This window comes from Cydia amplana, chromosome 2, assembly GCF_948474715.1.
Source record: "Cydia amplana chromosome 2, ilCydAmpl1.1, whole genome shotgun sequence".
In the NCBI taxonomy this organism is placed as follows: domain Eukaryota; kingdom Metazoa; phylum Arthropoda; class Insecta; order Lepidoptera; family Tortricidae; genus Cydia; species Cydia amplana.
Window position 1 is genome coordinate 20093108 of NC_086070.1, and position 144179 is coordinate 20237286.

Below are 144179 nucleotides of genomic sequence, written 5' to 3' on the forward strand. Positions count from 1 at the left end.
CCTTCGAAGATGGATAAATTAGTTACCTTAGATTCCATTACATGTTAGCTGCCGATTTTCATGACGCTACGATTCTTGGAAGATGGTTAAATTAGTTACCTTAGATTCCATTACATAGTTACATACAGGTCGACCTAATAAAAGCTTTATATCTAACTATATCAACTACATCGACAGGTCGTTCAGCTAAATGGGCATGGAAATTGTATAGGAATAGTATCGTGGTGGGCTGGTGGGGTGAAAATATCCTGAATTGAATGGCATTTTTTTACAAAGATCGAATTTTTTAGTTTTATTGTATTTTAGGCATATTGCTTTGTTATAAAATTCTAATCATGACAACTGAAATCATATTTGGAATTCATGTACAGTGGCTCAAAAAAATTAAACTGGAAGGAAGAATAAAGCCAAGATCTTTTAATTATAAAAAAACATTATTTCTATTTCTTGCTCTCAAATTGTATATTATTTAATGAGTATCATCGCTTCAAGTAGCCTCATCCAATTCCAAATACACGCTCACAACTTAAGGTTTCACTAATATTCAAAAAATCAAAAGTTTATCCAAAGTTGGTTTTTCTTAGAGGGATTGTTAAAATTTGTTTTTGCCAAGTTATTTTTTTCGTATAAAAAGTTTTACGAAGTTTATACGTGCTTCAAGGTTGCTTTTATTTTTAATGGTATTGGATTTTTGTTTTTCAAATCACTTTAATTGATGTCGCATAAGGCACGAAAATAAGTAAATGAATACTAATAAAATACATACATCCCTTTCTTTCCAACTCTGCTAAAAATACGATAAATTCATGACAATTGCAAAGCTGTTTTCTTAAGCCCGCCATCGCTTTCATTTCCGTTTAAATTAGCAAAGGCATGAAAAATCACTTAGTAAGCAGCAAAAGTATATGGGTCAGAAGTTAATAGATTAACGGAAGCAGAAACCGACTAATTAACGCAGGGTCATTTGCGAAGGGAAAACATGGATACTCGAACTGAATTCACTTTACTAACCGATGAGTTGAGTTCACTGGAATGTTACCCTAATAGGGCTATGTGTCGCTTAACTTCAAACTCGGGTAAATCCATTCGACCATATCAGTAAAAATATCTACCCTATTAGGGTAACATTCCATTTCTGACCGCAGCTGCACTACGAACGCGTCGCTGTTACTGTCAATTTCCATAGTAAAATGAATAGTAGTGCAGCTGTCGTTTGAAATGGACTGTCACCTTTACCTTTTCTTAATACCAAAAATCCACAGACCTAGAATCTGCTAAATCACATAATCTGACAGCTAACTGATATGACTTATCAAATGTCAATCAATCGCATTTATCGCAAAGCGGTAATTATATCGGTTTTTTCACTGATTACAAAAATATGAAAAAAGTTTGTTTACGAACAATAAAACATTTTCACGTCTCATATTTATTTTGATAAACTTATTTATAATTATTATCTCTTGTAATATTTTGAAATTAGTATAATAAAACACTTGTAGTTAATATTAATTTTACAGTATTAAACAAATTCCCTTTATTTATTCATTTATTAATTGAATATATAACCAATAGTAACGTTCCAAAACCTTTTCTAATTTATTAAGAAAAAGGTCAGCGAAGGCGTTTGGGGATTCCAGGTCTGACTCTGGAAATTAATTACCCACCGAAAGTTCTTTCATTATGAGAGATGTCGATTCGTTCGCATGAAAATTTAACCACAAGCATAAGAACATTATTATTGAGTAATATTTTATGGAATATGTGCATTGTTTTAAATTTAATAATCCTAAATTTAAGATTTAATGTGCAATTATATGTTCATAATTAGAAACTAAATTGTGTATTTTTTTTTAATTTGTCATTTTATTAACTTATTCTATTAGTATTTATGAATGAATACGACTAAAGTTATTGATTTTATTTTTCATTTTAAAACAAAAATTGTATTTCCCGGGAGCGCGAGACTCAACGTCGTCGGTATCATGTAAATATAATATCATAATTCCCACAGAAGCAAGTCACTTTTAACTTTTAATATAAACTCTCTGTTGATTATGTCGTGAGTGTGACTTTTGTAAGAGTAACAATCAAATTAATAATATACCTGCTTATAATTCATATATCTGCTTATATATTGTGCAGACAGGCGTGAAATGCAAGGAACGCTCTGTTTATTGGTGCAAAATGACATGTTTAATAGACCCTCCACGTGACACATTATACCAATATAGCTGTACAAGTATCTGCTTATACCTACTTCGTTGGAGCGACAAACATCAAAAACGAGTATCATGATCAACAGCTAAGTTGGTAAAAATTCAAAACAGCATATGTTTATACGTAAAAAATGGTGAATTTTGAAAATATTTCATTCTCCAATCAGCTCACTATTTCCCTGGCTGGACTAAGCAAATTATCCTCATTCAGGCGTAACGGGCACAATACTTTCATTGTTGTCCGCTACAGTAATAATTGCGCGTTGCCAGGGGCCTGAATGAGGCACTACGAAATGAGAAATTTTAGCAATGTCGTAAAAATTACAAACATGAAAACTGAAAACGGTCGTAAGCTGTAAAGATATAAAGATGAAATTACAAAATTCTTCAGAATTTTATGCGAGCATCCGATAGTTATTTGTCGATTGGCTTCCTTCGACTCAAGAACAAAGGGTACTGGCCTGTGCACTCATTTCGGTTTCGCTAGAATAATGAAAGTTTAAGTCTTTAGAAAACGCGGTTTTGTTTTGGTTAATTAGCTAGACTGGATTATTATTTTCAACCATATAAGTTCGTACTAAGCTCAAGAGCAATGAAAATGGGTTCAAACTTATCCCTTTTTAACCGACTTCCAAATCTCAAAGAAGGAGGTTATCAATTCGGTTGTATGTTTTTTTTTTTTTTTTTTTTTTTATGTTTGTTACTCCATATCTCCGTCATTACTGGACCGATTTTGAAAATTCTTTTTTTGATTGTAGGTATATGCATACAGATTGGTCCCGTTTTTGTCAAAATCCAGTTCTGATGATGGGATCCATGAGGAATCGAGGGAACTCCTCAAATCTTAAAGGCATACATATAGTGATTTTTGTGTTTTTATCAACAAATCAAGCATATACATTCAGAAACGTGACATTTGATGAAGTGGAACTGCTGATGATGATCAGAACAGAACTCTTCAACGACGCATAGTTCTGGCGATTTGTCCTCTTCGTTATGTTTGTTAAGCAAGTTAAGTTTTTAAGCCACATTTTTGTCAAGCTCGAGTTCTGATGATGGGATCCATGAGGAATCGAGGGAACTCCTCAAATCTTAAAGGTGTGCGTATAGAGATTTTTGTATTTTCATCAGAAAATCAAGCATTTTTATTAAAAACTGTCGCATTTGATGAAGTGGAACTGCTGATGATATCAGAACAGAACTCTTCAACGACCCATAGTTCACGTTTGGCGATTTGTCCTCTTCGTTATGTTTATTAAGCAAGTTTAGTTTTTAAGCCACATTTCTGTCAAGCTCGAGTTCTGATGATGAGATCCATAAGGAATCGAGGGAACTCCTCAAATCTTAAAGGCATACATATAGTGATTGTTGTGTTTTAATCAACAAATCAAGCATATACATTTAAAAAGTAACATTTGAGGAAGTGTAACTGCTGATGATGACCAGAACGAAACTCTTTAACGACGCATAGCTCGCGTTTGGCGATTTTTTCTTTTCGTTATGTTTGTTAAGCAAGTTAGGTTTTTAAGCCATATTTATGTCAAGCTCAAGTTCTGAACATGGGATCCATGAGAAATCGAGGGAACTCCTCAAATCTTAAAGGCACACGTATAGAATTTTCTGTATTTTCATCATAAAATAAAGCATTAACATTAAAAACTGTCGAATTTGATGAACTGGAACTGCTGATGATGATCAGAAAAGAACTCTTCAACGACGCATAGTACATGTTTGGTGATTTCGAATTTCGACTTTGACTTGGACTGGGACCCGGACTCGGATCCAGATCCGGACTCGTACCCGGATCCGGTTCGGACCCGGACCCGGACCTGGACTTGGATTCGGACTCGGACCTGGACTAGACCCGGACTCGGACTCGGACTCGGACACAGACCCGGACCTTGACCCAGAAAACCACTATGATACCTAAACTAAATAAACCACTATAATAAAATGTTCAAAGTTCAAAGTTCAAAATTTTATTTGCTAAAATGCACGTACATAATGGATGTTACACAGGATGCAGGTATCAGCGCATTTAGCCCGAAGGCATGCAAAGCCAATAATTATATTAAGTATAAGATTATTATAAAATGTAGGTATAAAGTATGATGAGGCCAAACCCCTCCCGCTCAAACCCCCGTACACCGCACCGCATGCGCCGTTAAGTGGGTTAGGTTAGGTTTGAACTGCTATCCTCACAGAACCGAACAAAAGTGGGTTAGGTAGGTTAGAACTGCGAGCCTTACAGAAACGAAATGCTTCCTTTTCTACATAGCGCACCATCTACAATAATCTTTCACCGGACCGCATAGAAGTCGGTTTTTTTTTCTTAAAAATTATTATAGTGCTTACATCATAGAGATACATTGGTTATACACGTTTCGAATAAACTAAAATAGTCTCTTCTTTTCCCGGAAGTTAGGGATACTGTAGCCTAACTACTGGTTAGCAAAAATGAGTGCCGACGTAGTTATAGGCCACTATTGACATATTTGTTTCACCTATGTACAACATTTTGGAACAGAATAGAGAAACTGAACCTGAATTTTAGAACATGCTTTTGGTGCAAGTAGATGTTGTCTGACCCGCCAGTTTTCAAATTAATTTAAAATGTACGCGATTGTGTATCTTCTGTACTTCTTAAAATAATGATATTTCTAGAGTTCCACTACTTCATTTAGTGTATGAATTCGACGAAAAATGTGAGTATATAACATAATTTATACGGCGCAGACATCATTAATATCATCATTAAGAAAAACATTACAATTATCATAATTACCAAAAGTAAATAACTGGAAAGAAATGAAGTAGTACTTGTGAAAATTGGAACGGAATATTCTATGTTAATTTTACCTATTCACGAAGAAATTCTGCTGTATGTAAAATAAAACGTTAATATGATTAGTTTTATACAATTGATTTGTATTTACTACTTTTCTAAAACGTACAGAAATATTGTGCATCATACCACCTTATGGTAGCATCGTGAAATAAATATTTATATTATATATTTAGAGGTATAGTTATACTTATAAAGTTGCTATTTTTGCACACTAAACCTTTATGAAGGGAGAGCCGTATAAGAAGATGCCCCGGGGTTAAATGTCCCCCTGTACTTCTACGAATAACTAGTTTATTTATAAAGATATTTTTTTACGGCTCCCATCTAAAATTAATCAACCATAAGCCAGCCAACCGAAGGGTTTAGCCGATATTAAACTGCAACATAACGGCGGTGTACCCGGTGATCACTCCGATGGTCTGCAGCACGAGCCTGAACTGCAGTGGTACGCCACAAACTCGCACGCGCTCGAAACGGGCGCGTTTCAGCCGCGCCACATTCTTGCACAATCGCCGAAAGTCATCTGCGAACATTTTTCAAGATTGATTAGTTCCGATCCAGATTCAAGTTAGTTGCAAAGACAATGTCCAACGATGATAAATCGTATTTGTATTATTTAAGCTTTAAGTTAAAATATAATAATTATAACATCTTTGCCTAGAAAAATGGTGTTCCGGTCACTTAGAAGCCTCCCGTGGAGCCGAACGCAACACCTAGAGGCCCGTTTGACATTTTAATGAGATGTAAGGGTAAACCGAGGCGATGCTGCCCTTGCCCGGCAGCGGCCAACCGCCGGGGTCTAAGGACTTTTATTGAGAATCGATGGAATATACAATAAACTAGGCTTTTGGGTGAAAGCGATGGACTTAATACTGGGCTATGTGATAAAAAATTAATTAATTATTACCTGGAATTTCAATATTAAGTAAATTATTACACATTTCATCGGCTTTTTGCATAAGTATGTAGAAACGTTCGCAGGCGTAACAAGAGAAAGACAAGAGTAGAACATTTTTAAGTACCCATATATAGAGCGATAATTTCTTACGTCCCAGAAGAAACTAAAAAAAAAAAGATTTAGAAGAACCTATTGACTATATTTGATGTACAGCGTGTATGTTGAATACAACCGCAAATCGGATTGAGACGTAGGTTTCAGTGCAATGAAACGATTTTAAAGATTTTAAAAATATAGCATTAACTGAGAGGATGGTAATTTTTTTTTTGTAAAACATTATAAAGTTAATTCATTTGGGCTTATAATACTTACTACCGAACACGATCAAACTCCTTTTAATTTTAAATTCGACCATAAAAAACAATTGTCAAGATTTTATAATTTTAAAATATCAATTAACTAATGTTAATTTGATGCTCAACCAATGATGAAGATGCTCACCGACAAAACACTTATTTCAGGGTGCTGTTTTTTTATGTCTATATTCACTTGTACATATAAAAGGGAGTGGATAACTAAACTCAATACTTGGGAAGAAATCTGAAAACAAATAAAAAATATACTTAATTAAATCGTTAATTCTGTACTAAAATGAATACAAGTATGAAGTATACTTACAAACAACATCAGTATTGTAAGTATGAACTTACCGAGACTTTACAGACTTTTTTGTATATGTCAAAAGCATTGAAAATATATTGGAATGTTTCAAATTTTCTATTTCCGCATGACATGTCCTTATACTCCGCCGATTTAAGGCATCTTTCCCGATATCGCTGCATTTCATTTAACCACATTTTTAACTCTTGTTTAATAATCCACATCATACGATATGTGTATATTATGTGAATATCGAAATACATCAGGGGAAATAAATTTAATATCGATGACATATTATATTTATCACACGTAGTAAAGAAATTAATAAAAAAATACAACACAATTGTAAGCATTGAAATAATGTTCCAAATAGTTAACGTTTTTAAGTGAATATTTACGTAACGTAAATTTCTTAAAGCTTTTTGAAGGTTTATAATAAGTGCGGTATTTTCCGTGGTATTTCTGACGTGAGCTAGGAATATAGCGATATACACACAGGAAAAATAAAGATTGTCAATATATACTGACATAACGACGAATGGTGTTATTTCAGAATTTCCTGAATTTATTTCATTAATGACCACAGAAGAGTTGTAACGATAATATACAATAATAAGGAAACCAAGTGTCGTCAGGAGGGATTTAACTTTACGCAAAGAGCATATTGGAGTCACAAATCCGCCAGAAATTTCGTAATTTTCACACATCAAAATAGACATAGGCAAATTCAATGGCTTAAGCATTTTTTCAAAGTTTTTATTTAAATAATTGCCAAAAACTGTATCTTTCCCAAGGAATCCAACCATTTTGTATATCTAGTTACGGTTTCGAATTAAAATACGTCTTGTATATTTGAATACAACTGATAGACTAGAAGTTTTATGAGCCTTAGAAGTGGTAATTTGTCATAGTTGTAGTAAGTAAGTACTTAATGAAATTGAAAAGAGCTTCGTTGATGATGTAAACCGTTTAAAGGAAATTATTAATACCTACGCTAAAGGTATTGTTACTTAATGCCGCTTTTCATAGTTCGGTATTGTGATTAAAAAGCGAAAGCTCTACGGAATATACCTGTCAAATTTTTTCGCGGCACCTTTACAGGCGGGATACATTTTCTCAGTACTTGAGACTGAAATAAGAAAAACGGGATACGGGAACGGGACCATAGTAGTAAACTTTTATTGTATTGTCCACAGAAGCGACCTTTTTAGGGTTCCGTAGTCAACTAGGAACCCTTATAGTTTCGCCATGTCCGTCTGTCTGTCTGTCTGCCTGTCTGTTCGAGGCTTTGCTCCGTGATCGTTAGTGCTAGAAAGCTGCAATTTGGCATGGATGTGTAAATCAATAAATCCAACAAAGTCGTAGAGTCTGTGCGGAAAGAGAAGAGTCGTGGCAGAAACGCGAACTAATATTTTCAATTTTATATGGCAATCTAACCTTTGACACCTGTCTTGTAAAAAGTAAACAAACTTCTGTCATTGTATATTTTTATTAACAAAAACCGCAAGTTTTATGAATAAAATATTTTCAAAACTGTAACCTAACTACTGGTTAGCAAAAATGAGTGCCGACGTAGTTATATGGGCTATGCCACTATTGATATTGTCGGCATTTGTTTCACCTATGTACAACATTTTGGAACAGAATAGAGAAACTGAACCTGAATTTTAGAACGTGCTTTTGGTGCAAGAAATGTTGTCTGACCCGCCAGTTTTCAAATTAATTTAAAATGTAGGTACGCGATTGTGTATATCTTCTGTACTTCTTAAAATAATGACATTTCTAGAGTTCCACTACTTAATCGTGTGAATTCGACGAAAACTGCGAGTTTAACATAATTTATACGGCGCAGACATCATTAATATAATTATTAAGAAAAACATTACTATTATCATAATTACCAAAGTAGGTAAATAATTGGAAAGAAATGAAGTAGTACTTGTGAAAATTGGAACGGAATATTCTATGTTAATTTTACCTATTCACGAAGAAATTCTGCTGTATGTAAAATAAAACGTTAATATGATTAGTTTTATACAATTTATTTGTATTTACTACTTTTCTAAAACGTACAGAAATATTGTGCATCATACCACCTTATCGTAGCATCGTGAAATAAATATTTATTATGCAACACATATATTTGCTAATCGGAGGTATGGTTATACTTATAAAGTTGCTATTTTTGCACACTAAACCTTTATGAAGGGAGAGCCGTATAAGATGACGCCCCGGGGTTAAATGTCCCCCTGTACTTCTGCGAATAACTAGTTTATTAATAAAGATATTTTTTTACGGATCCCATCTAAAATTAATCAACGATAAGCCAGCCAACCGAAGGGTTTAGCCGATGTTAAACTGCAATATAACGGCGGTGTACCCGGTGATCACTCCAATGGTCTGCAACACCAGCCTGAACTGCAGTGGTATGCCACAGACTCGCACGCGCTCAAAACGCGCCCGTTTCAGTCGCGCCACATTCTTGCACAATCGCCGAAAGTCATCTGCGAACATTTTTCAAGATTGATTAGTTCCGATCCAGATTCAGGTTAGTTGCATAACAATGTCTAACGATGGTAAATTAATCGTCCACCAATGCGACACATAGGTTTAGATTTCATGCGTATATAGGTATTTATTGTGGACTATTACAAACATATATAATTATAACATCTTTGCCTAGAAAAATGGTGTTCCGGACATTTAGGAGGCTTCCGCAGAGCCGAACACAACACGTAGAGGCCCGCTTGACACTTTAATGATATGAAACGGGTAAATCGAGGCGATGCTGCCCTTGCCAGTGTCATGGGACGCACACAGTGGCAGCAATGGCCGGGGTCTAAGGACTTTTATTGAGAGTTGATGGAATATACAATAAACTAGGCTTAAAGCAATAGACTTAATACTGGGCTATGTGATAAAAAATTAATTAATTAATACCTGGAATTTCAATATTAAGTAAATTATTACACATTTCATCGGCTTTTTGCATAAGTATGTAGAAACGTTCGCAGGCGTAACAAGCGATCGACAATAGTAGAACATTTTTAAGTACCCATATATAGAGCGATAATTTCTTACGTCCCAGAAGAAACTAAAAAAAAAAAAACAGATTTAGAAGAACCTATTCTGACTATATTCGATGTACATCGTGTATTTTGGATACAACCGCAAATTAGATCGAGACGTAGGTTTCAGTGCAATGAAACGATTTTAAAGATTTTAAAAATATAGCACGAACTAACAGGATGGTAAATTTTTTAGTAAAACATATAATATATCAATTAACTAATGTCAATAGATGCTTACCGACAAAACACTTTGTTCAGGGTATAGTTTTTTTAAATCTATATTAACTTGTAGGTATAAAAGGGAGTGGATAACTAAACTCAATACTTGGGAAGAAATCTGAAAACAAATATTAAGTAAACATAATTAATCGATATTAAACTTTCGTGAGACATATTTTAAACCCTTTATACGACAACGGTTTCACTCACTTGAATTTTTAGTTCCTATAGGCGACATGTTTCGGGCCCTTCGGAGGTCCTTCCTCAGGCTCGAGTGCTCGCGGCGACTGCAACTCGTGCACTGATCGCGCCGCCCGCCTCGTCGCTCGTTGCGCGCGCGCTGAGGAAGGACTCCCGAAGGGCCCGAAACATGTCGCCAATAGCGACTAAAAATTTAAGTGAGTGAAACCGTTGTCGTATAAACAGTTTAAAACATAATTAAATCGTTAATTATGTACTAATGAATACATAAACAATATCAGTATTGTAAATAGTAAATCGGCTGGAGGTAAGGTAAGGTAAGTAATAATGAAGGTAAGTATGAACTTACCGGGACTTTACAGACTTTTCTGTATATGTCAAAAGCATTGAAAATATATTGGAATGTTTCAAATTTTCTATTTCCGCTTGGCATGTTCTTATACTCCGCCGATTTAAGGCATGTTTCCCGATATTGTTGCATTTCATTTAACCACATTTTTAATTCTTCTTTAATAATCCACATCATACGATATGTGTATATTATGTGAATATCGAAATACATCAGGGGAAAAAGGTTTAATATCGATGACATAGTATATTTATCACACGTAGTAAAGAAAGTAATAAAAAAATACAACACAATTGTAAGCATTGAAATAATGTTCCAAATAGTTAACGTTTTTAAGTGAATATTTACGTAACGTAAATTTCTTAAAGCTTTTTGAAGGTTTATAATAAGTGCGGTATTGTCCGTGGTATTTCTGACGTTAGCTAGGAATATAGCGATATACACACAGGAAAAATAAAGATTGTCAATATATACTGACATAACGACGAATGGTGTTATTTCAGAATTTCCTGAATTTATTTCATTAATGACCACAGAAGAGTTGTAACGATAATATACAATAATAAGGAAACCAAGTGTCGTCAGGAAGGATTTAACTTTGCGCAAAGAGCATATTGGAGTCACAAATCCGCCAGAAATTTCGTAATTTTCACACATCAAAATAGACATAGGCAAATTCAATGGCTTAAGCATTTTTTGAAAGTGTTTATTTAAATAATTGCCAAAAACTGTATCTTTCCCAAGGAATCCAACCATTTTGTATGTCTAGTTACTGTTTCGAATTAAAATACGTCTTGTACATTTGAATACAACTGATTGAGTAGATGTTTTATGAGCCTTAGAAGTGGTAATTTGTCATAGTTGTAGTAAGTACTTAATGAATTTGAAAAGAGCTTCGTTGATGATGTAAACCGTTTAAAGGAAATTATTAATACCTACGCTAAAGGTATTGTTACTTAATGCCGCTTTTCATAGTTCTGTATTGTGATTAAAAAGCAAAAGCTCTACAGAATCTATCGGGAATACACCTGTCAAATTTTTATGTGGCACCTTTACAGGCGGGATACATTTTCTCTGTACTTGAGACTGAAATAAGAAAAACGGGATACGGGAACGGGACCATAGTAGTAAACTTTTATTGTATTGTCCACAGAAGCGACCTTTTTAGGGTTCCGTAGTCAACTAGGAACCCTTATAGTTTCGCCATGTCCGTCTGTCTGTCTGTCCGCCTGTCTGTTCGAGGCTTTGCTCCGTGATCGTTAGTGCTAGAAAGCTGCAATATGGCATGGATGTGTAAATCAATAAATCCGACAAAGTCGTACAATAAAATCTAAAAAAAAAATTTTAAGGTAGGTCCCTACCTCCCCTAAATGTAAAGTGGAGGTGTAATTTTTTTTTTCGCTTCAAACCTACAGTTTGGGGTATTGTTGGATAGATCTTTCAAAACGAACAGGGGTCTTTAACAAACAGTTTTTGATAAATGAATATTTTCGAAAATAATCACTCCGAAAGAAACAAAAATGTGCCCCCCCCTTCCCTCCTTCTAATTTTTGAACCATGGGTCCAAAAAATATGAAACACACCCTAAAAACAGAGCTTAAGAAAATTATTAAATGAAAACTTTAGCGAACATGATCACTTTATCCGTTTTTGAGTTATTACAGAAAATCTTTTCTTCTTAGTAAAAATTCGTATACAAAACGCTGTGCTCCCTTTTGCTTGTAATAATTGTAATGTACCGCCCCCCCCCGTTTAGCCTATTCTGACGAAATGGTAACTACGGAACCCTACACTGAGCATGGCCCAACATTCTCTTGGCCAATTTTTATAAAATGTTTTTGAACCACTAGTGTTCGCCATTTATAACTAAAACTGTGCCTTTACTGGCTGCTCAGTAATTTCGCCTATCAATTACCTAAATGCACATGAAGCGGCCACGCTTTGAATTCGGCCATTACGCTGCAAAGTGCTGCAGCTTTTACATTGATGACGATGCATTAGGCACCCCCCAGCCCGCCACACTAGCGTCTTTTGAGCGTCGACGTCTAGTCAGCGCTATAGAAAATGGCGTCGCTGCGCAGTAGCGCCAACGTTGCGTCAAGCAGCAGCCGTAGAGTTGACAAGACACCGACGCTTGGGAGGCGGTAGTGTGGGGTGGCCCATATACCTAATATCGTTGGTGTTGAAATCCAGTAAACAAATATATTTCGAAGTCGTGACATTAAGACTTCATTTGTGCAGATGGAAACTATTAAATCTGCCGCTTGCAAATGTACTGGGTTATTTTATTGCGACCGTAACTAACAGTATTAGTTTAAAAATCAAACATTAGGCATGGACTAATCATTAGGCAATTAGGTTGGTATACAATTTAACTGTTGAAGAGGCCGTGCCGTCGCAGGTAGAAACTATGTATTTTAAGACTCATTTGGTTTCTTATTTAATAAAAATATTAATTTTGAATACAAATACATACAGCAATGATAGAATGGGTCGAATATTTTCACAGCAACGGAAGTAATCTCTAAGTGCTTACTCAGCGCTAAAGCAAGCTGTTTTTATTTTCAGACAGTATTTTTCACTAGTCCGAAAGAAACAGCAAATGTTTTGTCATTTTGAACTTTTCATATACAATGAATGCTTAAAAGTGAGAAACTATTCCTTTTTTCGATTTTAATTATACGAATGTAAAGTAAAAATACTGAATAAATTGTATGGAAAATATGTAACTAGAGGAAACGTTCCGGGTAGGTACACATTTCTCATGAAAAAGTTATAAAAACAAATATCTGTCTTTTTGGATATTCAACCCCAAAGGGGGTTAGAAGAGGATTAAACTTTGTACCTATGTGAAACTTCATTCAAAGCATCTTATTTCAAGTTATTAAATTAGATACAAGAAAGGGTAATATCAGCCCTTTTTTAATTCTTCCTTTATAGTACCTATTATATTATTATTTTTTTTGGGTAAGAGAATTGAAACTTTGTACAAGGACACAATATTAGATAATAATAAAAGTGATTTCAGAGTTTTTGCAAGTTACAGGAGTTAGAAAGGGGTTGAAAACTCGCGCCCAGATCATTTACTACGTACGAAGTATAATATATTCGAATACGCAATTACTGGAATCAATTTTATAGGACGAGATGAAATAGTTATATGTAAATAAGCGTATAAGGTGTATTCATAATATTCATATAAGTCCTCCCTTGATGCTCTTCGGGAATATCACCGTAGTATATCTACTACGGTGATCGGTAATCCATATAACAGCCATGACGTCTATAAGATACATTTTAGGTTATAACTTTCTTTAAAACTTAAAATACGCATAATACACACTCAAAAACCGAACATCCCAACCCAAACGTAGTAGGTAATGTTATCTTGTTATCTATGTTACAGCCCATAACGTTTTCAAGATTACAATATTATTTTACATTTTTGCAGAATGATGCCCATTAAATTTACCGTCTGAAGAAATAATGAGCGTCATTCATTATTACTGAAATAACTCGGTAGCAGGTAAACAAACTTAATAATGAGTGAAATGTAATATTAGTCTTATTTTTGTTATTGAAGCAAATTGGATATCTAAATATATGTTTTATATAACAATGTTTTAGCTAAATTTTCCACTAGACTATTTAGCCTCGGAGGATATAACATAACCAAACGGAGTGGCCATTAAGGTCTCTGCCCACTACACCGTATCATACCATGACCGTAGTAGGAACGTGTCAGGCAAAAGAATATTCTTTGAATTAAAAAGTATGAGACTATGCCCACTAGCCCGTTCCGTCACCGACCATACCCGTAGCGTGCCATACGGTCAAAAATTGTCGGCGAGGATATTTTGCCAGTGCCGAAACGCTACGTGCATGGCACGCAACGTTGCCAGAACGGTGCGTGCAGGCGGCGAAACGGTGAGCATACGGGTTATAACCGCGTATGGTGACCGTTCTACGCCCGTTATAAACGCGTTACCGTATCTGTTGCTCGCTCTTGCCAGTATGACAACCATTCGCTCGCTCTTTCTGACGAGACTGGCTCTCGCGAATAAAACGCGGGTACTAAGGGGATGAAACGCGGATGCTACGGGGATTATAGGCGGATGCTATGGGGATGATACGCAGTTACTACGGGCACTAAACCCGTTATGTACGGATATGAAACAATGTGGACACGGTGTAGTGGGCATAGTAGTCCGTGTCGCGTTACATTCCGTGCCTGATACGTTCACAGCACGGTCATGGTAACTATGATACGGTGTAGTGGGCAGAGACCTTTAACAGGCGTTCCCCTTTGTCGTAACTCTATGACCAATGATCATACACATTGTATGGACTGACGTTTATCTGATATGGCTATTTTAAGTGTATCCTACAAGTATTTAGCAGACATTTGTAAATTAAGTAGAAAGGACGGATCATTTGTCATAGCTGTCACACAAGTAATTTGAGTTGAAAGAAGCATTGATGACCATAAAAAGTACGTTAGTTGTAAATAGCTTTCTTAATGGCTTCAAATAATTATGTAGGTATATTGCCTCCAACCTATAGTTATATAAGTGCTAATACTTGATTAATCCTGTACATATAATAAAGAAACGAATGCTACACGAAATAATCGTAGGTGTACCGTAGATTGTCTTTTCAACTATCTACTTTTTGTTTTACATCGCCAGAAAAATTAACATAGTGAGAAAATAACTAAAACACCACATCTCATCCCACCCTATCCCATCGCGGCATGGTATCATGGTTGCTGGCAGCATATTCTCGGTGTCTTATTCCTTATAGGTAATTTATGAAACTTGCGATTGTAAACTAAACTACCTGCACACCATTTACCTGAACAGTATTATATATGATCTGTGCCTAAACCGTGCCTGTGTGGTGGATAGTAATTTCAGCATAATAGTAAAATAACTTTGCTGTCTAAATTGAACCACATATTCCAAACAGTTTTCAGATATTTTTTTATAAATTTTATGTAGCATGCATTATATTATGTACTTAATTAAAACATGACGAATCGATAAGGGTTCCGTTTTTTGCCATTTGGCTACGGAACCCTAAAAATGGCAAACTTTTTTAAATGAACGGCAGATATTCAAAGATTGCTAGCGAAACAAACGCAAAGTATTAACGAGATGATCTGAGGAATTTAATCTAAAGATACAAACGGCTAGTTCGCAAGTTTTAAGTGTTTTAACGAACGTCTGCGCTGCACACAAAGAAATACATTTACATATCTGCATCGAAGAAAAGTCGACTTTATTTTCTAGGGCTTAAATGCTCAAATACTCTTTACGGTGTTACGGCAAACAAATCGGCAGCAGGCAAAAAGGACTCAAAAATGATACAAATAATTGCGCGCTTCTCTCAAAAAGTCGTTTGCGAGTGTGTTTTTTGTACATCCTCTAGATTTTTACGAAACATTGATAGATGTACCTACCTACTATTGGCTCTATGAGCTGTAGACCTCGCGAACTGCGTAGCACTGAATAAATGTATGGCACCGTCATTTTGAAAAAAATCCAAAAACTGAATCGGCGAAAAAAAAAATTTAATCATCGAACCTGGTCAAGTGCTCACTCAATTTCACGAAAATCGGTTGAGAATTGCGACCTGTAGAGAACATCCGGAAATAAGAAAGCATTTTTTCGCTACCGCTCGGTCAATTAGTATATTATTTATCTACTAAGTCTTGCTTAAGGAACAGATAAATTGAAATAGTTTGCGGTTAAATTTTGGGGTACTTTGTGGCGATTTTACAGGTCTCAACGCAAGTCGGTATAGCCTTTAAATGATTTATTATGAAAATATTGGGTAGGTATAAATCTACTTAACTGGTTTAAGCAGCTTACTTTCACAGAAACACTTATCATAATTAAATTTCACTTGTTAAATTAATCGAAATATTAAACCATGTAATCTCCATAAATCCCTAAACCATTACAACACAAAATACGGCGCAAAATCCTATAATCCTCCAAAACGCCTACTCCCAGTGATCCAGGGGATACCTACTTTATAATTCATGGCAACATTTTAGACAGCTTACGTCATGTGATCTCGCAAAGCGCAGTTAATTATTTAAAGTGCCCGTTCTCATTTACTTCCTATCCATGTAGTCACAGGTAAATATTAAACGATAATAATAACATCTAGTCCCATGAGACACGTGTATCGTTAGAAATGATTTGTTAAACTTATACGTGAAGGACAGTGAAGGTTTTTATTTTTATCCAGATCCGACGGGTTCTGAAACTGTTTTTGCGTGGCTGAGTAGCAAAAATGCAAATACACAGAATAATAACAATAACTAGACCCTTTCTCTCAAATAATTCTTAGATAAAGTTCGCATCATAACCAGTAATAAAGTATCTAAGTGGGTAATATTTAATTATATTTTCTAGCTCTTAATCGGATATGAAAACCTATTCGGTACCTAATTAAATATTTCGGTTATTTAATTAAAAGAATCTAGTACGAAAACTAAGTTTTAAAATTATATCTCTTTACGAAGAGCGCTTTTAATTAAATCCACCATTTTATTGAGCATAAAAAGTTTGCCGTATGAAATTAAATTAATTTGAAACGATTTTTTTCTTCTCTATTTACTCCAGATTCTGGAGTCCAGAAGAGATTTAATAACGAGAAGGACTTTTTCTCGTTTTGCTTCAAGCGCTATGTTGAACAAATTAATGTAGCTTTGTCTTTCTTTCCGACTATATTATAGTCACGTTATTCTTTATTTTAATTGTCTTTAATAGTATTAAAAATAGGTACGAAAGTACTGAAGAAAGTAGTTTAACAAATTTACTTATAGTAGCGCGAGCTACTCGCTACGAGCGTAGGCGATTACGCGGTTTTCCCGTTTTTAGCGACAAGCGCCTACGAACAGCGACACACGAGACGATACTACAGTATTGCAAAATATTTAAAAATAAATAATGGAATCTCTTGTCTGAAGTCTTCGTCTCAGTCGTATACTCGTGTCAGAGTAGTCGTGGGCATTGCGGTCATTATACGGCCTTTTTCATTGTTTCATGCTTCTATTTCATTCCGCACGTAAGCTGAGAGTTTTCACTCGGTCGGTCCATCGCATAGAGGGCCGCAATCTGGGTCTTGTGCCATCCACTCTGCCCTGAACAACAAGTCTCTCTAATGGCGTCGTCTTCCCTGCGCGTTACGCGTAACCTGACCGAAGTAGCTAAAGGCTGGTTTTAGTGTCACGCGGACCGTCCGTGCGGATCGCTCCGCACCGCCAAATTGTATGACGTTCGTCCACGTGGACCACTGTAAAACGCTCTATTAGTGAATCTATAGGTCCATGAATACCAAAAGCTAGACTTACCCACTCAACTGATTCTCCTCCTGTGCATATAACGAGTATGCCTACTTATTACTTAAATAAGTCATCACATAAATTTCCATTATTGCCATTAGTTTACATAAAACGCAACGTTTTTAATTTAAAATTCGATCATCAAACGCAAAAGAAACTTACGGAGCTGCATTGAAAAAAGGAAGAACGGCAAAAAAGAAAAATAACGAGAATAAAGGTTCGTTCGATTTATTGTTGAAGTAGCCTGGGAGTAATGAAACTGAATAATGCATGCTGTGAAAATTGCCGTGGACTTAGGGTTGCAGCGGTTTGAAAATTCAACGTGGATGTAAATATTTAAGAGGACTTGGTGACCCTTTGAAGAACTAATAGGGGATAGAGGCGGGTAATAGGAAAATGAGATATCCATGTAACGATTCCTAGTTTTAGCGGCTGCGGTATACCGGTATACATGTTTTCCTTTTTACTTTAAGGTGATATTCGCATGGCAACTGCAGCTGCATTACTGTGGCAGCATAACGACTGCTGCGTGGACATGTCCGTTGTAACTGTTATCATCATCATCTTCCTACCGTGTATCCCAAAAAATATGTTTTTTTCGGTTAATTTTACAAATAATTTGCTGAGTTTTTAGACCTCCACTGATGAACAGCTGCCGCCGAACGCCGAAATCTAGAATGGGTTTCGTTAATCTATAAATTGTATACATTTTTCGGGGTATTTCACCGTCTAATAACGCAACACCTAGGACGTAAAACTGGGAAGACCAGCAAAAAAAAAAGAAAACATTGTATGATATCCATGTATGCCACCCCTGCAAAAGGTGCCAGCGCCGTAAGAGATTCGCGTGTGAACACACAGCGATTAGGTTTTCATGAAGCTTTGACGGCGATGCGCTTTCTGCCCAGAACCGATGAATAACATTACCGAGTGCCCCGATATTGCTTCTGAAACCTTCCACATTTTAAATAAGAACCAAGAAAGAGGAATCACATTACAAAATAAGCTTATTTAGTATTTTTGAATTTTATAACAGAAACCAAAATATATTATTAGTCATCGATTTTTTACCGGATTAGTAAGTTGAGTTCTCTTGTGATTGTTGGCATTGTTTTTATCTTTTCTAATATGCCTCCTTTCGTTTGTGTGCTCTATACCCACAGAGCTTTATTAAATGCTTGATCAATAAATATGTAATATTTGTGTATGTTTGCGCTTTTGTTTTAACAAAAAAACATTTAATTCTATAATTATCATACCCGTTACGGAGTTTAGATACTACAGTGTGCCTATAAAAATATAAATCCATCGTTCAATAGAAATGGCCAGCGAGAACCATTATGGTAATCCTCTTACCTCACAGCCACACTATTACTGAACTCACAACACTTTAAAAAGCGAAACATCCATTGAAGTTAAAACTTTATAAAACTTTCTAGCGTTCCAAGAAAGCAAGCAATGTGTATTGTACAATTCGGAAATACGCAAGATTGTAGAATTTTAAGATATTATAATACGGTGTAAGTAGATGGAGTTCAGGCAAAAGGTGGATGCTGCATTAAATAATTGGGCCATAATTTTTAGAATTAACACCGTCTATAAGGAGCTTAGGTGCGTCGGCACTTTCCGCTAGCCTTAATGTTTAAAGTAACTTTGTAGTCTAATCACGGACTCAACATAAAGAGCAGGGGAGGATTACCTAATTAAGAGCGTTACTGCCATTTTCTTCCGTTCGGGCGTCATCGTATAAGATTCCTAACCTTTTTTTAGGATCCACTATCCGAGCGCTGCCAACAACAGCTTAAAACTAAATCCACACTGGCCGTCTGTGCGTCTGCATTACGTAATATTACTGTAGTACTTCGTAAAATAACGTGATCTACATTCATTATGTGTATCTTTAGAAATATAAAATGTAATTAATTTAACCAGTTGAGCACGAGTCAATCCTAAAGAAAGTATTTGATAATTGTTAAATGATTCCAAGGGCGACATTCATTATTTAAAGTCTGATGATGATTCTAAAGTCGTCACGCTGCGATAGAGACGTACTCTTTCTGCCTAAATCAATGAGATTATACTCTGTACCACTTTTTTTAATCGAGTACCTTACAGGTTTTTTAAGGCTGCGTCACACAGGCGCGTTTTCTGGGCGGCGCGTGAGCGGGGCGTGAGCGTTTTTTGTGTAAAAGCAACGCGTCCCGCTCACGCCCTGCCCGGAAAACGCGCCTCTGTGACGAAGCCTTTAGACTTAACCATTAGAGTGCTGGAACGATGTAATTAAATTACCTTAAAACTGATATAACTCACAAGCCTGATTTTTTTGCTATCGGATAATGGCGAAAAAGATTTTTTCTACTTGTCGACTGCAATGCTTAAGATAAGATAAGATAAGATAATCATTTATTGCATAATTATAGGTGTTACAGAAAGGTGGATTACATAATATGTATTTTAGTGGACTCACTATAATTTGCCTGTCAGGCGTACAATATTTGTTTACTTAAAATCTATATTAACTAATAACATTGCAAATAGTTAATATAGATATTTCTATATTAACTATTTGCAATGTTTGTAATTGCCATATTAAGACTTGAATTAAGACTTCGTATACCAAAGTGAAATCGCATACTTTTTTCACTATGGGACCCCAACTCAACTATAATATTTATTTCGATACTGTTTAGGCAACTATAATACTCATTTCGATACTGTTTAGGCAGCTATAATATTCATTTCGATACTGTTTAGGCAACTATAATGAAATTGACCAATCGAAAGCGCGGAGCAAGTACCAGGGCCTCGATGAGTTACGAGAAGGTGTCGTTGACCAACTGGCCGGGGGCGCGGGGCGCGGGGACCGGGTCACGTACGAGTATGAAGGTATCGCGGCTGCTCGCGCATCTTAGTTGTATACTTTTGGTTTTTTTACCTACATATATGATTCTTCTACTAGTTTTAAGTATTTTTTTGTTGACTCGTAGAAAAAGTATTGTATACAATAGTGATATAATCAAGCTTTTCAATCTCGTACCTTCCTTAGGCAACTCAGCAAGCTTCGTTGCCTAAACACGGTACTCGACTGAAAAGCTCTCCATTATATCACGATTGTATAAAATACTAGTTGGGGAAAACCGGGGATGAAAATGTACATAGGTATGTGACATTAAAAGTGGGCATCAGGATGGAAGGGAAATCATATGCAATTACTATTACCAGGATTTATTTTATTATACATACTAACAACTACTTACATACCCATTAAACCATATCATGGTTTGTGTTACCTGTGGACCTGCCCGGGCTGTATACTCAGCGTGCCTGCCGCAGCCTCGTTACCCTCGCCACCAGACACCATTTCCATAGCAGGATATTTAGTACAGCACAAATTGCTTGCCATACAGTGTGGTAACGCCAACAGTATGTTTGGCACATTTAAGCAGCTAGCTAGCTTTAATTTTAAGTACGTATGCTTATTTCTATATAAACCCTTAAAAAAATCAATCAATAAAATTACAAATTAAACCAATCAAGCGTTCGATACCTGTTATAGGTTTGAAATGTTCTATGTGTGTAGGTACACACATATAACATTTCAATATTAATTAGGTACTCTGCTAGTAGTCAATGAGGCATACCGGCAATCTCGACAGGTTGTAAATTAGTAATTGCTATTGAGTGTACCTATCGACGTCAATAATATATTTACACTTCTGCGCCTTAATCCATTGTAATAAGGCGATTACTGTATACATAGTTTTGATTCAGATCATGGTACCCGAGGAAGCTATTATTAGATATTGACCGAGATTGATCCCAATGCGGTATTCGCATTATGATTATAACTCCCTCGGGGGTGATTTATATACTTAGAAGTACTTAAGAAGTTGTTTTCACATTATTTGTAAATGTGATTTAAGTTATTAAGTATAAAAAAAAATTAATAATATTTCAGGTGAAATTCAAAAAAATCAAACTTCAAAAATTATGAAATATATAAAAAAATTTTTACTTCATAACTAAAATGGCTTTTATTAAATTAATTACTTAAAAACATTGAAACTAACTATGAATTAAAGATTTAAAAACTAAACTAAAATTAAAATAAATTAAGTACTTAAGATAAATTATATAGTTTCATTAAAATATTACGCGTTTTAAGCCGTGAAACCAATGGTAACGTTCGTTTTTTTTTATAAATTTTGCACGTATGTATGTGTAGTATCTTTGCGGCTATGTATGTGTAAATGTTTCAAATACCTATACATAAACAAATGTTATTTATGTAAGTAGTAAATACATGTACTAGCATCTCTGATTATTTCTTATTTGATTAAAAGGTAACATAAGGAAATACCTAAAATAGATAATTTTAACGATATTGATATTTGATGTGTTTTATGTTTTGTTTGCTCAATAAAGTTGTTTACTAGGTAAGTACTTTCGATAGTTAAGTAATCAATTACGTGTCTCTTTAATTAACAACATTAGTTGAATAAACAATAACGTTTAATCTACCTATTTGTGATATTTATTGATTGCAGATATTTTATTTATTACTGTAATTTAATATTTTACGTTCTTCGACAAACCTAGGTTTACATCTGAAAGTTGGTTGGAAATTATTAGGTACAGTAAATACTTTTTTGTACAAAAAGAAACATAAAACATGAAAAAACACACAATTATTTGTTATTGAACGAGGGTTTTACTACCGTATAGTTTAAAGGAGATACCTGTTTATTTAATTAAACAGTGTATCCTCGTATTTATTGCTGGCTTCGCAACGTTCGGTTCTTGTGTACACCGCTGTGCACATAAATCTTGCCAGTGTTTGTATTACCGCCTAACGAACCCGCTGCGTCTAACTTGCATCTCTAGTGGTGTGTCCTGGGAATATTGGGAATTTCTGGTCTATGTGGACGATTGTAACAAGGGGGTTGCGTAATTATTTATTATTGCATTCAATAACACCGTGACTTTACATATAGTAAGATTGCATTACTGACATATACATTGTACTTACCTATTAAATTTTAGTTTAATAAAGAACTGAATTCATTCAAATGCAGCCTATCCAGAAATATGTCGGTGACGCTTAGAGTTAAAGTTATGGCCTAAGTATACAGATTCCGGATTCATTTACGACTCTTTTACTCTGGGACAAATAGTATAATAGGTATGTAGTTTTGCGGGGCAATGTAATAAGCATGTATTGTACTTATATTAAATAATGTACTTAGTAAATAAATAAACAATATAAATTAACACATATTATTTGTATACATTATTATGTGTGCTATTTGCGGTCTAAATCAAAATAAAAAATGTTATACATTATTCCAAGACTGTCGTGAACATTTAATTATTTCCGGTAATATTAAAGCACATCACTATCTACCCTTATTCTCTGTACATAAGCTAATGCAATAAGCGAACCAAAGCGCATATGTTTTTACGTCATATTGGTTTTGGAAGGTTGCGTACCATAAGGTTGGTAGTAGGCATGTTTATATAACGGAGTCTTAACTTAGAGCTGTAAAGTGGAAGCTTCTGTTCGGTATCGCTTAGCTAATGGTAACTGTTTTTATGCATAGTTGAATATTGTAAACATAATTCATTATGATACTAGCACTAACATACTTAAGTAAAATATCTTCGCTTTTTAAAACACTATCAATAGCCAATGACCCAGTCATACCAAATCTCAATGTAGTCAGCGCATTTTACGGATCAAATATTGATATATTATATATCAATGCTACATATTTTATTTTATTTTACCACAGATTTTGGTGGTGGATAGTTTTCTATCCTGTTGCAATCGGGCATTTTTTCCATACATGTTTACTAGGCTTGCAATCGACAGGAGAAGATAAATCTTTTGTTGATAAATCAACAAACACACACAGCAAAATCAAAAGATTGGTGCGATACGAGTACCTACGGGTTTTGAAACAAACAAGAGACCGATGTAACAAAATATAGTCGTTCAATTCAATGGAAAACAAAATCTTGACAATATATCAAAATAATACAACGTTCTTTATTTAGGTATGAGTAGTACAGGCACCATGAAAATAAGACGAGACTCTTAGTTCAAAACTATTTTCAACAACATCAATCTGTGTTAGATTCAACAGGTAACTCATTCTATTATATTTCCACTTGCATAGCTTAAAACGAATATGAAAATTGAGCATCCTTCACTAAAAGCGGACCAGTTAAATATACTCGTAACCACAGTCGGGCTAAATGGATTCTATCGGGAATTTGAAGAGCTCGGTGCAATGTAGCCGAGTGAAATTTTAATGTGATTAAAGGCAAACTTCACAGAATACGCGAGTGGCGCAAGGCGTGGGAAATCACAGTCAAATAACACTACCACTAGAACTATATAATTACCTACTATTGTTTGTTCTATATATTTTAGTCATACCTATCACTCGATCCTATGGGAAGCATTGGGAGAGAAGCATGCTCTATGGCAAGCGTAGCATTCTTTCACGAAAACGACAAAGAAAAATAACAAGTTTGTTCATACTGTCATAGAAGGTAGCATCCTATAGAAGTGGTCTACGCGTGCCTCCGTGAGGGACAAAACATATAAATTCGACCAATCATAGCATCGCATTGCGACGCTATGATTGGTCGAATTTATTTGTTATGGTGGGCAACAAATAAATTCGACCAATCATCCATACTAATTTATGGTGGGGAATAAAAACAAAAGTGAGACTGTGACAAGGACAAACAATAATAGCGCTTTCGCTGCTACTCCTACTGAAAGATACATAAGACTATCCCGTTCTGTCAGTTATCCCCACCACTCATGCCCAATCCAGTTATAGGTACTAGATTCATGAGTTTGTTCTTTAATTAGCACACCATTGGCAATCGAGCTCATACAATCTGTCTCTATTGCACTAATATGGAAGAGTGACAGAAAGACAATAGTGTTTCGTTTCGTTTTCTGCAAACGATTGCCATCTTGGCATTAAACAGTCAGTAAACTTTAAGTTTTATATACCTACTTACCCATTAAATTTTTAATCCCAAAAGAATAATGTGAATTTGAATTTAATAAAATAGCCCACACAAGATCATGCTAATGTAAAAGATTTATTTTTACTTGGACCAACCGCCGAACAGGAATAGGTAAAATTGAAAACGAGTCGGATGGAAATTTTATTCAATGGGGAATAAATTGTTAGTTTTAACTGAAATTTACGATCGGACCCTGGTTTGTTTATTTATGAAGTTTAAGGGATGATGTAGGGCGACGCGGTCGGGTTTGAGTTATCGCTCACTAGCACAGAATTATGAGGTTGAAAAAATATCGAAACCTACCTAATTCGTTCAACATAATGATTAATATTGTGTATTATATGAGCATCTACGTATACATTGTATGTAAAAAATATTGAATAAAAAATGTTACTTATGTCGAGTCACCAAAGCTATCGTCAACGCTGCAGCAGCCTGCACTACGTACTTCAGTACGAATGTACGAGTACAGTAATGGTTACACATCATTGGCTTAATTCGGTTCATTCCATTTGCTCTAATGAATCGATCTGAAGCTGTTTTAGTGTACTTATTATGAAAAATAACGGGTATGAATTTCCAATAATGCAAATCGAATTCCAATCAATAATCGTTTAGGCCGTATTTATGAAATTTAGTTTTATATTTAGTCTAAAAGGATTAAATAAACTAAAAATCATATGGCAGAAATCGAAAATTATGACATTCATTGATTGGGGCGGTACAAAGTTCGCCGGGACCACTAGTATTGTAGGTAGTAGCGGCGCAACCGTTATGTGTTTTACATACACATAACGGTTGCGCCGCTACTTCTTATCCCGGGAACTTGGTTTTAGATGCCAAGACTTCTAAAATAACCTTTATAAAAATAGGTTGGACTTACCGCTGCCGCCAAATAGACAGGTTCTAAAAGAGTACCAAACATTGCGTACCTATTATTAACCTTTTCTAAATTAGGTAAATAGGTATCTAGGTATACTAAATTCGAAAACAAATATACATTCAACAAATAAAGGCTTAGTAACGAGATATTTTCAGTTCGTAGCGTAGATTCAACTAGCATATTGGGATGTATCGGATTGACCCCTTTGGCTCACTTCCAAAATTAAAATATCAAAGAATTTACTTCGTTAGCCGAGTATGCGATTCGTATTTAACTGAAACAAAGCTAAACTTTTGTATAAAGCTTTTTATTCAATCTCAGCCTAGTTCTGTACTTACCTATGCGTTCGAAGTACGTGTTGTTAGATCAATTGTTTCCCCGCGATTCAAAGTAATCCCAGTTTTATCATAACATGATATTTTACCTACTACTTGTTCCAACTTATGTTTCTATACTTTCTATGTGCTGCACATCTATCAGTTCGCTATCTTATTATCTATCTTATCTTATCTCTTATCTTATGATAAAGCAACACAATCTTAAATCCGTTTGCCTTGTGTCTATCGCACAAAGGGTCCCCGGATGCCTGGATATGTTTGACATTCAAATCGAATTCTGTTCCGGACCGATGCGACCGCATCAATGAAGCTGCGTTTATGAGGCTACCGGATTAATGTGATTACGGCTCCAATGATTTCTGACTCCGTCAGTGCTCTCATACTATGACGAGTGATTCAATCTGATTTGTCTGCTTATTTTAGTTGTGCATGCACAAGCACATGCAACATAGGTCAAGAGAATCATAGGTAACTCAAGGATTTATTGCCATCAATCCGTGGCCGAACATGAGTGGTTTTATAAAATTTAATTGGGTACTTTCCTCCTCTACTTAAAATAAATTATTTCACACCGTCCACGAAAGCACAAGATAATTATGGATTTAGAAAAACATAGATAGCAGTTATTTTTAAATACTATTTCTATTTAATAAATTGGATTGAAATATAAAAAGTAGATGAGTTGACCGTGACGTCACTACACACGTTTTCATATAAATTCCATATCAGAAAATCGTTTTGACAGTTCTAAAAAAGAAGCTGATTTGACTTGTAGGAAAGTAGCAAATTATACCTACACATGGTTGCCCATGTAGGCTAAATAAAAAAAAACTACTTATAGTTGATACTTGGAACATTTTAATATTATTTCACATACTTACATTACTAGTCAGTAACAAAAATGCTATTTAAATTATCCGTTCAGAAATACACAATATAGTACCTATACGGAAACATTTTTCTAAAGACAGCTATTATTAATATAATGAACATTCATCGCTGTTGAACTTTATGTTAAAAACATACAATACGGCTCATTTCATGAAATTGTATAATTGGCAGTTTTAATCATAGTTATAGACGTAAATGGACAATTCCGCGGATTAATGTAGATACATGAAGGTACAGATTCTAGTGATCTCTATCTTTACAATATCGATAACACACAGCATTCATGAACACGATTTTAGAAACGAGGTACTTATATCGATCTTATTCCGCCACCATTTGAACTTTCCCCCAGTTGTTTTATATGTATAGGAAAAGTATTTTTAGAAGGTATAGTATCCCATTACCGGAGTGTTATCGATGAAATAGGCACGTCTATTATTTGCTAGTGTACAATTTTTCAGCACAAACTTTTGTATTTCGTTTTATGTTGGCTCCAATGCAACATAGCTCATCTCATCAATAAACCATTCCAGCTTACCCCAACGTACCTTACATTATCAAAACAAAAAATACAGAGACAAAGCCACAGGTTATTTGCTTGAAATCAGAAACGAAACAACATTTCGTTTGCATTTTGAACCTTATTACTCGTCTAGAATAAACACAGAAAGGATTCCTGGGACTCATTCTGCGACAGGTACAAGTCTAGTTTTACAAGAGGTTTTACTGTCCTTAACACGTTCACCGCTGAGTTACGGTCGTAGCGCTACGTCGTAACCGATAACGTGGGTTTCCCGGTAGGTAGAAGAAATGCTCCGTAGAGGAAACATGACAACGTGTCGTGATTAGCGGTGAATAAGTTACCATCGGCGCGATTCGGGAAATGATTCACTAGATATGAAATAGTAAAGATATGTGACGTTCCACGGCAAAAGGTACCTTATGGCGGCTGGTGCTTACGCTATTATTAACGCCGCTCCTATATTCAGCCGGGGCAATGGTACCTTTTGCCGTGGAACGTCACATATCTTTACTATTTCATATCTAGTAAATCTCTTATTCATTTTCCGAATCGCGCTACATAGCTGCACACTCGTAATAAAGACCTGCAACGATCCTAGAATGGGTCCCAGGACTTTGATTATCTAAATATTTACAGTACAACTATTTGACACAAACGCCTTGGTTTTACCTATCTTACGCTAATTGAAACATCAGTCTTTCAATAAAGATAATTTAAGTAAATATAAACGTTTTTTTTTATATAATAGTTGAGATCAACACTAAATTACTTCTATACTTCTACAAATAAGACTTATATTCCTTGCACGACCTAGTTCAGGTGAAAGAACATTTTTGCCAACAATTATTTAATATTATAATATCTCTCCCCAGAAACTATAGATCAAAGAAAATCCACGAGCATTTTAGACAATTCGTAACAATCAATAATTATTGTCTTAAATACACCAATCAATATATTCATATTTAACAGATAGGTATATAGTAAAATTATAGCGTTTATATATAATATAAATGAAAAATAAAAGATAGCAAAGATTTTGTTAGATCCATAATTTCTGACGGATTTCTGACTGATTAATTTATGAGATTATTCGAAGTGGTTTTTCAATCTGTCTAAATGCATTGGGTGTCACACAGATATTGAGGAATCATGCAAAATTTTACTATTCAAAGTGTATTTTGGTCATAAAGGGACAACAACTGAACACAGGGAATTAAGGTTGCGCCCACGATGTCTGTGTATTATTAAGCATTACGTTGATATGTCAGTTTGATTGTTCTATATTACGTAGGTATTTATGTAATACTTAGTACATTTGCATTTTTCTTTTCATAATCGTAATTTAATGCTTCAGTTGTTATCTGTGATGCGGTGTGCGGCAGTGTCCTGAAAATAAAGCAAAAAAAGGATTATAAGAAACCATAATGTTATAAAATCTCTGTGTTTGTCATAATGTTATATATGTGCTTGATTTAAATATCAGACCGATAATTATAATATAAAAAAATTAAAACAGCACTTTCGTTCTTACGTCACGTCATTCAAAAATTTTGCTGTCTTCTTGCCAATATTTCATGTAAGCTAGGTAGCTCATTAAATTTTACGAGGCGCGCTGGCAGCGCCAACGGCAGCTTCTAGCACTAATGACCGCTAATTGACCTGTTACCCAATTTGGCTCCAACGAGACAGTTGTGTACAACGTGAGTATACCGAGCGTAATTAATGACAAGGTGAGGTCAACACCTACAACACCTAGCAACACAACACCTAGGGACCTATTTGACTCGAGAAAGGACAATAGGCGACTTGGATTAGAGGCGAAGTTTGTGAGATTGCGCAATTACAAATGGTGTTGGTGCCTTTGTGCGTATTCTACCAAGTTTGACAATTTCGCATCACTTCTGTCACATACAAGGTGTCCCAAGAAGTAGTGATATACTGAAGCTGGGAGGTAGAGGACCTACAGGGCTATCTGAATCACCCCCATGTATGTTCCGCGATTTTTCGTATTTTCGGAGTTATGATTTTTTTTAATTTTTCACCTATCGCCGAGTACGATGAGACTTTTATTTATGGTGACGTGAATTATTGCGGTAGATGCTTGATTTTTTTTGTGTGCTAAGCTGATAGATAGGCCAATTCAGTATGGTAACATTTACTGTCGTTAGATCTATGAATGGAATTAAAAAAAATTTAATGCCAAGAAAGATAAAATTACCCAGTATGTTTTATTTTTTTAAGCGCCCTTGAAGTTGTGAACATACTGGGTAATTTTATCTTTCTTGGCATTAATTTTTTTTTTTTAATTCCATTCAGAGATCTATTAACGATAGTAAATGTTACCATACTGAATTGGCCTATCTATCAGCTTAGCACACAAAAAAAATCAAGCATCTACCGCAATAATTCACGTCACCATAAATAAAAGTCTCATCGTACTCGGCGATAGGTGAAAAATTAAAAAAAATCATAACTCCGAAAATACGAAAAATCGCGGAACATACATGGGGATGATTCAGATAGCCCTGTAGGTCCTCTACCTCCCAGCTTCAGTATATCACTACTTCTTGGGACACCCTGTATACTCACTCACTCATCACTTCTATGTTTCAGGGAAATATGGAGGTGGTTCTTTTTAAATGCCAACAAGACGAGCTAAAGTACCTAACTACCTACTGAACGTTAGTAGTAAAATTAATTACTAATTCTTATTGTATAAATTAAAGTTGCAGCTTTATTATTGAAAGGTAAAATACTTGGCGCCAAGTTCCAACTCACCATAGATTTATGAAACAATAGCCCAATTTGTAATATTTTAATGTAGTTTTTTTTTGAAACTCTAGGTCCATGGGGTCCCAGCGCGCATAAGTTGTTCGCAGAAATCGCGAAGCGTCTGGTTGACGTAACTGGTGACCGAAGAGCTGGCGGCTACCTCGCACAACGTATCAGCATTGCGATACAGCGAGGAAATGTCGCCAGCATCCTTGGTACAATGCCTTAGGGGCCTATTTTAGATTTAAGCTAGTTTTTAATTTCTTTTAGTAATACACTGTATATATCTTGTTTGTAAATAAATGTTTTTTTTTAATATAAGGTGGAAATTGATCATGATTGTGGTGGTAATTAGACGGGTTGAGGTGATTTCCTAATTTAACAGAAAGTAAACACTAAAATAGTTTAACTTGGCTGACCGTTGAACGAAATCTTACTTCGCGGAATCGCTGACATAGTAGCTTTCGAAGTGCTGTCACTGTCATCCGACTCGGAGCGAGCCTGGAAGCTGGTCTCTGTTGACAAAAAAAAATATACGCGTCGACTTGAGAACCTCCTCGGTTTTTTCGTCGGTTAAAAATGGGATTCGTTAAGACATCTAACATTTTTCAGAACGTGGATTTGAAAACTGAAAAACGCTTTCGATCACAATTATATACATATTTAACAAGAATTATGGGAATTTAAAAACTTAGGTACTTAATGCTTTTGCTTGATTTTAGTGCGGGCGACATGTGCATGACGCAAGAGCCTAGTGGCATTATTCATAAACGCATTACTGGATGAATTAGCTATGAATAATTTGTCTTCATCTATCATTTTGATATAATGTACCTAATTGTAAGAAAGGGATAAAACAGAATTAACTAAATCCGGCCCGTTATACTGACAGACAACCTACAGTGTAAACCATTCATGGTAGGGCTTTTAAATTTAAAAATATACCTATTCTCACATTCTTTAAATGTTGATGAGCTACACTAAAAAAAAAATCCTAAGGTTAAAATAGGGTTCCTCTGTGCAGGCAAAAAAATCTCATTATTTTTTAGCTTTAATTCTGTTTTTCAATTAAGTAATTCTAATTTCCGTAACATTTGATTACGTGACCCGTTGACCGATTTTATTTTGAAGTCAAATAAAGCTACGTTTTTAGCCACTTTTCCCTAATAAAATTGGTGTCCTAAAGTGGGCAGCTAAAGCTTACTAACAAAAAGGTTAATGGTGCCAACAAAACGATCAATCAATTACCGAGCCCCAGGGATCTCTGAGACAGATTCATTAAACCAACCTCCTCTACGAAAAACTTACTTAAATGGAAGAAACAGTCATTAATTTTATCTTTTAATTAATCAAGATTAATAGACAGTATTTAATTTAAGAGGCTTTGGGAAAATTAATATTAATGTTTAAGAGTTGTAATTGGCGTTATGAAGTATAAAAAACATGTAATTTTTAATGAAATGAATGTAGTTTTTGAACAGATTTAAGTTCATGAAATATATTCAGACGGAGCAATATAACCAGTTGACTTTAATGTGATTAGAAAGCTTAAAGGTAGGTAAGTCAATAATTTTGTAAAATTAAAGAATATTTTTTCAATTTCTACTCTACCCAGAGTCTTACTCTAAGAGTTGAGTATAAAAATTTATACTCAACTCTTAGAGTAAGACTCTGGGTAGAGTAGAAATTGAAAAAATATGTAATACCAAAGCAATCATGGACTGTACTCCGAAATAGCAAAAAAAAATGGCTGTCCTAAATAAAATATCGACATATAAGTAATCGGCTAAAAATCATGAAAGAGCAGTTTTTGTTTTGACTTTGTTTAGGTACAAATTATTTAATTCGTTAATATTCCTCTTTTACACAATTAAATTAAAAATATAAGTCAGTTGCTATAATATCAAAGCACGCATTCAATATTTCTCAAAATATGCATCCTATTGATTTTAACGAGCGACTTAGGCGAATAAATAATATTTTAATAACAAACGTGAACATCTGTCACTTTACCCTTTTCAAGCGAATAAATGATTTATGATTTAGTTACATGAAGTTAGTGTACACAAGAGAAAAAAAAACAGTGATCGACCTCAACTTTCTCAAAGCACATCAATCACCTCATATACCTAACAATAGCTGCATTAGTATGGAGGACGGAACGCAAATCAAAGTGATTGGCAGCCTCCGCCTGGCAGTTGCCACCCGCATCCCGATTGGTCGAGCCAGCAACTATAACAATGGAGTCCCAAATGCAGCGTTGTCACTCTAGTTTTGTGCAGATTGTATGAAAATGGAAGAGACAGTCCGATCTATGCTTAGAATAGCATTCGAATAATAGCAATTTGACTCGCATTCGCAGCGCATTTCGTGCTTGTACTTAGGAATACATGTAGTCGAACTGGTCGATTGTTCAAACCTCATAGGTCAATAGTAATGATTCTGTTTCGGAAAATAACATGAGAAGAAGGTCAAAGGCTATGTTCAGTACATGGACGATGTCAAATTAATGGCTAGTCCTGTTGGACTACCCAACACCCTTCCCGTGTTGAGATACCCTTCCAGTAGGAGCAACAACAACCCTCGATATACACTTATCCCGCAACCACAGTATACACTTACGCTTATAATTAATTGTTTGTAAATAAATGTTTGTTATAGTAATTTAACGATAATAAAGACAAATGAGTACCTAAAAAAAAAAAAAAATTATAAGTAACTGAACCGTAGTACATACAACACATCTAACTACCTACATAAGTATTATGTATACCTAGTCATATCTATCTCTCCTAAGTCACAAAAGAGCCAACTCAGCCTCGACTACTGTTACCAGCTCTTCTTGAAATATGAGACCAACCGAATTTATCCCCGACATCCAAAGTGAAGATGTCTTAATTGAATTTCAGACTTCGCGCCTGGTAATTAAATTCTGAGTTCCTGTGTAAGTAGATTATTATAATATTTCGGGTTGATGATTAAAAGTTTGACGTTGTTGTCCCTGAATGTGTTGACAATGCAAAAGTTCCGGGGGTACCAGAGTTAGAGTTTTTGATGACGGTAAAATGTAATTGCCGTCATTCAGGGGACGGTATATGACGTTTTCGATTTAGAGCTCACTTTGTGCAATCAATTTGTTCAAGAAATGTTTAATAACTGCATTAAATTATACGTAAATTTGTTCACGAAGAAGCCGTGTACCGGCTCTTCACGGCATAATATTTTTTATTTGCTGTAATTCTCTACAAATCGACACTAAAAGTATCCAAAAATCAAAATATGGAGTTCCGTTTGAGCAACACGCATTACAGTTTTGCCTTTAACAGTAATTGAGTTGTTGTGTGATTTTGAAAGCTAGATAACTAAACTAGCAATAATTTATCTACTTATATTTTTACTCACAAATACAACACAGAAATTCAATCCCAAATGTAAACTTTCGTACAATTTCCATACATTGACGACATCACTCAAAATTCTTCTTCGAGTCAGATGGCCGCTGGCCTTGGATCGAAGCAGACGTGTACGTCGTCGAAGCTCGTTTTTGACATTATTTAGACATTTCATCATATACGCATACGAAAATGTATACCAGTAGATAAATTGTATTTCAAAAAATAGGGTAAATAAATTTATTTAAAATTTGATTTGTTGTTATTTACAGGTCGTAACGATCGAAAACAGCAGTAAACTATCCTAAAACAATACGATTACAATTGAATTTAAGTAACTTGTTCCTTCAAAACCCGCTTAAAATGAAAAAAGTTTAAGAGCGCTCCAACAAGAAAAGTCAAAATAATGCAAAATTGATGATATTCCTCGATGACATTCAGTACTTTAGGGTCATTATTAGAAACAATGAGTACTTGTTACGGTAAAAGCGTCTTCTTATCTTTAGGAATTACTTTTTAAATATTGGAAAAACGGCTTATTAAATTAGTAATGATTTTTTTTCTGATGGTTGTTTCCGAAAAACCACGTGAAGCACTAAATTGTGAGCTCGTATTTGTAAATGTTGAGAAGTTTACACTGGTAAAGCTGGCTATTTTGTATTACTAATACCCTGTACATTAGGAATTACTTTTGACATTTTTCCTAAATACCTTTGAGAAAGAGAAAATCGAAGAAAAACAAACTCAATTTTCTCTCCGAAACAAGTGTCAATTCCTACGAAATTCTACTTAATATCGAAGTCATTTTCATACTCAAGCAATCTGCAGCGTTTGCTTATACTGATGGTATACATTAGTGTTTATGAAATTCTACTATAATTTTTTGGCAATTTTTTGAAAACGACTCTAATATTACCGATGACGCGCGGTCGTGAGCTCAGTGCCGCGGCAGAGCTTGTAGAGGTAGGACGTGTGTCGGTCGGCTCCGCACGTTTTCAACAGCGACGACGAGGTTTTTTATCATTGTGTGCGGCAGGCGCCGTGTAAAATGCTATACTGTGTGCGTGACAGTACGTGTAAACGGCGACTGAGAAACTTTGATCCTAGTACTGTGTATTTGGTTTTATAGTATAGTATGTAACTACCGGACAGCATTAAAGATATTTGAAATGATCTGATATTTTATAGGTACTAAATTAAAAAATGGCTGAATACAAATGCTTTTGATGACATGTCAGAATCAGAATATATAGGTCTGATGATGGACCTGGAAGGTGGTCACCGGTACCAGTCAACCACGCAACTAAACCACTTCGTGTTTGGGCTCGTTTGATTCCTCTCAACGAGATCTTTGACACAAGATAGAACTCAGGGTCTGATGATGAAGCTGGAAGGTGGTCAACGGTACCAGTCAACCATGCAACTAAACCACTTCGTGTTTCGGCTCGTTTGATTCATCTCAACAAGATCTTTGACACAAGATAGTACTGAGGGTCTGATGATGGAGCTGGAAGGTTGGCACCGGTACCAGTCAACCACGCAACTAAACCACCTCGTGTTTGGGCTCGTTTTATTCCTCTCAACGAGATCTTTGACACAAGATAGAACTCAGGGTCTGATGATGGAGCTGGAAGGTGGTCACCAGTACCAGTCAACCATGCAACTAAACCACTTCGTGTTTGGGCTCGTTTGATTCCTCTCAACGAGATCTTTGACACAAGATAGAACTCAGGGTCTGATGATGAAGCTGGAAGGTGGTCACCAGTACCAGTCAACCATGCAACTAAACCACTTCGTGTTTGGGCTCGTTTGATTCCTCTCAACGAGATCTTTGACACAAGATAGAACTCAGGGTCTGATGATGAAGCTGAAAGGTGGTCAACGGTACCAGTCAACCATGCAACTAAACCACTTCGTGTTTCGGCTCGTTTGATTCGTCTCAACAAGATCTTTGACACAAGATAGTACTGAGGGTCTGATGATGGAGCTGGAAGGTTGGCACCGGTACCAGTCAACCACGCAACTAAACCACTTCGTGTTTGGGCTCGTTTGATTCGTCTCAACAAGATCTTTGACACAAGATAGTACTGAGGGTCTGATGATGGAGCTGGAAGGTGGTCACCAGTACCAGTCAACCATGCAACTAAACCACTTCGTGTTTGGGCTCGTTTGATTTGTCTCAACAAGATATTTGACACAAGATAGTACTGAGGGTCTGATGATGGAGCTGGAAGGTGGTCACCGGTACCAGTCAACCACGCAACTAAACCACTTCGTGTTTGGGCTCGTTTGATTCCTCTCAACGAGATCTTTGACACAAGATAGAACTCAGGGTCTGATGATGGAGCTGGAAGGTGGTCAACGGTACCAGTCAACCATGCAACTAAACCACTTCGTGTTTCGGCTCGTTTGATTCGTCTCAACAAGATCTTTGACACAAGATAGGACTCAGGGTCTGATGATGGAGCTGGAAGGTGGTCACCGGTACCAGTCAACCACGCAACTAAACCACTTCGTGTTTCGGCTCGTTTGATTCGTCTCAACAAGATCTTTGACACAAGATAGTACTGAGGGTCTGATGATGGAGGTGGAATGTTGGCACCGGTACCAGTCAACCACGCAACTAAACCACTTCGTGTTTGGGCTCGTTTTATTCCTCTCAACGAGATCTTTGACACAAGATAGAACTCAGGGTCTGACGATGAAGCTGGAACGTGGTCAACGGTACCAGTCAACCATGCACCTAAACCACTTCGTGTTTGGGCTCGTTTTATTCCTCTCAACGAGATCTTTGACACAAGATAGAACTCAGGGTCTGACGATGAAGCTGGAACGTGGTCAACGGTACCAGTCAACCATGCACCTAAACCACTTCGTGTTTGGGCTCGTTTGATTCGTCTCAACAAGATCTTTGACACAAGATAGTACTGAGGGTCTGATGATGGAGCTGGACGATGGTCACCAGTACCAGTCAACCATGCAACTAAACCACGTCGTGTTTGGGCTCGTTTGATTCCTCTCAACGAGATCTTTGACACAAGATAGTACTGAGGGTCTGATGATGGAGCTGGAAGGTGGTCACTGGTACCAGTCAATCATGCAACTAAACCACTTCGTGTTTGGGCTCGTTTGATTTGTCTCAACAAGATCTTTGACACAACATAGTACTCACAGGGTCTGATGTGCAGCTGGAAGGTTGTCATCCCAGACACGAAGTGGTTTAGTTGCATGGTTGACTGGTACCGGTGACCACCATTCAGCTCCATCATCAGACCCTGAGTATCACCTAGTGTCCAAGATCTTGTTGAGACGAATCAAACGAGCACAAACACGAAGTCGTTTAGTTGCATGGTTGACTGGTACCGGTGACCACCTTCCAGCTCCATCATCAGACCCTGAGTCATATCTTGTATCAAAGATCTTGTTGAAATGAATCAAACGAGCCCAAACACGAAGTGGTTTAATTGCATAGTTGACTGGTACCAGTGGCCACCTTCCAGCTCCATTATCAGACCCTGAGTGTCACCTAGTGCCAAAGATCTTGTTGAGACGAATCAAACGAGCCTAATCATGTTACTACATGGTTGATTGGTATCCGTGACCACCTTCATCATCATCATCAGGCTTCATCATCAGATGCTTAGTATCAGCTCGTTTCTAAACTTAAGATACAAATTAAAGGTTTTATTATATAGCTAAAATAGTTTCACTATACAACCTATACCATATGCAATGACGAATAATTTTTAAGAAAAAAAAACCGACTTCTATGCGGCCCGGTGAAAGATTATTGTAGATGGTGCGCTATGTAGAAAAGGAAGCATTTCGTTTCTGTAAGGCTCGCAGTTCTAACCTAACCTAACCCACTTTTGTTCGGTTCTGTGAGGATAGCAGTTCAAACCTAACCTAACCCACTTAACGGCGCATGCGGTGCGGTGTACGGGGGTGTTTTCCAGGTCAAGGTCCGGGTCTGTGTCCGAGTCCGGGTCTAGTCCAGGTCCGAGTCCGAATCCGAGTCCAGGTCCGGGTCCGGGTCCGAACCGGATCCGGGTACGAGTCCGGATCTGGATCCGAGTCCGGGTCCTAGTCCAAGTCAAAGTCGAAATTCAAAATCACCAAACATGTACTATGCGTCGTTGAAGAGTTCTGTTCTGATCATCATCAGCAGTTCCAGTTCATCAAATGCGACAGTTTTTAATGTTAATGCTTTATTTTATGATGAAAATACAGAAAATTCTATACGTGTGCCTTTAAGATTTGAGGAGTTCCCTCGATTTCTCATGGATCCCATGTTCAGAACTTGAGCTTGACATAAATATGGCTTAAAAACCTAACTTGCTTAACAAACATAACGAAAAGAAAAAATCGCCAAACGCGAGCTATGCGTCGTTAAAGAGTTTCGTTCTGGTCATCATCAGCAGTTACACTTCCTCAAATGTTACTTTTTAAATGTATATGCTTGATTTGTTGATTAAAACACAACAATCACTATATGTATGCCTTTAAGATTTGAGGAGTTCCCTCGATTCCTTATGGATCTCATCATCAGAACTCGAGCTTGGCAGAAATGTGCCTTAAAAACTAAACTTGCTTAACAAACATAACGAAGAGGACAAATCGCCAAACGTGAACTATGGGTCGTTGAAGAGTTCTGTTCTGATATCATCAGCAGTTCCACTTCATCAAATGCGACAGTTTTTAATAAAAATGCTTGATTTTCTGATGAGAATACAAAAATCTCTATACGCACACCTTTAAGATTTGAGGAGTTCCCTCGATTCCTCATGGATCCCATCATCAGAACTCGAGCTTGACAAAAATGTGGCTTAAAAACTTAACTTGCTTAACAAACATAACGAAAAGGACAAATCGCCAAACGTGAACTATGCGTCGTTGAAGAGTTCTGTTCTGATCATCATCAGCAGTTCCACTTCATCAAATGTCACGTTTCTGAATGTATATGCTTGATTTGTTGATAAAAACACAAAAATCACTATATGTATGCCTTTAAGATTTGAGGAGTTCCCTCGATTCCTCATGGATCTCATCATCAGAACTGGGTTTTGACAAAAACGGGACCAATCTGTATGCATATACATCCAGTAATGACGGAGATATGGAGTAACAAATATAAAAAAAATAAAATAAAAAAAATAAAAAAAAACATACAACCGAATTGATAACCTCCTCCTTTTAGATTTGGAAGTCGGTTAAAAATGAAAATAAGCGAGTACCTAAGTAAGTACGTATAATTTCTTTCTAGTAATAATGACCTACATAAGTATGTATATTTGCACTGGATTTAGTATTTTCGTACCAAATAACATTTTTAGGACTTTGATATTAAAGTACAGTTAGTGTTGTTATGATTGATTTCAATGTGCTTCACGATCGGATCAAGAATGTTTAATCCATCATTGTAGTGCGACCGAGGGAAAATGCGGTGGAAGGGTTCGGCGACCTGAGCTCGCGGGGCCTGCCGCAGCGCGTAAAATACCTAAACTCGCTCATCCCCGAAATGTAATAGCACTCTTAAAGACTCGTTTTACTGATTGGGATTGATTTTCATTATGCTGGTATCAATTTTGCGTCATTAAAAAAAAGTATATGACTTCTGTACGTCAATGACATTTGATGTCAATTGTAATCTTGTATTTACGTTAGAGAATATTATATATTCATTTAAATATTACTTACCTATTAATACGAAGCGTAATTCGTTTAATACCTGAAAGTCTTAGTGTCTACACCTACTTTGTTGCCGTTCGTTCCGTCTATATGTGTGCGATTACGTGCTGTTCTCAATAATCAAGAAACAAGCCATAATCTTCAAGAATAAAATAACAGCAAGACCAGCATTTAGTACTAACTAGTTTTTGCGGATTTGGAGACAAGAGATGAAGCTTACAGGCTAATACCGCTGCGGTCTGGTTATTGTTATGTGTATATATCGAGTATTATATAAATTTACTATAAAATAACAATGTTTTATTTCAATGACATTATGTGCGTAGGTATGTATGTTTCGGTGATTATAAGAATTTTGTCCACACAATAATTGTGCAAAGCAGAGACTGCATCATGCTTTCTTTACGGTATAAGCGGTATGGTACCGTTATTATTTATCAATACCGGTTCGTTTTGAAGGTAAAACTATACCGGTTGAAATACAAAGTACGGTACCGGTATAAAATTACAGCAGGGACAACCATTTTTATAGGTGTACAGTCAGCTGCAGAGAAAAGGTACGACCAGATAGATAATTGTATGCAGGGGTGGTACCTTTTCTCTGCAGCTAGCTGTACCTAAACCATCATTGACCGAGCGTTGGCGAAGGTCTCCGTTTCAACTTGGGCAAAAATGCTTTCGTATGTCCGAATTCTTCTCCTTTGCATATCACATTTCTCAACTGATTCTCGTGAAAATTCGGTAGTCCGATATAATTACTCGGTTTCTTTTTTTTTGAACAATTTAAAATAGGCAGAAATTGTCATAAAGGACTTAAGCGCCAGTAGGGTCTGTGACACTTAAGACCACTGCGATTATTAGGTACTAACTGGCCCCTATTTCACCACGACCACGGTGACAGGTGCGACAGTTGTCGACATCACTGTTGCTGACGTCACAGGCCTCCATAGGCTACGGTAACCGCTTACCATCGGACGGGCGATGTGCTTGTTTGCCACCAACATTTTAATAAATAAATAAACTCCATTATATTGCCACTAAAAAATTCTTATTTTGCGAAGCTAATGACAATTGTCACAAGAAACACGGCAACTGTATCGAAATTGCGACACAGAACTCATTTCCTGTCAAGACTTACCGAAAATTCTTTGAAAAATCTTGTGACAACAAGATTTTTTCGCGAGAGAAATGTCTGTTTTATCCGATATAATAAAGTTTTTTTTTTAATAATAGGTACAATGACGGTGGCAAACACGAATACGGCCCGCCCGATGGTAAGCGGTAACTGTATTATTAAATTGTACAGCGGGACTTAATCGCGTATCTAAGTTTTAAGATTTACCTCCGACGTTTCGAGGACGGCGTTGTCCCCGTGATCTCGGAGAAGACTGGCTTAAGTTGACATCAGCATCTTCTAACCGCGCGAGTTTTTCGAACTACCCGCACTTGGTCTTGTTTATCCGCTTGAACGTTTTGCGGTTCCGTTGTACAATTTAATAATGTGTAAAAATCGTGAAAGTTTAAATCAGTGTTAGCGGTAACTGTAGTCCATGGATGCCTATGGCGTCAATAACAGTGATGTTTTTGTCGTACCTGTCACCGTGGTGAAATAGGGGCCAGATTACGCCGCGCCGCGTGGAACGTGAGGTGCATTGGGGTAAATGCATACCATTCACTCAAGGAAAATAATCTCCCTTATAAGATCACTCGTGTGTCTGCCATTTTGTTAAAGCCAATTTTCACCGTAACTACTGGACTAGTTCAATTGAAATTTAGTACACATATGTCAAGTAAGGAAGTAGTAAGTCGGTGATCCGAAGATGAGTAACGTAAATAAATGAACTTTTAACTTTGCGGCGATTTTTGGTATCATGTGACATATCAGATATAATACATAATTATAAGTAGGTGAGCAAAAATGTACCATAACCTAACTCAGAATTGTATTACATAAATACATATACAAAAAATAGTTCAACGCCAAAAGATTAATGGAAGACCTATGTCCTATAATAGGTGAGTTGGTCTTAAACAAAAAATATGCAATAAAAATGTGTAACTGTGGAACCCATAGTGAATCCTACTCGTACATGATCGGTTTTTATATTATGTACCTATAAGATATTTTCTACTTTATACTTTATAAGTGTACCTACATAATATTTACTTATAAGCAGTTGTCACGTAAAATATTTGTAGATTTTTTTGGAAGTATGTGTCACATCATCATCATCTTCCTCGCGTTGTCTCGGCATTTTGACACGGCTCATGGGAGCCTGGGGTCCGCTTGGCAATTAATCCCATAAATTGGCGTGGGCACTAATTTTTATGAAAGCGACTGCCATCTGACCTTCCAACCCATAGGGGGTAAACTAGGCTCTTATTGGGATTAGTCCGGTTTTCTCACGATGTTTTCCTTCACCGAAAAGCGACTGGTAAATATCAAATGATATTTCGTACATAAGTTCCGAAAAACTCATTGGTACGAGCCGGAATTGCAATTCGCACGCTCTTACCGCTAGGCCTCCAGCGATTTTTTTGAAGTATGTATAGCACAAAAAAAATATTTAGAAATGTAACATTTAAGGTAGGTAATTAAAATACGGTATAAACATTATTGGAGAAGACTTGGAGGAAGTGTCATAGGGATCTACATTCGATGCGTGGAAATCAAGTTCTTTTGTCTAATTATAATCCATCGGCAATCACGCGAGCGCATAAAACGAAAATCATTTTTTTTTCACTCCCTAAAACTCCCTTAACCTAATAACAGTAAAACAAAAAATAAAATATAGAGGGTTACCAACCAGCCAAAGAATTATAAGTAGATATATGCACTTATCCCAACGCACCTCACGTTCTACTCTGCACGGGGTTCATTGCCGCTCCTACCGCCGTAAGTAACTATCAACACCTACATTATCAAGGCTACGATCGAAGATAATCGCTTCAGCACTGAAATAATACCGGTGGAATACCGGTATAATATTTTTTATTTTAATTGTATTAATTTAATAGTGAAACAAAAGGCGAATATACCACATAAAAGTAAATCGGTAAAGATATTAGGGGTACATTAGCCAACACTGTTTCCATATATTTTCAAATTTTATTTTGTCCGCCTTATTTAAATTTTGCACCCTGCCGGAACTTTATTTATTTAAATTCTCATTTAATTGATTTTGAGCCTTATGAAAAGTCGTATAGAGTAGTAAATAAAATTTTACATCTGACTTAATGACATCTGGTTTTATTCGGTTTAACTTTAGAAAACGCGTATCTCGACAAAGCCATAATGTAGAAAATTGTCAACAACCAAATGAATTATTAGAATTTAAATACGTCACGTGTGACATGAACAGACAAGGAAAGCAAGATTAAATGTATTGTTTCTCTTTCTTCTTTCAATGGAACGCTTTTCCTAAAAGGAGGCCACTAAACTCAAAACGCTATCTTAAAAAAAAACTTGATGGGTCAGTGACCTGTCCCAGTAAAGTGAGGTAGTGTGCGTGAAGTGCGCTTGTGTGTGAAATGGGGTAAATTGACAGAATCTGAAAATTTACCCACCTCTACCGTCACCTTAATCACAATCCATAGTCACAACATTTCATAATGATATTAGGTTTTTTAAATAATAATTTTACTACGATCATGCAATACGTTATTGTAATAAATAAGTAATGTTACTGAATAAAAAAAAAACAAAGACATAATAAGAGGCAACTTGAAATAATAAAGCGAACCTAATATTCAATTTGCCGCGTACAGCGAGTTGATTAGCGAAGTCCTTTAATTTCCTGTTACAGTAAATTGTTTCGTGTACCTAAGCGAAATTAATATCCTCTTCTAACTCTACCCCACCGAGGCATAACAGCCAAGGGCCTGTTTACACATTGATTAGTGTTAAGTGTGTCTCCCTACATTTTCAACTTGCGTTTAGTCGCAAATATATGACATCGCACTTAACACTTAATCATAATCAGTGTAAAAACAGACCTTAACAGACAATATCAATTTGGATTTAATTGCCCGAGAATACGTTAAGCGGTTGAATGAGTTTTTCAATGGCTCTTACGGCTGTTATGCGTAGTAGGGAAAAATTTAGACCAAGTTTAGCCTACCTACTATTAAAACAATCTACACATTCCAATTTAATTTTACATTAAAATGTATTTTTGATTTATTCGCATTTGTATAAGTAATATTCGTGTAAATGATTAATGCAAAATCAATTATAATTACTAAAATTTAAATTTTGTTAGTTTTTTTTTGTATATCGTGGCACTTTTCTACGTTTTTCTTATGTACATACCTAAATCGTCTCGTTTGTGTTTTCGAATTGAAATATGTATATTTTATTTATTTCTATTTATAAGTGAGCAGTGTTGCGAAATCTAAATAAGATTCGATTAAACATCTCGACATCTGAAGTTACAGCCGCGATCAATTCCGTCCCAGTTACTGCGAGCATTGCTCACTCTGCCGGCAGGACAGTCCTGACTCGGCTCTGTGGGAATATTCTAGCAAAAATTTAATAAAACTGAAAAAAGGTAAAGGTCCTAGGTTCATGCACCGCTAGTGAGCGCACGTAAGCTGTTACTTTTATTTTACTACTATTTTTTGTGTCAATATATGTAAAGAACCTTGTGTGCTATTTCCACTTTTCGTCAAGTGGCCGGGAGGCCACTATCGTTTCAGTTACTATGATCATTGCTCACTCTGTCAGCAAGATAGTCCTGACGTAGGTATCCGTGTGGAAATATTTTATAAAAGATTGCATACAGCTAAAAATCGTAGCAAAAGTATTGTAACTGCTCTCGTCCGTTGGTGAAACATAGGTATTTTTTTTATGCCTTATCACGTCTTTGTATCACTGGTTAAGTAATATTTATCGTGTCACTATTAAAAACTGAGACATGTTATCATTATCAACAACACGTTATTCCGGAAAAGTAGCTCCTTAAATTGATTAGGAATTTGCACAAGTTTTAAATAATAATTTTCAAGAATCACAAAGTTGGGTACCGATTAATTTCAAAAATTTAAAATCACTAGCAGAATAAGCATGTTTAAAAGCAACAGAGAGACATTCAGTGAGATTTATCTCGGCCTGTTTCCCCTCCGAGTTGGCACAGATCTGAACCGGACTTTATGTTAATTAAATCAACTTTTTAAGCAAAATAAGTTTTCTTTCTGCAATTAGAGTTGGACTTCTGAACAGTTTCAGTTTAAGAATAATTGACAGTCGGTTTATTTTAGGGAATTTATCTTTACGGAAAATAGTAAACGTTTTATTGTAACCTAATGAGCCTTCGCTTGTTTTACTTTATCTTCTCGAAATCCGAGAAGATGTTATTTTAACATATAAGTAGTTACCTGAAAATAAGTAATCATACTTTCAGCTTCTAGTAAGATGTACTATAATAGATACTCATAACCCGGTCTATTATTGTTTCTAAGAGCAAAATAACGCAAAACTTATAAATAATGATTATAGAAATGCTAATGTGATTAAATAAAGATACATGGCTCATCTACTTATAACATATATCTAAAACTGGGAAAGTTATGAATAGGAACTCTTTAGAGGGAAATTATAGTCAAATTATTAATGTCTCGTGAGGGAGCTCCGTAATAAAGCCGAATTTGTGTAATTTTGAAGGAAAATAAGGGTAAATGAGACCTCATTATTAACAATTACATACCAATATTAAATCAACATTGACTTAAACACGGCAGCGTAAACACTCGATAGAAAAATTCGTTGCTGCAATCGTTGTACTTAAGCTAAATGATTTTTTTTATTCGTGAGTGTACCTCAAAATCCGTGTCCGTAAATATACACGTTTTACCTGTGTCAAATCGTGGGCGCCCGGGCAGCCGGCTTGGCAAGTCTTGATTCTCCACATGATCAAAGGTTCGGAAACCCAGGGCAAACTCGGCGTAGGGACTAATCTCGAACATTTCTGTTTGAAATAGTACTAAATTAGACCCTTATAAAGAACAGATTTAATTTTATTTAGCATAATTTACAAACAAGAATTTAATTCATGATAAGCGAAGAGTTTCTAAATTCTTGTACTTAAATAATTAAATTTACCATTGGTGTGTAAATATTATACTAATTTGATAAATTCTTACCATTTTTGCTGGTCTTCCTGTTATGAACTGGCGACGTGTATATCCGCGGCGTGTGCGCATACCGCTCCTTGTGCTCCGACTGTGACGTCATGCTCTCGTTGCGGGACTTCACGTCCTCAGCTATGGAGTGACGGTATTGGGACGAGAAGTTTTGTCTATGGAGAAAGCAAACTTTAGAAACAATGATTATTATATAACCATAGATAGGTTATACTCATAACCAGGCATCGGAGTTTTTATCGCATGGTAAGACTAATAGCAAGCTATGGAGTCGACATTTGCCATAAATGTAAACTCTTATTCATACTCATACTCATGATTAATTTTATTTAATATGTAGTAACTATTTAGTAATTCTCGATTACTAAATAGATACTACGTATATGAGCTTAATGATGATATGACACAGATATGTTTTAAAATAAATGTATGTTTTAATTGGGTGAGTTGTACTTCACAACTCAAGCATACTATAGCAGATTTTTCATAGTCATATTGTAAATCGTTGTATGGCTCTATCCATGTCAAAATTGCAGCTATTTCTGGGTTAGGCATAATAATTAATTATGGAATATTCCACAACGTATTTACCACTTACAGATATAAATAACTACTACGTTTGCAATCACCAGTGATTGACACATGACAAATACTAATCAATTTTATCAGCGGTCAGTACCTACATGACATTAGGTCTTTCGCAGCGATGTAGTTTGTATAAGTAGTTGTATGTTAAAATAATTGAAGTTATGAATTCATAATGTAATAGAAAAATATTTTTATATATAATTCGACTAAGATAATATACACGACCGACCGCTCTAAAGGCATTTTAAGATAAATGAAATATGTAAATGAGTATGAGTATGAATAAGAGTTTACATTTATGGCAAATGTCGACTCCATAGCTTGCTATTAGTCTTACCATGCGATAAAAACTCCGATGCGTGCTCATAACTGAGGAGCACAAAACATACTTCCACATTTATTTCTGTGCCTACGAAGAAATCTGTTGTTTATGATTAATTTTCTTTTTCCATCCATCTTTGTCATACTCGTTGTTAAACATAAGCTCGTCTCTTTCTCTTTCGGTGTGCGGGAGCTCGTTAGCATGTGCACATTTCTCGCTTGTCCAGCCACGACTAAAGGCAACTTGTACAATTTGTCACAATGTAAGCGCTTCAATTTTGGAACGCCTATAACCTATCTTGAGTTATAAATCATTGCTTAGAAACAATAAAAATGACCTTCGGTACGTATACTCTTATACGTAGCAATAATAGTCCAATGGATAGATATGCATTTTTATAATAACGTAGTTAATAAAGAAATGAGTAAGTATAAAACTCTTAACAGAAACAATTTGAAATTCCTTGCCTTCTTCTGAAGAGGATGCAAATAAAGGCAAAAACGCAGACGACAAGGAGAATGGAGCTGCATATGATGACAAGCATGTTTAGATCAAACATGTCTGACGGGGGCCCAATTTCTTCTGCAAAAAGAACAAAAGGTTACCAGCGTGATCTCACCGTTTACTTATGCGATTAAACTGTAGATAATAACTGAAAACTGTACAATGAACCAGCTTTTGCCAGCTGACAAAAAAATTTCAGCTTAGTAAAATTTAACTTATTACTTCTATACACTCTAACCAGAGGACCATGAAACGCACGCTCCTATAGCTTGCGCCACGCGGCTGAGGCGTAAGCGTTTTATTATTTCTAAAAATGCTTAATTTCATTTTAATGTTATGTTGCCGGTCAATGTACATGTCTACACTCAATCTGCAAGTATAGTCAGCAGCAGCATCAATAGTGTAGTCATCCCACAGTGTTTGCTTTCCTCGAGTTTAGTCAGAAATGAGAATTATTTCAAACCCTAAAGTTACCAGCCGCCTCTCCGCAGTTTTAATTAGAAATCTACAAACCGACATCTAGTGCGGTTATGTGGTTGTTATGTGACTGGTTGTTGAAATGGCATGTTAAACAACACTTTTAATTTAGGTTTTAAATGTCTATTGTTAATGTTAATATATTTAGAAAAAAATTGGCATACAAAACTAAGGTAGTTTTGTATGCCAGCGTTTGATTTATAGACATTCCATATCGCATGAGTACAGTCATATGGGAGCAACCAAGGTGTTCACAACTATCTGAATAGGCACTTTAATCATGAAACTAGAGGCGTCCGATATATCTGATGGCGACTATACAGTGGACCACACGACACAAAAATACCCAAGTATGTATGTAACGCATAATTTACTGCTAAAATACGAGTATAAGTATTATAACCCTACCCATCGGGGAAAAATAGCTTTATATAATAATAATAGCTTTAGTAACATAATAGCTATTTAAAATATAGCAAACATCGTTATGCAGGCGCGTAAGGTCTTAGCTTAGTTAAAGCCTTTAACTAAGTTTTGAAGAGAGTAAATAGGATATCGGAGCGCAGGGGATGACGCATCTCGGGAGTACTCGGGACATTGTTGAATATCAAACTATTGAAGATAGTATCCTCGCAGAAACCGTCAGGCATCTGAGATTTTACTCATTTCATTTTGGATAGCTTATGAGTTTCAAACAACTTTGGAACTTCAATTTATATGTTACCGTAAAAACGTTATATGTTACCGTGTGTTTACGCTACGGTACTTACATATAAGACGCCGTTAGATGCTATTTGTGAAAAGTCTGCGCTTGTCAGGTTTCTAATTATCGGCAAATTCGACTTTGCGAGATTGAATACCTCTAATAATAATGTTTGAGTTCAAAGATTTTGGGGTTGATTTAGGATACGCTAATATTAGTAGTTAGGGGCTGTTTCTACGAACTTTAGGGCACGATTAAGAGTTTACATAATCAAGATCCTTTTTACATATTTTAGGTAAGTATATCTTGTATTTATTTGTCAGTATAATTTGTACACGTGTCAAGAAACTCAAACATATTGGGAAGTGTATATTGTATACTAATGCTTCAAAAATATTATCCATCACAACCTACTAACCTCCGTCCACATTCTTCGTGGCAAATGTGTAAACGGTGGATGCAACTCCAGCGTCATTTGTAGCAGTCACTTTCAGCTGATACCAATTCGCTGGAGAGAGGGATCCAATTGCAAAAGACGTCGGCATTGCGCGAAGGGGAGGAGCTTGGTACAGGCCTTCGTAGAAACTCCAACCCATGTTCATATCGACAGGCTGTGAAACAAATACTGGATTTGTAGTACACATACAGGTCATCAACATAGGCATAGGAATTTTAAAACTTGTAATATATTTTGACAGTCAATAGAGAACATAATAATTTAGGATATTGGGTGATATGATAAACTTACTGCTTTATTCTCCGCTCTGTGCCATAGGTTGGAGCCCAGAGGCCGATATTCCACGTCCCATTTTGTGACGTCACAGCCGCCATCATCCCAGCCGCTGAGTTGGATGTAGATGTGAGACGCGTTGCTCCATAACCAGTCGGTGGAGGGAGGGGGGACTGGTGCTATTGAAGCACATTTTTGATTAAAACTAATTATTTACAAGCCAAGAGCAATATACCTACACCTGACGTACATAACTGCAACTTACCACCTCCTAATGTCATAACATCGGCTTGAGCAGGAATAGACGTTCCGACGGAATCTGTGGCGGTGACCCTCACTGAATACTTAGTCCCACACTTAAGACCAATCAGAGTATGTTGTTGGACTCCTGGTAGTCGGGACTCTCTAGCTACCGGCCAAGCCTCTTGCCACGGGCCATCACCTTCCCTCCAGGTAAGGTTGTAAGCTGTAATATATGTGTATTTACAATACTATTATATTAATTGAATCAACAATTTTATTTAAACATAGCAAGTAATGAAAAAGTCTTAAAATTTAATTTATGCAAAAACCATTATTTTGAATTATGAAGTCAATTGACAGTTTGGCAAAGTTTTAAAATCAATTCAGGTTAACCTTTTCGACGCCGTGTCAAACACAAAAGCTGTCTCTCAGACGCCACGTCACCGAAGTGTCAAAACTGAAATTGAACTTTATGCATATGCACCTAGATCTATGTTGCTCTGTGGTCTATGACCGATTAATATGTCTTTGGCGTTGGACCTGCGGTGCGTATATATCGGTCATTGGCGTCCAAAAGGTTAATAAACATTGTAAAACAGTAAACTCAAGAAAATAGTATATTTTCTGTCATCAAATTATTTTATTAATTTATAGTAATACTTACTGATACCATAACCTAATGAATCGTTGCTATAGACACGTATTTCGTCCCACTGTACTACAACAGAATCCTTGTAAGGCGTGACTCTCAAACTTGGGGGGTCAGGCAAGGGCAAAACTTTGACTTGATAGACCACAGAGTCAGACCCGTATAGGTTTTTGGCTAGGCATGTGTAGTTGCCGCTGAGAGCTTGGTCAATACCTAGAAAAAGAAATACTTAAAAAAATACAACACTGTCCTAGTTCCATTATACCACATATTAGGATAAAAATGAACATTATAGGCGAGTATTGATTAATGTGGATGCACTTACTTTTGATCAGCAAACTATCATCTCTATTTCTGGTGAACCTAGGATGGTGTGTGATGATGTTTTGATTGTGGTACCAGACCGTCCTCGGCGGTGGAGCGCCAACGCTCTTGCACTCCAGGAGGAGGGAGTTCCTGACTGCAACAGATACCTCTCCGCCTAACGATGCCACGCCTGCAACTACTGTTAGGAGAAGAGACAATTAGAAAACATTGTTGGTTGTATGTTGACAACCATAGTGGACAGGCTGATTGAAAAATACTTATCTAACCATTTAGTTGTATTACCTCTTTGAGAAGGCGTGTTGGTAACCCGCCTGCTCTCTGGACCTTCTCCTATAGAAGTACTGGCGGTAACCCAAACATCGTACTGTCTTCCTTCTGTTAGTCCTTTGAGCTCCATGGTCTGAGTTCTTTCGTAAGCATCAGTATTAGGCTGGGTGTCCACGCGGTATGATTGTGGGCCGTCATTGCTGTAATTATCTCGACATTAGTATTTTAGTACAACTATTTGTCAAGCCCTAAATGTATGTTTTTACCTGGATGCAGGCTTGCAGTAAACGGTATAGTGAAGTAATCTCCCATTGGGTTGGTTTGGTTTTTTCCAACTGACCAGCAATGCGTTGGATGATTGTGATAACAGTTTAATTTCGGCTGGTGCTTCGGGTACTGAAAATATGAGTATTACTTAAAATTACTCTTTTTTGGTATTCATAGCCTACCTTAAGCTAAAATTTTTAGAGACATTAACCTTTTCGACGCCGTGTCAAACACGCTGTCACGCTGACGCCACGTCACCGAAGTGTCAAAACTGAAATTGAACTTTATGCATATGCACGTAGGTTTATGTTGCTCTGTGGTCTGTGACCGATTAATCGGTCTTTGGCGTTGAACCTACGGTGCGTATATATCGGCCATTGGCGTCCAAAAGATTAATTAGAATATTTAATTTTGCTAAAAAGTTTGAGCTCGGTTTGTTTTCTATTTAACTAAGAGATTTAGATAAAAAGCTTCTACGAAACTAAATATCAAACGAAATTGAAACTAACAAGTTTAAGCATCATTAATTATGCTCTTTCATTTCATACGAATATCGAACTAATTCATTAATGTTATTTAGTGTAATTTTAATTACATAGATATGTTTCGATGTTACTTTTCACACTCCCATTTAGTTACTTTTTAAATATTCAAAGAAATCAAATAAACTTCAAAGAAACAATATGATACACTTATTGTAACTATATAAAATTACAAAGAAGTGACCAAGAATTACCTAGTCAATACCTTGAACAAAGCAAAACTTTGTCAAAGCAATCCCGAAGTTCCCATCCAGTGTAACTTACCGTCCTGTAGTGTGGCACAAACAATAGGGAAAGAGAATGGGCCGAGGCCGTAGTTCGAGAAACCCGCTACTTTGATTGTGTAGTTGGTGAACTTGGAGAGGCCTTGGAGTCTAAGCTCCGTGACTAGAGTTGTTGCATTGTGCCAATGGCGACCTGCGAAATAAGAAAAAAAATATTTTAATATCACAATGTTCCGTAAATAAAATGTAAAACTTTCCTTTTCGGCCATGGGAAAAATTTACTTCTTCTTTATTTGGCATGCCCTAACGGATGTCGGCGACCACCTTGCCATCTGCTCTTAGCCATTCTTGCCAGTATGGCTGCGTTATCCACTAAAACTAAGCATCTCTAATTCTGCACTGAACCACTCTTTCGCATTTTTTTGCAAATCCCTGAATTTGCAAAAAAATGCGAAAGAGTGGTTCAGTGCAGAATTAGAGATGCTTAGTGCTAGAAAGCTTTCAGTACGACCTACATATTCACTTTGTAGATTATGGCTAGACATCGGAAAAACTTCCTCTAAAAATTTGACTGAATGCGAGAAAGGATATCTGCAATAACATCTGACATGGAGCAACTGCTCTCAAAAGAATCGCAAGCTGAAAGCCAAAGGGTCGTGCCAGATATTTACAGCAACTATTTATCCAACATTTATATTTAAATTCTATTTGTGAACACCAACTTATGTAAAAAATATAATGTATGTAGGTACATATTTACAATTTCTGTTATGATAAGGCAAAACATAATTATTTTTGTTTGAATAAAATAGACTATAATTTTCCTCTGACGTGCGGTTAGAAATCAAAACAAAGCAACATTAAAATGTGGTTTTGTTTTCGTGGGTATTTTACTCAAACTGTTTATAAATGCCATTATACAAGGATACCTAAACATTCTCGGAAAATAATAGTACTTACCAGTCCAGCGAAATACTCCTTCCTGATAAATCCTGCTTAATAATGTTTTCGGAGAAATGTTGTTTGACAGGATTACGTGCTCCCACAAAGACTTTATTTCTCGTAACTAACATTATTGGTAGGTGCAATGTAGGCTGTCTAGGAATAGAAAAATAAACTGTCTGTCAATCGGTAGTCGTCAATATATTCACATGTGCTATTTGCATTCGTGCTTATTACAGTAGTTAAATCCCTATTTTACACTGGCGACGAAAGGAAATAAGGAAAAGCGTGTCTGCGGTAATTTATTCTCACCATACCTATACAAAATAGGGCAAGAAAATGCCGATTGGTAAAATAAAAGAGTTTGACGTTAAAAACGGAACATGGTCGGCTTACATTGAAAGAATGGAAATGTATTTTAAGGTAAATGATATCAAACCGGAGAATCAACTGCCTACATTGATAGCTACAGTCGGGGACGAGGCGTATGAGTTGATAACGAACCTCGCGAGCCCGAAGAAACCATCGGAGCTGACATACGATGCAGTTGTCAAATTAGTCAAAGATCATTTACAACCGACTCCGTCAGTTTTAGCGGAACGTTACAGATTTAGGCAAAAGAGACAGGGCACGGAATGTATCAGCGATTATGTGGCGGAGTTGAAGAAGGCAGCCCGATTTTGTAATTTTGCGACTAATCTAAACACTGATCTGCGGGACCAGTTCGTATGTGGTATCAGAAGCGATCAGATTAGAGAACGTTTGTTTGCCGAAGACGAAGGTTTGACCTTCTCGGACGCGGTTAAGAAAGCGACGACTTTAGAGGCCGCAATCAAAGATTCGGCTGCGGTTGACGGTTCGGCGGGAGCGGTTAACGGCGAGGGTGCTGCGGCGGGAGCGGACCCAGTACACGCTATAACCGCGGCATACGGTCGGCGTATCAACGCTGGCGGCCACGGAGGACGTGGCGGGACGCGCGGATCGCGCGGACATGGTGGTTCACCAGGGCGGAGTTCGGGCGGAGGCACCCACCACTGCGGCGGGTGCGGTGCGAACAGCCATACTTACCAGACTTGCAGGTTCCGGAGTTACGAGTGCAGCCGGTGCCGGCGCATTGGCCATTTGCGTCGCGTCTGTCCAGAACTGACAGCGGAGGGGTCGCGCGATAGACGGACTAATCTACATCAACTTGGCGGGAAAACGGAAGATGACGGAGTAGAGCATCGCACGTTGGAGACCCTGCAGGAGGATGATTTTCATCACTTATGCTTGAGTGAATACCCGCCGGTGAGATTGCCTATTTTCGTAAACAATCATTCACTCATTATGGAAGTCGACACGGGTTCGGCTGCGTCCTGCATAAGTAGTGAGACATACCACACCTATTTCAGGAATATTCCTTTACAACCACCAGGTGCTTCCTTTACGTTTTACAACGGAACACCACTGACTTCTTCCGGAATGATAAAGCCCAAGGTTCGTTATGGTGCTACAGAGAAAGAGTTAGAGTTGTTTGTGATTGAGGGTGGTAAAACTCCATTAATAGGACGACATTGGTTAGTGGAATTAAAAACAGGCATTCCGATGTTTGATAGCTGTCATCATGTAGGTGGAAATAATGAAAATCCTAAAGTAAATGATAATATTAAAACTTTATGTGACAGGTATAAGGAGTTGTTTCAAAGCGGTTTGGGGCGGTACTCGGGCGGTAAAGCGACGTTGCAGTTGCGGCCCGGCGCGGTCCCTGTATTCCACCGTGCGCGTCCGCTGCCGTACGCGCTACGCGCACGCGTCGACGCCGAGCTGGACGCCATGCTACGCGACGGCATCATCGAGCCCGTCGACTGTTCCGACTGGGCTTCTCCATTGGTACCGGTAAACAAACCAGACGGCTCGTTAAGGATTTGTGCGGATTACAAGGCGACTGTTAATCCGGCATTGTTAGTAGACCGCTATCCACTACCAAAGATTGACGATTTAATTGTTCGATTGGGCGAATCACGATTCTTTTCAAAAATCGATTTATCACAAGCGTACAATCAAATAGAGTTGGATTCGTCTAACAACTGCACGGTTATAAATACTCATCGGGGTTTATTCAAATACAACAGGCTTGTTTTCGGTCTTGCTTCTAGCCCAGGTATTTTCCAACGAATGATGTGTACTGTGTTAGGCGGAATTCCCAACGTCGAAGTGTTTTTGGACGACGTAGTAATTGGGGGCAAGAATGTGTCGGAGCATCTAAAAGCGTTAGAGACAGTTTTCAGTCGGTTACATCACAACGGGTTAAGATTGAAGGCTGCTAAATGTGTATTCCTAGTTAGCGAGATTAAATATTTGGGGTATGTTCTAAGTAAGGACGGGGTCAAGACGGACCCGGATAAGATAGAAGCAATCACCAAGATACCCCGACCGGGTAATGTCACAGAGTTGCGGTCATTTCTTGGGTTGATTAACTTTTATGCAAAGTTTGTTAGGCACTTAAGTGGACGGCTCGTACCACTGTATGATTTACTAAAGAAGAACGTTGAATGGCACTGGTCGAAAGATTGTGAGCAGGCGTTCGTAGAAATTAAAACAGTGTTATCTACTGCGCCGGTTTTAGCCTACTATGACCCAGATCGTCCTCTGAGTTTGACTTGTGATGCATCAGCACGGGGAATTGGTGGAGTTTTGTCGCAACCAAACCAGAGTGGAGGGGGTGAACGTCCAGTCGCTTACATTTCTAGGACGCTAACGGACGCAGAGAAAAATTACTCTCAAATACACCGTGAAGCGTTGGCAATAATTTTTTGCGTCAATAAGTTCCATCAGTACCTATATGGTAGGCATTTCACACTTAGGACTGATCACAAACCGTTGGTATCCATTTTCGGGCCGCACACAGGAATACCAGCTATGGCCGCTAGTCGCATGGAACGCTGGGCTCTGATTTTATCAGCATATACGTACACTATCGAGTATGTTCGTACAAACGAAAATGGAGCAGACGGGTTGTCTCGGTTACCGATAGTCCAGTGCGGAGAAACGAGCCCGACAGCGCCCGAGCAGACATACTTGCATTTTATTCAGCAGGCTTTGTTGCTCAACTATGGTGAGGTTTGTTCACAGACTGCTCGGGATCCCATAATGGCACGGGTTTTAAGGTACATTAGAGAGGGTTGGCCCGCAGATTGTGACATAATTGGGTTACAACCATTTTTTAATAGGAAGGCCGAATTATACGAAGAGCTGGGTTGCGTTATGTGGGGTTACAGGTTAGTGATTCCGGAGTCATGCAGGGAGCGGGTATTACGGATGCTCCACGAGCCTCACATGGGTATAGTGAAGTCTAAAGCTTTAGCTAGGAGTTATGTCTGGTGGCCCGGGGTCGACGAGGCAGTAGAACGCATGTGCCGCGAGTGCGACGCGTGTGCAGTACAAGCGGATGCTCCACCAAAGCAAGCGCCTTGCATGTGGCCTTGGCCGGATCGGCAATGGTCTAGAATTCATCTCGACTTTATGGGTCCAATTGCCGGAAAGACTTATCTTGTAGTAATTGACGCGATGTCCAAATGGGTGGAAATATTCCACATGATTAGTACCACAGCTACCGCAGTAATTGCCATTTTGTGTGAATTATTTAGCAGGTGGGGGTTACCCAAACAAATAGTTTCAGATAATGGGCCACCTTTCTCTAGTACCGAAATGCGAAATTTCAGCCAGGGACTCGGTATCGAACATGTCTTTTCTGCACCTTATCATCCAGCTTCAAACGGTCTGGCTGAAGTTACGGTAAAAACTCTAAAGAGAGTAATCAAAAAAGCAATTTATGAAAAAAATGATGTAAATAAGGCTCTATGGACTTATTTGTTATATTATAGAAATACGGTTCACCCCACTACCGGCCAGAGTCCAGCCATATTACTTCAGGGTAGGAGTCTTCGTACCAAGCTCGAAACTTTGAAGCCCGACACTAGGGCCGTGGTGCGTCAGGCGCAGCAACGGCAGAAGTTAGCTGCGGGAGGAGCTCATAGGGAACTAGGGTTACAAGAAGAGGTTTGGTATAGGCAATACCTTAAGGGGGAAAAATGGGCTCCAGGGCAAATAGTGCATAGAACCGGGTCGGGTGATTACAGCGTCAAGGGGGCTGATGGGTCAGTGGTACATAGACATGTCGATCAATTGAAGCGGCGATCGGGTAGACAGTCTCTTGTATATCCCGATCCAGAAACTTTGGAACCTGATATCCGTACAAATCCTGATAATGACAGAGTTCGTAAACTTAATGTAACAAATGACCCTGACGGACTTGAAATGGAGACCCGGACGGACTCAGTCGGGCGGTCAGCGGGATCGACGTCAGACATGGTGGTGTTTCCGGAGCATGCGTCTCAACCGAGCGTTTCTCTCTCTAAATCACCACCTGGGTCGCCTATTTTTCAAGATGCTTTACCTAGCGCGCCTCCATCGCCAAATGTTTCTTTACCGAACACACCGTCACCGCCCCAGGCTCGTCCTTTTAGGCAATGCCGCCTTAAGGGAATTACTAGGTTAGATCTATAGTTTTGTTGTTGTACTCTTTAAGGGAGTCCTTTTAGTTTGATGTGTTATTAATCATTTATTGTGGAGGAGTGCAATGTAGGCTGTCTAGGAATAGAAAAATAAACTGTCTGTCAATCGGTAGTCGTCAATATATTCACATGTGCTATTTGCATTCGTGCTTATTACAGTAGTTAAATCCCTATTTTACAGTAGGTACTACATTTTAATGCTATCGAGGCACGTGCCTATTGTTCCATAAATCGGATTAAAGCCCAAATAATGGCACCATTTTTTTCATATTTCCGGACAGCGAATAGGTCGAAGTCGAATAGTAACTATGAGCGATCGACAATTTTGGACGACAATAACTTAGTCATTAATTAATGCTAACTAAATCAAGAACTTGCATGCGATTTCTATTACATTATTTTTCGAAATGCTTTGGAATGATCTTTCTTACTAAAACCTATTTACGTTCTTGCACTGTCTGTACCTAATACATAAACTCGTCGACCAGTTTTTCGCCCGTAGAAGCAGGTGTACTTTACTGTCTACAGTACGGATATGATGGTCGTTCTTGTCTACGTGACAGCGTGATAAAACGGTGTCCGTCACTTTCTTTCCCACGGTGTTAAACAGTGACAGTTATTTTATCACGTGGATAAAGATGGATAAAGCTATCCATAATAGGCTGGCTGGAAAGGTATACCTTGCATATCATGTCGACATCATGTCGTCGCTTTATTACGACTTTGTCTTAGGTTTTTGAAAAAAAAAACATTAATTCGGAGTTAGCACTAGTCTACTGAAGAGAACAGAAAACTGCACCTTGCGCTGCATATAACACTGTATATCCAATGAGTGCTCCTGCCTGTTTGTGCGGCGGAATGGGCTGCCAGCTCACTCGCAGAGCCGATGACGTCACACCACCACATTCCACTGACGACGGGCCTTCTTCTGGAGCTGTGAGCGAAGGAAATAAGGACTGTATTTCATTATGAATAAGTAACTAATCACTAGTAAAAACATATTTGGTCTTAGACTAAAATGTGTAATTAAAAAAATCTTCAGGTCCCTAGGTGGCAGAAGGCTGTCCGTATTGCCGCGCTGAATAGCAATACTAATCCACTGGGCGAAATAGTGGCCAGCCCTCTGGCTGTTTTATTATGTTCCGGCACAAAAATTGTAAAATCGTGGTACTTGGTAGGTACCTACTTATTTAGGCCAGAGGTATTTTAATAAAAAGACAACAATGAAGAAAGAGGTATGTCTGAAGGCAAAAGTATCCATCTCTAAAGTATTTTCTCTTATAAGTTTTTCATTATATGCATAATTGCATATTTAAATAAATTCAGCTCGGCTAGTACTTCGGTGTACCTAAGTGGTGAAACCACAGTTACTGAACCGCAAAGTTAAGCCGCATTTGGGCTACGTAATCCACTTTGGTTTTTACATACCTATATTGATTTCATAAATTATAATTATATTTATTTGATTGAATTATAATCAAGTTTCCAAAACCTACTAACTTGTAATAATCTATTGTTTTCATCATAATTATGTATAAGATCATCTGAGGGTAGGTACAAGTAATTAATACTCGTATGTATGCCCTCAATATGTTACGAACCATGGTCGTAACATATTGAACTGGTCTGGTGGTCGACTGTTTTATTCAGTGGGTTTGAAAAGCGATACATAACTGAATTTCAGATAAATTAAGAAAATTAATTTTTAGGTATCTACACCGTTACAACAACTACTTACAATCCCTGTTTTAAATAGAAAAAGAGTTTCAAAAAAATCTGTCATCAATTTTTAATTACCAAAAAGCTGAATTATCAAATTGTGGTAATGAGCTTGTTGCTAGTTGTTCATAATAGAAAACTGTTTATGCCGAAAATAGGTTCAATTTGAATAGGCATCCTCAGGTTTCGGATTTAATGTATAATTGGATTATCGTATAAAGCTGACAATTGTAGCGTAGGTATATGCATTCATTTTAAATAGCATTAGCATTTCGCTGTTGAATGTCATGTTTTGATTTTTCGTTAAGTACCTAATTACAAATTCGATTGAATTTCAAATTCGAAGTGTAATACGTCGTAGAAGAACTTAATTTCATAACAAAAATAAAACTGAAGCCTAATATTGTAACTCTATCATTGGCTGAGCGCACAATATCTGAGAGTAAACCAATGTACAGCCAAATGTCCTCAATTTTTGTAAAAGTATTTAAAGTATAAACCCTACAATTATAATACTCGTGTTGCCATGCAAATTTAGCTAAGCGTAGAATTATAAAACCCTCGTTATTTCGTTTTTGAGAAGAACGAAGAAATTAACATAGAGATTGGAAAGTTTGCAAGAAATAATAAAACAAAAGTCATTTCATTACATGAGTACGAACTTCCTAACTAGGCCGTTAACTTAAATGATTTAAATGTCTAAACCAACAGCCTCGGAGGCATGTTTACTTTTTGTTCACAACAATAGCCTAGATTTATCGTACTTGAAACTTCTCAGAAATTTTCAACAAACTTAACGTGCTCACAACAAAAATAAAAGGGAATTTTAAATTATATTTCCAGCTTTTTCCAGCGTTAATTATTCCGAGTTGCAGATTCTGTATTTAAAACTTGAACAAAAATTTTCCCTGTAAGGGACGTTTAAAAAAAGTAAGATGGATTCATTATTGATTTTAATATGAGTGTGTCACTGTGATATGGTTTCGTAATAATAATATGTGCGTCGTTCATTCTTTCAGTCTCGTTATATGAAAGGTGAACGTTTGTTTGATAAAAATTACATGTTTGGTTTTTTTACTAATAAGTTGTATTAAATATACAGGGTGCTTCCTGTAACAGGAGCAATAAATTAAACTAAAGGCTGTACTCCTCAAACTGGCCAACATTTGTTCAGCAACTTTTAAAAATTATGAATCCTTTAGACTTCCTCTTTTTCATACAAAATAAATATTGCCTTCAATGTACGCTGACATCAGTGTGTTTGTCGTTGCTTGTCACGCTTTAAACATAACAAAATTTGCAATACATTGCGTCTTAGAATAAACTTTAAAGTGTAATAAAAATCAAAACATGAGTTATTTTCAAAAGTTGCTGAACAAATGTTGGTCAGTTTGAGGAGTACAGCCTTTAGTTTAATTTATTGCTCCTGTTACAGGAAGCAGCCTGTATATCTATTAAATAATTAATACCGCATTGTCCTAATGAGGGAAAGGTTTCCGCCTCTGATTCGATTTGAAGATTCTACGGGATATACAAACGTAGGTAAATTAAACATATTTTTAACCAAATCCGGCTCCTAAAAACGAGCAAGGTGAGAAGCAATTATAAAAGCAATAAGAAACTTTTGGGCGGTAATTTTAATGACGACAATAAAGCTTTACGAGGGGAGTTCAGAAAGTGGGCTCATTGTTAATTCACCCATAACAATTGTTACGTACTCCAATTGTTACATATTCCAATTGTTACATATTACTACTGTTACAAAGTTTCATGAATACGATCGAAACTCAGATTAAAGCGGGTCTCGCATAAAACATAACCACAATGCGGTTATGGGTGACCGTTCAAATGCTTTTGCTAACGTGATATTATTTCAATAACGCTACAGGAAAGGTCGATTGTGAACCTGTAGTTTTTCTGCGATCTTAAATTATAAATGACATAAAAATGCTGGCATATGCTGGTATCATCAATTGTGCAAAAAATAAATAAAGGTAATAACTATTTCATGACGGTAGAAGTCAAATCTATGTCACAAATATGCTACTGCAGTGCAGACCTATCACTGAATATCGTAAAATAGCTATAAATTCAAATTTCAATGCATCGGATAGTTTGCCTTCAAGTAATAACTAGGTATATCACGTCATGTCTATTTCTGACCCGCTTTAGTCGATAGTTTTAATCTTTCAAAGTAATAAAAATAGCCAAAGTAAAAAAGTCTAGTAAGTTTTACGATTCCAGATTTCTGAAATCCAGACATATTATGTTTAAATAGTTTACACATTTTACAAGTTCAAACTATTGATATCAGATGTTGCTTAAACTTACCACCTTCCCTGGTATCTTGAAATAATGGAATTGAAAACGGTCCAGTCCCAGCACTATTAAAGGCCGCAACTGACACAGCATACCTAAACAAGCAATATAAACAATGAAGAAAACCCAGAACAGAACAGACAACGAACTTACGCAATTATTTAAATTATTTAAGTGAAAACTGTTGCTAATCAACTTCCAATCAATATACTCGTAGATAAAATGTGCAGTAAATTTGCTAAATTAAAAGCTAAAGATAATGTTTAAATTCCTATAAAATGATATCCTACTTGACACGTTGATTTTCATTTGTTTTTCTTTCTCACGGCATCAGATTGGCGCCATATTGTTTAAGATTATTTTGAAAAGTTGCTTTTACCTGACTCCTTTCAACAGTCCTGTTATTGTGTTTTCTTGTTTCGAGTACAATGAAGCTGTTTTGATGATCTTATCACTTGGCTCTTGGTTTTCTGTTAAATAAATATCATATTTAAACACAAAATTGGTCTGATGTACTGTACATTTATATACTAATAGTTTAAAAAATAAAATATCTAATTATTTCAGGAAGCATGCCTTCTACTCTGTGACCGAATATTTAAACTGTAATATTGACATAAATAACTTTGCATAATGTTAAATAGGCTATTGAAGGGAAATTTTATAATTATTTCGATTGACAACTACCTATTACTTTTAATTCATTTCTATTTATTGTAATGTATTGTACTTATTTTAAGTATTCGATTGCCTGTAACGACATACCATGTAATGCACGTATTACTTTATGGTGAATAAATAAAAATAAAAATAAATAAATACTATTCTAAAGGCTTGCTTTAAATGCTAATAAGTGCCTTAAGAAATCCGTTCTTCCAATAGGTGAATATTGTGAAATTTGTGTGTAGGTGTATATTTAACTGATTTAAATAGTACCTTTAATTCCACTCAATTGTGGCACCGCCCTAAGTCGATAACCAAGTATAAGTCCATTATGTGCGTCCGCTGGTGGTGGTAGCCACCGCACCCTGATCTCCCCTGGAGACTCCGTCTGTTCCAGCTGAACCGCCAACGGAGGGGAAGTTGGGGCTACAAAGAAAATAAATTGGTAAATATTTTGTTTATACTACATCGATGGAAAACAAGCACGTATGCTTAGCCGTAGCCGTAGCCGTAGCCGTAGCCTGCCTGATGGTAAGCAGTCTCAGTAGCCAACTCCAGAGGTGTAACATGCGCGTTGCCTACCCTAACACCCCACACCCTCGTTTAGCTATGGCAACCTTACTCACCGGCAGGAACACAACACTATGAGTAGGGTGCAGACTGCATTGGTAGAAGTTACAGGAATATGCCCGTCACGTCACTTTCGCACTTGCATACTTGTTAGAACGTGACAGGCATGGTGACAAGCGATAAAAATGCGATCGTGCTACCGCCGCAGCACTCATTTACTTGTATTATTACCTTCTTCAGTAGTAGTGAGGCGTACTGGCGTTGAAAAGAGACTTAAATCGGCCTGGTTGCCGCCAGCTACTCTAGCCGTGTATCCTGTCGACGGCTGAAGGTCTTCTATTTCCACGACATGGCGGATTTCATCTGTTCTATTAAATAAAAGTATTATGAGCGTCTACCCACAAAATTGCGAACCGAACGATCTGACGAAACATTTGAATGCCAATCGAGACTCTTTTTATTGGATAATCCATTATATTCTGTAAATGAATACATGGAAATGACATGTAATAATCCAAATTGAATGTAATTCATTTTTCTATTGACCTGTTTTTCATTTTATTTTATTTTAATTTGACGATCATTATGAGATATCCGTGCTTAGCTTAGCCATATTGACATTGTTTTTTTTTAATATTATTTGACATTGTTAATAATTTAGTTAATTAATCGATTGCTTATAATGGTTTTTAAATTGTGTATTGCTTGACATTTGTATAATTATAATCAACTGTTATTTTCCTACTTGACGATCATAATATAAATTCGCATAGATTAGTGTAAAATAATTTATATTGTAATTTCATATTATGAAATAAATAAATCTAAATCTAAAGCAAATATGGTTCAATTTTTACATGGCGTATAGTTTTCGATGTAAAATGGTGTCCATGTTAAAATATTTATACAATACGGGTTGATATGACATAATGTCAAGTTCACGCAATGATTGTCATTTTATTCACATAAGGTTTATGGATGACTCATATTAGACCGGGCCGTGTCCGGGCCGGAGCCTCCGGAGCTTCGTTTTCTATGGAAAGTGATGCTTTCGTGATCTCCGGGTATTTGTCATAGAAAAGTAAGCGCCGGAAGCTCCGGCCCGGACACAGCCCGGTCTGACGTGAGTCATCCTTTAAACTGAGGTAGGTACCACAAATTAAATTTGTTGTCCCCGAATCTGAAATGCTGTGGCTAAGCGAAATTTAAATGAAGGCAGAACAAGACAACTTCATACAGCTACTAGATTACAATTTAATCTTGAGTTTCTACATGATAATAAATTGATTTTGCACTTATTCAATATTAAATAGTCGCATGGCGAGAAATATATCAAAGGAGAATACCTGGAGACGTTGATCGCCCTTGCAGTACTCCATGACAGTCTTTGACTATTAGTGATCTGCACTGTGTAATACTGCGCCAGAGACCGAGCCATGTCGCGCCACGATAGTTTCACTGACCGACTTTTGATCGAATCTACTGATAAGTCCGTAGGAGGAGATGGCGGTTCTAAAAAAAGTCAAGAACAGTTGAAAATTAATAAAGACAAATGATTACAAAAACTGAAGACCGAACACACAGCTAATCAAAAACTAAAGAAAATTTAGTGATTTATCCGAGTGATTTTCAAAGACTTAAATACTTAACATGCATTAATAAGTAATTAGAGTATGTGCGGAAAGAGAAGAGTCGTGGAATGTGTGCTCAATACATTCCGCGACTCTTCTCTTTCCGAACGGACTATAGTAATGTAGTATCCATAAGTGTAATTAAGTTTAACTAAGTGTAAACAGAGGGGCTGAATGAACATCAGTATTTAAAAACAGTGACTAACAAGTATTGAGATACCGTTTACTTTAAGTCAGAAACTCATCAGTGTCTAAGTTGTTTACCTAAAATATTGAGATGGACGCTGTAAACGTCAGCGCCGAAGGGGTTGCCCGCCCTGCATTGATACAAGGCGGCATCGCTTGTTTCCGTTTGCAAAAGCTCCAACACACTCGTTATACCTTCGTCTGTTTTTGCTTCTGATATCTTAACTCTGAAATATGGTCATGTATGAAATATATTTTACTATTTACTCATATCTTCAATCAACTATACGAATATTATGAGAATAGATACCTACCAGTTGTTGAGGTTTTGCGCTTCGAATAATCTCAAATTTTGGCGTAAACAATAATATTTACGCACACAGCCGATCGATACACACGTTTCCAAACATACCTTTAATATTGTACCATAATATTAAAAATGTCTTACCTTTGTGTCAGTGGGTTAATTGGCTTCTCATTCCTAGTCCACATGATCCTTATAGGATCGTCACCCTTTGCTTGGCATTCTATAGTGACTTGTTGGCCGAGTTTTGCTGTCATATTCCTTAGTACGGTATCGAAAGTAACGGGTTCTGTAGAAAAATGAAATTGTATTAAGTATGGGACGTTCATTTATTTTAGTGTGTTTCACGATTACCTAGAGATTTAAGACACCGTGTAACATCATGTATGACTTCAATAATAATAAGTTACAAGAAAGTGCATATTTTGTATTTAATGTTATCGCAGCGACGCGCGACGCGTGATAATAGCCCCTCACGGCCCGGCACTAGGATTGCAACCCCAAACGCCGCAAATATGTAGCGACTACCAAAACGTAAGGTACTTTTTTTTCATAGGATGTTAACATAACCTGAACAGTTGAAAAGAATACATAATTAACTAGGTACTTACTGTTAACAGATATCCATATAGTCTTGCTAAGCGCTTCCCCAACTCCATTTTCAACATGGCAAGTGTAAAGCCCAGCGTCTGACAGCGCCACGGTGTCAAACATCAAGGAACCATTCGACAAACTCAGGACCCCACCTCCGGCCACCTCCAGAACTGGACGCCATGTCTCCGATACAACTACATAAAAAAATAAAAATATACTTACTTACATTAAGTAACATGTTTCAATCGAAATCTATATATATAAATGCAAGTGTCCTGACTGACTGACTGACTGACTGACTGACTGACTGATTCATCAACGCAGAGCCGAAACTACAAAAGATAGAAAGTTGAAATTTGCACACTAGGTTGCATTTATAAAGTGTACAAGAGATAAGAAGCGATTTTGAAAAATTCAACCCCTAAGGGGGTTAAAAAGGGGATGAAAGGTTGTATGGGGAACAAGTTTTATTTTAAGCTAAGAATTTGAAACTTTGTACAAATGTATTATATTAAAAAACAAGAAAACTAATTTCAGCGTTTTTGAAAATTCATCCCCCAAGGTGGTGAAAAAGGGGTTAAAAGTTTGTATGGTGATCAAATATTTTTGTGAGTGTGGGACTTGAAACTTTGCATATGGGGATATTATTATAAGACAGGAAAAGTAATTTCAGCGTTTTTGAAAATTCATCCCCTAACAGGGTTAAAAAGGGGTTGAAAGTTTGAATCCATTACAAATGCTTTGAAACTTCTTAGAAAGGCATAATAGCCGATTACAAAAAAAAATTAATTGCAACGTTTTTGGAAACTCAACCCCTAAGGGGGTTAAAAAGGGGATGAAAGTTCGTCTTGGGGTGCAAATTTTATTTTGATCTAGAAACTTGAAACTTTGCAAAAAGGTATTAAATTAAAATACAAGAAAACAAATTTCATCGTTTTTGAAAATTCATCCCCCAAGGTGGTGAAAAAGGGGTTGAAAATTTGTATGGATATCAAATATTTTTTCGAGCGCGGGACTTGAATCTTTGCATTTGGGGATATTATTAGAAGACAGGAAAAGCAATTTCAGCGTTTTGTAAAATTCATCCCCTAACAGGGTTAAAAAGGGGTTGAAAGTTTGTACGGGTTTCAAATTTTATTTTAAGCTAGGAACTTGAAACTTCGTAAAAAGGTATTAAATTAAAATACAAGAAAACTAATTTCAGCGTTTTTGAAAATTCATCCTGTAAGGTGGTGAAAAAGGGGTTGAAATTTTGTATTGATACCAAACAGTTTTTCGAGCACGGGACTTGAATCTTTGGATTTGGGGATATTATTAGAAGACAGGAAAAGTAATTTCAGCGTTTTGTAAAATTCATCCCCTAATAGGGTTTAAAAGGGGTTGAAGTTCGTATAGCGTTCAAATTTTATTTTAAGCTAGGAACTTGAAACTTTGTTAAAAGTTATTAAATTAAAATACAAGAAAACTAATTTCAGCGTTTTTGAAAATTCATACTCTAAGGTGGTGAAAAAGGGGTTGAAAGTTTGTATGGATATCAAATATTTTTTCGAGCGCGGGACTTGAGTCTTTGTATTTGGGGATATTATTAGAAGACAGGAAAAGTAATTTCAGTGTTTTGTAAAATTCATCCCCTAACAGGGTTAAAAAAGGGTTGAAAATTCGTATAGGGTTCAAATTTTATTTTAAGCTAAGAACTTGAAACTATGTAAAAAGATATATTTTTAATATGCAAGAAAACTGATTTCAGCGTTTTTGAAAATTCATCCCCTAAGGTGGTGAAAAAGGGGTTGAAAGTTTGTATGGATATCAAATATTTTTTCGAGCGCGGGACTTGAATCTTTGCATTTGGGGATATTATTAGAAGACAGGAAAAGTAATTTCAGCGTTTTGTAAAATTCATCCCCTAACAGGGTTAAAAAAGGGTTGAAAATTCGTATAGGGTTCAAATTTTATTTTAATCTAAGAACTTGAAACTTCGTAAAAAGATATATTTTTAATATGCAAGAAAACTAATTTCAGCGTTTTTGAAAATTCATCCCCTAAGGTGGTGAAAAAGGGGTTGAAAGTTTGTATGGATATCAAATATTTTTTCGAGCGCGGGACTTGAATCTTTGTATTTAGGGATATTATTAGAAGACAGGAAAAGTAATTTCAGCGTTTTGTAAAATTCATCCCCTAACAGGGTTAAAAAGGGGTTGAAAGTTTGTACGCGTTTCAAATTTTATTTTAAGCTAGGAACTTGAAACTTTGTAAAAAGGTATTAAATTAAAATACAAGAAAACTAATTTCAGCGTTTTTGAAAATTCATCCTGTAAGGTGGTGAAAAAGGGGTTGAAAGTTTGTATTGATATCAAACATTTTTTCGAGCGCGGGACTTGAATCTTTGGATTTGGGGATATTATTAGAAGAAAGGAAAAGTAATTTCAGCGTTTTGTAAAATTCATCCCCTAATAGGGTTTAAAAGGGGTTGAAGTTCGTATAGCGTTCAAATTTTATTTTAAGCTAGGAACTTGAAACTTTGTTAAAAGTTATTAAATTAAAATACAAGAAAACTAATTTCAGCGTTTTTGAAAATTTATCCTGTAAGGTGGTGAAAAAGGGGTTGAAAGTTTGTATTGATATCAAACATTTTTTCGAGCGCGGGACTTGAATCTTTGGATTTGGGGATATTATTAGAAGACAGGAAAAGTAATTTTAGCGTTTTGTAAAATTCATCCCCTAACAGGGTTAAAAAGGGGTTGAAAGTTTGTACGGGTTTCAAATTTTATTTTAAGCTAGGAACTTGAAGCTTCGTAAAAAGGTATTAAATTAAAACTGCAAAAAATTTGTATTGATATCAAACATTTTTTCGAGCGCGGGACTTGAATCTTTGGATTTGGGGATATTATTAGAAGACAGGAAATAGTTATTTTCGATACAAGTGCGAAAAAGAGGAAATTCGAAACGAGTGGCGATAAATTAAAACACGACCGAAGGGAGTGTTTTAAATTGACACGAGTTGCGAATTACCTATTCGCACGTGTATCGAACAACGTTTTACAGTACATATGGCACTTTAAAGTTTCGACATACGCACGAAAAGTGCTATTTTACGCACTAGTGCGGAAAAGTAGCCCCATATGTACTGTAAAGTAATTTTAGCGTTTTGTAAAATTCATCCCCTAACAGGGTTAAAAAGGGGTTGAAAGTTTGTACGGGTTTCAAATTTTATTTTAAGCTAGGAACTTGAAACTTCGTAAAAAGGTATTAAATTAAAACTGCAAAAAATTTATTTCAGCGTTTTTGAAAATTCATATTTCAAGGTGGTGAAAAAGGGGTTGAAAGTTTGTATGGAGATCAGATATTTTTGTGAGTGCGGGGCTTGAATTTTTGTACAGAGGCATTTATTAGAATACAAGAAAAGTAATTTCAACGTTTTTAAAAGTACATCCCTTAAAAGGGTTAAAAAGGGGTTGAAAGTTTTTATGGGGTTCAAATTTTATTTTAAGCTAGGAACTCGAGACTTCTTAAAAGGGTATTTTATTAAAAGAGAAGAAAACTTATTTCAGCGTTTTTGAAAATTCATCTCTCAAAGTGGTGAAAAAGGGTAAAAAGTTTGTATGGAGATCAAACATTTTTGTGAGTCTTTGTAAAATGGCATTTTATTAAAATACGCGAAAAGTAAATTCAGCGTTTTTAAAATTCATCTCTTAAAGGGTCGAAAGGGGGTTGAAAGTTTGTAAAGTTGCAAACAAACTTGAAACTTCGTAAAAAGGTATTTCATCAAAAGAGAAGAAAACAAATTTCAGAGTTTTTGATAATTCATCCCCATGGTGGTGAAAAAGGGGTTGAAGATTTGTATAGAGGTCAAACATTCATTTGAGTGCGGGACTTTAATCGTTGTAAACTTTGTATATGGGCATATTATTAAAATACAAGAAAAGTAATTTTAGCGTTTGTAAAAATTCATCCCCTAAAATGGTTAAAAAGGGGTTGAAAGTTTGTATAGGGTTCAAATTTTATTTAAAGCTAGGAACTTCAAACTTCGTAAATAGGTAGTTAAGTAGTAGGTTTTATTAAATAGAGGACATGAAAATCTTCTGGTTGAGAGGGATTATATCGAGAACAATTTTATTCAGTTAGGGGCTTGAAGCTTCGTAGGTTGTGAAAGACAAGTATCATGCGTTGTAATATTAATAATTAACAAATGATTAACCGTCTTACTGCGATCTTTTGCTGCATAATGTTCTAAGCTAATGTAGAATATATAACCACCAATATACAAATCCACGCGTACGAAGTCGCGGGCAACAGCTAGTGTGTAATAAATACGAACTGCTGAGTGAGGCTGTCACAAGTTAATGATTACAAAAAAAATAACAATCTTCTTCAGGCTCAAAAAGGCACAAAAATAAGCACACTAAGTAAACAAATATTGATGTCGCATGTTATTGTAAGCTTTTATTTATTGCTAACTAAGAAAATATTAAATTTATGTTTTTGTGATTCTAAGAGAGGCGCCTTCGAAAAGTAAACCTTTGGTATCCACTCTTTAACATGTTCTTTTCATAAGATTAGCGACATTTTCACGCAGTCGTGGTCCGAAAAGGAACCACATTTTCCGCTCCATAAATAAATTACCCCATTCGTTGATCACACGTCGGACTCGTCATAATAACGAACTAAAATTGCGTTGAATCCTGTTCCAGTTCAATGAATTTTATTTGCTCGCTGATGGATTCACAAAGTATTTTATTTACTTTTACAGATTGCTCCCACCAAAGCGATTTATACATGTTTTCTGAAAACCTATTTTGAAGCTTTAAGCAAATACGGGGTGTTCGATGTTTACGCCTCCCACCCGTAGAGTAAAAGTTTATCTACGCGGTAGTATACATAGTTTTCATCAAAAAGGTACGCTAACGCTCTGAAATGTTTACAACACGTTGCTGTTTAGTCACGTAACTTAATTGAGCTAACAAACATAGTTTCAATCATGGTTCTGACTAAAAAATCAACATCAACATAATGCAAAGTCGAGTGAATTTGTTTAGTGTCTAATTTCAGTCTTTAAGTTTAAATATTATGTTCAACATACAATGCACATGACATGACGTAACATTTAATGTTTGTATAGTATGAATTATCTCAGATGATTTCTTCGGGCTCGAGCACTATAATCTGTTAAACAAAAGCCTTTGTTTCTTTTAAGAGCGGTCTTCAGCACGTGCCAAAGTAACCATGTCGTTTAAAAAGCAACTATCGTGATAGTATTAAGGTTCAAATTTATGTGACAGCTCATTCTGAGAACAATCAGGGTGGTCTTTTCTTTGGAGATAACAAAACGTGTTATCTCCAAATGGGTTGTTTCATGAATTTGAACCATATAAATAGAATGATAAATTTGCTTTTTAAACGGGTTTGTTGCCGTTACTTAAGTAGGCTTTTAGCAGTAAACAGGTGTAAGCACTGCATAAAGGAAACAATACCTTTTGTTTAATAGACTATTGGGCCCGAGCCCGAAAAAATCATCTCAGATAATTCATACTATATCACTTCTTGCATAGATGTCTAAACCTTATCTTTGCCTACTTGGCTATAGTATACCTATTTATGTACCATCAGCGTAAATCTGTGTTGAGCAAATCTTATGCAAATCACGTAGATATAATCACTATGCAACGTCAGTAGAAGGCATTAATAATGAAATCTGCCCAAACACATTACTAATGATGACGAATTACGAGAACACAATAATAGTTAAGCAGATTTGGAGTTCGGCGTATGCAGAACATTACGCAACATTAGGCAGATCTGTGTTAACGCATCTAATGCCAAATATAATGGCATTAATGGCCAACAACGGTCCGATAAGCTTATAATAAATTTAAAAGTGGAAAAATGTTCTGTCTTGGGTGACACTTGAACTCTAGACTACTGGATCAATGGAATCAAATGGATCTTGGTATCTAGTTAAAATCTCACTCAAGACAGTAAATTTTTCCACTTTTAAATTTATTCTGAGCTTAGTAGCATCGTTCGCAGATGTTTATGCATATGAATACTACAAAATTAACGGTCCGATAGTTTCGTAACAAGCCTGCGACTCGAGACATTTGTAACTTGGCTTTTTAACAACATAAAGCATTAGATGCTTTCAAAGAACATTTATTATGTCAGCCGTAGTGGTAAAGTAGCTATTACTACCAACAGTACCAACGTACAACCACGTAAAACGTACCAACGAATTCATAAGAAAATCCTTTTCTGACGTGGGGAAGAAGGTAGGTATTCAGATGTTTAGATAATTTTCTACACATAACAAGCTATACTAGTATTCAAGTATTAAAATAGGATCAGTAATATACTTGTTTTAAATTAACTAAGCAACCGTGCCCGGAGGTATGGTGGCAAAGCCTGAATCACAAATTACAGATGAAGGTGAACCAGGTGATTTGCTTTCAGTACGTAACTTTTTCTTCTATAATATTTTTTAACTCTCCTTTAAATACATTTTTTCTTTAGCATCTAGCAGAACTTCTGAATTTAAGATAGTAAACAAACTATTGTATGCCACTATGACCGACATCCATTTTGATTAATTAACAAATTAATATTGTAAGTTAACTTACCATCTTTCTTAAGCCAGTGAGTCTGAGGCTGAGGGTAGCCGTTAGCACTGCAGGAAATGTGACCGCTCCGTCCCAAGAGCAATGACGTATTCTGAGGCTCCTCGCTCCACTTAGGGGCCACTGTTATAATGAAGATAAATATTTTTACTATTACTAAATATATATATATATATATGTTTCTTTGTTATTCATGCAAAGCGACTGGATATATTTGGATTAAATATGGTTTACAGATTATTTGAGTTTATAATCTAAATCGATATGAAGGATAGTTTTTATGTTAGAAACCATTACTTAAAAGGTTGAAATAGACTAAATATAGGGTAAAAGTTAGACCAGGAGTACCTATTATTGTGGAGAGAGAGAGAGTTAGTCGCGAGAAGAGAAAGTATAAAACGTTTCGCAAAAACAAACTGTACTGCTACGCTACTGAATTAATCCAAATGCGCCTCGGCTTTGGATATTGCAGCACCGTATAGTTTAAAAATTAATAATAACAGCAACATTCTTTAAGTTATAAAATATCACGTTATGTACACATATAACTGCTGTATGGAACCACTATACCTATTATATTGGCTTGACGCTCAAAATTATATTCCTAAACAATTGCTCAAATATTTGACATGCAATTTAGGAAAGCATTGGTAAGTTAAAAATTAAATCAGAAATATACCTACGACCTTGCACAAGAATCAAGTCCATCACCAAGCCAAGTTTTATCCAATTATATACTCTCAAATCAAATTACTTATACTCAATTACTCAATTAACAAAAGTTAGGGCGGAATCCAAGATACTTTAAACGGCCTAAATCTTATTAGGATAATAAGGAACCATTTAAATAAATTGATGTTGCTTCTCTATATTGCTTTTCGCGGCTTTAGCACATATTTCATGATTATTTTTAATATTCATTGTATTTAGATTTGCTAACAGTGGCTTTCAACAAATATAAGAATCATTAATTTAGAAATACTAAACAGAATTTCTCGCTGATACTTATGTAAAAATAACCATTTTCATTACAAAACCGTTGTTATTAGGTACATATTTAGGTTAGCCTAGATCTAGATACCTAATTAATTTTTGACAAATTGTAAACCAAGCCAAGAGTCGTCATAAAATCCATACTTACTGAAAAAAACTTCAGAAATTTGTCAAATAAATTTCTAGAAGTAAAAACAACTACTACTTTTCTATTTATAGTTCGTTTTTGTTACAATTAGAAAGAAGATTTAAAAACGGTTTTTAAAAATCAATCACTACCTATTACTTATGAAAGCAAAATATTGTAAAATAATCGTATATGATTCATAATTGATACATATTTGCCGCAACTTATTTTTCAAAAGTGTTTTTCAATAAAAATACACGTCAAGATTATAACACTTTAAACTCTCGCGTTTTGTACACATATTTAATTACACAAACGGGTCTACCGCGATATAATTTAATTGTTTTTACCTTTAATTCTGACGTTTCAGCTGAGTTGCACCAGCTGTGGTCACGGAAAGACTGACGTCCCAACAAATGTCAACGGAGATATTAATAAAACATCACTAAACTATCCGAAATTAGTTAATAAAATAGTTCGGGGTAGACAAAGAAATTGCAGCTACCCATCAAAGTTTAATGTTTATTGTCCACGGCACGACACGCAACGCTCACAGTATCCGTACACTGATCCGAAGATATATCCGCTGGTTTCAATTCAACATTTGAATCACTGGTCCCACTGCTGGTCCCCAAATAGGAGACGATAATTTGTACTCGTCCTCTCGATTGAAATTTTTAGGAATTCGAATCGGAATCGGAGTCGGAATTAAAGGTAAAAACAATTAAATTATATCGCGGTAGACCCGTTTGTGTAATTAAACACGTCAAGATTTTACCTTAATAATTATGTTGGGACCGATTTACGGGTATCTATACGTATTTGTACCCGCGAATGGGTTCTAGCAGGTGTATTACATAACAGCAAACTTCTCCAAAGGGCCTCTACGTGTTGGATCTGTATCCCCACGCACGCCTATCAAATGACCGGGATGTATATACCCGTGAATTTATAAGAGATACAAAATAATAATCCTTTTTTTCTAATGCAAAAAAAAACGAAGTAAAAATGCAAACCTTTGATGTAGAGGTTGACAGTCCGGTTGACTTTGGCCACGTGGTTAGCGGCCACGCAAGTGTACGTGCCGCAGTGGTCCAACGAGACGTTCTTTATTATCAGCACGCTGAACACTTCCAGGCTCCTCTCCACTATCTGAAAATTACACTAATTAGTACCAGGATTCCAAGTGTCCACTTACGGTCACCACACGGGATTGTTACTCCATTTAGGGTCCTAGCTAAATTGGGTGTTTCATACCTACGCTATGGAAAGTCCAATTTAGCTAGAACCCAAAATTTAACAATCACGGAGCGTGACTGTATCTCAAGACACAGGCCCCCCAGGGTTGACCGACAGTCATTTTGGTGATTCTTATTATCGGCGTTGTTAAAATGTAGGTATTAACTATGTAATAATTAAAAAAATATTGTAGTAAATAAAAATACCTGTTGTCTTAGGAACAGAATTTTAAAGAAGTTATATGTTTATGATTGTATTAGTGTTAGTAGTTTTGTAATGTCAATATCAGGTTATATTTTAGAACAAAATGGTTTGGATAAAGCCGTATACTGTTATAGAACTATGTATATTTTTCTATATTACTATAAGAGTTAATCATATACAGAGTAAATACTGAAATGAAATTCGCATTAATGCAAACATCACCACAAAATTAGTATTGCTACGAGAAATGCTGACCCAACATAAAAAAAGCGGCCAAGTGCGAGTCGGACTCGCCCATGAAGGGTTCCGTATTTAGGCGATTTATGACGTATAAAAAAAAAACTACTTACTAGATCTCGCTCAAACCAATTTTTGGTGGAAGTTTACATGGTAATCTACATCATATATTTTTTTTAGTTTTATCATTCTCTTATTTTAGAAGTTACAGGGGGGGGGACACACATTTTACCACTTTGGAAGTGTCTCTCGCGCAAACTATTCAGTTTAGAAAAAAATGATATTAGAAACCTCAATATCATTTTTGAAGACCTATCCATAGATACCCCACACGTATGGGTTTGATGAAAAAAAAATTTTTGAGTTTCAGTTCGAAGTATGGGGAACCCCAAAAATTTATTGTTTTTTTTCTATTTTTGTGTGAAAATCTTAATGCGGTTCACAGAATACATCTACTTACCAAGTTTCAACAGTATAGTTCTTATAGTTTCGGAGAAAAGTGGCTGTGACATACGGACGGACAGACAGACGGACAGACGGACAGACAGACAGACAGACATGACGAATCTATAAGGGTTCCGTTTTTTGCCATTTGGCTACGGAACCCTAAAAACAGTCGATCAGTCTAAGCGTCAAATACATCATACTTACATTATAATTATAATAGTTCACCAAGAAAAGCTATGCATTATGCCTCTGTATAATAGGACAACAAAATTAGACTATGGCAGATACTTTTATATGTATACTGTACAGATATATATATATATATAATATCTGTTTGGAAAAGTATTACGGGGTGGCAGGAACTTTGCGCATGTTATTTCATCCGTTAATATTGATGCTGATTGTACTCTCGAATAACTAATTATTGAAATGGAAATTAACAAGTAATACTGCTAAATAAAAGCAGTTTTCAACTCCAATCATCAATAATAACTATTTGTTTGACTGGGCTTGTTAATTTAACATTATGCAAATATAGGTCATTATTATCAACAAATACTTGTAACAAAATGTGATTTTACAAACAAAGCGACGAATGGATCATAATCATATTTAAGTTATTCCGTCGCTGGTATCTACGTACCTACCTACCAATATATATTTTTTACAATTGCATAGGTACTTAATTATAAAAATATAATTACATATATGCAGTATTGGGGAACTACTTGTTTGTCCCTCTTGCTGTGGAAACCACTGGCTGTTGGTGCGCTGAGGCAAGGACTTTTATTGGGGAAGTGGGCAGGCGTTTGAGACAGAGTGGTCATGATCCTCGTTCCGGGTCGTTCCTCATGCAAAGGTTGTCCATCGCGGTTCAGCGTGGCAACGCGGCGAGCGTGATGGGCTCCTTTGCGTCTGGAGGGGCGCGGGGCGAGTTTGGTGGGTAGGTTACTTGTTAGTTGTTAGTTTAGATTAATATTTAGTAGTAGTGTTTAGTTTTAAGAGTAGGTACCTTGATTTTAATGTAATTTTTTTATTTTATTGTGAAGTGTAATGGAATGTTGCTTTGTTATTAAATAAATATTTTGGTTCGATTACATGATGATAAAAATATATAAATAATTATGCAATACCCAGCCAAATAAAATCTATAGATTTGCATAAAATGGTCTAGATACTTTTTTTCAAGGTTGCATGTAGATTCTGTAGGTAGATAAAGCGCAGTGCGAACGAAATGAACGAATCTGAGAATTTTATCATTTATCGGTAACGCAGCCAGTGTGATGGGCACCTTTGCGACAGGGGTTGCGCGGTAGGCAGGCATCTTTCAGTAGTTTTTATATTGCGTGTTTAATTTTAGATTTATTTAGGGTTCTTAGATTTAATTTAGTTTTAGTCATAAATATATTTAGTTCATACTTTATTTGTCTTTTTATGATATTGTTATTCCTTATCAAAATTAGATTTTTAAACTTCGAATACTGGTAGTGAATATAGTGATATACTTGATACTTTATTTGTTTTTTTTTTTATTAATTTAATTTATTTATTTAATCCAAAACAAAATTACAGTGTAATTATTGCACTTAGCTGCCAAACTGCAGAACAGTTTGTTGGCAGAAAAACTAAGTCTACCCTCCACCATATTCGTAATCGTATACTAGTGTTATAAAACTTATAATTATTAATACAGCAGTATCTTAACTTACATACGAGTGGGGTCTGTTATTGAACACAGGTCATTGTATTACATATGTTTCAGGTTAGAATTTGATTGTGAGTTGTTACCAAAGAAGCAGGAACCCCTGTTACGAGTATTGGAAGGAGTCTAAGTTTTATCTCTTGGCACCAGTACGGATATGATGGTCGTTCTTGTCTACGTGACAGCGTGATAAAACGGTGTCCGTCACTTTCTTTCCCACGGTGTTAAACAGTGACAGTTATTTTATCACGTGGATAAAGATGGATAAAGCTATCCATAATAGGCTGGCAGAAGTGCGGAATAAGTATACAATTTGTCTGAACCTTTTATTTAAATATATTTACTCTGGGCGCTACTAAATCTTGGCAAATCTCTCTAGTTGTCGCTAAATGTGCAACATTTGTCTTAAAAAAAAGAAAAGGCATTAGTAAATAGCAAGAGTAGGTAATTAATTCGGTTACTCTATGTTTTGAGGAGAAGTTTTTATACACGTTGTTTTTATTTGTTCCTTTAACATTTGTATCAAGCAAATAATTGTTAACCACTAAGCGAGCAGGACTCTTATATGATAATTCCAAGGATTTTCCGGATCAGAATTATGAAAATAAACAATCAAATAGGTAATACAGTTTAAATTTGTAAAAAAATAGCATCACCTTTAGATGATTCGGAATTTTCTTCCCATCCTTCAACCACGAATAATACACAGGAGAATCCCCGCTCTTCAAATTACAATGTATCTGCACTATTTGTCCTTCTTGCAAGTCAGATGCCAGCAAAATCTCTTCCAGCTGAGGTGCTTCCACGACTTGTAATTCAAAAGATCTCTTAGCCATCTCCCCCGAAGGGCTCCTCACGACGCAAGCGTAGCTACCACCATTATCATTCTTGTTTACTTTAGCTATGTTTATTACACCATCGCTGGTTACTGTGGCGTCTCTTTTGATTCTTAACTTGGGTTTTCTGCCAAATATTTCTATGCTGGAGGGTACGGAGCGTCGGTAGCGACTGGACTGTGATATGTCAGGCTTTATTTCTTTGCCCTTGTATTCCCACGTAATTTCTCTGGAATTGAAAAGAGCTTAAGTACTTATAGATATTTTAACATTAATGTTACATGATTACATTAAATTAATAAAGTTCAATCAGATCGTCAATACATAATATAAGGTATAATTTGGAAACGATTATGAGGCCTAATAAAAAAAGGATCTAAGGATACATTTGTCAAATTAGAATATTTTTATACTTCAAACGTACGACCTTTTTCTCTTTATACAATCCCGAAACCTTTTTTACAAATGAAATACATGATAAAAGGTACCTCACGGGGTAGCCGTAGTAAGGGCACCTGAGAGTGACACTCTGGCCGCTTTGAACCTTGAATGGGGGCAACGTTCGGATATACGGGGGACCTGTAACAAATATGACTGTGTTGTACAGACAGCATCAAAAGTAGCGGATCAAACAACGCGTCATAAGTACCTATGTTGTAAGAGCTCAACAAAAAGTGATGTCTTAATTGTTCTACATATAGAACAATTAAGACTGTAAACGATATACTTTTGAACGTGTACTTTAGAGATTTAGCTCTTTATTTTAAAAAGTTATTCGGGATGGCAGGTACTTTTGGCGCGTTGTTTCAACCGCCACAATTGCTGCTAACTGTACAAGTTTCCTAGTGTTCCGTAGCTAATCCACACAACAGAACACAACAGAACCGGGTTCAACATCAGGTAACATAGTTTTTAAGGTTCCGTACCCGAAGGGTAAAAACGGGACCCTATTACTAAGACTCCGCTGTCGGTCTATATGTCTGTCTGTCCGTCTGTCTGTCACCAGACTGTAACTCATGAACATTTGACATTTTCACAGATGGTGTATTTCTGTTGCCGCTATAACAATAAATACTAAAAACAAAATAAAATAAATATTTAAGTGGGGCTCCCATACAACAAACGTTATTTTATTGCCGTTTTTTGCGTAATGACACGGAACCCTTCGTGCCCGAGTCCGAGTCGCACTTGGCCGGTTTTTCCTTGTAGTGCTGTCATGGTTCATGACTATCTGACCTATCCGTTGTAGGTCTGTTTGCGGTTTAAAGTTAATATAGTTAATTAGTAGGGTACTCTCGAGTGCGTCATCTTTTCCGTGCGTGATTTCGAATATTTTGAATTTATCGCAATAAATAATTAATATTATAAGATATTTACTTATTCGTAACCTAGCGTACTGGCATATTATTTATTCCAAACAAAATATAAGTATATAGGTATGCGTGCTACATTTTACCCGCAACGAACACCAGGCACATTTCACATTCCGCTTCTAAAATATTCAATCTTCAGCGTCACCAGTTGCAATAAAATAGCTCAAATCTAAACTTTGTATGCTTGAATTTAGACTTTATATCACGCACACAAAGATTATTTTGTGTTGCTTTCCCTATGTTATCGAGAATGATCGATCGTGGCTTGTAGTTATGCTGCAAGTTTTTGGTTTATTTATCTTGTGAAGTAAGTTTGCCTGGGAAGGGAAACTTTCATACAATAGTCTATATACAACTATCCATGCATTGTGATAGTTGTGGCTACCAAGAGATTTTGAAGTCTTTAAGTAATGTTGTCACATAGTATTTTCTATCATATACTTGTGTAGCCAAATGAGCCAATCTACGGAAATCAACATACTATATATGTGACATGTTCAGTTCCAAGTGAAGGCTCGGTATCGATATGATAATAGATGCCGTCATGGTGGATCAACCGTAGCTCTTCTTAATCAGCAACGCAAAGTCGTCCATGCGAATATTGATATTCAATTTGCACGTCACTACGCCGTCAAGAGCCATCATTCAGAGATACTTAGATACTTTGTTTTAGGTGGAGGAGTTTATGATAAATAGATATACTGACCATATACATTTATCCGGTCATGGTGCGCCAACTGAGTGTCTCCATAGTAAGCAACGCACGCGTACAGGCCTCCATCGTCCACCCGAATATGTGATATGTTCAGTTGTGACGTCACCCCGCCATTGGGAGACAAAGTTTGGCTGATGCCGTACCTGTAGATAAAAAAACCTTTAAAAATTTGTCATATTTACAGTATAGTTACATTTGATTGACAATAGCGTAGTATTGTTTATAACTGAAAACTAAAGCTTCATTGATTCTATAAAAGTCTTGTCTAAGAAGATATTATGGACGGTGCCATGTTCTGTGGTAACTGAATTGTCGAACGTCAACTTTTGCCAATTATAGTTACTAGTATGAAGCCGACCTGAGGCATCTACATTAAGTAGCTGCCAAATTGAAAGCATGAGTTTTTGTTCTAATTTACATTGCACATTTAATTCAACATTATTAGTTAGTTTTAAAACAATCGCACAAAATAGGTAGTATACATATGCTATTTGTAACAACGAGGGTTTTGCAACTGCCTAAGAAACAACATTTAAAATCGCTTGCATTTTGAAAACAGTGATCTTTTTACTTTGTGCTTTTACCAAATGCACCTAACATCCCATTACCGCTTTTATACTTGCATTAAACCTCTTTGCGTGGCGCCGCGTACTCTGAGGGCCTACCGCGAACCACGTTCGACGTGTTGCCTCTCTGTCGCACTTGTAAATTCGTACGTAAGTGCGACATAGAGGCAACACGTCGAACGTGGTTCGCGGTAGGCGCTCTGATTCATGGGCGGTTGCATCTCTTGGCAATATAATAGGACGCTTTGACATAGGGGAGGCTACAAAATTTACCATCACTCACAAGGAAAATGTGATACTGTAGGGCTTTGAGATGCGTGGGTTTATTTATGTGTTTCGTGTGTAAGATAGGAAGGATCTCGTTATTATAGGCTTGTTGTTTTGTTTATTTTACGTTTGGTATCGTGTCGTATGACTAGAGTTAGTTTAGCACGAAATATTGACCATTTAAAGTTATAATTTCCTTCAATTATGCATCCAATTGATAGCAATATTTCGACATTATTGAGTTACTGTCAACATCGCATCACTGGACGTCGATAGGGTGTTCACCCTCACACCCTGAGACCTATATAGTCACACACTGGTCTCAGAGGAATTTCCTTCGGGAACGATCCATGAATAAGCTTCCTGGAGCCGGGGTTTACTCGAGAGAGTATGGGGTACTTCATAAAAGGAGTATAAAATAACTAAAAGGCAACGCGCGTGACATTATTATGACACTTCTGGAGAAAAAGAACTCTGCGCTTGCAACAATGCCGACATATTATTATTGGTAACTTATTTTAACAAACAGAAATGGAAAATAACCTACGGTGAACCGTAGTTACCTATAATCTTCATGATAATGTTCGCTCAAAATCGTATAATATTGTCTTCATAAATTAGGTACCTATCTTTTTTGTAAGTAAGGTTCTCTCTATGTTGCTTTGATGCTTAAAATTGGACTCTTTGGAGCCTCTAAAGTATCTCAATACACAGTTATGTCTACTGGGTAAAGCCTTTCCCCAGACTTCCAATGCTTAAACGCAACGTAAATCTTTACCAGTCGCCAGAGTAATTTTACAAGCTAAAAAAGTTATGGACACTGTACAGTTTTTTATCAATTTATCTTTGTCCTTGAATTTGAAAATAAACAAATACAAATGTCTCCCATAAATTGTGCCACAACTGGCAGCATTTTGCAACGCGACTGAGAGTAGGTAGGTACCGAGACTTGCTCGACGCAAGACAAGACTAAATTGCCACTAGAAACAAATGAACGTTGGAGCGACGGCGGATTAAATAAGAAAAATGAAAAAGTTTTAAATTAACTTGGTTCTCGTGCAGTTCTCTTTTATTAGATGAACGTCCGGTTGATGTGATTGAAGACTTACGTAATAAAGTTAGTTTGTACCTGTGGAACTTCAAAGTAATGACGCCAAATAATTTAGGTATTCTAGTTCAGCTAGTTAGTGATTGGAAGTACATATCAGCATCAGGTAAACATTTTTTTCCTACCGAGAAACCACAAACTACAATATATTAATTTTAACAGTTTTCATTTGTATACATTTGCATAGTATATTTAATTAATTTAGAAACAATTATTTAAATTTTATCTCTTCTTTTTATTATCAGTTAAATCCGTTGTAAGAAAACTATTCATGCACATCTCAAGGACGCCAAAGTAATTTAAATTTTTAGTCTTTGAAATAGGGTTTAATTTTATGTAGTCCTGTAGGTCCATGCCACTTTACATTGAATACGTTTACAAAAAGGTTTTAAAGCTCATGAGAATTTTACCTTGAATCTGTATTTGAAGAAATAAGTATGCCGTCCCTCTCCCAGATGAATTTCCCCGGATGCTGTCCGTTCACGGTGCACTGGAGATGTATCTGTACATAAACGTGTTACTATTATTATCTACTTACCTACATCTGCTTAAATAAAAAGACATAAGTACATTGAATAATTACTAATTTTCAAAGAAATTTAATTACTTATATTATTCGTTTAAGAATTGAAATAACCACCGTAGTTTAAAAAGATTACCTATCTTATTACTCCGAACTAAAAGTATGTTCGGAACTAAAACATCAAAGAAACGCAACTTTTTAGTACCTAGTCAGGTACTAAAAATTTTCTAAAGCTAAATGTAGATAAGCTTAAGTTTATCTTGTTACTTTTTACCCTCTAGTTTTTGTGAGACAAGTTGTTTAAGCATATTAGATAGTTTCACAACGAGATAATGTTCAAAGACAATGATAAGTCAAAGAAAAAATGTTCCAAGCTCCAAAATGAAAGGTGACAAATTGGTAATGCAAGCAAATTCTTTTCCCAAATGAACCCCTTCGGGACTGGCATCGTAAATAATTCATGTTACTTTGAGCAAACAGGTCACCCCTGTTTATATTGTGTCACTTGTCCTTTTTCTCCGTCTAATGGTTGTTGTTTATTAGTTAGATCTGGTTTGGGGTTTAGGCTACGTTTCGACCAGAGATGTGCGATGATACGTTGCGAGGGATGTGTTTTTAAGAACCGATAGAATCACTGCACGCTGAGCGTGGAAAACAAATGAAGTTTTTATATTGTTCTTAACAAACACTTTCTCGCAACAAGCTCGCAACGCATACTCGCACAGAGTCGACAAACACATCCCTCGCAACAAGCTCCCAACGCATCCTCAGAACGAAACGTAGGCTTAATAGGGAAGAAAGGTAAAACAAAAATTGTACAGACAAAACAGCTAAAGTTTATCTACATGTACGATGTAGATAAACAAACTCCTAACCAAGTTGACTTACGTCAGCTCCTGGCATCACGGTGGTTTCGCCGAAGTGCTGCGACATCGTCATGGAAATGCTCCTACGAATTCTCATTGTTCTTGAGTCTGCGAAAATTTTTGAATGAGAAAATTCATCAAATCAAAAATGGAAAATTGTACAGAATCCGACCACGGTATGTTGGCAGCGATTTTGATAGCATAGACTGTGGAAGTAAGTATATAAACGTCATAAATTCATAGAAGATTGACGTTTAAAATAATACTTCCACAGTCTGTGCTATCAAATCGCTGCCAGTTTAGAGTCTGACTCTAATTATAAAGTAAGTAAAGAAAGAACCCTTTCAAAACTTTTTATGATATGACTTACCGACTGTAGACGGGTCAAATAATGATCTGTAACAAAATACATCAAAATGTGATCATGACTTACTCTCTCACAGTAGTTATTAATCGGATATAAATTATCGTATACAAAAGCGTAATCGATTAAATCGCAATGAAACGGGTCAGAGAATTTTAATTAAACTATAACTGTAAACGAACAAGCGAGTGCAACTGCCAAGACTGGTAGAAACGGTCAGAAACATGTAATAGTATGTACTATTCGTGGAAAATTTTAAATTTCCTTCTTTTTTCTGAAGTACAGTTTAATTTATTTTACAGTAATAATAAATCTCATAGAAATTGCTGCGCTTCTCTGAAACACCCTTGTCTGAACAATTAACGAGGCGTCGTTTATTACCTTATACAAGTAAAATATACCCAGAAACATTAATTGGCATTATTTAAATACTTTGAATTTATATGAAATTCAAAATAAAACTGCATATGATATTTTACGGGCCATAAGCGACTTGAAAAACTTCCATATAAAATTAAATCTAGATATCTAATAAACTCAAATCTTAGGGCCACCACACACTAGCGATTCTCGAGCGTCGGCCTCTAGTCAACTCTATGGTCTCTATGGCCGCTGCTCGACGTAACGTCGTTGACGCAACTGCGCAGCGACGCTATTTTCCATAGCGCTGCCTAGACGCCGTCGCTCGAAAGACGCTAGTGTGGGGTGGCTCTTATCTTAAGGCCAGTTTGCTTAAACCATCTGCAATCATTAGTTGCGTAGGGTGTATTCCTTACGCATATAATGGTCGTATTTGTCTACGTGACAGCGTGATTAATGACAGTGTCTGTCTCTTTCTATCTCGTGGTGTTAAAAAGTGAGACTTATGTTATCACTTGGCTAAATAACAGGTTCTTACTTTTGAAAAAGACCGGATATGAAAAACAACAATATTATATTTCAATAAATACTTTATCCATCTTGCAAGTTAAATTACCTATTCGCAATATTAAAGTAGGGTCCAAAATAATTTTCAATTGGTATTAAATGCCCTATCCCAAATAACTTATCGGATATTCAGTGACTCGGCAACGCTTACTTCGCAGCCTTTGAAGTAAGTTCCGTTCCGAGGATAAAGACAAACGGTCGAAGTATGGAAATAGTCATCAAAGGACCGAGTGAAGCGACAAACTGGAGATTATGAAAGGACTTAGCTGAGGTTTCAAGAACGTTTTTTCAAAGGAATAAGATTATGGCGAAAGTTTGGTTTACTTTTCTAAGTCAGGTACCCACTATTTATGTAGCGACTATATTTTTTTGTGTTTTATACGTTCAACGCTTTTACTTAAACAAGCTAAACACATTCGTTTATTTTCACTTTTTATTATTGAGAATGGGAAAAACTCGAAAAATTTTCAAAATTCCCATTGCCAATACAAGTAGGTAGGTTAATAATTTTCTCTGATGACATGACATCATGCTATCAAGTTTAAAAAAATAACCTAATCAACTTTTTCATCTAATCAATGCCGTTGCCATTATGATGATGATATGACGTAGCTTATACGCTGCATTGTTACAATTTTAATTAATCAATTTATGTAGGAATTAAGTTACAGTTACAATCTGCTTGGGACGAGTCGATTACGACGTGATGCCAGGTTTGCACTTAATTCAATTTAAGTCTAATTTAAATCTTAAATCACATGATCACGTGCAATCCATTAGTTTTTCATCTACTTAATAGGTACCAACACATGGTCACTAAATACAAACGAGAATTAATGTACCTACAGGTATTTTTACCAAAGAATAATAAAAACAAGACAGTCTTGAATTACGACACTAATCTAGCTCAACCTGAATAACAATGAGCCATCGTGTAAGAAACGGAGCTTTTGTTCCTAAGTATTCTCGTATAAGCAGATATAGAAGTTACTTCGCAATATTTATGTTGGGAAGTGAGGTCCCCGTGACTTGGTTTATTGTTGTGATAAAACTTCTGTACGTCTGTCGTTATTTTCCCGACACCCTTACCACGAGAAATGGCTGGGAATAAACTCTGATTTTAATCTGAATTACTTTCTACTTTTACCCGATCGTGGCAAAGTTTAATAGGTACATGTATGTATCTATTATGCGCACATGTCATTGTTAATGTTTTTAATGTTCTAGCTATGTTTATTTGTAAGTACTTAATGATTTAAAAAGTCTGTCTACGTAAGTAGTAAGTACACGTAAAGAATATTATATTCTGCTATTGCAAACAAACCCAATAATGTTGCGATTTCTTTTTTTTTTTAATTTTTTTTAATAAAGGCGGCATCAACATTTTTCGTAAACATCCGTTAGGTACACATAACAGTGTTGAAGTTGAAATACCTGCAAAGTTACGATATGTAAACGTTTATAAATAGAATTCACGGTCATAAAGTTTTACCGACGGCCCGTGGTAGGGGTGGAAGTTATAACCCCGAGGGGGTTCTTCGCTTTACGACCACTTATCATTGCGAGTCGGATGATTCCCCTTTATTGACTTTCAAGCATCAAGTGTTAGGAATCGAGAAACGACATAATTATGAGCTTTTTCACTAGATATGTGAAAACAGTTTCCTTACTTTGAAATTCTTTGAGAGACAGGCGTTTCCCATATTACATATATTATGATAGCAGCGATTTTTTTGTCTAGAAAAACGTCATGTAGGTATTGATAGTTGAGATGTATCGAGAGTGTCATCATTGCTAACAGCAAAAAGTTGTGGTCTTTTGAATATGCGAAGATATAACGAATGAATTCAATTTAGGGCATTTAAAAACTATTTATATTTCTACTTTGTTAATTATCCGTAAATAATACCTACTATAATTCCTATATTCAGAAATTGTACTTATGCCAAGAGTATTAAGGGCTTAACTACTGAGAGGCTATACAAGTTATAAATTGTTCGATAAATTAATAATTGGAAAACTGACTTGCTTGCTAAGGTTTGTTACACGTGTATTATGTAGATATTTGTTTGAATAAATTATGCCAATTAAATTATGGTAGCAATATTTTGAAAAGTGGCGGAAAACGCGCATATTATTTGAATTGTTTGCAATGGAAAACTTGCTTTCACTTCGGTATTGTTTGTTGTTTTTGTTTGAACCAATAGTTAAACAAAAGAGTAGAATGGAATGTGACATTTGCGGTGAACAAATGTAAAGGCGGGATTCCACCAGTGTGTGGTACTGTGTGGCACAAGAATATTGAGTACAAAAATGCTTGTGGCGCACACTTGTGGAATCCCACCTTAAAGGCCTGTGCACATCGGGTGCGTGTGCGTAGACGCGCACGTGCACGTGCGCATTGTAATATACAGTTCCTTATGAGAGACGACACACCGCTTGCGTGACGTGTGCGTGCGCGTCGCGTTGTGATTAAAGATAAGAGTACTGAAGAAGCTAAAGTACAAAGTCCCCACTAGGGGCTGTTACGAGTAATACTTCTGCCGCTACTACGAAAGCCTATATAGAGTACACTTTATTCAATCCGTCATTCATTTTATTAAGGAGTTTGACAGTGACACCGCCCGCGGTCAGCGTCAATACTGCAGCATATCCTTGCAATAGTACTTTTGTAGTCATCATCCAAATGTCACCTTCAAAGATCATCGTTTTGCTTTCAATGCATGTATTTAAATGCTGTCCTACTTACAAGCTCATTACTAGTTCCCAGCCAGGAGGAAGTTTGCAAACTGTCAGCGCCAACGAAATTAGTTTCTACTCAGTCACCAATTTTGCTCAAACTACAACATACTTCAGAAACTATGCTAAATAGTTTACAAGGCTCTTTGCATTGCAACTCAAGTCGTAAACGATGAAAGCCTTAGTAGAGTACCTATTATAGACATGACTTTGATCTAATCGTTGCTAAGGCTAAAAGTAAGTATAATTTACACTAAATAGTAAATGTACCTACCTAAAGGTAAACACATTACACAAACATGACATGCAGATCAGTAGCCGTACCACGAGTTGACACTTCACGTTTACTTTAGCGACAGCGTAATCTCGATCGCAGTCCATCTCGCTCGCACTGATGTATTGGCATACCCTAACGTAAATGTCAATCGCTAACTCGTGGTAGCCGTGTAGAAAATAATAACAATTTGAAGCATACATGTCGATGTCGTTCTAAGAGGACACGCCATACCGAACCAGAGCGGTTACAGAATAAATATAAACTGGCTATATTATTTATTATACGAGTATCTTACTACACTTTTTAACTTTTAATTTTAATGTTAATCATTGAAAATCATTAATTCGGTTTCAATTTATAACGTGAGAAGAAAAATGTTGTGTTCCACTCGGCAGCAAAGAGGGTTTGCATTTCGCTTCGTGACCCTCGTCACGCTCAAAATTATTTCTCCTGTTCAGGTCTCAATACAGCACAAAAAATAAAAAATAAACCTTGCTCCTTTGCATATTAATTATTCATAATTATCTACTTACCTCTGAAAAGTAATGATTTCCGGATATTCGCTTAGATGGGAGTACTTCTTCATCGAAGAGGTGACATCTGTAACAGAGAGCAATAGCTTGTTTACAGCTACAGCTACCCCACACTAGCGTCTATTGAGCGTCGGCGCCTAGTCAGCGGTATGGAAAATGGTGTCGCTGCGCAGTTGCGCCAATGTTCCGTCGAGCAGCAGGTAGGCGTGGCTCATTCCGCGATTTCGTCGCGTCGCTACAAGTACATGCGGCCCACACCAATTTTGGTGTGTACCCATAGAAGTTGCCGCGCACCGCTACGGAACGTACGTATTACGCTCGTTCACGTTTGCGCCACCTAGCGGTTATATCTATCGTAATAGATGCGTTTTGTTAGAGAGTGGACCTTCTGTATCTAGTACTATTATTTATTCTGTGGCAGCAGCCATAGAGTTGACTAGACGCGGACGCTCGGGAGAGTTTGATCAAAGTGGAAGAAGGATTTTTAAATAAATAAATGTTGTTCTCGATTACTGGCAATCCCGCTAATAGTTTTCTGTAAGTAGTTCGTAGTTATTGTTTTCCTCTCGGCCTAAAGAAAGGACACTTAGCACGAGGAACTACGTACATTAACCCACCTGTTCATATCTCTATCGCACACGCGTAATTAAAATGCTGTCCTGCCTATGATGTCGGCTAGGGTTTGCTCCCGGGAAATACCGGTACCGAAAGTACCGGGAATTCCCGGGATTTAGAGCCAAGCAAAGAACCGGGATTTCAAAATCAAAATCCCGGTTCTTTCGGGATTTTCGGGACTAGCATTTCCGGTACAATATTTGACTGTTTTCTGTTACTTATATGATGTTTTTAAATAAATATATTTTATCAATATAAGGCTGATGCTAAGACTTTTACGGCTGACCACATATTAAAATCAAAACAAAAATAGTCAATGGGCTTGACAATGCCGACAGTATAAAATTGCGTAATTTGAAACTTTAAGGGCATAAGTGTTTCTAACATAAATAATTTTATATGACTAATTAGTTATTTGTATATTTAATACGAGCAAAAAAATAGAGAGAATTTTGTAATTAATAAAATACTCATTTTATTCGAATACGGTATAGTATAAGAAAGTCTCATATATGATAAGGATATTATAAAATAAATTAAAATATTACCCCGGCATATACATGTTCAACTCCTGCATGTACATGTTCAACTAACATATTATGGATTTTTTGTGGTCCGAAATAAATGATTTTTATTTTATTTATTTTATTTTATATGGGTCCTTGGTAAATTCTTAATTCTGGATGAAATTTTTTTTTGAGTTTTCGTATTGATAGTTCTATTATTATAATTATATACGTAGGTAATATAAATATATCCCTGCCAAAGCTCATTTTGAACGCATGCTAAAATGAGCATTATTTTTTTTTATCCTTTTTCACGAAACTGCTTACGGCCTTACATATTTAAAATAAATGATGATACTACTGAGCCACAATTCTGTTTTTGGCCGATGTGTTTCAACAAAGATAGTAAAAATGTAATTTATAAATAAACCAAATTATATTGTTTAGTAGTATGTACGCAGAGGCAGTCCATATCACAGGTCATTTCTTGACAATTAATTGTTTACCATATATGAATTGCTTAATACGCTTCAACATATTTGATGGCAATACAATACAGGTAATGTAGGCAATGATTGTATGGCTTAAAGACACAAATTATCGTAAAAAAGAAGTGTGTGTACCGACACTATGGTACTTTTTATATTATATCAATGTTTAGAGAAAGATTCATGGTCATTTTACGCTTTTTTTACTAAAATATTGAGGCAAAACTTTTTTTGAAGGCAGTCCCAAAAGTACCGAAAATACCGGGAAATCCCGGTTCCAGTTTTGCCTGGTATCGAAAATCCCGGTTCTTTTAAACAGTACCGGTTCTGCAATCCCTAATGTCGGAAATCAATGACACTGAGCGAGTGGAACATCAATACATATAATATTGCGCGTGCGATAGAGATAGGAGGAACAGGCGGGTCAGTGTACGAAATTCCTCGTGCTAAGCGGTATTTCTTTAGTGTGGGTAAATTATTTTATAATCAGCAATAAAAAATAAATAATATAAGTAATAATCAGCAATAAAAAATTAATAATATAAGTAGTAAAGCACCAAGTGGTAGGACTCTTAAACAAGATATCTTCAACAGATACGGACTCAGAGCATCGTTATTTTCACGCTGTATTCACATGGCTGCAGGATTGCTCAACGACTGTGTTTTCGATAATACTCGCTTTTGAAATGGCGTATACACCTACCCCATTTCTTTAATACTGGATATTTTGGCGAGGAGAATATGTAAGTAACACTGATATATTATATTCACCTTGCATATATTGCAATACCACCTTTAAGTTAATATGATTAAACAATCGAAATAAGCAAACATAGAGACATAGTTATGGTTAATATATATCAAAATATGTTAAAACATTTTCCATAATATTAATATCCAGAGAGGAAAATCAGGACTACTACATTTGTATGGAAAAGCAGCCACTGTGTAGAAGTAGGTATCCTCTTAAATGGAATTTGCCTTTGTAAAAACATGTAACAATTCAATATAAAAACAACAAATTAAACAGTGTCCGAGCAGGTTTGCTTTCAAAAAATCCTTAAGTGAGCACTTTGCTGGCAGTACTGGAAAATCTTAGTGTTTCTGCTTTGTAAGTTCATCTGAATTCATATGTATGTGTATGTATATGTATGTATATGTATGTATGTATATATATATGTTTATGTCTGTGTATTTCTTATGATTGTATTATGTTCGTACAGGTACGTAATTGTTTCATCTATACCACATATTTTTTGCACCGCCTACAACTTATCTGCTTTGCCTAAAGGTTGACTGGTAGAGAATGCCTTATGGCATTAAGTTCGCCTTTTGTACAGTGTGTTCTCTTATGTGCAATAAAGATTAAATAAATAAATAAATTTTGTGTCAGCCTGTTCTCAATTGTGTCCAATGAAAACAAAAATATTAAACATAATAACCACAAGTTTACAAAACAAAATTGAAAATGTCATAATTATATTCAAAGTAAGTGTTATACCTACTTAATGTAACAAAATGTGCCGTAAAACTTTCGTAGGCTTAAATATACGCCCCATCCCGAAGTGAATAAGTTTATAAACTCAACTTACGGAATCAAACATGATAATAAAAGTTAGCCTCTTTGCAATGGCGGCCCTACGTTATACGAGTATATTCAACTCAAGTGGCTTAAGTCGCGAGAGCGCGTCGATTTTAAAACTTGGGACCTCCAAGAAGCAGTATAATATTATCAACTTACTATACATATTAGGTTACCAGGCACGGTTTACACTATGGAGAAATTATTAACTTTACATGCAACGAAATATTAACAAAAAATAATTTTAAAGTGTAAATTTTAGAAATTCAAAATTATAAGTAAATATTGGTTCGGTGCATGTTAGGTATATAGGTATCAGACTTTTAGCAATACCAATAAATAGAAAGTACTGAATACAATAAATCACATTGTTTGCAACAATCGAAGAAGTTCAATAATATTCAAGCCTTTTATACATTAACAGGTGGTACGAGTATTGTTGTTTCTTGTTTCCCAATTAATTTACTTTATTATGTCAATATTATTTTTATATCCGGCTGGGCTCTTGGTATGTCTTATATTTCTGATTAAATTGGTGACTGAAATATAAAATCTGAAAGCTAATATTATAAAGCCTACCTGCTATCGCTCTAGTTACCCAAGTAAACAGTTTCCACATCACTAGCATCCATGACATGTGACGTTCTTGCCAAGTTGGTAATTGGCCAAGTTTTAATGACGTCACCAAGTTGGCTAAATCGGTTAAACTCACCTCATTATGGTTCGAGTGCGGCCCTGTGTTTTATGGCGTATTACGCTTAGTGGCGGTTTTTATATGACTTCGCCCTAGTGCTTGAGTTTAGATTACTCGTTTCAGGAAACTTTCAGGGTTTTCACTTTTAAGATGTTTTATTAGTGAATCGTGATACCGCTGATTTTACGGAATGAGGTAATAAATAGGAATATTAGACGAACTTTGTCACTCCATCAGCCTTAGCCGAAAAGTTCGCCTTAGGTATATTAGCTCTACTATATAATTATTGTGAAATTTATGATAATATAGGGATATTACTTAAACGTCATGGCGTTTATGTTTGTGAAAGATACTTAATCATGGATAATATTAGCATGATTAATCAAATCCCTAGACTTCTATAAAATCATCGCGCAACTTCTTTACCGATAGGTACCAGATAAGTGGTAGATCGACTGCAACTGCATTTCATGCATTGCGGTGTACACAAACCTACCCATTATTTTACATATATCAGCAGTAACCTAAAAGAGAATACCAGAACACCGTAAATTTCAAAGAAACATCGTCTGAGAAGATTAAAAAAGCTATCTAGGCTACATCTGTCCCGCGGCCATTCAGCGAGAATTCAATGGCAGGCGAACTTGTGTGCATGTCTTGGCAGCAGTTTAAGAAACACTGAGCATGCGGCTAGGAATGTGGGACACATTTTAGGATAGAATGTATAACAAGTTCTTTTTTTTTCCAGGTTACTAAAGATATTTTATTTTATTAGTAAATAAGTAAACAAGTTCTTTGATTTTTAAAGTGTTATCTTGAATATTAACAAAGATGTTGTAAATTACAGCCCGATGTCTTAAGTGGAAAGGAGACGAAGTCACGTGACCGCTTCTTTATACAAATTTGGTCCCCATTTTCCTCTCTGAATATAATAGAAAATGCAGTGAAAAACGAACCTCTTGCGTAGAAGTTTGTATGCAAAGGTGCTAAACGAATAGGTAGTATTGCTGACTGTACATTAACCACAGCTATGCCACTTCGTTTGGTTTTTTAGAGTTTTTTATTATTATAATGGAAAATGGGGACTTCGTTTGTATGGAGAAGCGGTTCGGCAAGCACTATTTGCACCAAAACGCAAAAACTATTTTTTTACATTTAATTTTTTCGTACAACAAGACGCATAAACTGTAAAAAATGCTATTTCATCCAGATATATTTTGACGTTCATACGTTGGAAGAGTGCCAGTTCTTTTCGCCCCAGAGACCGTAACGAGGCTAAACAACCCCATTAAGGATATTTACCCCCACTTTGTATATTACGAGCTCATAATAGAATCAACAAGTTAGAGGTCAAAACTTAGATACAGCCTCTATAGCATCACAAAAACACATTAAACATTGACATTGAAGACTATTCTTTTATTAATGATGAATCTTCGTAAATAATAATCAAACTTCTTAGCAAAGTGAATAATGACTCGGTAAACCTTAGGGTCCTACGTCATATAAGTGCTATTACATAGTTTCAATATAGAACCTTTAACGATCGAACATTTAACAACATTTTTGGGTCTCAAGAGGGTTTTTACTTATATGTTACAGAAAATGTATGCAATCTGTCATTGTATACAATTCCTAGAAAACGTGCCTAGGTATATAATTCCTAAAATCACCCGGAAATGTGTGAAGTAAATTATATTAAACAATTTTCCTAGAAAATCTATACATTCCCTAGCCAGCGATAGGAAATGTATTAAATTTAAGATTTCTGGCAACAATTCTTTTTCGTGGAGGTCGCAGTTCTAACCTAACATAACCCACTGTTCTGGACACAATTCGTATCCGTGGGGGGTCGTAGTTATAACCTAACCTAACCTATTTTTCTGGCAAGAATTTGTTTTCTTGGGGGTCGCAATTCTAATATAACCTAATCTAAATGGCCTCGTAATTGCATACAATTGGAGCATTGGTAGGTACCAATGCTCCAATTGTTGTTGTTGGGTAATAACTGTAGAAATCTATCACATGTCATGTTTTAACCAATACAGAAAAATGTTTTACCGACAAAAATAATTTTACTATAGTAGGAAAAAAAAACTGTGTGATGTTTTAATAATAAATCTTTATTAAAATGAAATAAAACATTTCGAACTAACCATCGTTTTTATAAATGGATGATATAAATGTTGTGTTGTAGGTTTTACATTTTGTTTCGTAACTACCTAGATCAGCCATACTCTAAGTGTGTTCCGCGGAACCCTAGGGTTCCGCGACACCCCTGCCCGGTTCCGCAAGAATTTAGAACACTATGCTTTAGTCGCCTCGAAAAATTTTACTATGCCGCTACCATATTGTAGGGTTCCATCAAGTATTTCGCTTTCCAAAAGGGTTCCGTCAAAATAAAAGATTGAGAACCGCTGACCTAGATAATGAAAACACATTAAACTATTTATTACCTGTAAGTACCTACCGAAACTGATATGGGACATAAATTAATTAATATGAAACATAATTATGAATTTCCTCGGTGTCTATCTGCCTGCCTTTTTGTATATACTACGGACATAACAAGCAAAATCGAGTATCTTCGCAGCACTTGCGTCCTTTTATTTCTAAGAAATGACTTTTTTCGAAAACTCAATAACGGCTTATCTAATTGATCATGTCCAAAATAGTAATGATCAAGAAAGTCTTGAATGAGAACATTTAACGACATTCAACAGCACAGGGTTGCTAGTCAAATTTAGTTCTCACTGAGAAGTTTCGTAAAAATGCTTTTAACTAGTGAAAACGCGCTTACACCAAATAGTTTCGGAAAACTAGTTTTAATTAGGGAAAACGTGTTTTCACTATTAACAGGTTTTTGCGGTATAATATTGTGGTAACACTGGTTAAATTGCAGCTTTCTAGTGTTAACGACCACGGAGCTAAACGGTTTAGCCGTTTAGCTCCGTGGTGGAAACCTTTATAGTTTCACCGTTACGGTGAAAGGTCCTACTAAGGTTTCCAAACGACTACGGAAACCTAAAAAACAGATTTATCTTATGAGAAATATCAAAGAACGTATAAAGACGATGTTGCTTGTTTCTAAACAAAATGTAATTTTTTCTTCAACTCACCAGTAAACAAAACAAACGAAAACAGAATCCAGAAGCGTACATCCATTTTGTTCAAATTACACTCGCGCCCGAACTCTCATAATATCGAATGTCACATAATGTTGAGAAAGTTTAAGTTTCACGTCAAGAGAGTTCCCGCGTTTTTGATGCGAACGCGCGCGCGTTCCCCCTGGCGGTTGGGAGCGAACTGAGGGCACTGAAACCTCTGAAGCTTTCCCACGAGCTTGTTTTTTTAATGTTTGAAAATGGAATTCTGCTTGATGGCGTGATTTAATTTGGTGGTAACCGCCTTTGCCGCTAATGGTAATTGCTTGTTTCGGTTAGGAGATTATTTATTATGACTTCGTTTAACACATTCATTGCCATTTTGCTCGAAAACAAACGGACCTGGCTTAGCAATTTACGAGTTTTATTTTCATTTGGAAATGTTATGTGTTCATGTACGTTGATACTTAATAACTAAGTAAATTACACTTAAGAGCAATGAAAACTTAAAATATAATATTCATATATAAATTGACCCGTTGTTTGGGCTTTGGAGTGTAGGTAGGTACATATATATCGGTAGGTACCTACGCTACACATCGTTTTGTTTTGAAGATTAAATATTATAGCCATAAGTATATTTTTGACTGGTTCTGCGCTTGAAAATATTATAAATGCGAAAGCAACTCTGTCTTTCTGTCCATCTGTCTGTTACCTCTTAACGTTTAAACTGCTTAAGCGAATTTAGATGAAATTTGGTATTGAGATAGTTTGAGGCCTTGAGAAGGACATAGGATAGTTTGTATCATTGATCACAAAAGCAGTCATTCAACGCAGACGAAGTCGCGGGCAGAAGCTAGTCATACTGCGCGCTTGGAGAATATCGGTTATTGAAATCCATTGATGCAGTTTTTTATCCAAAATTGGAGGACATGTACTTACACTGTCAGTCGGTCCACTGATTTAATTAATTCAACACTAATCACTAAACAAAGCGTCATGGAGGAATTTCATTAATATTAGCCAACCACGCATATCAACCGTCAGTGACATCGGAAAATCAGCTTGAACTTGGATTAGAATTTGGTGAACTATTGAATGAATGAGCTATCGAATGTTACAGTTATCTATCATGGGTGGTGAGGCAGAATAGAAAAATCCAAATTGAAATTGAATTTGGATTTTATTCTAACAAGCAAGTTAGCACAAGCGCTGCAGTGAGTTTATTTTTTAAAACTAGGATTTATGCGAAGGTAAAACGTAGATTACAGCACTCAAGTGAAGAGATCACGTTACGGCTCAAGATGCCATGTTTCGACGGCGCCGTCTCAACTCTAGTAGCGCTTTGATGATTAAAAAAAAAACTTTAGCTGATGTGAAATTGAAAAATGCTTGGACCTGTTTTTACGCTCATGCTGACTGAATGCGCCGTAGCCGTTAGCCGTCAGTTTAAGAAGTACACTCGTAAACTGAAATGTAGCAACAATAGCAGCATGATATGTTACAAATCGCTAAAATATCTTCTAAAGGGTATTTTAAAAAGGTAAGTAATACTCTAGCAATCACTTCGATTCATAATAGTTTCAAAATAGGAAGACAAAATAAAATAAGAAAACGTGATTTTTCCTAAAAGAAAAATAAATGGTGCCAATCACAAACACTTTTCTCGGTATTATATTGAAAATAGGACTACATTTCTAAGAATTTTCTTAATAAAAGAGATGACTTGGTGGAAGGGCGTGTATATTGCCAGTGACATAGTTTACATAAATACCTAACTATAGAGAGTTATCTAGAGTATCTGGTTTTAAGCTCTTCCTAGAGTTATATTTACATCAATAGGCTACATGACTAATTTTTTTTTATGGTATCAATCGATCGGGTTTGTTTTTAGGATCAAATGTCTATATGGGACCCATTGCATTAAAGTAACACAAAAGTCAGAAATTGTAATCAAAGTCCGACAGTCGCACTTCACTCGCGAAACGCCCTATACAAAACGGCCAGAGGCCGTGACGTCATCGCCCATCTTGTAGTATGGACAAAACAAGAAAATTGCGTTTTTGTCGCTGAAATATTGCGTTTATGTATATAGTTGCTATACAATATTTTTTTGGATGAAATGTAAGGAATCGAATGGTACCCTTACTATTATCGTTTTTGGAAGTTAAAAAAAAACTTAAATTTTGAAACTTTCGGGTCCTGTAATTTTGTAATTTTTCAATATTTTTTTAATATCCACATTATTGTGATAAATTGCTCGTTTGCTATCTATTTTACTAGATTTTGTTATAAAATTCAACATGTGTCATCATCCCTATTCTCACACACTCTACACAAATTCTGCAGGAAATTAATATAAAATGTAATTACATCGCTTTCGGTACTCCCGCAGCATTACGTAGCTCAATTCAAGTTGATATAAAACCAGCGCGCGATATGGCGACTAACATTATAGTCTGTGCGGAAAGAGAAGAGTCGTGGAATGTATGGGGCCCAATACATTCCACGACTTTTCTCTCTCCGCACAACCTTTAACATCTCATACCTGGGTCCTTGCTCCCACGGGCCGTTTCTCTTTGTCTGTTATCTTTCCATAATGTTTTGGTAGGTACTTAAGATGTCAGAGGGGCTACCGCGAAAACCGAAATTCGTAAATTGCGGGGGTCATTCTCTTTTACTCCAATGAAGGCGTAATTATAGAGACAGAGACAGATGCCCGCAATTTGCGAACGTCGATTTTCGCGGTCATAGCCCAGAGACTATAAAAGCAATATGGAACTTTGCCTCTGCTACAGCGTAACGTTGTAGAGAGTAGGGTGGCCAGTTTAGCGAGACGCCACGCGTTAGCTAATTCTCGTGTGTTGCAGCAGCTGGGACACCATTACTGTACATCATCTTTGTAATCGCATAGGCGTGGGATTATATTTTATCGATACATTTGTAAGATAAAAATATCGACAAAACGATAACATGCTTAATTACATATCACACAAGTTTTAAATGCTATTTTACAAGCTATTTTTTATTGTATTTCAAAAATTATTGGTCTGGGTACATACACATAATACAGTCGTAGATCTGGTAAAACTTTCATTTTCTAGCAAAAACACCTTATTTGATCCGAATACGATTATTTTATAAGCTGTTATTTAATTTTCACTTGTTCTTTTATCTGTTCGTATGTCGGGGAGGGGAGGGTATATCTTGAAAGTTGAATTTGTACCTGGTGTTTATTTTGACGACAAGTGTAATTGCCTACCTAAGTTATGTTAACAGATATAAAGACATACAATTATTAAAAATAAATATTGGTATTATACCGCTGTTTAATAATTAGCGCTTGTTTACCTAACAATATAGAAAATATTTTTGTGTATAACAATCCTGTTTTCTATCGTGCAAAAGGATTTTTCATATATTTTGGTATGTATTAAAATTATAAGTTACAAAGTATCGATAAAAATGCGTGACATCACTATCAAAAGGCTCGCTGTCTAAAAGCTATTAGCAGCTGCGACGGGAGCACCTGCGACTGTCATTTCCCCGCCAAAGTACCGCGGAGTAATGACAGACCTGCCATGTGATTCAGCTTTACTTTGACAGCCAATAAGTGTACCTACATGCGTGTACACTCTCACTCAATGAATTTGCATAATCATAGATACGGGTATTTTAACGAGACTTATAGCCTGATTCGAACTTTAAGATCAGATACGTCATGGATCGGATGTGACGTTCAAAAGTGACGTTTCTTCGAACAAAGACGACGACGAAGTTCTTTTGACGACAGTTTCATAAAATTTCAACCTGATGTTGGCCATATATTTTAAAACCATTTGTCTTTTATCTATTACGTCGATACTTTGCAATTATAAAAATAACTGGAAACTACCGAGACGTTTACGATTTTATTTCAAAACAAAATACAATTTTTTCAATCATTTCCTCGATTCAGAATAAAACGACGTTGTACAAACTTAGTACAAACTATATAAAAGCTATACGGAATTGAAAATTGTTTTTAATTCATTTCTTTTACCCACGAGCGTCCTGGGAAATGTTATTTTAGTCTCTACGTGCAGGGATGCTATTCCACTCTATATTTTAGCGCTCGCGACATCACAACCTTGTACCTAATATTTTTTATATATTGATATTGAGCACACCGAGTTTTTTCGAGGCTAATGTAGCATGTAGCCTCACCCTCTATTTGGCCGCGAAACTAGACCTCACTCGAGATGTCGGCGCCAAAGATTCCGATACTGGCTGTGGCAGTTAGGGAGTGCTCTCAAAACAAGGTGACACGACAACTGTGTCTTTCATCGACAACATCCGGTTCGACTTCGAAGGACCAAAAAGATGTACGGGATGCTTCTCGTACAGTCTTGAGATGATAGTTGATAATGATAACACTGCAGTTTCCACCGAAATAACGATTTATTGATAATATGATAAAATGACACAATTAGCGGCTTAATGAATACACTCCGCGGCGGTCGGGCATGTACTGTCTTAAAATAGGTAATAAGCAGGGGTCGGACAAAAAGTGCGGATGACGTAAAAATGACGTAATCTTGCACACAGGATGATGTTTGAGTTTGTATTTAAACTTCCGTGTGACATGTAGTAACAAAGTAGTATTAATGAAGTAACAAAATAATCGTAAATAAATCCATGGAATTAATAATACAGGTGGTAGGGTGATGTAGTGAATAAAATAAATTTCACGAAACTTGTTACCATAAGGTATAATTATTTGAAATTAGTTAGAACACTTAGAACAAGTCTGTGGGATCCTCAGATAAATAGGTTTAATAGTCAAAAGTGGGAACAGTAGGTAAGATTAGTAAAAATAAAAAAAGATAATTTGATGTTATTATACTTTTATAGCTAAATTTTAGCTAAATATAATCGTGAAGATACAATAGCTAAACAATAACGAAGTCAATTTATTGTTCATCTGATTGACAATGTGTCAGTCAAAAACGTACTTACTCATTTCAAGTGGCGATATCGTTTAATAAAGAGGTTGATAAATGATAAGTGATAATTGTTTATGAAAATCAAAAATACTATTTGAAATCATCCTATAAGTGGTTTGACGTCATCCGCACTTTTTGTCCGACCCCTGGTAATAAGTATATGCTATGTGACGGAAAATGCTGACGGGCGAAATGTTAACCTTTGTCCGGAAAGTACAGTAGGGTATGTTTTGTATGTATTGACATCCTTTCCTGAAATTTCTCATGTCTACTTCAAATTGATGTCATAAGTAAATTGGAAGATTTTTCGGTCACATTGCCATTTTTTGCAAATTTTTATTTAATCGCAATTCCATAAGTGGTCAATAAAATAAGTTGAATTCGGCTCCGATTCTATATCTCACTGAGTCGTAATATACATTTTTATGTATGCGCACTCGTGGAACTGAGCTTAGGGCCATTCAGAAACTTATTTTTATGGGTATTACGACATAACTTATAACTACTTCAAGTGTAATATGCTTTTAGATCGTCGGTTTACTTATACCTTTCCTGCCAAATTGTAGGCTTAGAGTATTTTAAGTGTTGATTACTTACTCATATTTTTGACTAATTTTTATACTCTAGTAGGTACTTATCCTACTTTAAAAATGAAAAGACTGAAACTTAGCAAGCTTCGAAAATTTTAGTCCATTTTCTCTACCTGAAACTTATTTTCCTAGATAGAATGTTGTTAATTGACAATTGTTGTTTACTACCCAACAAGGACTATGTCTAACCTACTAAATAATGGAGCCCGTATATTTAAACTAGCAATGTTCATGTTGTTAGGTTTCGCTTAGTCAATTAAAACTCTGGAGGCACTTAGTCCTCCCCTCCCTTTTACTTATCCCACAAACCTCCCTCTGAGGCTAATGCGGAGACTGGGTATTTGTGATTATTGGGTAGGATTATTCTACCTTAAGTACCATAGTTTTCTTACGTAGGTAGTGTAGGTACTCTAACGTATTATAATTCTAAAAAGATTTAAAAAAAACTAGCTAAGGCTAAGTATTCAATGAAGCCAAATTTGTTTCTTGTTCTTTAATCCCTTTTTTCTCGCTCTATACTGCTGTGATCATCTTTACATTAAAGAAAAGCAACCGTCATAACCAAAATTACTTTAACGAAAGACCTATACAAACCTTAATTATCTGTTTTTGCCTGCACTTATTGTCTCCATTAAACAAAAACATTAGACAAATTATGCAACTCGTACTACAGAGAGTACAACGTACAATGGAGCTAACGAGCCAAATTAATCTGTAGGGACGAATTTGAAACTATAGGACGGGATGTACGAGCCCCGATGGATATATTTTCGTCTAGTAAGAGAGGGGTTCTCGATTTGTACAAAAATAATGTTATAGGTATGTAGGTCAATGATCAACGCTGTTTAAAGTGTTTAAGACGAATAATAATTTAGTTTATTTTCGTTTGGGAATATTCAACAATAACAAAATCTTAAGTAAAAGAAATAGCAATTTTACGACGAGAAAAAAAAAACGATTTTCTTTTTCACACTATTTCGGGTAGGAATTGAACAGAAATAGCTATTACTAGGGAAAGCTCCATGTGTCTGCCAATTATTAGGTAGGTACTGACAATTACCCTTCGAGCCCATGAATGCAAAAGTACAATTTTCGACTTAAAATACGTGAGTGACTTTAATAGTTTATATATAATTATAGTGAGGTTAATATACTTAACAAAATCGGTTTTATTTACTTGTAATTTTTGAATTATTTACTTAATGATTTGGGATAATTTTTCAGCCTACAGGGGTAATAAATATTCTTACAAATATGATTTTTGTTTTCCACTAGACGAACTACACTGCATTATATTCCCACCAGAAGGGCTAAGATGGCAGGCTCTTTATCATTTGTCACCAAGCCTGTCACGTTCTAACAAGTAAGTATATAAGTGCGAAAGTGACGCATGACATGACAGGTGTAAAAACGCGACCAATGCATCTTATTCAATGTTTGTACAACAATCATCAAAAATTAAGATTCCAAGGAGCTGATACGAGTATATTTCTCTTTGTGTAAAAAAAATCCTTATGCGCAACAATAAACCTACTTGATACTACAACAACCCTTAGATATTTCCATTCATAAATCTGAGTTTGCGACCTCGGCAGATCTCGGTATCTCCGTTCCTTGAATTCCTTAGACTGAAAAGGTCTTAGACGTACTGGAATTTCTATGTAATAACGGCACTTTTACTTTGTTGAAGGAGTATTGTTCATATTTTATTCATTCAGACCCCTACGTATGACAGTAAATTTATAATAACTTTTGCAATTAGATTCAGCTGTGCGATTTACATTTTACGAACTTAGGTGTGTAGTACTTGTTGAATTCTTCGTGAAAAGTTCTGCGACATGTATTGTGTCAGCTCAGAGGGACAATACTATAGAGAGGACAAGGGGGTAGGCAGGAGATGACCAAACGAGATGGTCTTATGGAACATACAGTAGGATTAGCAGAGAAAGCACTATTCTATATGTTTGTCCTTTTCATTTCTGCCTACGCTATTACGCTACAAAAGTCCTCAGTGCCACGCCAAAACGATACACGAATTTTTATTCCCCACCAAATCTTGGTGGGTAACTATGGACCTGACCAAATTAGGTTATTTTTGGTATCTTGTCAGGAATGTTAAAACGTGTTTTTATTTTCGTTACATTGCGTATGTTTTATCCCTCGCGGGCGCACGCTTATGGCAACTCTATCTATTTGAATGAAAATCGAAGGCGCAACATACCGATTATACGACAGTATCAACAAGAGCTGTCACTGTCACTTAATCTTTACCCTGCGCCATGCACTCTCGGTGCTCAACTAGGACCCACAGGAACGGGTCGTTCTCAGATGTCATTGCGGGAAATTGCTACAACGCTGCAAGACATCCATCTTAAGTGAAGCTACACATGTAAATAAATATAATATAATAGAAATCATATAGCAAACTAACATGGGTAAATTTTTTTGTAGAATAAAACGTTCATATTAATACAAAATTACGATTATAATTCGAATGTAGACGTAGCATAGAGCATCTAGCCTTTGAGTAGGTAGGTATGGATTAAAATTTCTTCTGCACATTGAAGAGCATACTGGGCTTGAACCCCCCGCTACTATGGGGGTTCATGGACCTGGTCGCACCAAGATTCAGGCTCATGGCGGAGGTAGGAGTCTGGTGCAGATTAAACTTGGCGCCGACATTCTGTTCCGTGTGCTTGAACATCGGCGTGTGCGCCACCGAGGCGCTGGCACCGACCGTGTTCCTGTCAGGGAAAACGAACTGATTTATATATCTTTTACTTAACTATTATTTATTTCTAGTGGACCATTATATACATATTAAGTAGACCGTCTGTGAAGCGGGTTGAAAAAGATCCGTTTCGGCCCGTTGAGATTCACTTTCAAAGTTTTTTTGTTTTACGATAAATTATGTAAACTCGGTGCATTTCGATTTTTCGTATGATTTCCATTGTAATAAATATGTAGCTCGCAATTCCATAAATAATGATTCTTTTACCACAATTGTTCAATAAAATTACCTTATATTCTTAGTTCTATTAAGTTTTAAGTTAATTCTATTAGTTCTATTAGTTCTACTAAGAATAAAAAAAAGAGAGGCAGGGAAAGGCCGCGACGTGCGTTTTTGGACCAAGCCAAAGAGAAGATCAACGTAGTGACGTATCAGGAGCTCAAAACAGTGGCAGAGAGAAGAACAGAATGGCGATTACTCCACCGACAAGAGCGAGGCTCTTAAAATTGTGATGATGATGACGCGTTCAGTACCAGTAGTAGTGCAGCTGCATGTGGTCAGAAATGGAATATTACCCATAAAGTAGGTGACACACTGACTGACTCGGGTTAGGCCCCATTTCATCCATTCGTTAACAATCTACTATTTCTAGCTCGACCTACCTTAACTTGTACACTACATAAAATAGTCAATTCTTTGGATTAGGTGGCTTAGTTGTCGATTACTGACATAAATTTGCTCGGGTAGTTTTAAGGCCATTAATTGCCACGAATGGACGCCAACTTTGTAATCTATATCACAGAATAAATAATAGTACTAAGTACAGAAGACTCACTCTCTAACAAAACGCGTCTGTTACGATCAGCACAGATATGGCCGCTAGGTGGCGACAGCGCCACGCGCGGCTTATGGCTTTCCCCAAAATTGGGGCCGAACGGATGTACTTTTAGCTACCTGTAGCAAAGCGACGAAATAGCGGAGTGAGACACACCTGTCTTTATATGTATACAATACATACTTGTACATATAGTCGACGCCTCCGCCGTGGGTGGCGAAGCTGGGCTGGTTGTGGGGCATGGTCTTCGTCGCGAATGCGTGGACGTCCATTTTGTGGTTGTCAGTATGGATGACGTTCATCTGGGCGGCTGCGGACACCTGGTCGGCTTTGGCAGAATGCACCGCGCCGAGTTGACCTCCGAAACCCGACCTATAAGTATCAAGAATTATATTTTCTTCTGTTTTTTAGACATGTTAACTTAATGTTTTATTTTGAAAAATCAGAATCATATCTCGGTAATTAAGTGTGAAATAATAACCTCAAGCAAATGCATTCAATCTGAAAAAATCAAGTTTCTATTATTGTAAAACAAGGGACTATACACAGCCGTTTGAGCCTGCGATGTATTTTATTTTATTAACCGACTTCCAAATCTAAAAGGAGGAGGTTATCAATTCGGTTGTATGTTTTTTTTTATTTTTTTTATTTATTTTTTTATTTTTTTTATGTTTGTTACTCCATATCTCCGTCATTACTGGACCGATTTTGAAAATTATTTTTTTGATTGTATGTATATTCATACAGATTGGTCCCGTTTTTGTCAAAACCCAGTTCTGATGATGGGATCCATGAGGAATCGAGGGAACTCCTCAAATCTTAAAGGCATACATATAGTGATTTTTGTGTTTTTATCAACAAATCAAGCATATACATTCAGAAACGTGACATTTGATGAAGTGGAACTGCTGATGATGATCAGAACAGAACTCTTCAACGACGCATAGTTCACGTTTGGCGATTTGTCCTCTTCGTTATGTTTGTTAAGCAAGTTAAGTTTTTAAGCCACATTTTTGTCAAGCTCGAGTTCTGATGATGGGATCCATGAGGAATCGAGGGAACTCCTCAAATCTTAAAGGTGTGCGTATAGAGATTTTTGTATTTTCATCAGAAAATCAAGCATTTTTATTAAAAACTGTCGCATTTGATGAAGTGGAACTGCTGATGATGATCAGAACAGAACTCTTCAACGACCCATAGTTCACGTTTGGCGATTTGTCCTCTTCGTTATGTTTGTTAAGCAAGTTTAGTTTTTAAGCCACATTTCTGTCAAGCTCGAGTTCTGATGATGAGATCCATAAGGAATCGAGGGAACTCCTCAAATCTTAAAGGCATACATATAGTGATTGTTGTGTTTTAATCAACAAATCAAGCATATACATTTAAAAAGTAACATTTGAGGAAGTGTAACTGCTGATGATGACCAGAACGAAACTCTTTAACGACGCATAGCTCGCGTTTGGCGATTTTTTCTTTTCGTTATGTTTGTTAAGCAAGTTAGGTTTTTAAGCCATATTTATGTCAAGCTCAAGTTCTGAACATGGGATCCATGAGAAATCGAGGGAACTCCTCAAATCTTAAAGGCACACGTATAGAATTTTCTGTATTTTCATCATAAAATAAAGCATTAACATTAAAAACTGTCGCATTTGATGAACTGGAACTGCTGATGATGATCAGAACAGAACTCTTCAACGACGCATAGTACATGTTTGGTGATTTCAAATTTCGACTTTGACTTGGACTGGGACCCGGTCTCGGATCCAGATCCGGACTCGTACCCGGATCCTGTTCGGACCCGGACCCGGACCTGGACTCGGATTCGGACTCGGACCTGGACTAGACCCAGACTCCGACCCGGACTCGGACACAGACCCGGACCTTGACCTGGAAAACCACCATGATACCTAAACTAAATAAACCACTATGATTACCTACCATAAAATGTAGGTATAAAGTATGATGAGGCCAAACCCCTCCCGCTCAAACCCCCGTACACCGCACCGCATGCGCCGTTAAGTGGGTTAGGTTAGGTTTGAACTGCTATCCTCACAGAACCGAACAAAAGTGGGTTAGGTTAGGTTAGAACCGCGAACCTTACAGAAACGAAATGCTTCCTTTTCTACATAGCGCACCATCTACAATAATCTTTCACCGGGCCGCATAGAAGTCGGTTTTTTTTTCTTAAAAATTATTTCATTCAGATGCAAAATAGGTATATGGTTACCGATATAAAATTTCTAATTGTCATATACAGTAGAAACATCAACAAACATAACTAAAACATTTTTAATAAAAAAATAAAAAACTCACTTTTCCATAGCCACGTTCCCTCCAACACTCTTGTAAGCGCCGCCGTCCGTCAAGGAGTTGACAAACGCGGTACCCTTCAGACAATTACCAGGGTCGCCGTGGGTCACACTAAGTTCGTAGTTCTTGCTCGATAGGGAGAGCCCTATCGTGGTTTTCGGACATACTACCCTCAACCGACATTGCTATATAACGATTCGAATCTCAAAAACTGCTTTACCGACAAATGAACAACTGACGATCAATTTACGTACCTAAATCGAATTAATTATTATGTATTGTTTTAAAACACGGTAGTTGTTCTTTGTAGTCTGACTGGAAACGAGTGGATAAAGGCTTGGACTACGCAGCTTTAAATACCCTTCCCGTTTTGGTCGGGAGTTCCCCTAGATCGATTGCAATTACTGCTTGCAGTTGAAAAGCGTAGGCAGTTATACTTTGTCAAAGGACTGTCTTATTTAAAATATAGACAGAGAGAATCATAATATTTATGTCTTACACTAGTCTTACTAGCACCCAAAAGAAAATGAAACTATACTCAGTTTTTTTTTTGTTCTTATTTACTGGCAAATTGGTTTGATCAACTAAAGATAGACTACTAGTATATGATACTATTACAGTACCGTAAAACGGGGTGAGTAGGTTTCGCGGTGAGAGGTGGGTTATGAATGGGGAGAGAAGGTTTGAGAGGGGGGTGAGAAGGGATTTTAAGGCAGTAGCTACAAAAATAATGTATTCCAATGTATAATGGAGCTATAGCGTATTACTTACATAATAAAAAAAATCGATCCAACAATCTTTCAAAATCACCTTTATATGAAAACCCCTCTCACCCCAAATACGAGGCACTACGGGGTGAGGTGGGTTTTCCTCTTTATCGTCAAAGTTATGAAATGGAACTACCCAAAATAATATAAAAACTAAAATACAAACGTCCGGAACACTTATTATATAACCATTCAGTTTTCATATTTAAAAATTAAATGTTATCGAGGTTTGAATTTCAGTTTTGACCCTACTCACCCCATTTTACGGTACTAGACTATATGACACGTGCTTCTATTTAAGTATATTGTCACAATATACTTAAATAGAAGCACGTGTCATATAGCCAAGCGTGTCAAGCTAGTGCTTGCACTGTCTCAAAATAGTTACATCTTCATGTCCAAATCTGGTATAAAACCTTGTAACAATTGCCTTTAAATATTAGACAAGCGGACTGAACAAACATTCCAACCTTCCAGTCAACGAATGTGTAATATAGGTACATAAAGAATACGAGTACCTATAACTATGTACATAGGAAATCACATTAAATTTCATCATACATATTATTTAAAAATGTTAGCCTTTGGATTAGGTAAAAACTCCTTATCTAATACCTAATATGATAACAATAAAAATATTTCCTGAATGTATGTTCGAAATTCGAACAAAGCAGTCCAATCCTGCGCATGATTCACGACAGACAGTCACTGCAAATACCTAATTATAAAGTGTGTATGTTACGCAATTGTTTTATTGCAATCTCAACCTTAACTCATCAAGTTAAGCCTTAAATTTCAGTGGTTCAACATGCTTGTCATACTAAATTGACAAAGGTTGCTTTATCCAATTTGTTTAATTTAGAATGCCTCGGGGACTCCCTGGCGGCGCTAACTCGCTACGACAAGGTTCTATCTGATAAGTAGGGATAGGGACTTTTTTATCTGGTTTGTATAAATTACAAATATATATTATGTATATATAAATGACATTATTTGCATTATCATTATGTTTGTTCGTGTGGAATGAGACAGGGGAAGTGGGACCTTGTAACACATATATCTAGGTACATAGGTATGTTTTTATACGGTAGGTACTTACCTAAATTGGTCGGGAATTTCATTTTGTAAGTTTGCGAGAGAGACATGATTATAATACATATTATTATCAGAAGATTTTTTCATTTATTAAAATCGAAGTCGCCGTGGACAACAGAACACTGAAAAATCCGGGCATTCTTGAAATATTTTTGAAAATGACTACCTACAAAATAATCTTATTACTTAGTGCAAAATACGAAGTTGCAAAGATGTTCCGGCTTTTTATTTGCTAAGTCGAGTTCTTGGCACAAAGTAAACATTTCCTGGACGTAAGACGGAAACAATAGGGATTGTACTGTACTAGGTACCTACAAGTATAATAAATTCACCGCACCGCTCCCTTACATTTTGGGTCGCCTTTTGTTCCCCGCAAAATTTGTTGTTGATGAAGACTTTAACCTTTAGAATTACTGATTCTAAGAAGTCAAATAATTCTTGTTGGATGAGAGTTTTGTATAGGAAATTTGCAAGCAATAATTAGGAAACTTTTTCTTGTAGGTATATCAGCATCGTTAAATACCTATACATAAATAAAGTAATACGCGTAATATTACATAATAAATCTAAATATGATAAGTTAGGCTACAATACGACGTGAACAATGTAAAGGTAACAGACGGACAGAGTAACTTTCGCATTTATACTTATAGTTAATATTAGATGTAAGTAGGGATATTTTCATAGATTACTTAGCTCCAATTCGGTCTTAGCCTTAGCCACTCAGACATTCGAAATCTAGTTTGATCTTTGAATTTATCGAGTGAGAATTCGGTAAACGATTAAATTAGTTTTCCAATGTGACTCACTGTTGTGACGCGTGCTGGGGCAGAAACTTTATCATTCGTTGCAGTGTTGCCAGATCTACTGATTAAGCAGTAAATCTATCTGATTTTAAAAATATCTACTGATCTACTGCTTTTTGCTGGTGAGCTACTGATTTTTCGAAAACGAGGGGTAAAATTTATAAAACCATCATAAGACCTGTCGTCATGTATGGATCAGTGTTGGGCCCTAAAGGTGACAGATGAGAAGAGATTGCATGTAGCGGAAATAAGAATGTTAAGATGGATGTGTGGTGTGACAAGAATGGATAGGATAAGGAATGAGTATACGAGTATAAGAGGAAGCCTGAAAGTTGCACCCATAGTAGAAAAAGTAAGAGCGAATCGCATAGCGTGGTATGGGCATGTGATGACGAATGAATGTGGAGAGAATTAACGGGAGAGGAAAACTGAGGAAAAGATGGATGGACTGAGTCATGTGACGAGAAAGGTATTACGAATGAATGTGGAGGGAATTAACGGGAGAGGAAAACCGAGGAAAAGGTGGATGGACTGTGTGAGAGATGATATGAAACGAACGCAAGTAAATGATGAGATGACGAGCGAGAGAGAGGTATGGAAGAAAAAAACATGCTGCGCCGACCCCAAATGAATGGGATAAGGGCAAGCGAATGATGAGTAGAAAAAAAACTTGTGCTCATTTATTAATTATAATAACAGTAGTAAGAGACAGTTAGATACTCTTCATTTTACTGTTACTGACAATTTGATTTGTCAGCTATACTCAATTACGCCCAGTTTGTCAGCAGAAAAAGGTAAAAAAAAAAAATTTTATGGGAGGTTGGTGTCAGGTCAGAGCATATAGATGGTCAAGCAAATCTTGTCAGTAGAAAAAAGCGCGAAATTCATGAGACGATATCCCTTCGCGCCTACATTTTTCAAATTTGCCGCCCTTTTCTACTGACAAGATCTGGTTGACCAAGTATAATTTATTTATTTTAAATTTTACCTATTGCAGACATCACTTTTTAAATCTACTGCTTTTTTCCCCTATCTACTGCTTAAACGATTTTTTTCTACTGAATATTTCAGATTTCATCTGGCAACACTGATTCGTTGTCAGGTGGAAACCGATTGTTTCTAAAATTGAATTTAAACTTATTTGGTCAGGTAAACTGGAATAATTGATAAGTACGAGAGGAAAAGACTGTTAGAGTAGGTCGCTCTAATAATAATCTAGTTTAATGCCAAGCCGTCCTCATGAATATGTAGGATATGTCCGCTCGAACATATTAATTATGCACGGTTTTCGTCCTCGGCTGTTAAGGAGAATGCTGTAGAAAAACGCTGAGCAGGCCAAACTTGAACTAGGTACTTATTTAAGTAAATGGTGGCGCCATACGAGTGTTCAAAATTATGCAAATTTGCATAGGATATGGCATTGCATTGTTATAGTAAGTAAAGTAGAGAAAAAAACCGGCCAAGTGCGAGTCGGACTCGCGTTCCGAGGGTTCCGTACATTAAGTCCGACTCACGCTTGACGGCACATTTTTAATAGGTAAAGAACTAATTGTGTATTTTTTTCATAATTTTAGACCCAGTAGTTTCGGAGATAAAGGGGGGGAATGGTATTTTTTTGCGGTTAGGTACATATCAGAATACCGAAAATCGATTTACCTAATGTTGAATCACCTATGCTCGTTTCACCTATTTTTTTTAATACCTAATGATCAATGAACCTAAGCTCATAACACCTAATGAACGAATTACCTATTGCACGTTTCGCCTACAATTGGTTTGCCTAAGCTCAGAATACCTATGGTCGATTTACCTAAAGTTGAAACACCTAATGCTCGAAATACCTAAAACCGATTTACCTATTACACGAAATACCTAAAGCTAATATACCTAATACACGAAACACCTAATGTTGATATACCTAATGCACGAAATACTTAAAGTCGATATACCTAATGATCGAATTACCTAAAATTAACATACCTACTGCACGAATTACCTAAAGTCGGTATACCTAATGCACGAAATATCTGAAGTCGATGCACTTAATGAACGAAATACCTAAAATCAAAATCAAAAATAAAATTATTGTTTATTAGAATATTATTAGGACACAGAACATTTGGTATATCTTTTTTAGCCAAATCATTCAATTGGGTTACTATTTTTTATTATAATATAAGGTCTAGTCATTTGACAGAGTCGAGATAAGTGCGACGACGAGCAAAGCGAGGAGGAGCGTGTTAGGTTAACTGCGACCAAACAGTGCCAAAACCGACTTTAGTTTCATCGTCATGATGTTAACTTACAAAAATAAAGTTTTTGCGTTTTGTTTTAGACTTACGAAATCATTCTACTACCTGAAACGTAGCGTTTCTAAAAGTATATTTTTAAGTTGTTATCCAAACAAAGCGTATCTACTGTAAGGTCGGGAAATCATACGACATATTGGGTGGAGTTGCCACTTGATCATTCGGCAAAATGATATGAATTTTGTGCTAGGTATTTAGTCTTTAGGTATTCCGTGCATTAGGGATATCGACATTAAGTAATTCGTTCAGGTGGTATATCAACTTTAGGTATTTCGGTCGATAGGTTTAACAGTTTTAGGTATTTCGTCCATTAGGTAAATCAAGTTTAGGTACATCGTTCATTAGGTATATCAGCTTTAGGTGAAACGTGCAGTAGGTAAAACGTGCATTAGGTATATCGTGCATTAGGTGTTTCGTCCATTAGGTTATTTGAGTTTAGGTATTATAAACTTAGGTCAGTCAATGTTTAGGTAAAATTATCGATAGGTAATTTAAAAATAGGTGAATCAAGCATAGGTGATTCAACATTAGGTAAACCAGTTTTCGGTAATTCTGATATGTAACCTTTTTTGCGTATTTTCTTGAATTATTCCTAAACTGTTTATCCTAAAATTATAAAAAAAATATATTTAAGATTCTCACAATGAGCTCTTTCATTTGATTTGTAACACGACATAGTTTGAAAAACTTAATTTTTTCATTTTCTCATTTACCCCCCAAAAGTGGCCTCCATATTTAAAATTAATTTGTTTACGTTACATGTCCGTCTTTGGGTCACAAACTTTCATATGTGTACCAAATTTCAACTTAATTGGTCCAGTAGTTTCGGAGAAAATAGGCTGTGACAGACGGACAGACAGACAGACAGACGCACGAGTGATCCTATAGGGGTTCCGTTTTTTCCTTCTGAAGTACGGAACCCTAAAAAGAGGAGATAAGAAAACAAGAACATTACGCGTACCTACCTACTTTATAATCTTCGAACGTGCAGATAGGGAGAGAGATAGACCTAAGTGAAGTTACATAAAATATTGGAGAGAAGACTAGAAGACGAAGTACCTAAAGATATGATTATTTTAACCACGGACGCCAAAAGAGGAGTTTACCATTTTATTATTTATATGTCACGCATCGTAAATAAAACGATGTGTAACTTAATAAATAGTATGATAACATAACTAATTTTTCCACAGCAGCTTCAAAAGTACACAAAAATAACGTAAAGCAACTTCTTCTTAACTACATACGGTTTTATAGTCTGGATTTTAAGCGCTGAAACTTGAGAGCGCTGAGTGGGCAAAAAACGAGCAGCGTCACAACGAAATATTTTACGGGCTTCATTTTATGTCATTTTAATATTTAATGCTCTCACGGTTTGGAAAAAGAAGGAACAAAACATTTAACTTTCAAAATATGTTTTTCATAAAATTCTGCCTTCCTGTTCGTTTCAACAATAACTTTTGACAGCACATTTATGAGATTAGATACAGCTCTTAAAACGGATATCGTAAAAACCGCCCAACTATATTCCAATAGCTACTGCACAAGTTCAATACGGATGGATACATTTTTTTTTTGTATAACTGTTCTGGGAATTTTATTTTATTTTTGAATAATTTTCACGGCCGTCGTGAACGCTGCTCGCACTGTTACTTAGTGCTTGAGAAAGGAGACCTAGGCTCTCCGAAACATGTCGTGCGAGTGACTTAAAACGAGCGAGTCTAAACCGTAAAATTATTCAATGTTAGTATGTCTCACAACAGTTTATTCTATTTATGAGAATATTTTTCCTCAGAACTAAGTAATTCAAATAATACTTACACATAAACTAGTTAGGTAGTTTACGAATTATGACCATTATAAGTATGTACCTATACCTAGTTGGGAGATGTTGTATTATAGTTGGGTGATTGAAGTCTTATTTGAGCAGTTTCAAACCTCTGAGATTACATTTATACAAATACACGCCACGCAAAGACGTTTAATCTCACTTTAGGTAGGTTTAAAGCGGCGGTGTCCTCTCTTAGAAGCGTTTTGATGTCAAAGTAAGTAGTTAGAGAGTAATAGAGACCTAGCGAGAACATCGTTAGCTACACATCCCCTTTGACACAAAATAGACGACCGTGCGCTTGGTATCTGCCTCACACACAGGATTGCGCAATGCCTCTAAAACATTGGATCCAAATCAATCCAAGCATATAACTTTATCTTCCGTGTCGGGTTTACTAAGAACATCCTTCCATAATACTACCAGAAAACCCCGTGTTCTATCTTAACTACTCTTAATACCGTCAGAATAAAAACTAAAATTGCTTGATAAAATGAAGATGAGCTGAAATCGACGGCAAATGTAAGTTGGTCTATTACCGATAGCTGTGACAGTATGCCAGGTTATGCTTTTCGAGTCACTGACCTCGATCATATATAAAGCTTTCATGTGAAAATGTACCTACCCACTGGGCAAATTACGCATCCTAACCAAACGCATGTTACATTGACTTACTAATGCGACTGGCACTGTCATATATTAGAGGTACCTGTCTATTTAACTACACCCAAGACGAATTAATGCGGGTGGTTTTCTGTGGAAGCTTTCATACTAAGTGGTCCGTTTTCATTGTTCTTCAGAGTATTTTTAATTCTATAGAGTAATAAAATTTGCTCAAATGTAGGTACTTAGTTATTATTTAATTTAAATATAACATCAAGTTTGCTTCAGCTATTTTGAGCCCATGGGGTGTCCCTATTTAGAAACTATTTAGGTACACATAATGTTTCACGACGTCCTAATTTATCGCCAGAATGTTTTCAAGATACTAAACGGAATTAAATTATTCTCAAATTGTAGTAAATATCTTAGAACAGTACTTTGTCTAAATTAACTGTTGCTATAAAAACGGTATAGGAACGAAATTTTCCAAACAAGTATTAACATTTCTATTAGTGTTGAGTCGCTCGAAAATATGCTAGTACCTCACCTCATTTGAGGTAAGACATTGTAACACCTCATTTTAGTAAATGAGGTACTCATACAAACTCATTTTAAATTGATGTCCTACCCATCACTAATTTCTATTACAAAGTGGCAGCCATTTTAAAGTGGAACGCAAATTAAATTACGTACTTTGAAAGGGTCCAAAAGAAACATTTTCCGTGATAATGTCTCAAGGAAATAACTTGCAAATTGGATAAAAAATAAAATTGCTACGACATTGCAAACGACGACACGACGGCTTGTTAGTAGCAAGAAAGTTGATTTGACCAAGTCAATATTTTTAACTAAATATAATTTACTTCAGGGACGTAACGATAATACACGTCTGTTGCGTTTTTGTTTTATAACTATTTCGACGCTATTTACTTCCAAATAGCCTCGTAGGTGGCAAGCTTTTTTTATGTTTGAATACAACTTGATAATAACAAATGCATTGTACGGAATAAGTATTAGTATTTCATACAGAATGGCCCGCACCACCCCGCCTCTAATGGAATTATTACTTACTTCACCCCGCGACGGCAGATTGACTTCAGACTGACAGTCTCAGCTCAGTTTGCAACGCGAATACGGAAGGTACAAAATGCCAAAATGGTGTATTGTGCCAAGTATGGATGATTTTTAATTAATTTTAGTAAATAAATAATGAGTTTTAGGGTTCCGTTAAAACGTTACCATAATAGAATCCCTCGTGTATCAGGTGTATCTGTCTGTCCTCCACAGCCAAATTGCTCCGAAACTACTGAACCGTACCTATACATAAGTTGATATTTGGTACATACCCTAAATCGGTGATCCAGAGAAGGACGATTATCGTAAATTAATTAATTTTTAACTTTGGCGGCCATTTTTTGCGGAGTTAATGAGAAAACTATATCTTGTGAGAGATCAAATGAAAAGGCTTCTATTGAGGAAAATTTTGAGACATAGATAATTTTGAAGTTTTGAGAAAGTAGGCGAAAATTGGTCTCCAAGTGACAGTATCAATTTGAGTTAATTACTAGTAATATTTTTCCATAAGATCGATTTCGAAGACATCAAATCAATTACATCAGTCACAGAATGTAATCATCCCACGGAATCCCAACAAAACAGAGCTCCGACGAAACTGGAATATTTCTCTTTTACAATGACAATTCTCGTCCCAAGGGAATTCGTACAATATTTTGTACAAAGCCTAGCATTACTCGAGAGCTGTCCGAGAAATTTTATATGCCCCGAGCGGGACGTGACGCGATAAAAAGGCATTTGGAGTTGGGAGGACTATTGCGGAAGGTCTCGCGAACCTATTCTTTAACAAGCTACAAATGTCTCAGTGATGCTACTAGAGAGATATATTGATGGTTCACCTAGAGTTTTCAATAATTCGGATCAAAAGTCTTATTATTTATCACTAAAGGATGACTCATGTTAGACCGGGCCGTGTCCGGGCCGGAGCTTCCAGAGCTTCGTTTTCTATGGACAGCATCACGTGGTCACCTGTCATCTGTCATAGTAAAGTAAGCGCCGGAAGCTCCGGCCCGGACACGGCCAGGTTTAACGTCAACTCAATCGATCTATACGATAACAAAATTGTAAACACAATAAAGAGCTTACGGTGACATTCCGATTGCAACTGCAGCAGCTTTACTGTTGCGGCGTTAACACGGGCGCTGTCACTGTCACTTATTTTATCAAGGAAAATGACAGAGACAACACGCGCGTCAATGCCGCAACAGTAATGCAACTGCAGTTGTTTTACGAATGTCACCTTAAAAAAACCAACTGCCCGGTTACAATGTACTTACCGGTTACTTTTTTATACGAACAGTAGGGCTAAGATGACCGGATTTTATTATTTGTCACCATGGCTGTCACGTTCTAACAAATATGTAAGTGCGAAAGTGACGCATGGCATGACAAGTGATAAAAATGCGACCATGATAGCTGGTCAGTTTGCAACTAGGGAAAAATAGTTATATGAACAACAAGGGATCTAAGTTTGATATTTCTTCGAGTGCTTATTTTGAGTCCCGTGCAAGCGAAAGATTCTATACTATTTAGAATCTTGAGCGTAGTAAGGGACTCAAAAGCGCATGAGATGTATAGTTATTTGTACAACAAGAGATCAAAGTTTGATATTTCTTCGAGTGCTTATTTTGAGTCCCGTGCAAGCGAAAGATTCTATACTAGATTCACGAGCGTAGCGAGTGAATCTAATTTAGAATCTTGAGCGTAGTAAGGGACTCAAAAGCGCACGAGATGTAAATAACTTTGATCTCGTGTAGTTCACAAAACTTTTCACCTCAGCAGTGAGAACATATTAGAGAACCCGAAAAATGTATTCCTTCTTCATCACTTACCTCTATTCACTCATGTTTTCTTAAGATATACCTACAATTAAATTTTCACCTCAGCAGCTCGAACAAGGGTACTTTGCTACTTAAAAACAGTGAGCAAAACCGCGTTTTGCTCACTGGGTGAGCAAAATCGCATTTTGCTCATTTTGTCTCACTCAGTGAGCAAAATGCGATTTTGCTCACTGTTTTTAAGTAGCAAAGTACCCTTGTTCGAGCTGCTGAGGTGAAAAATAACTTTGATCTCGTGTAGTTCACAAAACTTTTCACCTCAGCAGTGAGAACATATTAGAGAACCCGAAAAATGTATTCCTTCTTCATCACTTACCTATTCACTCATGTTTTCTTAAGATATACCAACAATTAAGTTTTCACCTCAGCAGGTTGCTACTTAAAAACAGTGAGCAAAATGCGATTTTGCTCACTCAGTGAGCAAAGTGCGATTTTGCTCACTGTTTTAAGTAGCAAAGTACCCTTGTTCGAGCTGCTGAGGTGAAAATTAAATTATTGCTTACTCTTCAATCAAATTGTCACTTTTTCTTTAGTTGTTCGAACAACTATAAGGGATTTCGAATTTCACAATTGTAAAATATTATATATTTTTGTTATACATAGGTTCTTACAATACCTAAGTGATATTAGGTATACAAAGTTAACTAAGTTTACTATTTATGCTAAAGTGTGTTTCAGACGCCCTTCCGAATAAGGCTTCTCAACTTTTTGAGCATTTAAATATCGGGGTACCGTTTTGTAAAGCAGTGCATTTATTGTTTTGCTAGTAGGACTATAAAGCTTTTGTGACTATGGCTCCGTATAAAGCGGCACCCCAAATTACAAGCAACTGCAAACAATTGTGGGCAGTGGGAATAGTGGGATTCAGCGATCGGTGCGCCAGAAGATAGTTTGAGAAGAGTTGTGGGTATGGGTTATAGTGTAAGTACGCGAGGCAGAGGCTGATATAATACATATATTGTGATTTTATACATATATTTGAGGTAACTCTTTTTTCTATTACCAAGCATTAGATTTAGACATCTGGGAATCACTGTTTTACAAGCCAGGCAATATTTAGAACGGTAGGTAATGTTGAGTACGTTTAATATAGTAGGTACCTAGCCACTATAATACATAAATATAATTTGTGTATGCAATTTAAGGGTCAGTGCTATATCTACCAATTATGCGTAATTAATAATAGTTCCGATAACTACATCCATGTTCCGACAATAAATACAAACAATAACTAATAACAGTAAATTACCGAGCCCTGAGGACTGCAGCTTCGAACCGCGAACTTATTATGGCCGGGAACTGTAATGCCCTGTGGAGACGTTAGGCGAGCCCTACTCCTACACCGTTAAGATGGCCCTGCGTGTAATGGCTCCTCTACAGTTCTACACGATGGGCCAGCGCCGGCCACTCCAAGGGACGCAGCCATGCGGTAGAATGAAATAGCAATATTACTTGCTCCCTCTAACGCATAAATGCGTCCCTTGGAGTGGCCGGCGTTGGCCCATCGTGTAGAGGAGCCATAAGGCTGGGAGCTAAGATGACAAATTAAGAGTGACGTGCAGGGCTCGGAACCGATATTTTTTACAAGCCCCAAAATATCCCAATATTGTGAATTATTTTATGCCCTTTACGTAGGACTGAATCATGTATTTAGGTAACAACTTTGTATTATTAGATCGTCCCATTAAAAATGAAACAATAAACCAAAGAACGAAACAAAACGTAATAATACCGGTATTTTTGTATGGAGCAAATACCGGTTTCCGACCCCTGCAGAAAAATTTATTGGATGATATTTTTATTAAACTTTTAATTACAAATGTGTTAATAAAATGCGATAGTATAAACACTGCAAGAAATAACAACAGGTACAGTAAAAAAAGTCAGAAACAATGTCAAAGCATCGCAGAGAACAGGGACCTAAAACGTACGTCACAGAAAATGACATGACGTGGCATCATGTTGCTGCTCTAGTGACTGAATGTATAGAAAAAATTATAAATTGCAATTTTGTGTGTGAAATAAGCAATTATATACAGTACTGTACTCCAATATGTTACATTGCAATACCATACAGAGTGCATATTTTCTATTCATTCAATGACGATATAAAATTTAACATTATGTAACGAAACGGATAATTATCTCCTTAAAAAAATGTATGCATACCATATATTATTTGAAAATGGCCAAGTAAGGGCCCCTTAACATTTTCCCTACTCACAGATAACTGAAAAGACCCGAGACTATTGTAGTTAGGAAATTTGAAACCTGTGGCCCGAATAGTTTGCATCCAGGGAAATTATCTAAGAACATGAAATCAAAAGGTTGCCACTTAAATTGGTGCTTAGGGTCGGAAGGGTACGTTTAGAAGCCGGTCGTATTATTGTGATAAAATTATATGGAGCAAGTCAACAAATCATAACAATACGGTATACTGTGACATATGTGGGTAGATTAAGTAATCAGGCGCCGACTGAATGTGGGTAGGTGTATTTCTGTCTCTTCAATAAATCCTATACCGAACGGACGTGTTTCCTTGGTCTCATCAGCTCAGATCCATATCCTGGCCTGAAGGCATACTTAACAGTAATACACCTACCCACATTCAGTCGGCGCCTGATTACTTAATCTACCCACATATGTCACATATACAAATAATCTTCAGTAATGCAAAAAATGTATGCCCCCACTATTAGATTAAATATATGTTTTATACAAAAAAAAACCCGACAATAATAACTTTTTTTATAAATTTTATATTAAAGGAAAAAATGGAAAAATTACGCTTCCTGAGGAAGCGTAATTTTTCCATTTATATTGTCAAGTTTTTTTTCCTTTAAGTAATATAAAATTTGGAATATCACTCGCAGACGTAATCTGCATGTTTAAAAAACTTTTTTTATACCTACTAATTTGAGAACAACTTGTCATTTACTTTAATTCTTAGATCAAAATTATTACTATGTATGTAAGTAAGTAACAAATTGAAATGCCAATATCGTCTATACCTACCGTTTTGAAGATACTTAATCTCTTTGAATAAAGTTTTTATTATCATTAAATATCATCCTTTAAAATCTAAATGATGAATAAACACTTTCAGTGAGAAAGCAGGGTAAGTACTTAGCAAGAATTCTCCTAACTTATTATTTTACCCGCAAAATATCGTCTAAAAATGATTATACAATAAAGAGCCAAGCTTCGTCCGAAAACTTATAAAAGGTCACCCTTTCGGTAAAGTTTTAAGAGATCCTAAAAGTTTTCAAGAAGATATCGGCTACTTTTAGTTATGGTATATTTAAGTAAAACGTGGTGCCATAGTTAAGTTTTCTTTTAAGATACTCGTAATACTGGTGCTTTGGCAAGCTGCAACTACAGTAAAAGTGGCCATGTAGAAAGTTTTTAACGGATCGTAGCTAAGAAATGCATAAGTTTACTAGCAGCTATTTCAGTATATGGGTAGTTTATATGATGAAGACGAATTTTAGGTACCTAACAGGTAAATTTTCTTTATTCCATTTACAATAATCAATAACCTTTTAAAGTGGAAAATATATCAAAGAGCTCACCACACAAGCATTCATTTTGTTCTCAAGTGCGAAAACGAAAACTCTTGAAACAATCTTTAAATACGACCCCAATTTAAAAAGAATTACCCTGCGTTTCCAAAATAAACCTTACTGTTTCTACATTTAAATCTATTTTCAAATTAAGCTTCATAAATTTGAGATCTCTGAATTGTAAACCCTAAACCCTACTGCTATAGAGTTGGAGTTTCAATGCTTAAAACGTGAGTATGTACGGAGTGACAATCGATTGTTTGCAAATGGATTGAGGACAATGGATGCGTGAGCCTACTTGTGGGCCAGAAGTGGACTTGAATGTGAAACCAGGATTTACATACAAGCGGAGAGTGCTAGAATGGGTTGATTCGTAAGTGTTTGGGGATCGAATGTCGCGGGGTGCGTGGAATAATTGAATGCTTTAGGATTTCAGATGCGTTCAGATTCATTTTAAGGCGTAATGGATTGTATTTTAACTGAAACATTAATGACATACCTGCAATTTTTTTCTGTTAATGATAATCTATTCACCAGTCTATGGCGTTAAACTCGTAATTTTATTTAGGCTAAAAGCAACTGAGACGATACGCTAAACTTTAAAACATAGAACGATAAGCACAGACCGACTTATAGGTACATATTTTTTAATTTGATATCACTCTATCTTAAATTATGTTAAATATGAAAAACTCGATGTCTACCTACACAAATCAACCTCAGTAAAACTCGCTTTAAAGATTTCAATACGCGTCGCAATGTCGTTACATTTTGCCATTTTTGCCAATAATCCTTCAGTTTCAATTCTGGCTTCAAAGTTACCTTCATCAAAAATCCGGACACGTATCTTTCGTGATAGTTCAGCGAGATCATCTTGTCATAAAATTTAATGTCCAATACAACTTTTATGAAGGAAAGAACTGACACCGCGCTCCGTGACTGACAGTTTGACAGTAATTCAATTTACTTACTCATGAAATTGAAAAGGAAAATTCGGAGTTTCTCAAAGAAAGAACCTGGGCTAATGAGATTAGAGTATATTCCAGGGATTAATGTTGTTTGCTTGGACAAGCTTAATTTGAAAAGATATTTATACGTAGGCACAAAAGAGGACTGAAGCAATGAGAAAATTAGACGTAAACTATTTAAAAAAAGAATTTATAATGCGGTATTTAAATTCAATATGCTTGCTGTTTATTAGCAGAAATTACAGTTTTTAGAATAAACTTCAAAATATTTTGTTGAACGTATGTTTGTTATTTTATGCAATTTGTAAGTTATGATAGGTACCATTCGGATTCAGACTGCACTGCCTCAGCGTAACTGCTGCAGTATTGCGGCGCGACATCGCTGCCGACTGTATAGCTGTTTCTGCTGTAAGCGAACACTAATTTAAATTCTGACAAATCATACCTAGTTGAGAAAAACGGTAATTGATTTTTTTTTTATTGACGATTGGTTGTAACCTTCTTGTGATTTTGGGAAACGCAAATATACATCCTAAGATCCTTTTTTGTATCGTAAAGCCCCCTCCACACTCTTGTGTGAATCGCGGCGCGAAGCCGCGAACGCGAGTGTGGAGTCGATTTCGCAGATCTGCGAACTTGAGATCAGCGCACTCGCGTTTGTGGCTTCGCGCCGCGATTCGCGCACTAGTGTGGAGGGGTCTTTAGAGAGTAAGTACTCAACTAAGTACTCAACCCTCCATCATGATTGGGCCGACACAAAGTTTGACCATTATAGATTCGATTGTGCCAATCCAATATACATCATTATAATAGTTTCTAATGTAACTCCATATAAATGTGGAGAGTAATAGTAGGATAACGAAAAATAATAATTTTAGTAGACGAGTCTTCGAGGCGAGACGATCTTCTTATTAGGTACGTAATATTGCGTAAATATATAAAACACGCTATACTTCTATTTTGATAATCAATTTTCCTTATTACCTACCTCAACAGTGAATATAGCAATTTGCCCTTTTAAAGATTCTCATTTCAAATTAAAACATTAAGTATAATGAGTTTATGAGACATTAAATCAAATTACTTTCATATTCCATATAACTTTAGAAAGCAATCAAGACTAACGTTCTCGCGTTTTATTTGTGTTTTAGAGTAGCCATCAAGTATTTATATTATTGAAGTGAAAACTTCTTTAGCTGCGCTGGGCACTTTTTGAGGTGGGGAAAAAATGATAAACTCGAGACAGCGTAAGGCGATCACGTGACCGTAAGGCGATCACGTGTAAGGTGGCTACTCATAATTTAAATGGCATTCAAATCAATAAAGAAAAACTCAATGTTATTTGACATTTATATTGCGGACTCCTATTCAAGACTCTTTACCTATGTTCAAATAATTTGACGTTGTCATGGCAGTATGTAAATAAACATGTCAATGAAAAAGTGTGATCTTATTTGAGAATGATAATAATATATAATAAATAAATAGAATACCTCCGCTAAACGTATGTATCGTGTTGCCGGGCGTCGGTAACAGAGTGAGATGAGTTTTCACTTCTATCGGCACTCCCGGAGTGCAACCGTTGTTGCTTGTTATACATACATTAAAACGGCAAAAGCAGCAGAGTTACTGCTGCAGCGCTGCAGCAACGCAACGGCAAACGGCCAGTTGCGTTGCTGTCGTTGCCGGTTGCCGCATTGCTGTGGCGATAAAATTCAAGTCAAAATATGGATCTTTTAATTTGAATCTTTATTTCAATTATCTTGGCAAGTTTTGATGTCTGGGTGGCTATAGTTCCTTCGTATTTTTTAGCATTAGAAAGAAGGTAAGCGATCTTGACATGTATTGTCTTTTAATTGAAAAACGCTTTTTTAAAATCGGTAACTTATACTTATGAAAGCAGAAGAATATAAATGATCGTATTAGATTCAGAATTGTTACATATTTGCCGTGACTTATTTTATAAAACATGTTTTTAAATTAAAACACACATCAAGATTGTTTACCTTTTTTCTAATGCAAAAAAAACGAACTACAGAGGATAAATAGATAGATTCGAGAAGTTTATTTTCATTGTCCTCACCATTACCTATTTCACTTGTTGCAGCCTTACTCCAAGATTAAAATATAGATTGGGTCCAGTACAGAAATAGAGTGAAACTTCCACAGTGACTATATCAGGAGCATAAAGATAGCCACGGAGCGGGTTCCGTCCCGACTGCTTTTGTTCGGCTGACTTTATGATATCTCCACTCGTTTCATCTTGCAGCCACGGAGATGGTAAACTTGTGGCAAGGAATCTACTCAAATAAAATAACTAAAGGCAGTAATGAAGCGGAGCTGGTTCTACAAATATAACAGCACTCACTTCATCTCAAAACTCACAAAATTCCGAGAAAAAGAGGTCACGTAATACATAATATTTTGAGGAAATGCCGAGTATTAAATCTTTTCAGCAGAATGTTTACCTGTAACGTAATATAACCTTTATAGACACTGAAAATCTAGAAACATTCCTCGTAAATAGAAAAAAAAAACAAATCCGTTAAAATTTGTTATGCACTATTGCCTATGTAGATAGGTGTAGTAAGATTAAAATTTGACTCAAGTTTAAGTAGGTAACTTAAGGGGCCCACTGATTAACAGTCTGCCGGACGGTAACGGCCTGTCAGTTGTTCGGAACTGTCAAAATTATGTTCTAACTGACAGGCTGATACCGTCCGGCGGACTGTTAATCAGTGGGCCCCTTTACAAAGAAAAATCACCTGGCAATGATTAGACGAGCCGCGGTAATCGAGCCGTATTACCAAAGCATCGAATCTTGAATCAACATTTTTTTCACGTACATAGGTACTCCAAGATTTTCCTGATAATACTTCTGTATCTTTCCACCGCCGTGGTCGAACGCTCCTTTGTTCGATACATTATTGTTTACTTTCAGATAGAGCCTAGCTCGGATAAAACCTCCACTTCTGTTTTTAATCTCAAGGTTTTCCATGTTTCAATAAGGTCAAATTATTTACTTATTGAAAAATATTTTAAAGATAAAGATTATTTATTTGTCAAACATGAGTAAAGTAGTATAGAGATGTTATATTAATATTGTACAAAGTCCTTCATGCTTTGCCTTTCGGCGTACAAAATATAGTTATAGTTTTTTTATTAATTCAATAACTAACACAAAGGATCTCGGTTCCTGTCTCCTAGGTCCTATCCTAGGCTCCTAGGTATATCCTAAGGAACTATCGTGCACACATAGGTACCTACTCAAAAATATTCGCGTGTCCGCATGTAAAAGTGTTCAAGAGTCTAAGGTACCAAACAACAGTACCTATTTGCATTACCTACTCCAACCTACTAAAGAAATGTGTAGATATCAACGTTTTAAAGGCATACGTGCTAACGGCATGTGTGGTTCCGACTGCTACAGATCAGTTGGCTAGATCAAGCCAATGCTTAGTTGAGCGTGACATGCCTGGCACGCGTGCTAGCACGCGACACGCTGACTAGGGGCCCGATTCGGATTCTGAACTAAATATCTGATGATGTCTAATAGATATCTAATATTTGACGTATCTTAAAGTTCGAATATGGCTGTAGGCATACACACTACCTACAGCGAGGATAATTTAACTAGAACTTGTATCTAAGGAACTACAAGAATCTAAACTAGATATGTATGAAGTATTTAGATTCTTGTAGGATTCGTATTTTTAACCACATACCACATCTCTAGTCATCTCTACTACAAGGTGTCAAAGCTTTCCGTGTCCATATCACCCTCAGGCAGCTTACTTAATTTAAGAGTAGATATTCAATCAACTTTAACCGATCATTTATCGGAGTTATAGGTAGAAAAAAATAACTCTTTTGGCGCCGTTCTTTTTCCGCGCGTATTTCAGTAGTATTCTTTTTGACACACAGTTCCGTCGTGTTCAGAGGCAACAAAGTAAGGTGTTTTGGAAGCATTCAGTCAGCGTCAGCTACGAAGCTTTTTTTAAACAATCAGTGGCGTGGCAGTGAAGGACTATTGGTATTCCGCTATTGGTAGGTAGGTATTTAAATTGTTCATGTCTACAATAAACGTGAAATATAGGATTTAAATATGGTTTAAATTGCCTAGACCTTTGTGTAGAAGTACATACTTACCTAGAGGTTAGTTTTTATCGCGGAAGTCATTCCTTTCACTCACAGGGGTAAAAAAGAGGTGAAATTAACTATGAAAGTAATTCTACGCAGACTCACGCAGACGAAGTCGTGGGCAAAGCTAGTCCCCAAATAAAATTAATAAACATCTGACATAAAAATCTATCTAGTAAACGTATGAGATACAAAAGCACATTTTGAGAAAAACCAGTGTAGGTACTAAAAAGCAATTTATGCAAAATGTTGTTTTCAAACTAAAGGCACATTTTAAACGCATTTAATAAAGTGGACAGCCATTTAAATTCCATTAGACACTGCTATTGCTTTTGCCTTTTTTCGAGGTGCTTCCTTTCCTATAACAGCGAATTTTAGACATTGCGACGCGTTGTGATATGCTAGTCTAACGTGGATAAGCTATGCGACATTTCGTTTACCTCCTATATCATAAAAAAAACACCATGTAAGAAAAATATAGCGTAAAGCAACGGAACTCGGACTCTAAAAATGAAAAAAAAATCTAGAGAACTTTATTGAGCCTGAAGAGAATAGATTGGCTTAGGTACAGCTTTACTGCCTTTTGGGTGACTTGAAGAGGCCCCTACCTTTCATACATTCATGATTACTCAATTTTCTGTTGACTTTTGTTGCCCGCCGCTTAGTGTAAGACCTGAGTGGACGCTCGAAATGGGCGTGCAGCGGGGTGGGGCGTGCGGCGTGCATGTTAAACAAATGCAACCGTATAGGAGCGGCCTTAGTGCACGCTGCTCAAATTACACCTGACCCCGACGCCACGCTGCATGCCCCGCCGAACGCTCCGCTTCGAACGTCTACTCAGGCCTTACAATTACACTTAGACTTCTATTTTCATACCTCTCTCTCTCTCTCTCTCTCTCTTCGAAGCTATATATCCCACATGGTGATGGGGTCAGCTTTCCGTGTCTTTCGCTTCCACTTCGCCCTATCCTCGACGTCGCTTTCGGATACTCTGCACTAAATCATATCTTTTAGTACTACGTCCTTCCATCTTGTTTTCGGTTTACCTCTGCCTCTTTTACTGGGGATGGGAAGTCGTAATGCCAAATCTCCAACGTAGTCGGGTGGTTTCCTCTTTACGTGGCCATACCATCGCAGCCTACTCTCCTGCATTTTGTCGGCGATGTCGCGCACGCCCAGGCTGCCTCGCACGTACTCGTTGCGGATTTTGTCGAGCCTGGTAACGCCGCACATCCACCTCAGCATCTTCATTTCGGCAACTTGAATGGTATGCACGTTCTTTTGCGTAACTGCCCACATCTCGCTGCCATACATCAGTACGGGCCTTATGATAGTTTTATTATATCAAACCTTTCAGTTTGACGGGCATTCTTTTGTCACAGGTGACACCAGTTACCTACTTCTATTTTCATACCTGTCTTTTCAAAATGGTTTGTGTCGAAAACTTTACTTTCTGTTTTTTAATCAATTTTTACTAGCAGACGCACTAAACATCTCGTCTTCAATTTACAGTCGATACCAGTACCAATACCAACTGAAATCAATGCTGCAATACTCACAACCGGCTACATTCATACTTGAATTTATACATAAGTACATACATAAATGATGTTTCAGCAGCAACAACCAATTAAGTTTTAAAGAAAATAAATTCATAGTCATGTCCATGTTTTGCAAATGTTACCCTTATTTCCGCACTTGTTTTGCGGCCCCGAGCGCGAGACAGTTTGAAATTGAAAAGAAAACTCAGGGAAAATTCGCTTCGAAGAGAAATCGCTCTGTAAGATTGTTATGAGTTGAAGCTATGAATATTTTGATGGGTTACCTTCCATACTGATTGAGGCTTACTTGTTACTCGGTCTACTGAAAGTTTTTGTCATGGTTATGGTTGTTTCTTTTTCTTACCCTACTGATGAAAAAGTGAAATATTTCAATGTGCCTACCTATGTTCATATTTTTCTTTGGCAGCCACTACAACCCAAAATGTTTAACTAATTTGATTTTTTTTTTGAAAATGTGATACGAAATCAATTTAACTGAGTAAAAAAGGAATTTGCTTTTTTTTTTCAATTATTCCAAACTATAGCCTTCGGTCGCCGTGGAAGACTTATAAATGCATTATGAACCTAAATACTTACATTAACTGCAGTGATTATACCTATAAATACAGTGGTTTTGTAAATGAATAGGTACTGTGATAAAAACTTATCCATAACATTTTTTACAAAACGTAACAAACATCGCCTATTGTTTTACAGGAACTGGCTATGAAATCCTTCCAAGCAATTTGCTCGAAACTAAACATTTAAACTGAAATAGAGCTGCCGCTACAGTATTTACAACAGGATAGGTAGGCTTACCAATTAGAAACTTGTAGTCGTATCCGTAAGAGGGCTAAGGATAAAATTAGTTACCTACCGTACCCAATATCTGACTATTTTATCATGGAGGAATATTACAAGTCATGTACCTACGTAATGCTTGCTCTGTCGTCGTCGATTTCTATGACATAATATGTAACATGCCACTACGCCAGTGGTTCCTAACCTTTTCAGTCCGGTCACCCCTATGACTAACTAGGGAACCTGATTTTACCCCTCCTCCCAATGGTAATAAAAAATAAAACGTGTACGTTTGTTGTATTGTTATATTAGGTTAGCTTATTACCCCCGTAAAATACCACTTTTACCCCCACGGGGGTAATTACCCCCACGGGGGTAATTACCCCCAGGTTAGGAACCACTGCACTACGCTAAGTACCTGATTAGGGTAACATTCCATTTCTGACCGCAGCTGCACTACTGGTACTGAACGCGTCGCTGTTACTGTCAATTTCCATAGTAAAATTAACTAGTGTCAGTAGTGCAGCTGCGGTTGGAAATGGACTGTCACCTTAAAGTTGTAGCCGTGGATATTGTCCTAACTATCGCAACAATGTGATATCACTAGGGAGTGCTCCCGGTACTGGTTTCCTATACAAATACAGTACCGGAATCGGGAAATCCCGGTTCACGCCATACAAACTCAGCACCGGGAGCTTTCCCTAAATATCACACACGTCGTATGAGTATAACTACGGCCGTCGAATTTCTGAGGCTTTTAAAAAAAGTTTATACCTCAATGCTTTAGATATTCTCACATCAGATAGTTTCCAACTCTTTGAATAATTCGTTATAAACTGAGAATTTACTGAAAACATTTAAATTGGGCATTTTTAACAGTATAAAATAGTCATAATCTTTATTATATTAATTAAAATATATACAGGGTGGCCAACTTAGAGGTATACAATTTTTTTTTGCCGCCATTTTATTTTGGCGGTAAATATGACAGTTACTTATTGCATGAAAATTAGTTTGTGTAGATACGGCAAATTTATTATGGAGCGTTTTACGACGGAACAACGTGTTTTAATCGTTAAAAACAATAGAAACATTAAAAATAACGTTTCCCGGTCGATTAATTTAGAGAAACGGTGAGATTGACTGGCCCCCAAGATCGCCTGATTTAACAGCTCCTGACTTTTTTCTGTGGGGCTATCTAAAGGGACGTGTCTATGCTAATAGGCCAACGAACCTTCAGCAATTAAAACAAAATATTCGAAACACTGTCGCTGAGATAACGCCAGAAATGTGTGAAAAAGTGATGAAAAACGCGATGAAAAGGGTTCGCATCTGCCATGCTGCTAGAGGTGGACATTTGTCTGACATTATTTTCCATGTGTAATTGCTGACCCTACATATTATATTTAACAAGGAATACTTAATATTTTTTATGTTTTATAAAATAAAATTTCAAAAATAAAGTGTATACCTCTTATTTGGCCACCCTGTAAATATAGGTATAATATAGGTATACATGGAACTGTGGAATACTGATTAAATGATATACCAATACTTTTTCATAATAATACAGTAACAACAATGGTAAATGTTAGTATGAAACATTAGCCGTCCACTACCTTTTATTTGCGAAACCCAACAGTGACAGTAAAGTTGTCGCGTATCGCTTTAAATAGGGCAGAGCCTTGAATAGCAATTAATACCTGAGCAATTAAGCTGACTATCCTCCGGCACACATCAATGGCAGAACATTACAGGACAGCGAGGTCACGGGCAATTAGAGTCCAAAACGAGGAGCTCGCGTTTTAATGGGGTCTCTATCCGAACACCACGCAGCTACTAACATCACTGGAACTTACAACGGTTCAAATTAATCTAAAGTTTGTTCTAATCAAGTACATTCAATTTTGAATAACAGTAGGTAAACGAGTCCTAGAAGTTTTTACAAATTGTATTAGTTAAGTTTGTATTAGAAAGGTCAAAACTTAAGTTTTGACCTTTCCTACGAACTACGAAGACCATGTTTATATGTGTATTCGGGTATTTCCAAATGAAGAATAGTGGCGGATAATTCCGAAAGCTGACTCTTACTACAACGGAATATGAGTGATTTTACAATGATTTTCGGAATTACCCGATTTCCGGAATTACCCGAATAAACCTTAATAAAGTGTCTTATACGTGGCTAGCCAGATACTTAGGCCAATTTTTGCTGAGAACTTTTTTAAGAATAGCAGCCATAGTGTAACAAAACTACTTAGTAGCATAGACACCAGATTTGTAAATACACTGAGTGTCATAAAATAAAAACTACTCAAATTGTGTAATTTTGAAGGACAGCCAGCCTATTATGGATAGCTTTATCCATCTTTATCCACGTGATAAAATAACTGTCACTGTTTAACACCGTGGGAAAGAAAGTGACGGACACCGTTTTATCACGCTGTCACGTAGACAAGAACGACCATCATATCCGTACAGGGTAACAGGCAATCGATAAATAAAGTTGACATTGCTGAAAATAATGCAATTATAAATATGTATTTCTTATCAAAAACTTACAATTTATTTAAATACCTTTTTCTGAAAGAATCACGAATTATCCGTAGATATGTTGCTAGTTCTGTAATTCATAAATTTCATAATAGACAATTCGTTCGCTTATCAACTTCTATCTGCTGCTGACTGTACAAAGAAACTTATCGTCTAGAAACCACAATCAGTTCGCAACTTTGACTCAAAGAAAACAATCAAATATACCGCACCGTTCCCATAATGGGGTCAATCTCAGAGGACCCGAGATCTATAGACAAGGTCAAACAATATAATGGAAATAAATTCCTCTAGGAGGGATGAAAAATGGAAAGTTCGAGAAGGGTCGGCCATTGACGTGGGTTTGCTTGGATGGAATATAGAAATGGTCGGGTTAGCAACAAAAGCTCTTTGGGGAAAGATCAATGTGCGGACGTTGATCGAAATTCTTGTATTTAAGTTGCCGAACCAGAGTTGGCCTACAGGTAAGCTGACGGTGAGGGTTATTTTTTTTTATATGAGATGCTTACTGTCTAATATACATAAGTAGGTTGATAAACTTATCTACAAGATGCAAATTACAAGCTTCCATATATATAATGCTAAATAAAAAAAATATAAAGACGTAAATAAAAAGGCATATGCAAAGGGGTACGTATATATGGGGTTTTTCAATAGACCTAACAATGCGAAACAAAGCTGCATAAGTTCTAGAATGGAATGGGGATTTTAGGCTTTATTTTAGTTAAATCTGCCTTACTAGAAATATAACTAGCCGAATGAAACACTACAATCTACTACGTTTTTATAGCAATTTTAAGTTGGTCCTAGCTTCTAACCCTCTCATGTTAGCATTGCATTTTCAAATTGTTTAGACGACAACGGTTTCACTCACTTAATATCGATTATTGCATTTTCAACTACAAGTTCGGGATCATTTTGAACCAAGAGTTTCATGCTCACTAAAATAAATGGGATAAATGGGATATAGTTTGTTTGTGTAGGTACAAGTAATAGGTAGAAACCTAAAAGTAATTCATTTTACGGTTGTCTCAATAAATGTTAACAAACAATATTATATTGCAACTATAAAGTCCAAAACTCATCAGTTCGTAGCTCGGAAACGCTCCGTAATTTAAACACCAGCTTGTCTAGTACCGACGAAGTTCTCGGCGAACACTACACTATTTGTCTTCTAAGCCTGCTTTAAACTACAAACATTTCTCGCCTATATACATACTCGTACTTGCAAGATGATGAAATCCTAGACAATTATATAGTAAAATATCAAATTTGTAAATATCACATTTTCATCATCATTAACATCCTCAGTATGGGACTCTTATTCAAAAGGGAGTTCAGGTTTTAAAGCATATACAGCGTGTACATGTGTCTCCTTTGCTTATAATCAGGCGGGACGTATTATACATAAAAAAATCCTACGATTCGTTTGGAAATGGTTCTATCTATCTATCTATATAGCCTTTTATTCCGATCCTTGGGTACAACGGTTATTAAGTCGATTTTATTATTTTTACTACAATATGTCCCGCAGTTCGGTGTGCCTCTTGGCATAGGCCTCCTCCAACCTTCTCCACTGTACTCTGTCCTCTGCAACTCTGGACCAGTAAGGCCCCAGGGTTAAGCGGATTTCATCTACCCATCTTGTTTTTGGATGTTTTTGTTTTCTACTTCCGTCTCTTGGGTGCCATAGGGTGACTTGTTTGCTCCATTTATTTAATTTGCATCTCAGCATGTGTCCTGTCCACCCCCACTTTAGATGGTCTATCCGACTTAATATGTCCATAACCTTGGTTTTTCTTCTTATCGCCGAGTTTGAGATTTTGTCCTTAAGCTTAATTCCTAGGATACTTCTCTCCATTGCCCTTTGACATTTTGCCAATTTTTCTCTATCCTTGATAGTAAGTGACCATGTCTCACATCCGTAAGTTATACATGGTAGAATACAAGTGTTGAAAGTCTTTCTCTTAATGTGCATACTGATATCTGTGTTTTTCATTATTTCTTTTAAAGACCAGTACGTTTTCCATCCACAAGCTATTCTTTTGTTGACTTCCTTGGCCATTGAGTCGTTAGGGGAGATAATTTGTCCCAGGTAGACATATTCGCTCACATATTCATAGGTGTTTCCATTTGCTTCTATGTTTATCTCTTTGGTATTGGTCATCAGTTTTGTTTTGCTTGCATTCATTTCTAGCCCTACTCTACTGCTGATAACTGCTAGCGTCTCCATCATGTATTTTAGTTTAATTGGGCATTCTTCTAAAAGGATTATGTCGTCCGCGAATCTTAAGTGATTAAGACTGTTTCCGTTGATCTTGAGGCCATAAGCTTCCCAGTCCAGTTGTCTGAAGATATGTTCCAGTACGGCATTGAACAATTTAGGCGATAATGGGTCGCCTTGTCTGACTCCTCGGTTTATTGGAAAAGGGGCTCCTTTCGATTCGAGTTTTATTCGGCTTTTGCTCTTTTTGTAAATGTTTTTGATTAGTTCAATGTACGTGCTGTGCACTCCTTGTTCGCTTAGACTGTGCCATATGTAATCGTGATTCAGGCTATCAAATGCTTTGGAGTAATCAATGAAAGCAATGTATAGGGGCTTCTGATATTCATTGTATTTTTCCATTACTTGTTTGATTGTGTGGATGTGATCAATGGTGCTGAAGTTCTTCCTGAATCCTGCCTGCTCTAGTGGCTGATTTTCGTCCAATGTTTGTGTGATTCTTTCTAGGATTATTTTTGCAAAGACCTTGTAGACGTTTGATATAAGGCTTATTGGTCTGTAATTTCCAATATCGTCCTTGTTTCCTTTTTTATGGAGAAGAATTATGTACGAGTCCCCCCACTGATCTGGAACTATGCCCGAGGTTAGAATGCTGTTAAAAAAATCAGTTAGGATTGGGCATACTTCCTCTAACGTGCCCCTCATCATCTCATTGTATATATTGTCTGGTCCGGGCGCTTTATCCAGTTTTTGAGACATGATGGCTTTCTCCACTTCTCGTTTAAGTATTGGTGGTATTTCTTCAAGGCTGTCGGGTGATATTTGATAGGCACCTTTGTTTAGGTTCTCATCTTTGTTGGAGTAAAGGGCTCTGTAGTACTCCGTAGCAAGCTTCTGGATATCCGTTCGTTTTGTCACTTGTTTTGATCTGCTGTTTTTGTCTTTTATTAGTCCCGGGATCCATTCCATGCCCTGTTCCTTAAGTTCTTTAAAAGCTTTCTTGGCTCCACCCGTTCTTTGAATTGTATCTTCTAATTTTTTCAGTCTTTGAGTTTTTCTATCTTTCCAAATGAAATGGTTACTTTCCATCCACACTTGTATCACAAATAGCTGTTTTCTACAGATTTCCACTTTAGAGGCTCAGTGGCTCGTTTCTTTATACTGCTTTAGACGTTATTAGCCAATAATCGATATAGAGTAAAACGATTGGCTAATAAAAGCAAATAAGCGGAACCCAACGCTGAAAGAAGGAAGTCTGCTGGTGACATCTATTGTACACTGGTGCACAGCGGGCCAAAGAAACGTGTACAGTTAAAAGTACTTCAGTGACATTTAAAAGCAACTTTAAAAAAATACGGCATGGAGATTCAGTGCTGCAAGAAGAAATATCGATTTACCTTTCTATGCATGTACTTCGTTATAGAAATATTTCTTGAAAAAAATTGTAAAATGTGTTTGTAAAACGACGACAAAAAAAATACTAACAATCCAAGGGAGATATTTTTCTAATCCATATATGTACGTAATACCTACGACTGTGTAATTGTGTAAATAAAGAAATGAACATCTAAGAAATTATACAAAATAAACATTTAAACCACTCCTGGTCGTTCCAGATACCAACTGGAAGTAGTTCAAAAGGTCTCAACTATGGTCCAAATTAACTACGATATCTTCATTCAGGTATGAATATTATTTGAGTGTTATAAGTATAATAAAATATTTCTATACCTAAATAAAAGAAAAAACTCAGACAAATCCAAAAAGTACATTGGTATTCATACTTCATTACGTACTTGTGGACCATAGTTATAGTTGGCTATACAGGGTGGCCTAAAAATACGTTGACAACGTTTTTTCTAATTATTCTATTAAGTACTTGCGTAACTAGTACAAAATAAGTTAAAAATTAAAACTACACTCTTTTTATGCAACAAAAATTAATTGTATTCAAAATAGCCTCCTTTCGCGTTGATACACAAACGCAAACGTTTGTTAAGAGGCCGGTATCGATTTTAGTCGCAAAAATGTAAAATTGATAGATTTATTCGATGAAATTGTACACCTTTTGTTACATAATAGAAATAAAGAGTACTGGTATCTATTAGCATCATTTTTTTTTAAACTGACTCACTAAATTAGTAATGATTTTTTTTCTGATGGACGTTTAGGTAAACGCGCGTAAAGCACTGATAGTCGATCTTATTTGTAAATTTCGTAAAGTTTGGACTGCTAAAAATGGTAATTTTGTATTACACATATCCTGTACTTCAACTTGCATAGACTACATTTTTGTTATATGATATTGAACAAGAGTAAATGAAAGTTAGACGAAATCAATTTTCACCAGAAATTACTTCAAAACAAGTGAACATTTTTCGTGAAAATCGAATTAATTTCAACGTAATTTTGATACTTAAACAATCTACAACATTTCCTGAAACTGTTCTTATACATCATTCTTTATAATTTATAACTATCATTTTTTGATGATTTTTTAAAAACTGCCCCTTGTCGTCATATATTGCCGGTGACGCACGCTCGGGACCTTATTATTAAAAGGCAAGATGAGAAGAAGACGTGTTAATAGAAACCAATACTTGTTATTTAGATATTACGTAACAAAAGGAGTACAATTTCAACGACTAAATCTATCAATTTTACATTTTGGCTCTAAAATCGTTAACGGAGCCTTAAAATTTTCAACGAAATGCCGCAGCTCCTCCAAGGATATTTTTTCCCATTCTCTGGTAAGTGTTGTGTATCAAAGTGCAAGGAGGCTATTTTGAAGACAACTAATTTTTGTTGCATAAAAAGAGCGCACTTTTAATTTTAGCTTATTTTGTACTAATTATGTAAGTACTTAAGAAAATAATAAGAAAAAACGTTGTTTACGTATTTTTGGGCCACCCTATAGTTGGGGTTGGGTGGTTTTTACGGTACCCAAAATATTATCTTATTTAATAAGACAATAAATTTTATTATAATTTTTATATACTTGTATTGTCCGCCAGCGTACGTCCTGTTCTTAGCCAATGACAATAAAACGACATTTTAATAAATGTCGTACGCTTTTCTTACAGCTTTATTAGCTTATGGATTATATAAAAAGGCATTTTCCTACCTATTTTATGGTTGGTTAAATAAATCACAGATGTTAAAGGCAGTGGCTATTCAAACAAGTTTTTAATGTCACTTGTACGTTTTTCTATATTATTTTCTATTTTTTTTTCTTTTTTCTATATGGGAAGTTAATAATAGGTTTCATTTTTGTTTTAAAACAGGTTTCTATGACCGCCTTTGCCTTTATCAGATCTATTATGGTAAAGTCACATTGTAACCAAATTTACATAGGAAGGTACATGTACAATATAACTTACCGTTGGCGAATGCACTAGTCTCAAAACGAACTATTAGTCAATACACTCTAATTTCGAAAGCCCCTCTTCTCATAAGAAACTAGGCCCAAAATACCATATTTCCAAAAAGGCTCATTCTCGATTTACACGAGAACCATTGAGAACTAGTCCCAAAATACACCTTTCCTAAAATACCCCAAATTGTGTTCACCTGTGCGTGGCGTAATACTTTATTCTCATAATGCATAGGTCTCAAAACACTCTAGTTCCAAAATACCCTATTTTTTGGAATGTCTCTTTGTGATTGCTTTCAGCCAAGGGCAATATACACACGAGTGTTGTAATGCCTAATTATGATAGTTCCATACACTGCTTTATCCACACAGGCATTAAAACACTCGTGTGATGTAATTATGAAACGAGGCGTCCGCCGAGTATAGCTCAAAATAATAATTAAATAAATCCTATTTTTGCAAAAAATATTTTTGGCATCAAACGGGTAATGGTTACGGCTGAAAGCAATCACAAAGAGACATTCCAAAAAAATAGTGTATTTTGGAACTAGAGTGTTTTGAGACCTATGCATTATGAGAATAAAGTATTACGCCACGCACAGGTGAACACAATTTGGGGTATTTTGGGAAAGGTGTATTTTGGGACTAGTTCTCAATGGTTTTCGTGTAAATCGAGAATGAGCCTTTTTGGAAATATGGTATTTTGGGCCTAGTTTCTTATGAGAAGAGGGGCTTTCGAAATTAGAGTGTATTGACTAATAGTGCGTTTTGAGACTAGTGCATTCGCCACCGGAAATCAATATAAGTCCTACTTTTCTGCGAAAAATTATGCGTAAAGTGATTGAACATTTTAAATTTAAAGCATAAAAGATAGAAATAGATTAGCAACATTATTGTACACAAATATTGACGTGGGACTAACTAATAACTAACTAATAACTAATAACTTTTAGTAAATAATCGAATGCCAAGTAACTTTACTTCAACACGTTACCCCTTGAACGAAATATTGAACAACATCAATTTTAATATATTAGTCTTTAAAATGCTTTCAGTGCCATTGCCTCATTATATTTGATAGATTCAGAATCCGTGGTACTTACTCTGTTATTTCTTCGATATAATAAACGAGATAGTAAAATGTCCGATCGGCAGATAATGTTGTCAATGAAGACCGGGGGGTTTGGTGGTGGGACAAGGCCCAGGGGGGACGCCAGAGTGCAGAAAAAAAGATGAGAAGCTCGTAAGTTGGTGCAGAGTATACATTCATAATATTTTTAATAAATAGAATAAAGTATTATAATATCTTTACACAAATTCTCCATAAGGTTCCTGTTTAAACCGCACTTAGATTTTGGTCTACAGTTGACACTGCCCGTTGCATAGTGGCACATTGTATTACTACGACGCTAGATAGCGCCAACTTTATATAAAAGTAAGTAAGTAAGTAATATTTATTAGCACAAAAAATAACAAAATATAATAACCAAACTTCATTAAGACGAACAGAACATTGTGCTAAAAGGTCCTCACTCAGCTTGATGTCCTTATAAAGTTAGCAATGTACGCAGAATTTAAATTACGCAGTTATTTATATATTATAAAAGCCAATTTTGCTACGCTAATACATTAAAAACAAAACACGCATATATATATATATATATATATATATATATATATATATATATATATATATATATAGTACTTTTGAGACACAGGATATTTGAGTTTATGGCTTATTACAGCTTTCAACAAAATTAGTCATATCATTGTTTTTTTTTATGATTTTGGAAAACGCTTCTCCTCGTACTGAAACCAAACCGCAAGCCGTTCAGCGACCGGTAAAACAAGAGGCCCTATTGTCAAGTCTCCTATCTAGATACCTCTATACAAATTTGCACTAGTAATTCTCAAAGCAAAAACAACCTAACGACACATATTTTAAAACTCAAAGCGGGTGAACCGTTAAAATTGTCTTCAGGCGCAACGAGTAATTGTAAAAGCAGAGATGTAAGTAACAAGTTTGAACCTTAATGCTTCCAGTTTAAGGCGTACTCGGTTGTTTTAACAAATTTGTGCAAGTTCTCAGACGCGATGGTTAAGCACTCAATGTACCCTTTATCTAAGATTAAAAAGGGGGGTTTTCCACTAGATTGTCAGGGAAGAGACAGGTGTTGAAAGATGAAATGTGTTTAGCAAAGCATAATTTATTAGAGGAGATATTTTACTTTGAAGCTTATAAATTATAATGCTTATTAAGTCCTAGAGCTCAAAGGAAAATGCGAAAGGGACAAAGTAAACTATTTACTCGAAGAGTTAATAAAAAATATATGTATGTACAAAGGTCTTATTTATGTATAAGCGTTATGTCGGTAGGTACTTAATATGTGAACAATAAATCTGGGGGCACGGTAGTGCCCCCGCCAAGACGAGCAAAGCGAAGCGCAAGGGCACTACCTACCTTTTCTCGAAGCACTTCGTCGTTTTTTTGAATCCTCTTAACTTGGGTTTGGATTATACCAGATAAACAAAACTCTCGGGATATGATGTCAATAGTGGACTTATAAGCATAAAAAATTTCAATTGTGTAGCTCTTATACTTTGGATTTTATTAATGTCTAAAAAACCCCGAATTCGTCACTGACTCATTCACTCACTGTTGATCATCAAAACCTCTAGGGTACTTCCTGGAGCCCTAGGAAGCTGAAATTTGGTATGTGAGATAGTATTAGTCCACAAACAACAAAAAAATTCAAAAACTTGGAATTATTAGCCCCTAAGGGGGTGAAAAGGGGGGTGGAATTTTTATGGGAAGTAGATAGTTATTGTTATGGGGAAGGATATAAAATAGTTTCAACTCCAAAATGACCCCGTAAGGGTGAAAAGGGGTGGAAAAAGGCGTTAGGGGGCCGTTTCATTATTACAAGAACTATTTTATAATAAAAAATAGTGAATAGTGAATACATATTTCACCTTACGCCCATGTGACGAAGCGGTCAAGCCACATATTTTGACTAAGGTGTAGAGTCTGTGAAGGTAGGGCCTGTAGAGTTAGAAGCTTGGCTCTACAAGATATCTGATAACTTTTTGTCAGTGCGAGCCTTATGGTTTCGTCTTGGCAACATTTTACATGAAAATGTTTTTGGTGGGATTAATTAGTTTAAAAGTAATTCATTTATACAAAAAGTTATTTACTTAATGCCATTCGGTATTGTCAGATAGTACTTTCAAGTATTCAGCTTGTCTGATTGCGCTACTTCACAAACTGTATCTAAAGAAGAAAACTAGCGCTACTTGAGAAAAGACCTGATTTAAATACTTAACTGCCAGAACTTGTAGCTGGAACTCCGATGTGAATACCAACGGAGTTAGTAAGGACTTTCAAAAAGAACTCAAATTTAATTTGTGTATAGCATATAAACTTCCGTTTGACTCACAGTTTGCTGGGTTCAGATACATCATAGTAACACAAAGCAATCTATAATAAGGAACGATAGCTGTATGATCGTTGGCTTAAGAGGGATGCCTGTTAGGTAACTCATTTATTAGAGAAATGCACGTCACAGCTAAAAATGTTAATGGTTTAATCTTTAATTAGCAAATTGTTCACATAGGGATGTAAGGCACCCATTTCTGACGAGGTATTTTCATCGAAAAAGTGAGAGCGTCAATACAAGGTCGAGTCAGAATCTTGTTAATTTGGAATGCGAGGAAAGTAAAATGCATGTGTACTTAAGTATTTTACCAAAAAATTATGTAATCTATTTACGTGTTATCTAATAATTTTTGGCAATGCAAGTTTGGTTTTAGGTTGTGAGTAACCGATTTGTATTTCTTGTTACCTCTTTTTTTTTCGTTGTACGTTGTGAGTAAACGCTTTGTATTTTTTTTAAATTATTGAATGTGATTTTTAATTCAATTACACCATCATACCAGTCACATCACGAGAGGATATAGGTACCTTGCATAGGCTTGGTACCTAGATACCAAGCCACATTAATTAACAAGCAAAGCAAAACAAAAGAATACCTGTACTAGGTACCTATACCAAAATATATATACAGTGAAACCTGGATAAGTGAGACTTCAAGGGACGAGCAGATTTGTCTCACTTAAAGAAGTTTTCCACTTACCCAGGCTCTCAGTTAGCCAGGTACAAATAAATTTCTGTCTCATTTACAGAGGGTCCCATTAATAGAGGTGAGAATAGAGGATATATTTCAGTTATAGAGGTGGTATTTTGTAATTATCTTTAAAAATAAATAAGGTAAAATAATCCTTGTCCCTAAATATTTTTTAAGTCTGTTTAAATATTTCTTTGAATTTATTTTGAATGATTCTCCAAAGGAGAGATTTTTTTCAATTAAATTTGATACGGACTTCATTGCGTCTTAGAAATTTATTAAATGAAAATTTGTTTATTTGTGTTATTTATCAAAATTTCAGCTTTCGTTTCGATAGTTTTAACTACATAAAGTAACTAAATGAAACTTGAAGTCGTTTAGACACAATTAAGCAAATGCGGAATTTGTGCATAGACTAAGAGTTAGTAAGAATACGGAAATTGATCAATAAAGTCCAAGTTAGAGAGGCCATAGATTGACGTTATCTCAGATACAGAGGTCAATTCCTATAAAATTCTAAAAAAAAACAATTAGGAAAATGTAATCTTATAAATATAGTCTCAGTAAAAGAGGTAAAATACACTCTCTGTCTCAATTATAGAGGTAAATGTGACTATAAAATCACAACAACGAATCCCAGTTATAGAGGTTCGTTTTTTTTCACTAACAGAGGTAATTCAGTGCTAAAGTGTCGGGACCGCACCATGAGTCCCAGCTATAGAGGTTTCTCACTTATCCAGGTCTCACTTAACCAGGTTTCACTGTAGACAGATATGTGAAGATTTGCCTTTTCTATAAAAAATCTAAAATATGTACAGAAAATGATTGCCTGTACAGAAAAGTCGCAACACAGGAAATAAAATGCGTCTGTAGGGACATGGAACAACCCCTGGAATGCCCCTTTACGTATCCTATACCTATGTCAACCAAGTGAGTGATTCAACCGTTCCCAATATTGCAAATGTACCTAAGTAAACATACCGAAGCGAAAAAGTTGTACTGCAATAGGAACGAACAGTCGAAAACCAGTTTACCGCTCTGAGTTCTCGTCTCCGGGCACATTGGAGTTATTCTAAACTATAGCAAAGGAAGTGTTTGCGATTGAGGACCAATAAATCTCTCTTATAAATATTTAAAGTACAATTAGAATCTTAATTATATCCCACGTCTAACTGAGAGACATTCAATCAATAGGGATGTTGACAATTTTTTGGAACTGGTTTCATTTTGTAGATAGACACGTAATAATTACAGAAAAAAATATTTAAAAAAAATATTCATTAATTTTGAATAAACAAACATGTATAATAAGTTTCGTGTTTAAATTTCGCGCCTAAACCAATGATCTTTTATACAAGATACGTCATACACGTTCCAAAATTGAAGCACTCACCTTGTGACAAATTGGACACTTTGTCTCAGTCTGCCTGACGCAAGCGAGAGGTGAACAACTGTACACTGGCTAATACGATTCCACAAATAACGTAAACTATGCACCAAAATGCCGACCTGCATTATGTTAAAATGTTCAAATTATCCGCAAAAGCGCAAACAAATTGACGGCGTCCCATATCACTCGTAATTAAAAGCTATTATAATCCGTTTTTCTTCGGTTTATGAAATAAACCGTACGCCATTTTCGGCCGTCTGAAAGAAAGAGACAAGATTATGTTCTTTTCATCAAGAGCGACAAGGACGCGCCAACTGCTCGTACATAGATTACCATATCAGACATGTCACGGTAAGTTGTATTCAGAGGTTGGTGCTTATCGTACAAATAAGATAAATACATAATACATTTCAACTGAAATATTAAGGTTTTTTACTTGAACAATTTTTTTCTTGTAATTAGTACAACAATTGGCAAATTAGAGATTATTATTGAGCATATTATTGCCCGGGTCGTGTCAAATAAGAAAATAGTCTCAATGTGTACAATAGATATTAGTCTCAATGTGTAATTAGGTATTCTATAGGTATTATATTCAGAAAAACAAACTAAATGTGAAAACTCTTAACTTCGGTAGCGAGTAGGTACATTAAGTACTACATATAACTGCACTAAAATTATTTGTACCTTCTGTCAAAAATCTTATCTATGATTTATTTTTCATAATAAGTTTTACGTTTCGCGCCGATTATCGAAGAAGCGTGATCAAGCTCTTTCTTTTAGAATTCAACGCGCAAGTGACAAAAACACTAGCCGTCTTTTTTTTTTTACTTAGGTAGTCTTTTAATTGTGCCGTCTCTTTTACGCGTTTTGCGTATGAAGTTGTAAACAAATTGTAAGTAATGCTGCAACGTCACGTTGGAAGCATTTTTTACGCTTGTTATATTAGGGTATGGCTCATCTTCTCATCTTGTATAAAAAATCATTGGCCTAAACCAATGATCAGATCATTGGCCTAAACGCTCCAAACTGTCACGTGACCTTGATGACGTAACGGCGTTTTAAACAAACTGCTGTCAGTGCCACAACAAGAGTTAGCGAATTCCAAGCGATTTTTTTAAATTCCTCACTGTAAACAAACGTGACAGTCTGACAATTTTTTTTAAATCCTTAACACACTACCGAATCGGACAGCGACCTTCTTTCTCGGTCTAACTTATAGCTGCGTCCTTAACGCACCACCTTACACACTATCGATTCGTGCGCCGCACCGCACCAAGATCGCGTTTCGGTACGATAATCTGTAGACACTTAGGCAGGTTTTATAACTTGTCTTTGGTGATTCCACTGTGATTACGTCACGCGCTCCGATTGGCGTTTGCAGTCACGTGATACTGGGCATTATTTTAAATACTTTTGATTATTTTTAATTAATTTATTACGCATATTTACACTTGCAAAATATGATTTTCCGCGTTCTAATATTCCCTGCTATGGTAAAAACATAACATGATATATATTCGCGATTCATGTCAACATCCCTATTATTGCTTTTGAGCTCTACTTACTATATTTATGTATTTATGAACTAATTCATATTAAGGATTCCCCCCTTTCCTAAAATGTGTTTAAAACAAATTGACAAATTGTATGAAACTGTTTTTCCGGGCAACCTACGAAAACAAACGCTTTCAGTCAGTTATATTTGTGTTATCAGAGGGCCTACCGCGAACCACGTTCGACGTGTTGCCTCTCTGTCGCACTTGTGAATTCGTACGTAAGTGTGACAGGGAGGCAACACGTCGAACGTGGTTCGCGGTAGGCCCTCTGTCGTGGCATCACCGAATGGGCCCTACGGAAGACCAGCGCTGGCTTTATAGCTAGCATTATGCTGAGTTGGGTCCATTTCGTGATGCACACTTATTACTCTTCTGTTCTTGCTGTTGTTGTCTGTACATGTTCGTACATGTTTTGCGAACGTCACGAATAAAAATCTTTTATCTTTTATCTCTATCTTTATATTTAAAAAATTACACAAATGTATTTCGTCAGTATTTTGTTGTATATTCAGAAACGCTGAACGTGGGAAAACCATTTACCAAGAAAACCTACTAGAGACAAACCAAAGAAAGTCTGCAGCGCTAGATTAAAAGTAGTTTTTAAAAATCAGTATGCGACAACACCACAGAAAATGGATTAAATAGTCTTGATACTTGTGAAATTTCTACCATATTTACCGTCTATGAAAAAATTAAGCTGTATGCACAGCTTAATTTTTATGGTAAAATAAATTTCATTCCAACAATAGATGTCACTATTAATATGTAGACATATACTAATATTGATAAATAATATTGGGAGAATGTGACATTTGGCTTCATCAAAATTAATAAGCTTTTGTAATATCCGCGACGGCGGTAAATAGGTACAGAGGGCCTACCGCGAACACCGAAGTTCTCAATATGCGAGCATCTTTCTCTTTTACTCCCATTAAGGCGTAATTAGATTGACAGAGAAATTGCCCGCAATTTGCGAACTAAAGTTTTCGGAAAAACGAAATAAACCATTAAGAGCCAACAGGAGCTACTATTTGAATATTTTAGGTAAATATACCCGTCTCGCTAACGGAAGCGGCTCCTAAAACTAGTGCGATAAGGACAAGGCGAAAAATCCTGCGTAAAAATATCAAAAATCGAGGTTTCGTACTCGACTGTTTCCTCCTCCAAAACTTAACCAATCGTAACCAAATTTGGAAATCTAAATGATTATGACATTATCTGTGTCGGACCGTTTTGATTTTGTGACTAATTGATGTCAGTTTTGAATAGCACGCCTCTCATTGCGGCATAGTCAATTAGGCCATTTTGGCCATTTTTGAAGGGCTCTAGCGCCTTAAAAAACAAAAATATCAAAAAAAGCAAAACGGTCCGACACAGATATTAACAATATTAATCTGTGTTGAAAAAATCATTGCTCTACCTTCAAAACCCACGGAGGAAACAGTCGAGTACGTTTGTATGGAGAAATGACCACTCCTGTTGGCTCTTAAAACAATAAACATATATTAAAAATTAATTTTAGCTTTAACTAGTAGGTACCCATGCCGTGAGCATAAGCATGGAGGTTGTGGGTTCGAGCTCAAAACCCGGCTAGTACCAATGAGTTTCTCGAAATGTTAGAGGAAGTTCATAAGTGCCTATACCTATTAGGTGTGTTCAATTTGCTGTGAAACCTTTGTCTAAACCAATATTATATTATCTAAGT

The 144179-nt window shown here is 36.3% G+C and overlaps 3 protein-coding genes across 3 annotated transcripts; all 3 read right to left on the bottom strand.

Moving 5' to 3' along the window:
• Positions 1-8968: 8968 nt before the first annotated feature.
• Positions 8969-10950, bottom strand: LOC134661291 (uncharacterized). Its single transcript, XM_063517289.1, has 2 exons — positions 10462-10950; positions 8969-9129 (listed from the first exon to the last, which is right to left on the bottom strand). Exons 1-2 carry the CDS (start codon positions 10943-10945, stop codon positions 8969-8971), a joined length of 645 nt encoding a protein of 214 aa, XP_063373359.1. The 5' UTR covers positions 10946-10950.
• A 17898-nt stretch (positions 10951-28848) lies between these two features.
• LOC134659845 (cell adhesion molecule Dscam2-like) lies at positions 28849-94843 on the bottom strand. The gene is made up of 32 exons (XM_063515556.1): positions 94483-94843; positions 87479-87545; positions 83009-83034; positions 82661-82746; positions 81660-81751; positions 79300-79451; positions 77709-77799; positions 77041-77449; positions 73572-73707; positions 71439-71558; positions 64845-65021; positions 64378-64522; positions 64008-64156; positions 63459-63624; positions 62344-62480; positions 61816-61968; positions 61259-61349; positions 60892-60974; positions 57641-57775; positions 51387-51539; positions 50580-50709; positions 50329-50513; positions 50045-50224; positions 49735-49932; positions 49093-49293; positions 48846-49006; positions 48516-48708; positions 46883-46995; positions 45504-45663; positions 45215-45328; positions 30720-30797; positions 28849-28896 (listed from the first exon to the last, which is right to left on the bottom strand). The coding sequence occupies exons 1-32, from the start codon at positions 94526-94528 to the stop codon at positions 28868-28870; spliced, it is 4356 nt and encodes a 1451-aa protein (XP_063371626.1). The 5' UTR covers positions 94529-94843; the 3' UTR covers positions 28849-28867.
• Positions 94844-102580: 7737 nt separating this feature from the next.
• Positions 102581-106159, bottom strand: LOC134662196 (defense protein 3-like). The gene is made up of 3 exons (XM_063518463.1): positions 105922-106159; positions 103792-103980; positions 102581-102786 (listed from the first exon to the last, which is right to left on the bottom strand). The coding sequence occupies exons 1-3, from the start codon at positions 105927-105929 to the stop codon at positions 102585-102587; spliced, it is 399 nt and encodes a 132-aa protein (XP_063374533.1). The 5' UTR covers positions 105930-106159; the 3' UTR covers positions 102581-102584.
• Between the last annotated feature and the right edge of the window lie 38020 nt (positions 106160-144179).

Excerpts from the sequence above, each read along its gene's own strand:
- LOC134661291 (XM_063517289.1), bottom strand. The coding sequence starts at position 10,945 with ATGTCAGTATATATTGACAATCTTTATTTTTCCTGTGTGTATATCGCT. Across the intron at positions 9,130-10,461 it reads AGTCTGTAAAGTCCCGGTAA|ATGACTTTCGGCGATTGTGC; the intron begins GTTCATACTTAC and ends AAATGTTCGCAG.
- LOC134659845 (XM_063515556.1), bottom strand. The coding sequence starts at position 94,528 with ATGGATGTACGCTTCTGGATTCTGTTTTCGTTTGTTTTGTTTACTG. Across the intron at positions 46,996-48,515 it reads CACGAAGAATGTGGACGGAG|AAGAAATTGGGCCCCCGTCA; the intron begins GTTAGTAGGTTG and ends TTCTTTTTGCAG. Across the intron at positions 45,329-45,503 it reads CAGGAAGACCAGCAAAAATG|AAATGTTCGAGATTAGTCCC; the intron begins GTAAGAATTTAT and ends TATTTCAAACAG.
- LOC134662196 (XM_063518463.1), bottom strand. Across the intron at positions 102,787-103,791 it reads GGCGTCGACTATATGTACAA|GAACACGGTCGGTGCCAGCG; the intron begins GTATGTATTGTA and ends TTTCCCTGACAG.